Source organism: Hemicordylus capensis, chromosome 1, assembly GCF_027244095.1.
Source record: "Hemicordylus capensis ecotype Gifberg chromosome 1, rHemCap1.1.pri, whole genome shotgun sequence".
In the NCBI taxonomy this organism is placed as follows: Eukaryota; Metazoa; Chordata; class Lepidosauria; order Squamata; family Cordylidae; genus Hemicordylus; species Hemicordylus capensis.
Window position 1 is genome coordinate 142,625,221 of NC_069657.1, and position 113,663 is coordinate 142,738,883.

The 113,663-nt window shown below is 44.7% G+C and overlaps 3 protein-coding genes across 10 annotated transcripts; 2 read left to right on the forward strand and 1 right to left on the reverse strand.

Annotated features, from left to right (window-relative positions):
* Nucleotides 1–13,531: 13,531 nt before the first annotated feature.
* LOC128325446 (olfactory receptor 10V1-like) lies at nt 13,532–14,616 on the reverse strand. The gene is given in 2 exon segments (XM_053251194.1): nt 13,532–14,488; nt 14,608–14,616. Coding segments are annotated over 2 exon segments (966 nt in total).
* Nucleotides 14,617–33,688: 19,072 nt separating this feature from the next.
* On the forward strand, nt 33,689–73,410 carry PATL1 (PAT1 homolog 1, processing body mRNA decay factor). 6 transcript variants are annotated; one of them, XR_008319911.1, is made up of 20 exons: nt 33,689–33,845; nt 46,862–46,973; nt 47,254–47,468; nt 47,554–47,631; nt 52,463–52,657; nt 53,733–53,834; nt 60,141–60,230; nt 60,488–60,678; nt 60,775–60,864; nt 62,264–62,447; nt 62,741–62,864; nt 63,962–64,059; nt 64,240–64,299; nt 64,759–64,907; nt 65,280–65,339; nt 66,436–66,595; nt 67,557–67,712; nt 67,890–67,981; nt 71,151–71,297; nt 71,750–71,886. XR_008319911.1 is itself a non-coding variant. In XM_053311277.1 (20 exons), the coding sequence occupies exons 1-20, from the start codon at nt 33,795–33,797 to the stop codon at nt 72,222–72,224; spliced, it is 2,379 nt and encodes a 792-aa protein (XP_053167252.1). In that variant the 5' UTR covers nt 33,689–33,794; the 3' UTR covers nt 72,225–73,410. The 6 variants fall into 6 exon arrangements, 5 of the variants coding, with proteins under 5 accessions (XP_053167252.1, XP_053167260.1, XP_053167263.1 ...); XM_053311277.1 differs by lacking the exon at nt 71,151–71,297 and adding an exon at nt 72,203–73,410 and having other exon boundaries at nt 71,750–71,899; XM_053311285.1 differs by lacking the exon at nt 71,151–71,297 and adding an exon at nt 72,203–73,410 and having other exon boundaries at nt 47,557–47,631; nt 71,750–71,899.
* A 9,594-nt stretch (nt 73,411–83,004) lies between these two features.
* Nucleotides 83,005–113,235, forward strand: OSBP (oxysterol binding protein). Of its 3 annotated transcripts, none has more exons than XM_053311262.1 (14): nt 83,005–83,023; nt 94,190–94,398; nt 98,070–98,320; nt 101,970–102,168; nt 102,415–102,517; nt 106,308–106,362; nt 107,687–107,818; nt 108,069–108,314; nt 108,586–108,706; nt 109,166–109,269; nt 109,482–109,577; nt 109,965–110,146; nt 110,749–110,969; nt 111,327–113,235. In XM_053311262.1, exons 2-14 carry the CDS (start codon nt 94,203–94,205, stop codon nt 111,467–111,469), a joined length of 2,049 nt encoding a protein of 682 aa, XP_053167237.1. In that variant the 5' UTR covers nt 83,005–83,023; nt 94,190–94,202; the 3' UTR covers nt 111,470–113,235. The 3 variants fall into 3 exon arrangements, with proteins under 3 accessions (XP_053167237.1, XP_053167228.1, XP_053167232.1); XM_053311253.1 differs by lacking the exon at nt 83,005–83,023 and adding an exon at nt 83,177–83,508; XM_053311257.1 differs by lacking the exon at nt 83,005–83,023 and adding an exon at nt 83,593–83,670.
* The last annotated feature ends 428 nt before the right edge of the window (nt 113,236–113,663 follow it).

The window sequence follows — 113,663 nt, forward strand, 5'->3', positions numbered from 1 at the left end:
TAAAGATGCCAGCAGCAAGGCAATTAGCTCCAAACGACTCGAGGAAGTATAAGAGAGCTTCACGTAAGATCATAGGACCTGCTCAAATTTCCATTGGTGATAATTTCTAAATCTGCCTCTGTGAAAGGAGTTGTGGGCGGGCTTGTCAGGTTTATAGCAATGCCTATGTATACTGTTAATAACAAAAGTGCACTGAATTAAAATTAATACTTAATAGTATGTTTTGTTTTTCCTCTCAAGTGGAATGTGAGTTCCTCAGAGCGATCAAAATGCAAAGTTATCAAAATTCCATAGGAGTCTCAGGGACAGGGTGGGAAATCTAGGATGTGTCCTTTGCTAGGATCTAGCTACATTATTTGCTCAATGTAGTCAAATAAAGCTGCAGTCTTAAGCATCCCATATAGGAAATATTTAGTCTATAGTGATCAGAGGCCAAGAAAGGAGGGGCTTCTATAACTAAGGCTGAAATCACACATTCTAACACTTCAGTTATCTTTTTGGAATATCTTCTCTACTTCAGTTAATGCATGCTACCAAAGTTCATGTTATGTTTTTTATGCTTCAGCTAGTGAAAAATATATGCCCGCATGGATACCCCAAATGCTGGATACTAGAGATTACACCTGGGTGTTATCCCATCAGGACATAATCAGTGACATTCTGAATACATTACCCCTCTTTCCACATTGCCTGCCCACGCACCATTTCCTTCACTGTCTCTCTTCTCTAGTGAAACTGACAGAGTCAGTGAAACCCTTATCAATTTCACCAATGCCATTTCCTTCATGCTACCATTCTATGGTCTCTTGTGAAATTGACAAGATCGGGGAAAGTTTTCACTTCTAGGTTTTGAAGAAAGAGAAACATATGCATGAAATTCTTACCCTCAGCCTTGTCAGTCTCCTCAGACATCAGAGGTGAGGAAGGAAATGGCCCTCCCCAGATGCTCACAGATGAAAAACGGGGAGGACCTCAGGGGTCAAAGGATGCCTGTTAATAGTGATCAGAGAACTTTTGTTTGTACGGTGAGGTGAGGTGAAAATGTGAAAAAGACAGTCCCGAATGTGTACAACTTTTTGGGGTGGTTCTCATGATTAAAACAATGTCAGGCAGTAATCTATACATTATCATGGTGAACATGTTCCTGATTTCTGGTTGTGAAAAATTGAAAATTTCCAGTAATGTCAGGTTGGCAATGTGCGTACACAAGCATATTTAAGACTGCATTCATGTGTTTCACAAATGCACAGGAATAGTGGGAGAAAAGTTCAAAAGCACTTTAAATAGCACCTGTGAAGTCATGACCTCTTTCAGCATAACTTTTTAAATAAGGTACAAGGAGCCTTCATTTGCATCTGGTCACTCTAAAATAAGTCATAGATGGATAGATAAATATCATTACAGTCTTTGACCAGTACAGAAGCATAAAGAAAGGAAAACAGTGTCATATCCATACAATAATATAGCAACAGCAGAGTTTTATGAATATACAGTGACTTAGTAAATTATTGCACTACATTAGTCATTAGGTGTTGTCATATATTCATTGCTATTAAACAAAACTTAGCCATGTTATAAGTAACATTAGCTTGATGGTCTGACAAGAGAAACGAGATATATACTTCATCTTTTCTGCCTTGTATGTCTTTAATCGGGGTAAAATTAACGGCTCATGCAAGTCTCTATAAAAATTGCAGTGTAATAAAACATGATCCACATCCTCTATGGTCTGTGTATCACATGGCTAGTAGCGTTCAGAGTAAGAAATCCTACTATGTCTAAAACCGCTGAGGGCAATATGTCAAAGAGAGCCAGTGCAAATGCTCTGTGGTGCTCAGGGATAGTTAGGGCTTGGCAATAATCAGCTGGCAATAATAAGATTCGCTCCATATTTTAAGTCATTTTGGGGCCCTACTCATCTTCTGTTACCATTCTATATCTAATATTCTTTGCTTTACAGCCTTTTTTGTGTTGGAGATGGAGTCCCAGTGCATCGACCTTTTGCACCAACTATCCTAAGTGATCACTAGGGGCATTGGGAGCAGAGGTAGTGAGTAAGGGTCTCCCTAGCTGTTCTACCTGTTTATACTCTATGACCCCTGATTAGACACCTCAAGTATTTTGAGAATCAGATTTCCTTCCTTTTCTCTTAGAAAACAGATGGAAACATTTATCTCTCTCCCTACCTATTCATTATGTCGTTCTTTAGATTAAGGATTAGGTCTTTCCTATCCGAAGTGTATTTCACCAATAAAGACTTAGTATTTAGTTCCACAGGAATCTCCATGTGTCTTCTCTAAGTAGCTGTAACAACTAAACTCTGCATTCTACTCTGTAACTGGAGTGGGTAGTCTCTTTAGTGCTCTGCTAATTACCTGGGAGATAAAAATTACAAACCCCTTACAGGGTTTATGGGAACCAGCATCCTAAAATGTCTACAACAGAGTTGTAGGGGGTTTTTTTGGGGGGGGGGGTTGAAAGTGCAGCTAAGTTAGTTAGAAACAAAGCATGGATTCCCTGCTACCAGGAACAGCTTCTCCTCTCCCCAAGTTGGATGGAAGCTACTAGGAAATTTGGGGTTTGAAGATGGAAGGAGTTTTCATGACAAAAGGGATTACAGGAATTCTCATGGAACAATGTCCAGCCCAAAATGCAGCTGCACAAGCCTTGTGGGACAAGAATGAGCAAGCATTTGGAGTCATTATTTTGAATGTGAGTGATGATATATTAATTCATATACATGATACTAGAATAGCCTCAGAAGCATGGAAAATATTAAAGGAGCAATATGGGAAAACATCTAATACTGTAGTTCTTTTGTTTAAAAGACTTTGCCAAATGCAGCTAAAGGGAGGAGGCCATTTCCAAGTGCACATAGCCAGTCTCTTGGAGATGAACAGACTTTTAAAAGCCTGTGGATCTGAATTAAATGATTCTATAATTATTGGACTAATTTCACAGTCTTTGCCTAAAAGTCTTGACCCTTTAATCATGGCCTTTGAGGTATCAGGCTCTGAACTTAAATTGCAAAATGTTCCAGCAAGTCTGAGAGGCTTTAGCTCAAAATGGGAACAGGAAAGTTTCCAGACTGCAAGCCAAAACACTGCAGCACTCTCTAGCAAACAAAGGCATTCATTTGCAAATAGAGAAGGCAGGAAAACTGAAGGCTGCAAGCCCTGTTACCATAACTACAAAGAAAACTCAGAGCTCAGTAATGGTGACAGACAAAGAAAAGGCAGATCCCATGGTCAATTTGAAACACAAAAGAGAAAAATCTGTTCTGAAACAGAGAAAAGGCAATGCTTCTTTACTCAAATCCAAAGGCTATAATGTAGGACTGGATACAGACAAAAAGCATGATTTTATTGTGGATTCTGTCTCCAGAAAAAAATATCCTCAATACTGCTGATTGTTTAATTAAATTAGGCAAAAACTACAAGTCAGCTGTAACTGTAGGAGATGGAAGGGAATTAATCATGGAAGGAATCGGAATTGCTAAACTCCTGTGCCAGGGACTAGACAATGAAATCCAAGAGGTTTTGATAAATTATGCACTCTTAGTACCAGAAATGCAAGCCAATTCGATTTTAGTTGGGCATGGAATTAAGAAGGGATGCAAAGTAATTTTTGAAAATATTTCCAAAGATGATGAATTAATGATGACTGCTCATATGTGCAAAGATGGACTTTTTCAATTAGACTGTATTACTGAACAAGCAAATATAGCAGGCACATGGCAACACAGCAATTGTGATCTTTTATGGCACAGAAGAACAGCACATCAAAAATTAAATATTAAAGCTGATCTTCAAATGAGAGAATTAATCCAAGATTTTGATGTGAATGCATGTAAAGAAACGACCAGCAGATGTCAGCGTTGCATACTTAATAAAGGAGTGAGACCGAGTTTCCCTGCCAGACCAGATATTGAATCACAGGGAATTCTGGAACTGGTCTGTTCAGATCTCTGTGGTCCATTACAACCAAGCATGGCTGGAAATCGATACATATGAACATCTATTGACCATTTCTCAAGATTTACCTATGTATGTGCTCTGAAAGAGAAAAGTCAAATGTTTGAGAAGTTTAAAGAATATGTTGCATTAGTGAATAACATATTTGGGAGAAAACCCCAGAGACTGAGATCAGATAATGGCAGGGAATATATGTCACATGATATGAGTGAATTTATGAAGCAAAATGGAACTTCACGGGAAGTTATTCCTGCATTCACACCTCAACTTAATGGTGTGGCAGAGAAGAAGAATTGCTCTCTACTACAAATGACCAGATGCATGTTATATGAAGCTGACATGGCAGACAAATTCTGGGGAGAAGCAGTGATGTCTGCAAACTGCTTACAAAACAGATTGCCAACCAAGGCAACAGACAAGTAAAATAAAGTTGTGCCGTCGAGTCAGTGTTGAATCCTGGCAGTGGACCCAAAGAATTGGTGGCAGAACCAGTACCAGATTCAGAAGAGGCTGCACAACCTGAGTCTGAACTGAGTCACTCACAGAGGCCCAACAAAGGGGTACCACCAAAAAGACTCTCACTCATGGCCAAAGGAAGAGAGGTACAAGAAGCCACTACATGGCAAGACATAGAAAAATTGCCAAGCAATGAAGCTGAAAAGTGGAGAAAAGCAGCAATGGAAGAAATTTATTCCTTGCACAAAAATGAGATTTGCAGACTTGTGGAACTACCCACAGGAAGAAAGACTGTGGGATGCAAATGGGTCTTTAAAGTCCAGCAGCGGATGTACAGCACTACAGAGCCAGACTAGTAGCCAAAGGATACACCCAAATCTATAGTCAGGACTATGATGAGACTTTTGCACCAGTTGTAAAACACATTTCCATTAGGACATTACTTAGCGTGGCAGCAGCCAGAAAGATGCAAATTGACTACTTGGATGTAAAGACTGCCTTCCTACATGGGGAAATCGAGGAAGACATCTACATGCAACTGCCACTAGGCTTTGAGGAACCTGGAAAGAAGGGGCTAGTTTGCAAATTACAAAAGAGCATCTATGACTTAAAGCATGAAACCAGAGCATGGAATGAGAAACTGAATCAACTGCTACTTAAGAAGGAAATAGAAAATATTTTCTATTTCAAATAGAAAGAGAAGAGAATGGGATGTTCCTTCTCAACCAGAAGGAGAAGTTAAAGGATCTTCTACAATGCCTGGGACTGACAGATGCCAATGAAGTCAGCACACCAATGGAAGCAAATTTCTGGAAGCAGGATGGAGACAGAGAGCCTTTACCAGCTAACAATCAATACAGAAAGGCAATTGGAAAGCTTCTGTACAGAGCCACAGTGACAAAGCCAGATATTGCTTCAGTAGTGGGAATCCTGAGCAGAAAAATAAGTTCACCAAACAACAATGATTGGATAGCATAGCAGACAAAAGACTGGGAAGATATCCAAAAGGTACTGCACACTATGCATTGAAGACTCCATCAAGCAGCAGTCCCAAACTAGTGGGATACATGGATGCAGACTGGGGTGAAGACAGAATAGATCGCAAGTCTGCAAGTGGACACCTTTTCTTATATGGAAATGGAGCCATAAATCGGAGTAGCTGCAAGCAGTCACTTGTTGTGCAATCATCCACAGAAGCAGAATACATTTCCACAGCTAAAGTGTGCAAAGAAGTAGTGTGGCTACACCAACTACTATCGGACTGTGGGATTGAGGAACCAAAGCCCACAGTGATGTTTGAGGATAACCAAAGTTGTATCCAGATCTCCCAGATGGAGAAGATGAAGTCTCAAACCAAGCACATTCCCATAATATCACTATGTTTGAGACTTGCAAGAGAAAGAGGTGGTCCATTTGGAGTACTGCCCAACAGTACATGCTGTTGGGCAAGACATGCTGCCATATAGATTAACCAAGCCATTGCCCAGAGACAGATTCCAGATGCTTTGTGAGAAGATGGGAGTCATGAGCCGGAGTTCCAGTGTATTGACATATTGCACCAACTATCCTAATGACCACTAGGGGCACTGGGAGTAGAGATAGTGAGTAAGGGTCTCCCTAGCTGTTCTGCCTGTCTCTACTCTATGACCCCTGATTGGACCCCTCAGGTATTGTGGGAGTCAGGATTTCTTCCTCTCCTCTTATAGAGCAGATGGAAACATCTCTCTCTCCCTACCTATTCATTATGTAGTTCTTTAGATTAAGGATTAGGTCTTTCCTATCCAAAGTGTACTTCACCAATAAATACTTAGTATTTAGTTCTACAAGAATTCGCATGTATCTTCTCTAAATAGCTGCAACAACTAAACTCTGCAATCTACTCAGTAACTGGAGTGAGTAGCTTCTTTAGTGTTCTGCTAATTAACTGGGGGATAAAAATTACAAACCCCCAACATTTTGCTTGTTCATAGCCCATAGATCACAGTGCTTCAGGGGGAAAACCATAAAGCACAAGCTTTTCTTTTACACCGACTTCCACCAAGATTGGAAGCAGTCTTCAAGCACCAGTGGGGCCAGCCCCATTGGAGAGAATACCTCCTTCAACCAACAGTTAAAGATGGTAATCCACATCCAGTTCTCCACATGTATGACTCCCAATTCCAGTCTTAACATTATATTAGAGACACATCTAGGGACTTGCATAATTGTTCTTAAGAACTTGGATTGCACTCTCTGTCAGGGCAAGGTTAGAGTAAGGATCCAGCTATGCACCGTATAGTACCTGTGCCACTACTTTTGCCTCAAAACGTTTCAGAGCTGCAGGGACATATCACCCTCCCTTGGTATGATAGTAAGATAGGATAGCCAAAGCACTCTTCTGTGCTACTTGTGAGGCATAATCTAAATGTGCATCTCTCTGACCAGTTGAAGGATGGTTATTCCTAGATAGTTATAACAGTGTATCTGGTCTATTTTATTGCCATTAATAAACCAACTATTCTCCATAACTCTCCTGGCAAAGATCACTTCTTTCATCTATTTGTAATCTATCAGCAGCTTTTCATCCTCACAAAATTGTGCAAAGGATCTTAGGGCTCTTCTTAGCCCTATAAGAGATTATGAAAGGATAACTGTATCATTGGCACACAGAAGCGATGCCTCTGTGAGAGATCCTTATCAGCTAACTTGGGTGATGGAACTCTTTTCTGTAAACATGTTGTACCACTGAGTTTATATACTTTATATAGTAATTGAAAAAATAACTGAGAAAGCACGCACCCTTGCTTGTCCTTGTATTTTAGGGACAGGATCAGTTAGTTGACCTTGTATGCCACATATGACCCTCAGTTTGGTATTACTGTGTAGCTTATATATCAGCAATAGAAGTCTTTTGTCAATATTAGTAGTTGCCAATAGTTTCTTCTATAGCCTCTCACTAGGGATAGAATCAAAAGTTAACATCAGATATACAAAGTCCGTGTGAAGTGGGATTTTAAAACCGTGTGCATACTATCTGAAGGGAGTCAGATAAAAGTGACAAGAGATGATGTTCTAATGGAGAGGAGAACTGGTCTTGTGGTAGCAAGCATGGCTTGCCCCCATAGGTAAGCAGGGTCTGCCCTGGTTACATATGAATGGGAGACTTGATGTGTGAGCAATGCAAGATATTCCCCTCAGTGGATGAAGCCGCTCTGGGAAGAGCAGAAGGTTTCAAGTTCCCTCCCTGGCTTCTCCAAGATAGGGCTGAGAGAGCTTCCTGCCTGCAACCTTGGAGAAGCCGCTGCCAGTCTGTGAAGACAATACTGAGCTAGATAGACCAATGGTCTGACTCAGTATATGGCAGTTTCCTATGTTCCTGTGCTCCTAACTGCCTGAAAAAAAAGAAAAAGAAAACTAGCAAATTGCCAGGGCCAGATTGCATCCATCCAAGAGTCTTCAAAAAACTCAGATATGAAATTGCTGACCTCCTTGCTAAAATATATAATTTATCCCTGCAATCAGGCTCTGTACCAGAGGACTGGAAAGTATCAAATGTAACACCAATTGTCAAAAAACAACCGCCTTGGGGTTGTTTTTAACAAAAGGCGGTATATAAATCTAACAATAAATAAAAATTTAAAAAGGGGATCCAGGGGCAATCTGGGAAATTACAGGCCAGTTAGCTTAACATCCGTTCCAGGCAAATTGATGGACAGCATCCTCAAGGATAAAATTGTAAAGCACATAGAACAACAGGCCCTGCTGGGAGAGAACCAGCATGGCTTCTGCAAAGGTAAATCTTGCCTCACCAACCTTTTGGAGTTCTTTGAGAGTACCAACAAGTGTGTGGATCAAGGTGATCCAGTTGACATAGTAAACCTGGACTTCCAAAAAGCTTTCAACAAAGTTCCTCATCAAAGGAACTTTGTCGGGGCCAGAAGCTGGTCCCAGTTTGGGCCCAGCTTCTCCCTCCAGGCTACTCTGTTGAAGGGCTTGTAAGGGAGTGTGGGCGGGGAGGTGGAGTAGCTGTGGTCTTTAAGGATAATACCTCCCTTACCCGGGTCCCTATCAGAGTGTCTGATCATATTGAATGTGTGTATGTACGTTTGGAGACCAGGGATAGATTGGGACTTCTGTTGGTGTACCAATCACCCCACTGCCCAACAGAGTCCCTAATTGAGCTCGCGGACTTGGTCTTAGGTTTGGTGTTGGAGTCCCACAGGCTTATGGTGCTGGGGGACTTCAATATCCACTTTGGGACCGGGTTGTCTGGTGCAGCTCAGGAGTTCATAGCGGCCATGACAACTATGGGCCTATCCCAAGTGGTCTCTGGACCGACACATGTTGTTGGTCATACTCTTGACCTGATCTTTCATTCTGATCAGGGTGGTGTTCCATGGGTGGGGACTCCTGTGATCTCCCCATTGTCATGGATGGACCACCATCTGGTTAAGGTCGGACTCACAGTTGCATCCCACCTCTGCAGGGGTGAGGGACCTATTAGAATGGTCCGTCCAAAAAGGTTATTGGATCCAATAGGATTCCAAGAAGCCTTGGAAGGATTTAATGTTGGCCCTGCTGGCGATCCGGTTGATGCCCTGATGGAGAATTGGAATAATCAGCTCACCAGAGTAGTAGACATGATCGCTCTTAACCGTCCTCTCCGACCCGCTTCAAAAATGGCTCCTTGGTATACGGAAGATCTATGGGAACTGAAGTGGCAAGGTAGATGACTGGAGTGCAAGTGGAGGAAGACTCGACTCGACTCGAATCTGACAGATTACAACATAGAGATTACAACATTTAAAGATCTATGCTCTGGCTATACGTGCAGCAAAGAAGTGTTTCTTTTCTGCCTGTATTGCTTCCGTAGGCTCTCGTCCAGTGGAGCTATTCAGGGTTGTGAGGGGGGTAGTAGGGCCCCCTGCTCCCCTGAATCCAAATTTGGAACCATCAGTTGCCCGCTGTGATGCTTTTAATGAGTTTTTTGTGGACAAAGTCTCTCGTATTTGGGTCGATTTAGACTCCACAGTTATTGCACTCTCAGATGCAGAGGTATCCAGCAACTCCTCTTGTGTGGTTAAACTGGATCAGTTTCAGTTTGTGACTCCTGAGGATGTGGACAAGCTGCTTGTCCTACCACCTGTCTGCTTCATCCTTGCCCAGCGTGGCTTATACTATCTGGCAAGGGGGTTGTTGTGGAGAGCTTGGTGGCAGTTATAAATACCTTTCTGAGGGAGGGCAGGATGCCTCCTTGTTTAAAAGAGGGAATCATTAGACCTATTCTTAAGAAGCCTGCCTTGGACCCCTTGGAGTTTAATGGCTACAGGCCTGTCTCCAACCTCCCATGGTTGGGCAAGGTGATTGAGAGGGTGGTGGCCTCCCAGCTCCAGGCGGTCTTGGAGGAAACTGACTATCTAGACACATTTAAAACTGGTTTTCGGGCAGGCTATGAGAGACTGCCTTGGTTGGCCTGATGGATGATCTCCAACTGGGAATGGACAGAAGAAGTGTGACTCTGTGGGTCCTTTTACTGTAGATCTCTCGGCAGCTTTCGATACTATCTACCATAGTATCCTTCTGGAACGTCTGAGAGTGTTGGGGGTGGGAGGCACTGCTTTGCAGTGGTTCTGCTCCTACCTTTCTGGCAGATTCCAGATGGTGTCACTTGGAGACTGTTGCTCTTCAAAATCTGAGCTTTTATATGGGGTCCCTCAGGGCTCCATACTTTCTCCAATGCTTTTTAAAATCTACATGAAACCGTTGGGAGAGATTATCCGGAGATTTGGTGCTGGGTGTTATCAGTATGCTGATGACACCCAAATCTATTTCTCCATGTCAGCATCATCAGGAGAAGGCATATCCTCCCTGAATGCCTACTTGGAAGCAGTAATGGGGTGGATGAGGGATAACAAACTGAGACTGAATCCAGACAAGACAGAGGTACTTATTGTGCGTGGTCGTCACTCAGGAAGTGATATTAATCTACCTGTTCTAGATGGGGTCACATTTCCTCAGAAGGAACAGGGATGCAGTCTGGGAGAGCTTCTGGATCCACACCTTTCTCTAGTTCCCCAGGTTGAGGCAGTGGCCGGAAGCGCTTTCTAGCAGCTTTGGTTGATACGCCAGCTGCGTCCGTTTCTTGAGGTTCATGATCCCAAAACAGTAGTATACTTGCTGGTAACCTCCAGACTTGATTACTGCAATACGCTCTATGTGGGGCTGCCTTTGTACGTAGTCTGGAAACTACAATTAGTACCATATGCAGCAGCCAGGTTGGTCTCCGGGTCATCTCGAAGAGACCATATTACTGTTAGAGGTTGTTGATTTTTACCCACAATAGGTAAAACAGCAGAGCACTAAGGAATGAGCACACACTCCAGTTACAGAGTAGGTAGCAGAGGATGGTTTGGATATTGCAGCTATTTAGAGTAAACACATGGAGATCCTTGTGTGACTAAACACTAAACATTTATTGGTTAAATACACTTAGACAGGAAAGACCTATATCTAATCTAAAGGACTACATAGTGGATAGGTAAGGAGAGAGCGAGAGATGTTGACATCTGCTCTCTAGGAGGAAAGGAAGGATTGTGACTCAGCACAGGAAGTGCTGCAGAGTCAGTTCAGGGGTTATAGAGTAGGGACAGATAGGGAGACCCTTACTCACTGTCTCTACTCCCAATGCCCCTAGTGGTCATTAGGACAGTTGGTGCAAAAGGTTGATGCACTGGAAGTTCATCTCCAACAATTACTCCTATATTACAAGAGTTGCACTGGCTGCTGATAAGTTTCCGGGCAAAATACAAAGTGCTGGTTATAACCTATAAAGCCCTAAACAGCTTAGGCCCACGGTATTTAAGAGAGCGTCTTCTTCTGCATGATCACCATTGTCCACTATGTACATCAGGGGAGGCTTGTCTTTGGCTACCTTCATGTCGTTTGGTGGCCACCCAGGGATGGGCCTTCTCTGTTGTTGCCCTGAAACTTTGGAATGAGCTTCCCGTGGGAATAAGAGTCTCCCCAACTCTAGTGGCTTTTAAAAAGTGTCTAAAGACTTATCTTTTTACCCAGGCCTTTTAGCTTTTTAACTTTTTAGCTTTTAACTTTTTAACTTTTGATTGTTTATTATTTGTTGTTTTTAGTATTTGTTGTGAACCGCCCTGAGACCTTGAGTTAGGGCGGTATAAAAATGTGCTAAATAAATAAAGACTCTTGAGAAAACTTAGCAGTCACAGAATAAGGCGACAAGTACATGTGTGGATTGCTAACTGGTTGAAGGACAGGAAACAGAGCAAAGGGATAAATGAAGAGTTGTAAATAAATAAATAAATAAAATGGATCTAGAGCAACCTAGGCTCAGCAGATCTGGGGCACAACATGATGTGACCACAATATAGACATTGCAATTCCCCAGGGGCAGCTTCAGAGGTGGGGCATGGGGAGGCAAGCACCCCCCAGACAAGTAGTTGACTCCCCACTTGCCCCCGTTTGTTTATGAACCCAACAGGATTTACTTCAGTGAAAATATGTTCAGGATGAGAGTGTGAATGTGAAATATGCTATTATTTCTGATTCAAAAACTGTATGTGTGGGATGCAGTTCACCCATCCAGAATTGTACTTTGCCCCTTCTGCCCCTGCCCCCAGTGCCATCACTGCAATTCCCAGCAAGTCAGCTTATTAGAACAATTAGGGTCAGCTTATTAGAATAATTAGCTTTTCTAATAAACAAAAATTCATTTGTATAGCTAGTTATTTTAAAAATGATTTCTCTGCACACTCCATTAATAGTGTTTAACTGACCTTGTCTTTTAATAGGTTACACATTGCAAATTAAATACATTGAAATAAGTTAGGAAAACAAACAATATGTATTGAAAACCTATTAAAACATGGAAGAATGGCAACCTAAATTCCATAACTGCTGTCAAAATATAAACTCTGGGCTCATTCCATTAGCAATAGCGATAGCAATAGCACTTACATTTATATACCGCTCTATAGCTGGAGCTCTCTAAGCGGTTTACAATGATTTAGCATATTGCCCCCAACATTCTGGGTACTCATTTTACCGACCTTGGAAGGATGGAAGGCTGAGTTAACCTTGAGCCCCTGGTCAGGATCGAACTTGTAACCTTCTGGTTGCAGGGCAGCAGTTTTACCACTGTGCCACCAGGGGCTCACCATTCATTCCATGTGAAGATAGAATAAGTTAAGCAGTTAGAATAGCGTTTGGCAAATGTTTCATTTCTGTTCCACATTAAACACTGAGGTCTAATTTATACTCTGTAGGCAGATATGTGCAATGGGAGCCAGAAAAACAAAACGTTGCTTCTGTTGTTGGCAACTTTGAACAGAAATATGGAAGGGAAGGAAGGCTGCTCAAGTCTTTTCCCACTCTTCATTTCCCCACTCTAAAATTGCTCTTCGCATGACTTTTCTTCTTGTGTGATTTTTAATGCATATTTATACATGTTTAAATCCTTTCTGGGGAACAGCTAATGGAGGGTGATTTGGAGCAGGGAAATATTAGGTGCCAAAAGGGTTATGTACCCTTCCCCCCCAGCCATCCTGCTTCCTGACTGCCCCACTAGAAGCAGTTTTTCTTGATCTCAATGAGTTATCAGGCTACTGTTACTTATATTTTCATGCAGTATGTAGTTTGGCCCTCAAACATGTTTGGAACTTTGTTTTTCCTAGCCTACACTTGTTTGATTTTATAAACAAATGTATTATCTCTGAAAGCATGTATATGAACCATGATCTCTCGGAACTAGCAGACAGTCAAAATAGTATTTCATGGTGCCTAACCATTCACCATCAAAATCTGACACAGACAGCACGCACTACTCATCTTAAAGACAAACTGTGGTTAATGGTTAAAGGTGTAGAGAACAAGGTTTTACTGCAGAGATGGCGGACTTAAAGTCTACGGTGCCATATGCTTCAGCACCAAGCTAGTTAGGAAGCATTTCATTACATGATGTGATAGTGAAAATGCCTGTGCTTGTGCCATCCTCCTCTCTCTTCTAACATGAGGGGGCAGTCAGGCACTACTATCAGCCCATGAATTATTCCTTTAATGGAGGCTGCTATTTCCAAATAATTGACCATAAGTGATCATTTTTTCTGGGAAAGCACTCTTCTCCTAAAGGCTCTGTTCAGTGCATCCTTTAATTCTTTGTTTCTCATGCTATAAATCAGAGGGTTTAATAGGGGAGTAACAAAGGTATAAACCACAGACACCACTCTACCTTCTTCTGGTGAGTAGCTGGAGCTGGGGCGTAAATATATGAAACTGCAACAGCCGTACTGTAAAAGGACAACCATCAAGTGGGAAGAACAAGTAGAGAAGGCTCGTTGGCGGCCTTGGGTGGAGCGGATCTGCAAGATGGCTGCCACAATTAAGGTATATGAGATACAGATTAGAAGGAAGGGTATGGTCAGGACCATGGCACTAACAATAAAGAGAGCAGTCTGATGGATATGAGTGTCACCACAAGCCAACCTCAAGATGGCTGGAATGTCACAAAAGAAGTGATTGATTTCATTGCTGCCACAAAATGGCAGACGGAAGATAAGGATAGTCAGCTGTAGGGACAACAGGAACCCTAGCAGCAAGGATGCAGCTACAAGGCATGTACAGACTGTTTTGCTCATGATGATCATATAACGCAGTGGGTGGCAAATTGCCACATATCGGTCATATGCCATGATGGCCAGTAGGACACAGTCAGTCCCTCCAAGGAAGACAAAGAAGAACATTTGAGTTCCACATCCATTTAAGGAGATGGTGGCATTGTTGCTGGATGGAAGGTTGGCCAGGGCCAGGGGAGCAATTGCAGAAGAGTAGCAGATCTCCAGAGCAGCCAGGTTGCCCAAGAAAAAATACATGGGGGTGTGGAGGGAGTAGTCGGCATGGACAATGAGCACTACAGCAGCATTCCCACAAAGGCTGAGCATGTAGAGGAATAGAAAGAACACAAATATAACCTATTTTGTCTCAGGAAGGCGTGAAAAGGTACAAAAATGAAACTCAGTTCGGTTTTCATATCCCATGGCGTTGATGAAAAGACCCTGTGGGGGAAAGTATAAGGAGATATCAGTGAGTGCCAACCATACCTTACCTCCTTTCAGAATGAGTTAGTGGACCATTTGAGAATAAGAATAAAGCAATAGCCCTCTTCAGACATTACGGGTGCCATGGGCACACTTACAACAGCAAAAGTGTGTGTGGGGGGGTGGGAGTCCCAGCTTGCCACTGTCACTCACACCTTTCCACCTAACTAACATAGTCCCCTGCTAACTGGGCAAAGAGGCACTTTTTACCATGGTGATTCTCTTTATTGAGCAAGGGGAGAGTAACTGGCCCCATCCACCCCCAGCACAGTACCTCCAGTGACTGTTGCTGGTGTCTATCTTGTGGGGTTTTTTAGAATGTGAGCCCTTTGGGGACAGGGAGCCATCTTCATTTATTATTTCTCTGTGTAAACCACCCTGAGCCATTTTTGGAAGGGTGGTATAGAAATTGAATTAATTAATTAATTAATAATAATAATAATAATAATAATAATTATTATTATTACTGCACCATTTATCTGAAGGGGGAGGCACCATGTGTTCATCAGTGATTTCATGACTTGCAACCTGGATTGATCCAGGCAACAGATTGTGGACCAGATCTCAGGGAGAGCACAGTAGCCTACCCCATGGATGGTCTACAAAGAAAGGAACAGGGGCATAACTATAATAGGGCAAGGGGAGACAGTTGTCTGGGGGCCCCACTGCCTTGGGGAGGCCCCCAAAGGCAAGTCACATGACTGACTCCCCCAGCTGCGCACCCGGCCTGGGTTTCCTTCAGTTGTATTCATCCTCCGAAACTGATGTGAGTCTTAAGACATGGAGCTACCTTTCTCTAGTACCATTAAATGACTTGCATTGTCCACAATTTACAAAACCTTTAAAAAAATAATTTAGGATGATGTTCTATTGTGGCACATATATATACACACACTCTGAGCAAATTTTACTCTGCTTTTTGTTACCACTATTCAGCCTCATTTAAGATTTCTTTACTTCATGAGCTGAGCTTCAGTGAGGGGAGGGGCCCATTTTAAAATCTTGCCTCTGGGCCCACTCCAACCTTGCTATGCCCCTGGAAAGGAAAGTAAAATTGCACCACACTACTCTTCCTCTTTCCTTCCAAACAGAAAAGGGAGGAATGGGGAGAGATTTCAAAGGAACTAGGTATGTGGCTTTAATAAGGAAAATAAAAGAGATGAGGAGGGAAAGAACAGGCTGCCATTTTGGGTTCTTTTTGAGTCAACAAATTGTCATGGCCCAGCATCACTTGCTGCCAGTTCCTTCCATCCTGGATCCCATTCTGACCAAAGTCTGACGTTTTTGTGTGGAGGGACGTAGGTAGGAGTTCAAGGATTGCAGTGATAGTAGAACCTTTAACACTGTTAGAACAGCATGAACTTTTGTTTACCTGTTAACATACCAAGGACCTCATCATTATCTTGAAGAGCAATAGCCCGAGGTTCAATCACTAGAGCAAAAAATAAAGGTGATAAGGGACAAGCGTGCCTAGTGCCTCTCTATAATTTAGGAAATCCTGAAGGGTCTCTATTACTTATAACTCTGGCCTTAGGGGACTTTACCCAGTCAATAAAACTTCCAGCTGTTTTAAAGGCCTTTAATACTGGAATTAAATAAGTTATTTCCATACAATCAAATGCTTTTTGAGCATCTAAGAAAATTAAACTTTTCTTTTTAGTATATTTAAATTTTCTAATAACACCAACTAAACATTTAATATTAGTCAATAACCTTCTGCCAGGAACAAAGCCTATCCGACCTTTATCAAGATAAGAAGGAATAACTCTGTTTAATCTTTCAGCTAAAATAGTCATCCAGATTTTAAAATCTTGTTTCATCAACACTACTGGATGATATGAATCTGGATTTGTCACATCTTTATATGGTTTAGGAATTACAATCAAGTTAGTATCCTTCCAAGATACAGGCATATTATTCTTCATTCAGTCTCCAAAAAGGAAATACAATGGCTGTGATAGAACATCAATAAGGAACTTCTCACTTTTTAGAGCTCTTAAATGGCTAACTTGTGTCAACTACTGAAGGACCTAGGTACAGATGTACCACAGCCCATACCAGTGTATGAAGACAACCAAAGCTGCATTCAACTCTCCAAACAAGAAGATGTAAAGAGGCGTACCAAACATATTGGTGTGAAGTACCATGTAGTGAGAAGTCTGCAGAAGGATGGACTAATCAAGCTGATCTACTGCCCAACAAATGAAATGCTTGCAGACATACTCACTAAGCCACTACCAAGACCCTGCTTTGAAAAGCTGAGAGACAAAATGAATCTTGTGAACTGAGTCACGAGACATCGAGAGGGGGTGTTGGAAGTTAAAGGACTTTGCGCTGTCTCTTGTCTCAGACAGTGGAGGACAGACTAGTGAGTCAGAGGGCTAGAGGGTCAAGACCTTGGTCATCCCTTCTCCACTGCTCTGACACTATCCCTTTGAAATGTAGATTGGTACTCTTAGGGATTAACTTCCTTCCTCTCTCTCTTCCCTACCTGTCCTTCTACCTTGCAACATGGCAAGCTCCTCTCCCTGTACCATGTGTGCAGAGAAGATGCAGAATCCATCTGCATCCAGCTAGACAGAGAGATTATAGATCCTAACTCCTCACTTTTCTATCTAGAATGGAGTTCCTTAATAAATGCCTTATATATTGATTCGAAACTATGAATTGGCTCCAAGTTACTTTACTCTCAGCACACACGCATGCCTAACTAAATCTGCTGTGTTGTGCCTCTGTGCACTCTGCTATAATGAGAAAGGGATTTTCTCACCACAGAGAGTTTCCAACAATGACCAGGGAAGATGTCACGAGGGGAGACCCCGACAGAGCATTCCAGCCAGACACATCATCAAGCTGCTGCCAGCCGCTTGCTGCCCAGTGGGCTAACGGGCTCATGAGAGGGCCAGTCTAATGGGGATATGCCTGAGCCTATTAAGTTGTTATCCCCACCCACGGACTGCGAGCTCACAAATTGAGCCGGCTACTTAACCATCAGGGAATCCAAAGAGACCCCACTGTAGTTGGCCCCCTGACTATCTTTGTTGTTGAAAAAGAAAAGGAGAAAAATAAAACGTCCCTCTTATTGTGAGCCAAACCTGATTTGTATATTAGATATGCTCAGAAGCTAGCATATGAAGTTAGGCTTGTTTCACCAGTAGCACAAAGTGACCAGTTCTTTATACAGTGACCATGTATGATCTGGGCACGAAGGCAGAAGTAAACCAAACCCTTTTACATGATTCAATGGGCTTTACTGAGTATAAAAGAGCAACAACATCAATTTAACCGAGCAGAAAACTGAACAATCAATTCTAGCTACTAGGAATAGCAAGACAGGGTTCCTAACCATCATCTATGTGTGGATACCTGTCCTCTCAGTAATTACTTCTAATTAGCAAGAGATAGAGAAACTGGAAAGGAAGAGAGGAGGGAGTTGCTTGGAAGGGGGGAAAGTGGCAGGGTGACAAGTTTAGTAAAAGGGATGGAAGTTTGACGCAATGGCTGGTTCATAAAAGAAGCATTTGACTGGGTCTTATTGTGTGGCGGCAGGTATGAGCAGCTTGGGAATAATGCTGGAGAGCATTGCAGACAAGGCTTCAGATGAAAAGGCTGGTGTTGGAATTCACAGACAGAGTTGGCCCTTGGTTCTTCGCCCTGCGGCAAGAATCACAGAGCAGTCTAGGGGTGAGTCCGAACCGGTCCGCCGGCCATTCTAAGGAATGGCCGAACTGCCGGACCGGTTCGGCCCTTGCTGGTTCGGGCCCGGGTGGGGGGTATAACTTTAAGGGTGGGAGGGCTTTCTTACCCCTCCCGCCTCTTCACCCCCTCCAGCGCCCGTATTTAACTGAATAACGGGGCGCTGGAAACCAGCCGCCGCCGCCCCCCCTGAGCAGATTCACATACAAAAGTGCCCATGCCCCTGCCGCCGTCGCCCGCCCGCCAGCCAGCCCTCCCTCCCTCCCTCCCTCCCAGCATGGGCACTTTTGTATGTGAATCTGCTCAGGGGGGGCGGCGGCGGCGGCTGGTTTCCAGCGCCCCGTTATTCAGTTAAATACGGGCGCTGGAGGGGGTGAAGAGGCGGGAGGGGTAAGAAAGCCCTCCCGCCCTAAAAGAAAGGGCCCCCCTTCGGTGCCGGTCCAGACTGGTCCGGACCGTGCACATCTCTAGAGCAGTCTCTTGTCTGCAGGTCCCAGGCCTATGCTAACTAAGCAGCTAGACAGCAGGCACTTGTGATACGCACATGAGCAAAGATTGCTTGTTAGGCAAAGATTGCTGATTTGCCATGTCTCAGAGACCCCTATTTATACAAAGTGGTCCTTTTGATCTGTCATGAATCTCAAAAGTGTACAATGCTGTTCCATCTAGTGTGTAATTCTAAAAAAACATTCCAAAGTAACAGCAAGAGGACATAGGTTTGAGACTAGTTAATCAGTGCATTTGACTAAGGCAAAACAATATCGGTGACAGCAACATGGTAAACATTTTGTCAGAGGAAGTATAGGATTAGCTTCTAGCTTTTCTCCTAGGAGTTAATAATTTTCACAAAGAGTTCAGTGATCTCTTGCAACAGGGAATCTCTCAATGGAATTGCTGGCAGAGACACAGGCCTCAGCCTCGCCCACTGGGCTGAGTTCTGGTCCAATATGAGTGACCAATATGAGTGATATGATTAAGGGAACACTCTCCCTTAATCCCTCTTCAGCATTGCAGGACACCCCTGCACCCCATATTCCATAGCCTGGCTGTGAGCATGGGCAAGGGGTGGGGGTAGGACACAAAGGGTTAGCACATTCGCTCAAGTTTTAAAGTCCCTCGGTCCGGTCCATCTGTGTGCCATATGCAGATGAGCCGGCACAGGAAATCGCGGGAGAGGCCACTTTCCTCTGCTCCCTGGACCCCAGGGCAGGTGGGTGGACTGCTGAGGCCACTTGCAATGGCACACCTGTGTACAGGTGCAGATGGCTGAGCAGGGAGTTGGTTTCCTTGGCATCTCAGCCACCATCCCTGGGAGCAGGAAGTATTCCCTGGGACACCCCTGCCCATCTGATCCCAACACAGCTCAACTCAGAGCACCCATGGACTGACCCTCTCATGAGCAGGTGTAGTCCGTGTGGCCATTTAGTCACCACACCCATAGTCATATTTTGATGAGGAGCGACCAAGGCCTTGCTCGTGAGTAAAAAGGGGTTGTAAACTCCCCTCCCCGGGATGTGGCTAGACCCAACTTCCTCACCCTTTCTTTGAAGAAAAAAAAAAGAACAGATCCCCATGAAACTTCTCCATACTCCTCCCCTGTGTGGACCTGCAAGCACTCTGAGGGCACCTAGATGCCCCCTTTCCCTAGCAAGTGCACAGTGTTGGTGGAGGAATGCACACAGGCACAAAGGTTTCTGCCCATTCAGGACTCCCGGTTACCAGTCCGCCCTAACACCGTACGCAGATCTGCAGGTATGGGGATGGATGGGATAGGGGAGCCCCTCTGCTCTCCAGACAATGTGGGAGATCAGGGTTGCCACTCTGGTGCTGGAAAGAGTATACCTGTGCACATGGACATGTGGGCAGGAAGGAAGCAGGTATCATGGCAGCTTGCCCGTGGTCCCCAAGATTAGGAATGTGTTCCCCGGGATAGCAGTCCCCACGGCTGTGAGCAGAAATCATCCTCGCTCTATCCAGAGCACCCATGGCCTGACACTCTCATAATGGAGGTGTTAGGTGGAGAAGGGGATGAATTGCCCTCTTGAATCAGTTCTGCTGTTTCCAGGCAATACTCTCCTTGCCTCTCTACTCTGACGGTCCATATCATGAGCTGTCTGGGGGGTGTCCCCATGGCCTGTCACTTTCCTGCCTGGCCACTGCGCCCTGGATCGGCCAGTGGTTTCTTTGAAAAAGGATCTCAGCTGACTTCCCCACCCTTTATGGGAGAGGAGAGCTGGTCTTGTGGTAGCAAGCATGACTTGTCCCCTTAGCTAAGCAGGGTCTGCCCTGGTTGCATACGAAAAGGAGACTAGAAGTGTGAGCACTGTACGATATTCCCCTCAGGGGATGGAGCCGCTCTGGGAATAGCAAAAAGGTTCCAAGTTCCCTGCCAGGCTTCTCCAAGATAGGGCTGAAAGAGATTCCTGCCTGCAACCTTGGAGAAGTCGCTGCCAGTCTGTGAAGACAATACTGAGCTAGATAGACCAACGGTCTGACTCTGTATATGGCAACTTCCTATGTTCCTATGTATGAAAAACAGAACTTGGCTGCTCTGGAATCCCTTCTGGGGGTCTGCCTTTCAGACCCTGCCCATAGCACCCTCTCAAAAACCAATCACAAGGATGGTGCAAGCAACAGACAGTGGAGCAGAGCGGATCCTTCCAGTCATTCAAAATTACCAGGCCATGGTCAGCATTGTGGTGTATGTAGATTTAGAGGTGCAGAGATTCCTGGCAGTAAAGAGCCCAGGTTTCCAGGCACCCCGGGATGGCTGCATTGCACATTTGGTGCTGCAGGTTGGGCTGCAGGGAGAGTCATTCTGGCCGCGCTGCCAACGCAGCATGGGCCTATTTCAGTTCCAGACAGGGCCGCATGGCCCTGTTTAGGAACAAAATAACGCCCCCCCCCCCACCTGACGTCAGATGCAGGGGCCGTGTCTGGGGCCAAACTCGCAGCCCCTTATTGGTGGCAGCCCGGGTCCTTTGAACCTGTTGCCCAATGGTGGCTCCGCCCCTGGTGCCAGTTGTGGCCCCGCTTCAGCAGAGGGAGCCAGGCTATAGTCATCCCAACACTCATAACTTCCTGTTCAGATTGCTGCAATGTATTGTATGTGGAGTTCCATCCGAAGACAGAAACTTCAGCTGGTCTACTGAATACGGCAGCTGGACTACTGACTGGGACAAGCAAATGAAACCAGCAGCATCAGCTCATTGTCTCCCACCACTGGAAGTGGAAGCCAAGATATCATTGGCCCCACCCCCTAATGCTGATGCCAGCACTCCTCTCTTGCCAGATCTGGCTTCTTCCCCATCACCTGGCTGCCTTACATTCTGTGTGTGCTGCTGTTTTAAAATGCAGGTCAACAGCAGAGATGGACGATGACAAATATTTATATACCACTTTTCAAAAGTTCCCAAAACAGTTTACACAGAGAAATAAATATAGACAAAGATGGATCCCTGTCCCCAAAGGACTCACAATCTAAAGAGAAACATAAGATAGACACCAGCAACAACCATTGGAGGGATGCTATGCTGGGGCTGGATAGGGTCCGTTGTTCTCCTGTTGCTCAATAAAGAGAATCACCACTTTTAAAAAGTGCCTCTTTGCTCAGCAGATGGAGGCACCAGATGGAGCTTCTAGCATGGAGCAGCGGCCTCTCCTTGTTACGGATGTGCAAATAGGTGCGAACTTGGACTGGTTCAAATTCGAACCAATTTGGTTCAAAGGTTCAAACTCGGATCAAATAGGGCACTGCACTGGCAATGCCGGTTCGAGTTTGAACCAATCAAGCCAGGTTCATTTCAAACTGGTCTGAGCTGGTTCAAAGGTTCTAGAGTCCATTTTAGCTTCTATCCTTCATTTTGTGTGACTTGTGTTGCTTGATTTCATTGGCTGAGCTCTTGCTTTCCTGATTGGCCAGATGAGTCTGGCTCTCTGGTAAGCTCTGCTCTGTGCTGGTCCTTGAGAACTGGCCCCCTATTGGCCAGGGGGAAGGACAAAGTTGGGTGCTCCAAAAGGAGGGAATTTCAATTCCTTTTTAAAGCCAAGCCTCTGGCCTAACAAAATCACTCTGGCTGCAGTCTTCCTTGGCTTCCTTCTGGCCTGCTGTTGCCTGCTGGTGGTGAGAGTCTGCCTGGCATACTGCTGGGTGTTTTTGTTCCAAATCCCTTCTGCCTGTTTTCTGCTCCATCCCCCCACCATTCCTGCCCTGCTTTAAATGCTTTCCCCCCCTGGAGTGCCCATAAGAACAGCCCTGCTGGATCAGGCCCAAGGCCCATCTAGTCCAGCATCCCGTTTCGCACAGTGGCCCACCAGATGCTGCTGGAAGCCACAGACAGGAGTTGAGGGTATGCCCTGCTGTTACTCCCCCGCAACTGGTACCCAGAGGCACCCCGCCCCCGAGGCTGGAGGTGGCCTACAGCCCTCCAACTAGTAGCCGTCAACAGACCTCTCCAAATCCCTCTTAAAGCCATCCAGGTTGTTGGCTGTCACCACATCTTGTGACAAAGAATACCACAAGTTGATTATGCATTGTGTGAAAAAGTACTTCCGTTTGTTGGTCCTAGATTTCCTGGCAATCAATTTCATGGGATGACCCCTGGTTCTAGTGTTATGGGAGAGGTAGAAGAATTTCTCTCTATCCACTTTCTCCACACCATGCATGATTTGATAGACCTCTATCATGTCTCCCCGCAGTTGTCTTTTTATTAAACTAAAAAGCCCCCGGTGTTGTAGCCTCATAAGAAAGGTGCTCTAGGCCCTTGATCATCTTGGTTGCCCTCTTCTGCACCTTTTCCAGTTCTACAATGTCCTTTTTTAGATGTGGTGACCAGAATTGTACGCAGTACTCTAGGTGTGGCCGCACCATCGTTTTGTATAAGAGCATTATAATATTAGCAGTTTTATTTTCAATCCCCTTCCTTATGATCCCTAGCATGGAATTGGCCTTTTTTACAGCTGCCGCACATTGAGTTGACACTTTCAATGAGCTGTCCACCACGACCCCAAGATCCCTCTCCTAGTCAGTCACCGACAGCTCAGATCTCATCAGCATATACTTGAAGTTGGGGTTTTTCGTCCAGATCATGGTAGAATCCAGTTCTGGGTCCTTCCAGTCTGGCTCTGAGGGGGAAGAGTGCTGAAGTGGAGGGGGTGGCCCCTCCTCCAGTGAAGCCAGGCCCTTCTTCCATGCAGGGTGGAAGGGGGGGTGAGCACCAGAAGCCCCACTAGGTCTGCTGTCACCCAAAAGGTCCAAGACGGCATCCAGGACATTGGAGGCCACCCAGAACAGCAAGGTTTGGAGGCATTTTGAGATTCCTCAAGCTGTCTCAAACCGCTGCTTGCTGGGTCCACTGCAGGGCACAGTCAGAGCAAGGATTTTAAGCATCTGGGGACAACCTCCATGTGACAACACATGCGACGATGTCACCTGGATCTCCTTATTTATTTATATTTATTTTATTTATTTATTCAATTTCTATACTGCCCTTCCAAAAATGGCTCAGGGTGGTTTACAGGGTGGTTTACACAGAGAAATAACAAATAAATAAGATAGATCCCTGTCCCCAAAGGGCTCACAATCTGAAAAGAAACATAAGACAGACACCAGCAACAGTCACTGGAGGTACTGTGCTGGGGGTGGATAGGGCGAATTACATCCCTCCTACTAAATTAAGAGAATCACCAGTTAAAAGGTGCCTCTTTGCCAAGTTAGCAGGGGTTGACTCCACTGGCGGCGCTAGTGCGCCTAGTGTGCCTGCGACTAGCGCTGACTAGGGGTGTGTGAAGGTTTCCTTTTAAAAATATATATTTTATTGTTTTAAGAAAGATATAAACAAACAGAAATAAGAAACGGGGGGGGGGAGAAGGAACAAGAAACAGAATAATCTAACCCTGCAATTAGAAAGATTCTCAATATAGTCTATATATGTTGACCTAAATTCTTTCAGCCAACGTCTCGCCCTCCTACTCTACACATTATTGAGTAGGTTTGTGCATTTTGATTCGGGTGCAAATCAATTTGTGCCCGAAAATTGCAATTTCGGATGATTTGTCTACAAATCAAAACCAGAAATAGACCTCCGATAATTTTCGTTTACAAACCACAATGACCTCCTCTCGGGTTCGAAGTTTGTGTACTTCGGAAAACACTTCAGAGCTCCATTTGCAGTTCAGCATTGCATTTTGTCCTCTTGGTCTCTCTACTCAGCCACTGAGTGTTTGTCAAAAGGATTAGCAATTAGCATAGCAGAAGATAAGATATGCAAAAGGGGCCACATCTTCTCTGAAGACATTTCCTTGGGCATGAATGATTTAGTTGAGAATGTGTTGTATTGTAATTGTGTACTAAGAATGCAATGATGAACCTGAAGAGTAGCCAATACAGTGCCAACTCTAAGTAACAATATCCTGAGCTTCTACTCTGTCTGGGCTGCTTGGAGCTTTGCTAGCAAAAGCCCTCCCCCACCCCTTTTCTCTCTCTCCTTCTGTATTTTCAGCCTTTAAAAAAAAAAAAGGCGTGTGAAGTTGATTATTTACTTTTATTTATACTTTAAATAGACTTTTATACTGCATTCCAGTTTTTCATGCTTTTAGAAAGATTGGCTTGGGAAAGAAGGCGATTATATCTACTTTTATGCATAAAACATATTTCATCCATGCTTGCATGCCAGCCTGCCTGCACAGCAGCCTCTACTTGTTGAATTCTCCCAGACTTTTAAAATGTTTATTTACTGTTGAGTGAGTTTATATTTATTATATCCCACCTTTCCTTAATGATGTATTTTACAATAACAAGTACTTGTACTTATTATTCATTATATCTCACCTTTCCTTACATACAATTCCAAGGCGTTATTCCTTCCAAGGCTGTGTTTGTGTCTTTTGGCCCATCAGAGAAGAGAAGAGCCTTGCTCTTCTCCTGCATTCATATTATTCAATCTTTTTAAAAAATTGGCTTGGGAGAGAGGGGGATTCCATTTAACTTTGGTGTTTGAACATAATATTTCTTTCTTCCTGGCCTGCACTGCAAGCAAGCCTCCTGCCTCTTGGAGCAGCCTCCCCATGTGGGAGGAGGGAAAGAAAGGGAAATGTGCGAAGGGATGATTTTTAAGTAATTGCTGGAGTCTGTGTGTCTTTGTGGCAGATTTGGAGTAGAAAGGGGTCTGCTGGGGCAAAACAGTGGGATGGGTGGAAGTGCCCCAAGGGGTGCTTACCACAACCCAGACACCCATGGAATTGGCCTAAGGGCTGCTTTCTTAGGAACTGTTGAAGCAGGAGTGTCTTTGGGGCAGATTCAGGGCAGAAAGGGGCCTTCGGGTGCAGAAGAGTGGGCCGGGTGGTGGTGCCCCCATGGGTGCCTGCCTGCCACCACCCAGATTTCGAAGAATTGGTCAAAGGGTTGATTTTTTGTGATTTGTGGAAGTTTGAGTGTCTTCATGTTTTTTTCACTATTGGGAATAATGGTGGTTTCTGCAGCCCCATAACTGCACTTGGGGCGCACTGAGATGGCACTGAGCGAGTGGTGGTGTAGTGCACAGAGGGTGCCAACCACCTCCCTAGGTTGCTAAACCATTAGGGTACTGGGATTTGTTGTTTCTGAGGTGTTGAGTTTAGCTTCTCTGGAAGCAAATGAGATTTTCAATGAAAAACCATGAATTCACTCTCATATGCTACCAGAGAATCTACACTCAGAACACCTCTAGATCAACAAAACCCTGTACTTCATGGGTTAGCAACCCATGTTGGTGGTTAGCACCCTATGTGCACTACACCACCACTTGCTCTGGGCCACCCCTGTGGAGTTACAGGACTGCTGAAACCTCCATTATACCCTATGGGGAAAATCTGAAAGATGCGTAACTTCATTAATTCTTTAAAAATCAGCCCTTTGCCAAATTCCTCTGAAAAAAATGTGGTAGCTTCCTTGCCACAGATGGGCACTACCACCAACCCACAGCGTGAAGCTATACTTTTGTTGAAACCTCCCATTATACCCTCTATGGGGGAAATCTGAAAGACACACAAACTTCAAAAATTCACCAAAAATCAACCCTTTGCCCAATTCCTTTGAAATTTTTGTGGTAGCTCCTGCTCATTGGGCACTACAACCCCCACCCACTCTTTTGGCCATGTGACCCATTTTTAATCCGAATCTCTGTTGCCAGATTTGGCTTTAAGCCAAATTTTGGGTTACGGACCATTTGACTCACGAGCATACCCCTGAGGTTCTGGCCACCCTGATTATTCCAAATTAATTTAGATTCAGATTAATTTGGTCAAAATTCAAAATGGGGTTGATTTGTAAGGCTTAATTTCAGACAAAATACAAAATGGGGTTGATTCAGATTGTGTCCAAATGAAAACAGGAAAAATACAAAACACGCAACCCTATTATTGAGTACAGAACTGAAACGGCAATTATATTCTTACTGTAATTTCCTCTACAAAGAAAAGCCGTATCTCAGATGGGGTACCAATCCCTGCAATATATTATACTGAATAAATGGTTCCCACACTTGAAAGAAAAAATCCTCAGATTTATTTTTAATATATGCAGTTATTTTGGCCATTGATGCATATTCCCAAAGTTTGAGTTGCCAGTCATCTAAAGTCAGGATCAAATTCATTTTCCAACAGGAAGCATAAAGGATTCTTGCCACTGTTCTTATACATAATGAATGTTCAGTATGTTTTGCAGGAATATGCGATTTAGTAAAATTTAACATGAAAAATTCTGGGGGGAAAGGGAAGTTTATATGAAAAATTTGCTGCATCTTGGAATGTATTGTTTTCCAAAATTTTTGAGCTTTTTACATATCCACCACATATAATAGAAAGTACCTGTCTGCTCCATACATTTCCAACAATCTCCAGGATAGTAATTGTCCGTGCGCGCCTCTGTGATGTGTGCACGCGCCGCGCAAAGGACTGCTGGGAGTTTTCCCAGCAACGTCGGGGAAGGGGTGGCAGGGAGGTATCCTGCCGCCCCAATTACTCTGGAAATTACGGCGAAAGATCAGGAAAGCGGCGGGAGGGGTAAGTAAACCCTCCCGCCGCTCTTAAAGGTACCTCCCCACCCGAACCGGACCGCCCAGGTCCGGAGGCTATTTCAATGGCCTCCAGACCGCTCTGGGCCCATCCCTACTTTCTATCAGCTTTGGCCAATACGCCAGCTGCATCCTTTACTTGAGATGAACAACCTCACAACAGTCGTACACAGTGTTCCCTCTGATTTTTATTGTCAGTGAGTGGAAACAGTTTTGTCCTGGGAGGCAGTTTCGAGGTATTGTGTATACATAATTCTGTCCGTCTGTCTCTCTCTCTCACACACACGGACAGTAATACTGTGCAAAAAATTTTTATCTCCCCCTCCACCCCACCTCTCTTCTTCTGCAGCTCAGTAATCAACACTGAAACTAGTTACTTATTACTAAGCACAATAAATATGGGACAGATAACCCTCTAAAGAATTTTCTCTCTGAAGATGACATCTGTGGGCAAGGAACAAAATCCTGCAAGGAACAAAATCGAGACCTACAGATATATACTCAACTTGCATTTGTTAGCCTCGTGGTATTTATTTATTTATTTACTATTTATTTTATTTAATTATTTATTCGATTTTTATACTGCCCTTCCGAGCTGGCTCAGGGCGATTTACAATTATAAACAGAAATCATTAAAAACAATTAAAACAGAAATACAAATATAAACACCAATTTAAAAACATCTTAAAAAACAAACTGTCAAAACAATTAAAACCCTGAAAACTAGGTTAACATTAAAACAATTAAAACTAATTAAAACCCCTGAAAGGCCAGGCCAAACAGATGAGTTAAGGGCTCTCTTAAAAGTCAGTAAAGAATTAAGATTACGAATTTCTGCTGGGAGTGCATTCCACAGCCCAGGAGCAGCTACAGAGAAGGCCCGCCTCTGAGTCGTCACCAAACGAACCGGTGGTAACTGGATATGGACCTCCCCAGATGACCTTAACGTGCAGTGGGGATCATGTAAAAGAAGGCGCTCTCTAAAATATCTCGGACCCAAGCCGTTCAGGGCTTTAAAGGTAATAACCAGCACTTTGTATTTTGCCCGGAAACATATCGGCAGCTAGTGTAACTGTTTCAAAACAGGTATCATATGGTCTCTCCGGGTTGCCCCAGAGACCAATCTGGCTGCCGCATTCTGAACTAACTGAAGTTTCTGGACTACGTACAAAGGCAGCCCCACATAGAGCGCATTGCAATAGTCAAGCCGGGAGGTTACCAGCTGATGCACCACTGTTTTGAGGTCATCCTCTTTGAGGAATGGGTGCAGCTGTCGAATCAGCCGAAGCTGACAGAAAGCACTCCTGGCCATCGCCTCCACCTGAGATACCAGGATGCGGCCTGGGTCCAGGAGTACTCCCAAGCTGCGCACCTGCGCCTTCTGGGGAAGTGTAATCCCATCCAGCACAGGAAGATCTAACTCACCCCTCAGATTCTGAGCCCCCACAATGAGCACCTCCGTCTTGCTTGGATTCAGCTTCAATTTTTTCTCCCTCATCCAGCCCATTACTGCCTGTAGGCAGGCATTTAGAAAATGAGTGCCATTTCCTGAAGATGAAAGGGAGAAGTAGATTTGGGTGTCATCAGAGAATGAGTGCCATTTCCTGAAGATGAAAGGGAGAAGTAGATTTGGGTGTCATCAACATATCCTAACCCAGCACCAAACCTCCTGATGACCTCACCCAGCGATTTCATGTAGATGTTAAAAAGCATTGGTGACAGAATGGAGCCCTGAGGGACTCCATATAACAGCCCTGTTTTGAGGAGCAACTGTCACTAAGCTCCACCATCTGGAATCTACCTGAGAGATAGGAACGGAACCACTGCAAAGCAGTGCCCCCTATCCCCAACTCCCCCAGGTGATCCAGAAGGATACCATGGTCGATGGTATTGAACGCCGCCAAGAGATCCAGAAGAACCAGCAGAGTCACACTCCTTCTGTCAATTCCCCAGTAAAGGTCATCCATCAGGCCGACCAAGGCTGTCTCAATCCCATAGCCAGCTCTAAAGCCAGTTTGAAATGGGTCTAGATAATCAGTTTCCTCCAAGACTGCCTGGAGCTGGTCAGCCACCATCCTCTCAATCACCTTGCCCAACCAAGGGAGATTGGCATGTAGCTGTCCATCGATAAGGGGTCCAGGGAAGGCTTATTTAAGAATGGTCTAATCATTGCCTCCTTCAAGCAGGGGGGCACCCTACCTTTCCTCAGCAATGCATTTACGATATTAACTAGGCCACCTCCAACAATCTCCCTGCTAGATAGAAGCAGCCAAGTCAGGCAAGGATCCAGAGAACAGGTGGTAGGCTGTACCGCCCCAAGCAGCTTGACCACATCCTCAGGAGTCACAGATTGAAACTGATCCAATCTAATACTGCAAGAGGGATTGCTGGACACCTCCTCCATAGACCTTGCAGAAATAGTGGAGTCCAAGTCAGCCCGAATATAGGAGATCTTATTCGCAAAGAACCCATTAAAGGCATAACAGCAGAGCAACTCCGGGGACTGATTAGAAGTAAAAGGAGCAGAAACTAAACTCCTCACAACCCAGGATAGCTCCGCCGAGCGTGAACCTGCAGCCGCAATGCGCAGACCAGAATCTCTTTTTCGCTGCGCGCACTGCCACCACATAAGCCTTCAAATGGGTCACATGCTGAATCCTGTCAGATTCAAACCGAGTTCTCCTCCACTTGAGCTCTAGTCGCCTACCCAACTGCTTCAGCCCCCGCAGCTCCTCAGTATACCAAGGGGCCATTTTTGCAGCAGGTCGGAAGGGACGTTTGGGAGCAATCGTGTCTACTGCCCTGTTGAGTTCCCTGTTCCCGGTTCCTACCAGGTCATCGACAGAATCACCAGCCACACCAACATCAAAATCCTCCAAGGCCTTTTGAAATCCCACTGGGTTCAGCAGCCTTTTTGGATGGACCATCCTAATAGGTCCACCACCCCTGCAGGAGTGGATTGTGGCTGTGACCACCAGGTAGTGGTCCTTCCATGACAATGGGGAAACCACTGGATCCTCCACCCACGGAACACCCCCCTGATCCGAACAAAAGACCAAATCAAGTGCATGGCCGGCAACATGAGTTGGTTCAGAAACGAATTGGGATAGGCCCATAGTTGTCATGGCCGCTATGAACTCCTGAGCCGCACCAGACAGGCCAGCCCCAAAGTGGATATTGAAGTCCCCCAACACTAAAAGTCTAGGAGACTCCAACACCAACTCTGCGACTAGCTCCGTCAGCTCAGTTAGGGAGTTGGGCAGCAGGGTGGACGTACACCAACAGAATCCCCAATCTATCCCTAGTTCCCAGCCTCAAAAATATGCACTCAATATAAGTCAGCTGTCTCACAGAGGCCCTGGTAAGGGAAATAGTATTCTTATGGACCACAGCCACTCCACACACACCCCCGCCCACTTCCCCTGGCTTGCTCCACGACAGAGTAACCTAGTGGGAGAAGCTGAGCCCACACTGGACCACTTGCCTCCCCCAACCAGGTCTCGGTTATACATGCCAGGTCAGCTCCCTCATCCACGATCAAATTGTGGACAATTTCAATCTTATTCTGAACTGACCTGGCATTACAGAGGAGCAAGGCCAGATTCTGTGGGTCATTGGAGCTGCTCCCCGAGGCCAAAAGTTGACAGAACAGTTGGAAGTGGAAACAGTTACTAAATTACTGATTTCCCTTCCCCTGCAACGGCCAGCTGCTCTGCCAGAGCCAATTCTTCTATTCCCCACCACTACAGTAATAGCTGCCCCCAAACTGCTAGGCATACCCCCAGCACCATCCCACTCAAGAGAGGCCAAGCACATGTCTGCAAGAGGCCTGGCCCAACCCAACCCAACCCCCCCCCAAAGGCCAATCCCCTTCGGCGGCCGCCTATAGGCGGCCTGATGGCCACGCCAACGGCTACACCTATAGCGAGCTTCCTTGCTTTTAAGCTTGCAAGCCCCAGAAGCCACTCCTCACACAAGCAGCTCCCAGGACAGGCAGCAGGTGATGGAACTTCAATCTTCAGCAATCTGGGAGGCTGGCAACCAGCCAGCTGGAACTTGGCAGACGACAAGCAGGCTGCACTCCGTCTGAGCCGGAATGTCCACAGGAGGCAAAGGGGCTAGATGGTAGGTCCCAGCAAGACAGATGGAATAGCCCTGCTCCCCCTGTTACCTTCTCACTTGCTTTGAGGCAAGCCTCCTTGCTTTTAACCTTGCAAGCCCCAGAAGCCACTCCTCACACAAGCAGCTCCCAGGACAGGCAGCAGGTGATGGAACTTCAGCAGTCTGGGAGGCTGGCAACCAGCCAGCTGGAACTTGGCAGCCGACAAGCAGGCTGCACTCTGTCTGAGCTGGAATGTCCACAGGAGGCAAAGGGGCTAGATGGTAGGTCCCAGCAAGGCAGATAGAATAGCCCTGCTTCACCGGTTACCTTCCCAGAGTTATAATAACCCAGAATTGCAAACAGTAGACAGGAATGATTGCCTGACCTAGTCTATACACAAGCTTCTTGCAGGTCATACCCATACAAACACAGATCTACTCTGCTAAGGTTTAGCGTGATTTAAAGTAAACATTTGTGTAATATGTGGTTTGGCTCTCACAAAAGAGAGTAAATAAGCAGTATGTTTCTGCTGCATGCTTAGCAAGATTGGCTTCTCAGAATCCAGGAGTGAATGCATACTACTCGGACAAATAGTGAAGAGGATTTGCAAACTGAGGGCCAAGAGAGACCGTCCTTCCTAGATTATACTCCACTGCTAATCATTACAGAACTGGGCTAGGTGGACCAGATGCCAAAAACTAATGCATGAACACATATAGCTTAGCTGTTATGCTTTAACTCAAGTCTCAGCAGTGTTTTTAAATGTTGCAATGTAAAGAGCAGCCCAGGGTGGCCAAAGCTGATTTTTGAATCCCTTTAATTTCAGCACAGTGCATTTCTGAAGGTAGACGCGTCAGTTGGAAGCTTGTGTTCTTAAATATGCCCACGTGAGTTTTTCTCAAATGTCTCACACATGGCTAGTAAGTTGTCCAAAAACAAAAGACTGATAAATGCTAGGCTATTAAGTGTTTCAGAAGTACTTAAATAGTACTCTCCAAAGTCTTAACTATTATGACTCCTATTCCACCAAGAAAGCAAGGTATTTAAGGCAAGAGATTAGACTTAGCACTGATAAGAAAGCTTTTTTAAAAGATGAGAGCACAGCTTCAATGAAGGCAGTGGAACTAGCTTACTGGATAAACCACTTCAAAGATCCCCAAACCTTTAAATTTTAACTTACTGAAACATTTAACTTGAAGGAGGCTTGATTTCTATAGTAATTTTTAAAAAGTACAACTGTATATTTAAAAAAATGGGACACATGAATAGCCCTGCTGGATCAGGTCCAGGGCCTATCTAGTCCACCACATGCCTCAGAGAAACTCACAGGCAAGGGCTCCTGCTGTTGCTCCCAGTTTCCCCTTAAAATGACAGTTAAGAGTCAGGGGTTCAATTCAGTTACTAGCTCATCAAATCTGAGTTGAAATATTACTTAAAATATACAAGCTTATAGCCAGTCTAGCTTAAGTATGCATAGGTAACACATTGGGAAGGTTGCATACTATTTGCAGGGCCTTTTGCAAAGAACTATGGTTGCTTTAAAATTACCAAAAATCCAAATTCTGTAGGCTTACAAGCTAAACATGGAAATGTAGTATGTACACACTACTTTGTTTCAGTATAACTTTTCTGGGCATTTCATCTCGTTTTCTTGGGTCTCATTTTCTATCAGGTCAACTCCTCCTCCAAACATCTCTCTTAATTATAAATATAGGCTCACGGTGTAAATATTGAAGAACATCAAACACGTGTCGCATTGCACTGCTTAAGTATTTGTTTCCCTACCAAGAACTGCCTGCATTGCTTACACTGTACACCAAATTAATGCTCTAGATAGAAACCCTAACTACGCTTAATATGGAAATATGCACGTAAAGAGACTGTCGTCCCACGGGCTCTGCAATAAAAGCTTAAAAATAAATTAAAATTCTCTCCGTTTTGCTTAACCGCCAATTTAGCACTTATAATGTCCACCCCCATATGAAACCACTGAAGCAAAGCCTCTGCTGCTTCTCACGCGGAAAGAGGAACAACAAACACAAAAAATCTTTCCCACGCCTTGCAAGCTAAAATGGCGGGCAGTTGCCGTCGCCGCCTCTTATTTATAGAAATCTCACGAGCATGCGCATTCTCCTCCCATCGCCACCTCCTTCCACGCTCCGTTTTCTCTCCCCCGCCCATCGCGTTTGTTATAGGCAGCCAATGGGACTGTAGCATCACTTTCCCCTGTCCATCAACGAGTCCTTCACTGTGCGTCTGAGCATGCTCCTTCCGGCGCTTCCTCCCTCAATCCCGAACTCTCGCAGCATGTCGCGAGAGTTGCGCGGAACTTCCGTCGCAAAAAAGCCTGGCCGGCAGAAGAAAGAAAGAATCATGAGTTCAGCTGACATTTTGCCTCTGAAAGTTGAGAGCGCGAATGGCCTCAAAAGCACTGGACCAGGACCAGAGTCCAAGGCTGAGCTTACACGTGAGTAGCCCGGGCACAGGGGGGCGTGTGTCTGTGTCAATGCAATGTAGTGATTTCCCACCCATTGCTAATTCGGGGAAGAGGCCTTAGCAAGGAGGCTGCCTTGTGTGACATTTGTATAAGAAGGACAGACATTAAAAGCCGTTAATGAAAAAGAGAGGAAAACCTGTACGTGCCCTAATGCTGATTCGGCGCAGCAGCAAAATGTATGAGATGTCTCCAATGGAGTCACTCGATAGGCCAATTTTCCTCCTCTCTGAGCCATCCCATCTTCAGTTTTCTGCTCTCTGCTGTTTTCATCTCGTGGACTGCCTTGGTAGCAAATCAGCTTCCCCAAACTAGCTTGCCTAGACAACCAGATTGCAGATCTTATTGACTGGGAGGGGAGAGTCGAGGCTCAACCGCATCCCTGAGACACTGCATCCCCTGTCCTACCATCGGAGGGACTGCTTTCCAATAACATCACAGGCTGCTGTGTAAAACAAATGGACACCTGTAACTTCAGGTGTTCTCCCAGTCTGTGTTTCTGACTCTGTTTTGGTCCCTGAGTGTGCTGCTTCTGTAGCAAATTTCTCCCCTTGCGGGCAATGCTGAAAATGCTACAGAATCCTGGGAAATGCTCTCCCCAGAGCAGGCTTCCCTGATGTTTGTTTGCTCAACAACTCTAAAGGAGCCTTCCCTTCCTTCCTGTTGCCTGTCTGAGTGATTCTCGGTATGATGAGGAGCCTCCCCTTGTGACTGATGCCCTTGCGGTGTGTTGTCTAGAAAGTGATGTGGCCTTTATTGCCTGTCAAGGTATATATATAAAGTGAGCCAGCGTGGTGCAGTGGTTAGAGTGCTGGACTCGGACCGGGGAGACCCAAGTTCAAATCCCCATTCAGCCACAAAACTAGCTGGGTGACTCTGGGCCAGTCACTTCTCTCTCAGCCTAACCTACTTCACAGGGTTGTTGTGAGGAGAAACTCAGTTATGTAGTACACCACTCTGGGCTTCTTGGAGGAAGAGAGGGGTATAAATGTAATGTAATGTAATTAATTAATTAATTAAGGTATAGTCCTGGAGCTTAAAGCTGTCTAGGGGCACAGCGCACCATTTATTGCTGCTTGTGCTGTACATAATTTGCAATAACTGTTTCCTTGCACTCTACCAGCTTTCTGCTTTGCTTACCCTGAAGAGCCCAAAGCAGCTTCAAGACAGTAAACAGCAGCCCTGTATTAACGATGTATGAATTAACATGTAAGTGCACATGCACACAATGCCGTTGGAGGCAGCTTTTTGTGGTGCTCAAGGAGTCCGCTGACTCCTAGGGCCCTTTCTCCCTGAATGGGAACGAAACAAACTTCAATTAATGATTCAGCTTCCCAGATTTCCTATTTGTTCAAATTGCTTTTCAATACATCGATGTGATGGGAGATCATAATTAAAAGTAAAGAAGCCCATAACAGATGGAGCCAGGTTTACTCCTACAAATTGGTATGCCTGCCAGCAAATCAGGGAGGAATTGCTTGGTTCCTATTTCCGAGGCCCTTAGAGGGTTTTCTGTAGCGGAATCATATCATTATTTCCTTGATTTGAATGCTGAGGATGTTTTGATTATCCCTGTAAGTACTGAGTAAAAGTAGAAGGGGGCCTGGGAAGGCTGGTGCACAGTTCCAAAATGTCTCCCACTGGAAACGATGGTTTCAACAGCTATTCTCCAGTGAGGATGGTTGTGCTTTCCATGTTTTGTTCTGGGCCCAGGAGTCAAGCTGGAAAAGTCTGGGTACTCACTCAGACCAGGACCCTTTGCTTCCAAAGATATATGAACAGAGTGATTATTTATATGCCACTTTGCAACAGAAGTTCCCAAAGCAGTTTACATAGAGATAGATAGATAGATAGATAGATAGATAGATAGATAGGCAGGATCCCTTTCCCCCTAAGGGCTCACAATCTAAAAAAGAACATGATAGATACCGGCAACAGCCACTAGAGGGATGCTGTGCTGGGGATGGATAGGGCCAGTTGCTCTCCCCCTGCTCAATAAAGAGAATCGCCACTTTAAAAAGGTGTTCTTTGCTCAGTTCACAATCCGCACAGGAAAAGTCCGCAAAGATGTCCTCACAAGAAGTCCAAAAGCTGCCACCTTACTGTTCTTGGGATGTGGTGGTGGCCACCAGCTTGGATGGCTTTAAAAGAGGCTTAGACAGATTCATGGTGGACAGGTCTCTCAAGGGCTACTAGTCTGGTGGCTGTGGGCCATCTCTAGCCTCAGAGGCACGATGCCTCTCAATACTGTTGCAGGGGAGTAACAGAAGGATAGAGGGCATGCACATACCTCTTGCCTGGGGGCTCCCCAGAGGCATCTGGTGTGTGAAACAGGATGCTGGACTAGATGGGCCGCCTTGGGGCCTGATCCAGCAGGGCTGTTCTTATGTTCAGTGCAAGACCATGTCTTTGAAAAGTGGTGGCAATGTATCCCAATCCCCCCCACACACAGAACTTAAATCCTCCTCCTTCCTGGGCAGGCCAGGGAGCTTCCCCACTAGGCAAGGAGCAGAGCCATAGCCAGGGTGTTGAGAATCCATCCAGACAAGGAGCAGGTGACAGGTTTTTCAGCCTCTGCTATTCCTTCCCTCTTTGGGTGCTGATCTGGAGTATACTAGGCACATGCGTCCCTTGCAGGTAGGGCTCGGAACAGCCCTGTGCTGCTATCCCTTTGGGTCTGGGCTTGACTCCAATTCATCACTGTCTCTGGGATCAGGAGACCTGGTCTTGTGGTAGCAAGCATGACTTGTCCCCTTAGCTAAGCAGGGTCTGCCCTGGTTGCATATGAATGAGAGACTAAAAGTGTGAGCACTGGAAGAGACTCCCCTCAAGGGATGGAGCCGCTCTGGGAAGAGCATCTAGGTCCCAGGTTCCCTCCCTGGCGTCTTCAAGATAGGGCTGAGAGAGACTCCTGCCTGCAACCTTGGAGAAGCTGCTGCCAGTCTGTGTAGACAATAATACTGAGCTAGATAGACTAATGGTCTGACTCAGTATACTGCAGCTTCCTATGTTCCTATGATCCCAGTGTTGATTCTGGAGCTCAGTGTGTGACAGCAGTCCAGGTACATCAGACCCCCCCAACTCTGCATGTTCTCCGGCTGGGCCATCTTCTGGCTTGACCCCCTTGGGCTGTGTGTCAAAGCAGTAGTAGTACACCGACTCTCTTATTCCTGTACCTGCTGTTGGGGTCGTATTTTGAGGAGGTTGTCGGGGTCTGCGCACAGGCTGGTCCTGACACAATGTGGCTCTCATTGATATATCTCACCTTTCAACAAAGAAGTCCTCAAGGCAGCGAACCAGGTGTGATTTTTTTTTTGCGGGTGGAGGGCAGATTGGATGTATTGGACAATCGATTCCACAGCATGCCCAAAAGCCACTTCCTTCCACGTTGGCTTGGAAATGTATCGTATCCCTTGTAACAGCAAAAACAAATGTTCTTGTGTATGAAGCAGCAGGGGTTTCAAATTCCCATTAAAATGTCTGTTTCCAACCATAGATCAGATCTGTTTTATTTATTATGCTGGCAAAATGTAAGTAGTAAATCAAATGCCATCAGCTGTCTGTCTCCCTAGCAGGCAACACTCTGGTCTCTGACTTGAGATATGTGGGCTGAATACTTGCAATCAGTCAATCAATCAATCAACCTTTATTATGGTTGTAGACCAGCATAAAATTACAAGTTAAAAGAAAGTGATACTAAGGGGGCTAATAAAAGGTACCAGTTATAAGTTACATGTTAAAAATAAAGGTGATTGCAAGTACAATGCAAAATATCATGAATAGGCTGAAATTAAAAATAATTGCAATTTATGCATGGGGGAGTCACCCCTGAATGGAACATATTTGGCTAATCTTGCAAATTGTTAAATTTTAATGTGTTTTTAATCTATCTTATCTTTTTATATATTTTAAATGTTTTATATTTTATGTTTTAATTCTGTAAACTACCTAGGGATTTCAATATTAGGCAGTATATAAATTCAAATAAATAAATAAATACTCTTAAAACAACTGGCTCCCAGCCCAGTTTCAGGCACCATTCAAACTGCTGGTTTTAAACTTTCAAGCCTTAAAGGACCACATTTTCTCACACGAACGTGCCCGGATATTAAGGATCACCCTCAGAGGCCCTTCTTCAGCTCCTCTTTTCAGAGGCAAGGTGGATGGTGGTAACAACCCAAGGCAATGCCTTCTCACTTGTGGCATCTTAGCTCTGAAAGGCTCTCTCCAGGGAGGCTCACTTGGTGCTGACAGATGCTCTTTGGCTCCAGGTGAAAACCTGCTTGTTTACTCCTTGTCTACTCCTTTTAGACTGTATAGCTTTTTAGATTGTGTGTGTGTGTATTTTGAGCTGGTTTAATGCTGGTGTATCTTTGGCTGATCTGTTTGTTTTGACTGTATGCTTGTATATCATTGTATTAGCCTATAGGCAGCTGCTCTGAGAACCTTTGGGCTTAATAATTGGATCAATGTTCAAAATAACAAATAAGCAAGTCAATATCACAGTTGTCAGCTGGGTTGCCAATTCTTGATTTCATAAATTCTGGCTCTTCGAGTAGACTGAAAGCCTGTGTAGAATCTAGCCTGACAAGGTTAGAGCCAGAGTAGAATCTGAAGGTTATTGGCAGCATTGGGACTGAATCTGGCAGATTGTGGACAGAGCCTGGAAGAATCTGGGTTTTGAGTTTCTCAGACCATAGTACTGGTTACCTAAGAACACCACTGTATTGGCTGAACCATTAAAATATTGGCTGATCTACAAATTTAATGATGAGTATTTATTTTTTGCCCTTCTTTTCAATCAAGATTTGCTCCCCAAGTGGTTTACAATGAAAGACCAATTGACTACCTTTTCCTGCCCACTTCTTTCTTATTTTAATATTTCCATATATCAGAAGATATCTGTTTATCCAACAGTTGATGAACATTCAACTAAAATTCTGCACTATGCAGCTCACAGGATCATTATTGTTGGCAAGCCAGGTCTCCCTCATCCTGTGCTTGTGCATTTGATTTTTCTTATTCAAAGGCAGGATTTTATATTTGTCTTTGTGACTGTTTAACTTTATTTTGTCGGTTTGGGACCAATATTCAAGGCTGTCCATATCAGACTGCTAGTTAGCTCCCCCGGCCCAGATTCATGTCATCTCCAGATTTGTTAAGCATCCCCTCTACACCCTTTTCCAAGTCATTTGTAAAACATAGAAGCCAGGAGTCCCCAGATGTTGTTACCTTCAACCTTTGTGGCTGGGGATGATGGGAAAGATTGGGAATGCTTGACAATCAAATCTGTTCTGGCATTTAGGAACATAAGAACAGCCTGCAGGATCAGGCCCAAGGCCCATCTAGTCCAGCATCCTGTTTCACACTGTGGCCCACCAGATGCTGCTGGAAGCCTACAGGCAGGAGCTGAGGGCATGCCCTCTCTCCTGCTGTTACTCCCTGTAACTGGTACTCAGAGGCATCCTGCCTCTGAGGCTGGAGGTGGCCTATAGCCCTCAGACTAGTAGCCGTTGATAGACCTCAGTAGCCGTTGATAGACCTCAACAGCTTTGAGAAGCTTTGTCAGATAAGTAGATACATATTCATATAGAGGGGGGAAATGTAAACAGTGAGGCCAAAAGACCCAGAAAAGCAACAGGTACAGAAAGTCTGCTAGGGTTACCAACAGTCCCTTATTAGCAGGGATATCCCTTATTTCAGCCCCAAATTTCCTGTCCCTTATGGGATGCCATTTATCTCTTATTTTCAGCTAATGGGAAGAACCTATGGCTAAAATCAAACCAATTATTTTCACTCATAACAAAAAAATTAATGAACTCCAACTCAGGGGTATAGCTATAATTGAGCAGGTGGGTTCAAAGAACCCTGGGGCCCCAGCTCCACCCCTCCCTATTTTCTTCATTCTCTCCCTCACTCTGAAGGGCCACTGGGAGGAGATGAACATGGGTCCCCTCCCTTAGCTATGCCCCTGTTCCAATTCCTTTCCCTTCTCCCTCCCAACGAGAGTACTCTGTGGTTCTGGTTACCTGCAGGCTTAAGGTTGCCAAGTCCCATATTTGGGACATTAACAAAAACATTAACAGTCATCAGTAATTAGCTATCTTAGCATTATCCAGGTATCAGGATACCAGTCCCCTGCTAACTGAGCAAAGAGGCACCTTTAAAAGTGGTGATTATCTTTATTTAGCAGGGGGAGAGCAACTGGCCCTGTCTAATCCCAGCACAGCATCCCTCCAGTGACTGTTGCTGGTGTCTGTCTTATGTTTCTTATTTAGATTGTGAGCTCTTTGTGGATATGGAGCCATTTTATTTATTTATATCTATGTAAACTGCTTTGTCAGATGCGTTGAAAAGTGGTACATAAATATTCGTCGTGTTCGTATCAGGATCATGAAAATCATGCAAGTGATGACTACTAGATAGTACTCATGTGTGAAACCTATTTTTACTGGCTAACAACACTTCTCTTTCTACAAAACAAAATTATATCATCACACCCAGTTTGGCTAACCAACAATGGTTATATCCATCAGCAGAAGAGAAGCAATCTAAGTTGTAACGTATACCATAGTTTAAGCTGAAAGTGTTAAACACACATATAGCACACGCAGGCGGCTACCCATTACTCCAGTATACTCCCTCCGCCTCGAGTCCCTGTATTCGGGCAGTGGAATGTATGTTGGCAACCCTATCTGCGACATTTCACTGCGAAGTCCAGGTGTGTACTAAAACATGCACAAAGACCATTTCGTACAGCCGCAATTTTTAATGAGGATCATAAGCACCGTTCTTTGTTTGGAATATCCCCTTTCCTCACGAGAAGAATGGCATTCTGGCTCTTTAAGAGGACACTCCCCCTTATGAAAGACTGAAGCACTCGCCATTTAATAGCAGGAATGAGGGCAGAGCAAGGCTGTCAGTGCGCATGTGCACTGAATTTACGCAAGAGGAAACCTGTGTGGCGGACTTTATGTGACTACGTCAAGATGCAGGGCACGTAGCAAGGGGGCGGGGACCCCAGAGCTAGAGCAGGGTCCGTGCGGGGCCTCCCGGGCGGTGGCGGGGGGAGCCTCCACGCCTCACGAACCATGTTCTGCTACCAGGTGAAAATACCACTGGTGCGTGGTACGCGGACGCCGCCCGGCCTCTTGCAAGCGGGGCTTGCCTTGTCTGGGCAGAAGAGGACGGGGGTGGCCAGGACCACCCTTGCGGTGACCTTTGACCCTTCTTTGGAGCTCTTTGCTCTCCTTTTCCTCCCCGAGCTGTCCGATAGCGTGCGCGCTAAAGGAGAGAGGTCGCTCTAGGCACGAAGGATCTGGGAACAATGACCCAGGAGGCCCCTGCATGTGGAGCGGCCGTGCCCCGTCTTTGCCATAGTGCGGGTGGCAGTAGGGAAATAGGACAGCCCGTGACCACCTACTTTTGTGCTTGTGGGTGTGCTAGGGAGGCTCTTTTTTTTCCTTCCAGTTCCAATAGACTTTGTCACTACATACTCCACTTTGTAGCAAGTAGTCATAATGCGATATATGAGGTACTTTTCTCTCCCACCGCCCTTTGTAGCCTAATTCCTAACACCTTTACAAACAACTAGCCTAACTGTGTAGAGCACAGGTTACTGTCGCTGCTTGCAGTGGTGATGCCCCTTAGGGAAGAGAAAGTTCTGCACTCTCCTGTTTGTTTCCATTACTGAGTGCCGCTTCATAATGAAAAGCACTTAATCACAGGCGTAGCAGTGAGACTGTACAACACTAAAACTGTGTGTGTTGAGTAAAGGCCTGGACATGAATTATGGGCTAGGGTCTAGGAATTCCTTTAAGAAATTCCTTAAAGAGAAAGCAGAAGAAACTTATACCATGGTCAACAAGTGGGTGAAGAATGATTGTGCCAGTGAGCTTTGTTGGTAGGAAAGCCAGACACCATGTTTTGATCTCTAGGGCTTTGATCTATTGCAGGCCTGTTCAGCTTTGGCCCTCCAGCTGTTTTTGGACTACAAATCCCATAATTCTCAGCCACAGTGGCCCATAGCCAGGGATTATGGGAGTTGTAGGCCAACATCTGCAAGAGGGCCAAAGCTGAACAGCCCCGTTTCGTGTGTCTGTGTTGTAAAAATGACTCCTATGAGTTATTCTATGAAACCCAGGAGTCCAAGGGCATGGTCTGGGTGCACATGATAGTCATCTTGTTGTGTCTGGTGTCTCAATGAGTTATAACTTAGTAAGCCCCTGTATGCCTCCATGAGCTACATGATGGAAGAAAAGTGGGATTTAAATGTTATTGCATGCAGTCTGGGGTACTGAATTTATTACATCTAGAATTAATAAATAATACACACTGATATGTCTGTGGACTAGTGATTTGCCAGATTCCAGAATCAGGCATGCCATTTTGATGTACTCAAGCAAGAGTTGTTTGCAGATAACTTTTGCAGACAAGGAACAACTTATGTAAATATAAGAAATAGTTTTTAAATGCTAAATGTAAAAGGTGGAATTAGAGGGTAAAGCAAAACAAAAAACCTCAATTCCATTACTGTTTTCTTACCTTTTTTGTATTGTGTTTTTTTGAGTGTTGCATTTGGATGCTGTTCATTAATGGAACAGGAAAGCTGTTGATCTGAGCTGGAGATATTTGTTAATCTTATGATCTGGGAAACGGATCCTCTTGAGTACTAGAGGAAACTCTGTAACTAGCATACATTGGAAAATAGGCATCTTGAGTTGCACTGAGGTGGCAACCTGTAGCATTTGGTTAGTGGGTTACATTCAGCGATTTGAGTACAAGATGCTACTTTGTTATACTAGATTCTCTGGAGAGCTTAATAGGTTAGCATTCCAAGTGGTATTCTGATCCAAGTCCCTCTCTCAGTCTCTCCTCCAATTTTATGCTCTCCCATGACAAAGTCTGGATCTGGAGTAGTTAACTGTGGCTTGAGCTGCATAAGTCTCCTGGACAGTTAAAGCGTAACTCTCCTGAGGTTGTCTAAATATGTATATTCAAGACAGATTGCCCAGAGTAGTCATACTTTAATATCCTTTAAACACTGTGTCCATGGACTTCTGGGCCAAAGTCCAGAGCCTCCACAGCCCCAAGGGGCCCCCAAATCCTCTTTAGTCTGTCCTGGATGGTGTGGCCGTCCAGCCAAGCATGATGATGATTAATTTGTGGCGGGCAGGGGGGCTTTAAAGGTCTCTAGGTCCAGTCTTCAAAATTACCTTGGTGCACCTCTAGTCCTATAACAAGGATCATAAAAGGGAACATTCTTTTATTTGCATGTCTTGTTTATTGCAGGGTGTGTGTGATTTAAATCAAAGCAATTTAAATTGTTTCACAGGAGGACTCATCCTTAATTATTTAAATCACTAGTTGGAAAGATTCTATTTAATCATCATTTTCTAGTAAAAATACATTCTTGTCTAATATAACCTTAAAACATTCAGAGATGTAGGTTTTATTTTTAGAAGGTAGGTAAACTTATAATGCTGTTTCATTCAGGCAAGCAGACCTTGCAGTTCTTTGTTGCACTGTTTGTATTTCACATGCAGGCCTATCTTACCACAGGTACAGGAACTACATTAAAAATATTCCCAAATAGGACCTGTTGTCATTATAGGCGTTTCCCTTCTACGATGGAGGATACACTCAGAAAAGGTTTCCTCACAGGACTGCATGAATATGTTCCATTTTTGGTTCCACTTTCTATTCCCCCTCCCCTATCCCTTTCATTTTATTTATATCCAGACTCGTCATCCTTGCTCAGATCTACTCCATCCCCCCAAATCCTCTATTCATTCATTGACCTTCTTTGTCTTTGCACTTTGAGAGGTGGGGAAAAGGACTTGACACTATGTGTGTGTGTGTGTGTGTGTGTGTGTGTGCGCACGCGCATGCTGCATGTACACCACCTGAGGATTAGGATTGATTAGGTATGTTATCTCTGATCCCCATATTCTGTCATTAACATGTTCATAGAATATAATTAGAAGTTATGATTAATATTCATGATGATATTTTTCATGAATATAAATTATCTTTTAAAAATTAAAATCCAACTTAAATTAAAACATCATTTATTTATTTATTTTAATCATTGCTTTTTTATCAATATCAGTTTATTGTTGAAGTGAGGATTCTAATCTGCATAAGTCTTTGAGAGCATAAGATTTGAAAAGGAGGGTTTCAATCATCTGAATTAGTTAATGTGAAATTAACTAACTAAGAATACAAGGATGTAGTCTTGTGTATTAAAAAGTGAACTGAAATGCAATGAAAAGAAGCCCCTGGCTTTCATGTGTGCTGGAAGTGCAGTATGGTCAAGAGAGCTTACTTATTCATACTCCCACCAACCATATAGGGATCAAGGGAACTGCTTTAAAGGCCTTTTCCAAACTATCTTCTTTGTGCGTTAAATAAGTACTCAGTTATTACTCTTTTGTGGGGATTCACATTTTCTTCCAGAGTTGCGCTGCTGTTGCCAGGTAGTTAATTTTTATAACAGATAATAGGAAAATTTAATTTCTTCCCCAGTTAGCACAATCAGTGCTAATATAGCTATAGCAATAGCACTTACATTTATATACCGCTCTATAGCTGGAAGCTCTCTAAGCAGTTTACAATGATTTAGCATATTGCCCCCAACATTCTGGGTACTCATTTTACCAACCTCGGAAGGATGGAAGGCTGAGTCAACCTTGAGCCCCTGGTCAGGATCGAACTTGTAACCTTCTGGTTACAGGGGTCGCAGTTTTACCACTGCGCCACCAGGGGCATATGATGGTTATCCAGTTGTCCCTGGCTCTGACTGGCTAGTACCTGTGGTGTGTAATTAGGTGATGCAAGTCCACACTGCATCCTCAGCAATACAAGAAGTAATGAACAGAAAAGCTCTCCAGACTTTGCCTTGAGACTTGAGCTGGAATCCCTGGGAAGGTGATGACCATAAATAACTTTAAGTTCAATTCCCTTCTTTTAATATAGAGCAGTGAAGATTTTGCATGAGGCTTACATAACAGTGCAGCTGGGGTGCACTGAGTCCAAAGAGATGGTTACACTCTGGTCCATTATGCAGGGCTGGCATGTCAGTCAGTTGACCAGTTAAATGCTGTCAAACCTTTCATGCCAAGAATGCCACTGTGTAGATGGGTCACTGTGTACCTTTCTCACTGCCTTTTAAAAACTGATTAATTACTTGGTTGTTGCTGTTAGTTTGACTTCTGTGTGTAATTTAACTTTTGAAAGTTAAATGGCTGATCCTAGTGTTACAGAACAGAAACCAAAGAGAACTGTTAACTCAATCACTCATACTTAAACCTTCACTAAAATACCAATAGTAGATCATTGCAGTTTAAAAATAATAATTTCATTATGTCACAAGAACAGCTAGCATGTTTTTTCCACTAGCATTTGTATAAACCTGTTGATAATTTAAGTATTTTTTGTTCTAAAAAAGAAAATGCTTTAAAAATATTTGACCCTCCTCCCCCCACCCCGGTGAAATGACCAGTAATAAGGTAACTGTGATCTGATAAAACTATTACCTTGGATAAATGGGCTCCATTTCTCATGTTGGACTGTTGCACATCCTTAGCAACGAGCTTTATTTTCTAGAATGTCTGTGTCTTTAAAAAGTAACCATTAAGGAGATAGTGTTCAGTATTTGCTTAGTTCAGGAAAAACGTCTGGCTGGTTTCTGTTCCCTAACTTATTTTCAACTTCTCCTCAGTGCAAATACTTGGTTTCACACAAGTTGTCTTTATCTATCTAGCACAATTCAGATAGTTACTTAAGGGAATGAGAGAGAGTTAAAGGCTGGCTTGTGCTTATGATTTGAATTTGAAATGTTGCTTTGATGCAAATGTAACTTGAATTACCTCATGGGTAAAACCACTCCTTATATAAGAAACACATGGCGATATATCAAAAGGGAGGGATAATGTGAAATGATACATTTACTTTAATACAAGTATGGGGAGTGGAAAAAATATGTTCAAGCTTCAATCCTTGATCCACTTATCTCTGGGGCTGTTTATTTTTAAAATCAAGACTACAGCAGAATTAAATTATTTGTATAACAACATAACCTAGCATTCACATCGCTTCTTAAAATACAGCATGTGAGCTAAGAGTGCACCACAGCCTGCACATTCTATTTTCATGAGTAGAACTACAGTTCAGCTCACCATCACTCCTGTTCTGCTAAATGTCGTCCTCACAAGAAGTTAACCAATTTTCTCTCTGAATCCTAGAACACCCACCTTAGCAGATGAAATGACCATGGCAGGGTTAAGCCTCTGTGGGTGTGGCTAAACTAAAAGTATTGAATGAGACTATTGGCTGGATCTGATACAGCATGATCTTATTATTTTATTATTTATTTATTCATTCGATTTCTATACCGCCCTTCAAAAAATGGCTCAGGGCGGTTTACACAGAGAAATAATAAATAAATAAGATGGCTCCCTGTCCCCAAAGGGCTCACAATCTAAAAATAAACACAGGACAGACACCAGCAACAGTCACTGGAGGTACTCTGCTGTGGGTAGATAGGGCAGTTACTCTCCCCCTGCTAAATAAAGAGAATCACCACGTTAAAAGGTGCCTCTCTGCCAAGTTAGCAGGGGTTTTGTGATCTTGATCTTGTCCCCCCTTCATCCCAATTCATAACGTAGGCAGTAACTTTCAGTTGTGGAGGCAACATGCAGATAGTATGGTTTTTCATTGTGAGTGTTGTCTTCTCCTGGAATCTGTGCCTGTTTAATCCCGGCTGATAAGTAGGTAGCTCTGCTGGCAGGTGTAACAGAAATGTATTTTGCCTTTTTTGGAAGGTGAAGTTTGACTTTACCTGCTTCATTTATGAGACACTTGTGATGTTTAGAAACATGTTTTCATGTTTCATACTTGGAGAAGAACATTCTAAAACACTATAGTGGGAGGCTAAAATGCCTTTATCATTCTTGAAATCAATATTGTGTGTCTTTCCCCCCTTTAAGTCCCTTGAGGACTCCCCTCTTGATGAGGATGAAGAAGCTTTTCAAAACGTGGCTGAGGAAGATGAAGATATTGACCAGTTCAACGATGACACGTTTGGAGCTGGCGCCATTGGTAAGTTTGCGTGATGAATGTATGTTGCCTTGTCATTCATATGGCCAAGGCTGTGTTTACACAAGTTCTGGGTTTACACAATTTAATGGTTGTACTTGTAGACTTCTTCCCTGTGGAAGATCATGTGGCCCAGTCCTGATCTGAATAGATAATTTTTAGGCTGCGCGTGGGAACCCTTTGCTGTCCAAAGCTTCTGCTTTTGAACAGATGCACCTATAGTAAGGGGTAAGGGATATGGCAATAATGCCAAGCAAATGCCATTTCTAACTATCCCTTGTAGACGATGACTGGCAGGAGGCACATGAGCGCCTGGCAGAGCTGGAAGAGAAGCCTGCATCCTCAGGAGAGCAAGTGGATCAGGCAGTCACTGATGAGATGGACCTGTTGGGGGACCATGAAGAAATCCTGGCAGAGAGGCTGAGCAAGATGGTGATAGATAATGAGCTGGAAGATCCTGCCATCATGCAGGCTGTACAAACCCGGCCCCTGGTACAAGTAAGTAGCAAAATGAATAACCTAATCCTTGGGGGACTGTGTGGTAAGGACCTTTTTGTGATTTTAACCTTTTGCCTTTTTGCAGCAGCCTGGGGGTCTCAATTCGAGCATCTGGGATGGGCCTTCAGTTCTCAGGCGCATTAGAGGACCTCTTCTCACTCAGGTGCAGTGCTCCGTTTTCTTTCTGTTCCATCAAAAAGAATCTGTCTTTCCGACAGCAGACCATCTCCCCCACTACTTCTATTATTCAGTCTTTATCTAGAGCAGAAGAGAGCGATGCTGTCCTTGCCCAGGGGCCATGCAGTCTTAGGTAAAGGAAGAAGATGGTATTGGGGAGAGGAGAACAGAATATGTTGTGATTTACAAAGAAGTACAAAACTCTCTTCATTGAGATTGGTTGGATTGGCTGTATCTTGTCTTATGGCATCAGTTGCTGATGACTCTAGTGTACTCACTTGAAATGAGGTCTCCCATGATACAGTCTACCTTTCTGAATATTTCTTCACCTTGGTTGTGTATAGGCAATGGGTGTCACACTGTGGCCCTCCTGCAGATGCTGGCCTACAGCTCCCATGATCCCTGACTACTGGTCACTGTGGCTGGGAATGATGGGAGCTGTAGGTCAACAACAGCTGCAGGGTTGTAGTTTGACACCCTTCTGTAGGCAATTCGAAACTTGTGTTCTTAAAACATGAGCTAACTCCTTAAAACAGAATTCTGATTTTTCTGCTGCTCTGGGTCCAAGGGATCTCACGTGTGGGTTATCTTGACCCACGTGACTCCAAGGCAGGACTATGATAATTAGCTTAGCTTTAAGTTCGGGAGGAGCAAGCCCCTCCTCAGTTCTTTTTAATCCTGTGAAGGCTCCAGGCAGCTCTTCTCAGTGCTCCAGCACTTCTAGTTTCACTTTCATTGTTTGTTTTCCCCCTCCCTCCTCCATTTTAACCTGCGTTTGGGCTGCATAATTTTATGGAAAGACCCCCCTAGAGTACTACACGTACAGATTCTGAGGGGGTCTAAATTGAATGGCCGACCTGCTCTTTGCCGCCCACAGCACTGCTGCTGAGCCCATGTTCATGGGCGAGCATTTCACAAAGCCCGCAGCCTCCGGAGCACGTGGACACCGCCAATCAGGTGTTTGGTGGCATCCCGGAACAGAAAAGGCCTCAGCCATCGGGCGGTGAAGCGGGCTGGGCACCACCTCTGCCTCCGTATTCCCCAACCTCTCTCGCCACCAAGAAAGCAGCCAAAACTTGCCCGCAACCCCCATTCGCCTTTGCGGCCAACCAGAGTGCATGGAAGACCGGGCAGACACACACATCCCGCCGGCACTGGCGGCCTCGGGCTCTAAGGCCCATAAGCAGGCGCCAACGATTGAATCTGGGGTGACTGCTGAGCGGGCAGTACCCGCAACCTCCCGCTTGCCCAGCATGGCCACCCAGGGTGCGCGGAAGGCCAAGCAGACTTGCTACTGCCAGCAATGGCAGCCTTGGGCTCCAGGGCCCGCAAGAAAACACCAGCAGCCAGATCTGGGGTGGCTATGGTGGATGTGTGGGCACGTACAGTGTTGACCAGGAGTTCAGCCTTAACGGCACTGGAGGAACTGGTGAGCTTGGCCCATGCTGGGTCTTTACGATAGTCTGACCTCCCGACTATGTGTTTCCACAGGGTCATCTAGTCTGACCCAAAAATATCCAGTAGCCCAGGTCTTATTGATGTTCCTAGGGATATGCCACATACCTGCGGGGTGTGGATTGAGGATTATAGGCAGAATCTTGAGAGAGATGCTGCTTTTGGAATTTAAAATTATAATAATGATAATGATGATTTTAAAACAAACAAAAATGGAAGCAGACCAAACGGTTTCCCCTTCCTCTTACAGTGCGGCCTCCTCTCCCTCTGAGACTCCAGCCCCTAAGAAATTGAAGAGTAAGAGGAGACATGGTAAAAGATCCAAAAGGCTAGACCCAGATCTAGACAGAGGGAATTCAGCGTTCACTCCTCTGATATATCTGATCACAGGTCCCCAGACCCCAGGGTTACCCCTCATAGTGGTATGGGGTAACATACCACTGGAACTCCACGAGGGGCCCTCCAACGGCCCTCTAGCTCCATTAAGGAGCTTCACTCACTGACTATACCGATGGGCCAGGAGGATCTAGACCAACATAGGTCTGAGGGCAACTGGCCTGCGGCCCAAGAGCCAGACTCACCTAAGGCTCCCCAGGGATTTCCAGGTGGTGGATCTGGCCCCACTTACGGTCAAAACTGCATGCCTTGAGCCCGGCTCCTACAGCCTCGTTGTGAGGAGAATCTTAGGTATAGAGCACTCCACTTTGGGCTCCTTGGAGGAAGAGTGGGATTTAAAATATAAAATAATAGTATTGCAGTAAAACCCAGCATATGCGTCTCCCGGGCACAAGACGTTTTTTCACCCTCCGCGCTAGTGGACCACTGTCCCACACTTGTTGGTGGGGAAGAAATTCCTGGATTCTCCCAGGATCTTCGTCACCACAGGTGCCAGCAGGAAGGCTGGGGAGCGCACTGCCAACACCGACCCGCCCAGGTCAAGCAGTCGACCCCGGAGCATTGGCACAGTATAAACTGGCTGGAGCTCAGAGCCATTCAGCTAGCCCTCTGTGAGCTCAAGACCATGATCCTTCACCGCCACATACCCCTTTGCACAGTCAGTACCACAGCAAGGGCTAACGTGCACTGGCAAGGGGGAACTAGATCCAAGTCCCTGCAAACAAAAACAGCGCTGCTATTCCAGTGGGTGAAATACTGCGAGGTGTCCTTGCTGGGACATCATGTACGGGGTGTCTCGAACACGGTAACTGCTTGGCTGATCCACTCAGACCCCCCTTTTTCGACTGGAGGGTTTCCTCCACATCATAGAACACTTCAACACACCGACGGTGGATCCATCTGCAACCCCAGCAAACGCACTATTGCCTCATTTCTTCACAAGGTCCCCCTGCCAACAGGCGGAAGTGGTGGATTCCTATCATCGCCATGGCTGGGGGGCCTGCCATTGCATTCCACCACCACCCCACACACACTGACACCTGTTCTCTTGCAGCACGGCCAGGTCCGGCACCCAGATCCAGGATGGTTAGGGCTAACCGCCTGGAAACTGAACACCTACTGCTAACATAACATGGAAACTCAGCTTGGGTTTTCACCACACTGCTGGCATTCAGATGGCCATCCACTAGCAGGATATACCAATTACATGGAGAACCTTTCTATGCTGGTTGGCCTGCCACAGGTTCCCCAAGTGGTCCACCTCTGTGAACCACCCGTTATAGTTGCTGCAAGAAGGACTGGACAAGGGGCTCTCCGCAAATACCTTAAGACCACCAAGCCATCCTCTTAGTGGACCTAATCTCGGGAACCTCTAAAGGTGCCAGGCGTCACCAATTTCATTTAAACTGTGGCCTGAAGGGCACTACTTTCCTGTCTACTCCAGTGGTCCATCCTTTCCTTACCTGGCCATTACATATTATCCTTATGGCTCTCCAACGCCCTCCTTCTGAGCCACTGTCCTCAATTCCACTCCGTATCTTCTCCTTTAAATTGACATTCCTTGGGCCATTACCTCAACACACAGAGTGTCTGAACTCAGGGCCTTAGCTATATATAAACCTCTTGAGTATTCTGGAGGTCTCTGTGAAGCTGATCCCAGACCCCTTTCTTGACCAAAAGTAGTCTTACCCCTCTACATGTCTCAGGATCTTATTTGGCCCTCCTTTTGCCCCAAAAGCAGTTCACCTGGTGGGAAGGAGCTTAGCATAAGTGTGATGTCCGCAGGTGCCTTAAAACCTACATGAAGTAGACAAAACACTTAGAACCTCCGAATCCCTTCTCATTCTTGCCTCTATCCATGGGATACCTGGCCACACCCACCACCATAGCTAGGTGGCGTAAGGCAGGTATAACTCTGGCTTACGAATCACCACGCCTCGGGGCTCCCACCAAGCCGTTTGCCCACTCTACTAGGGCTGCAACCACAGCAGTGGTTTTTTCCTATAACTCATCCATCTAGGACATTGCAGAGTAGCAACCTAGCGGGCACCCTCTATGTCTTTGCCCCTGCCAAGGCAGCATTCGGGAGGAGGGTACTCCAGCAGGTACTTTCCACACAGTAGTCTCTGGCACCCTCCCTGGTTGGACAAGGGCTGTGGTATCCCCACATGTGAGACGCCCTTGGACCCAGAGCAGCAGAGAATGGAGCATTGGTTACTCACCGCAAAGAGGAGGGGGCTGTTTCATGCCCTGTTTGTGGCCTTCCCCAAAGCATTTATCTAATTGCTGGATTAGGTGGGTCCTTGGCCTAATTTAGTAGGTCAATTCTTGTGTATTTTAATTTGGACTTGTAAACTCTGACATCTCTACTAGATGTCAGCTCACCTCTTTCTTATTGAAGCACTCCCTGAAACATGCATGGGAAAGTGGATTTCCTGAAAGGTGACTCCCACTTCAGTGAAATGTAGTAGATGGGGGGGCCTGCCTCTGGTACTACTAAAATCTGTGTTTGGTGAAAGTTGATATCTGGGAATGGAAGTCTCACACTAAAGTGAAGAATCATCTAGAGCCTCTGAGATTCTTGGCTCAAAGAGGCTCCTGGTAACTGAGTGACACATCCTTGCTTTCCCCTCCCATTTGCAAATCTGTTCATCTGAAAAAGCAAAGCATTTGACCAGGCTGGGGGAAATGGAGCAACAATCTCCTTGGATCTGTTCCTTGTACACACAATGGGATGCAGTGTAATGGTACTGTGCCTACCTATCCACTGGCTTACAGTCACAGGCGCCATCTTGAATCTCTGTATTCCTGCTTTCCACAGATTACATTTTGATGACCGACTAAACAAATATCATTAGGGTACCGCCAACTTGAGAGTATTCCCTAAGATATATTCTGTTGTCTCCTTTCCAAATACCTGGTATTCAAGAAAACTAACAGGTGTGTTTCTCCCTTCTTCTATGCAGGAGGTGCCTTCTGTGTCAGTGCTGGAGTATGCCTTGCCGCAGAGGCCTCCACAGGCCCGAGAAGAAGAGCAGGACCTTTCAGAGCGGGCACTACCCAGGCGGTCGTCCTCTCCAGTCATTGGCAGCCCTCCTGTTAGGGCTGTTCCCATTGGGACCCCGCCTAAACAGCCTACAATACCCAACTTTAACCAGCAGGTATTTCTTCTCCTCCCTACCAACCTGCCACACAACCCTTTTTGATTAGGGGTGGGTGGAGAGAGTGGATTTATGGCTTCAGCCAGGAGCAGATGAAAAATGGGAGACAGACCCTGTAGTGTGTTGTGTAACATAAGGCATTGCCTTATGGAGTTTCCATAAAGGAATTTCCAGTTTGGCATCTACAGAGGCAAGTACATTATTCAGAAGCTCTTCTCCTTTGGAATTTGTTTTCTCTCTTTGACTTCTAGATGTTGCAGCTGTCTCAAAATCCATTTTTGTCTTCCTTCTGTCCAAACCCGGTAGAATAGGAAAACTGTCTGTGAAACTGTTGTTTACTAGCCAGTATTTATTAATGAAAGGCAATATAGAGGCTCTGGCAAGGATGAAACTTCTCTCCCGTGTTTGGATATTCAGGAAGATGGGGTCTTGGGGGGGAGGGGGTAATTGGGGGTTTAACTGCTTTGTCACTGAGGGTTTATGGGTGTTCTCTTTGCTTTTAAAAATTTTTAATTGGTTTTTACAATATCTTAACAATCCCGTTACATCTAATTAAGTAAATGTAGACTTCCCTCTCATCAATCTGCGCGATTCATTAACTATACAAGTTAACCATTGCTATAGTAATTCAAAACATATATCCTACACATTGCAAACTCGATTTTGCTCTACCCAACCTGCTATTATTACTAAATTTCAAACCCTGCTGAAAGGTCCATATTAGAAAAATAGTTCTTTAAGTATAGTAAGAATGGTTTCCAATCTCTTTTAAAAGATTCAAAGTTTTCATCCCTTATCAGTACTGTAAGTTTTGCCATCTCAGCATATTCCAACATTTTTATCAACCAATCTTCTTTTGAGGGCATTTCATTGTCCTTCCATTTCTGCGCATATACTATTCTGGCAAGGGTGTTCTCAAATGCAAGCAAAATTTGAACTTGATACATTTATTTAGCTGCTTTGATGCTGGAGTAACTATCTGGTATTTGGGAGCTGGAGGATGTAATGAGTGGTTAAGGCATAAACTGGCACTTCTGTCTTGCTTATTTTGTGCTTTCCCCACTTTGTATGGCAGATTCTCTGTCCAAAGCCTGTTCACATCAGAGTACCAATACAGCAGCGTTACCCAAGTCCCTTCAATGAAAGGATGTCCCCAAACCAACTCTGCAGTGTGACGGTAATTACGATTGCAAACCAATTCTGTTTGGTCTGTGGTATGATATTGTGCATTGCCCTCTTTTTCTTTCCCCCCAGTATTCCCTGCTATTTCTAATGTTCTTTAAGGCCATTCCTCACAAACTTGACCCTGAATTGTTTCAAAATCACTTTGTTTTGAAATAAAACCCTCCTGTCCTGAGTGTATTCTGTGTCCTTTTGACAACCCCAACCCACATCTGTGTGTATTTCTGAGTTCTTGGAATCCTTTGTGGTGTTGGCATTTGGTAGAATGATCTGTTGCTGAAGAGAGAGAAAAATAACCCTTTAGCATTTTGCTGTTGCAATAAAGAAGCCTGATCAAGAGAGCTCAGATGCTTGGGGTAGGTTTTGGTTCTTAAATTCTCATGGCATGTTAATATATCAGGTCTGTTCCAGGTTTTCACATTGTTTGGCCATTTTGCTGTGTACCTCTTGGCAAGCAGTTAAAATATGCCTTTTTTTAAAGAGACATTTGGCCGATTGCTAATCCTTATTTTTTGCCTCTTCTGTAAAATTCCTCTTGGTCACCTGTGTGTGTGTGTGTGTGTGTGTGTGTGTAAGCCTTCTATATGTATAAAAGCCTTGGGTGGTATGTGGCAAGCCACACCCACACAGTGCTTAACCACCAATTGGCAGTGACACTGGAGGCCCAAGCAGCGGGCTTCTCCGGCAGTGAGAATTCTGTACCATGGCGACCTTCTGAAGTAAACTGCGAAAAAGAAAGAAGCCAGAGGAAGAGAGAGAAATTAAGGAGGAAAAATTAAATGGGAAGGGGGGAGAGAGAGAAAGCAACAAGGGAAGGGCAGAGAATAAGAAAGAAGGGCAGCATTGGTGGTGGTGGGTTCCCGAGAGGTGGCCAGGGAACTGGAGGAGCCAGACAGAGCAGCTGAGGAGGAGGAGCAGGAGGGCCGCAGAGGAAGGAGGCCTGAGGTGGAGGCAGTGCAGGGAGGGAAAGCTCTGGGCTGGCCAGGGAACTGGAGGAGCCTGATGGGGCAGCCAGTGCCAGAGATGAGGAGCAGCAGCAGCAGGGTGGCAGAGGAGGGAGCCCCAAGGAGGTGGCGGCATAGGGAAGAAAAGTAGTGTTGCTGCTATGCTGGACGGTGGGGAGGTGTCTGGGATGAGGGAACTATGGTGTGTGTGTGTGTGTGTGTGTGTGTGTGTGTGTGTGTGTGTGTGTGTGTGTGTGTGTTAGTAGAGCAGTGTGCATGTGTGGGTTTACTGAGGCCAGCGGGCTTCTCTGGCGGCAAAGTCCTTGTGCTGTGTGAGTGGCCATGGTGGTGGCAGCAAGGAAGGGCCCAGTCAACTGCCGCTCCTGCTCAGGGTTTCCGAGCCCATTAGGGGAGGGAGGCAGGCAGGCGAGGGTTGGGCCTGGGCCTGTCAGTGGCCTGAGGGGAGTGAGCAGACCCGGCGGTGGCAGTGAGGAAGGGCCTGGTCAGCTGCAGCTGCTGCTGTTGCTCCTGCTCGGAGCTTCCAAGCCCGTTGGCAGAGGCAGGCAGGTAGGTGAGGGCTGGGCCCAGACCTGTCAGTGGCCTGAGAAGCGAGTGTCCCTGGCAGTGGCAGCGAGGAAAGGCCCAGTCAGCCACCACTGCTGCTCCTGCTTGGGGCTAATGAGCCTGCATTCCCTCTAAGGTGCATGGTGGTGCAGGTGCCCAGAGCTTGAACCCTCCCACGCAGTGATCCCAATCACTCAGACTTGCCCTCACCCAGGGAGGGAAAATTTTTGCTGACAGCTGCTGCTCCCCTGGTCCTCCCAGTGCTGCCTCCTCTGTGTTTGAAATGAAAAGAAATCACCTCCCCACCCCTGAGGAAATTTATATATATTTTGGAAAGTTGACTTATTAGTTGACTATTAGCTGAATTAGTTTATTTTTTAAAAAAGATGTAACACATAAGGAAAATACCCCTACGTAGCCCCCATCCAACTCCCCTCCCCTGTAATACTTTGTTCTATTTTTATATTTTCAATAATTTGAACTTTTTATATGTGTTAATTGTGTTATTGCTCTAAACTGCCTAGAGACGCACTGGGCAGTATACAAATATGTTTTAAAAAATTTAATTTGTGATTTAAAAAAAATTAAATTATGTGCAGTCCTTCATCAGTGATTCTAGAACAACTTTTTTTTACTTGTTCTGAGGTAGCACTTGATATACATATCAAGGAGTATATGGTGTTGCTTTTTGCTGGTTTTAGCACCATCCTGCTGCATATTTGAGTGTTTTGGTTAATATTTTAATTGCTATATTTGGTTTTAATGTGCCTTTCATGCAAAATATTGAATATTTTAAACATTTTCCTATTTTCAGTGTGTATGCACTTTTAGTTGTGCATTATTATTTCTTGTTTACACAGTCAGACAGGTGTTATTGACTGGTTTGTTTTATCCAGACATCGAGTCCTTCCCAAGGACCTGGGATGCCAGAATTTTATTGTCAATTGTTATAGATATCGTCGCAGAATATAGGCTGTTCCCAGTAAAGCTGCTTTTTTTAATTGGCTGATGGTGATTTTTGTGGCCCCTGTGGTGTTGAGGTGCTCTTCAGGGTCTTTTGGAACTGCACCCAGGGCACCAATTACCACTGGGATTATTTTGGTCTTTTTCTGCCACAGCCTTTCAATTTCAATTTGTAGAGCTTTGTATTTGGTGATTTTTTTCTATTTCTTTTTCTTCTATTCTGCTATCCCCTGGTATTGCTATGTCGATTATTTTGACTTGTTTTTCTTTCTTCTCGACTACAGTTATATCTGGTGTATTGTGTGGCAGATGTTTGTCTGTTTGTAGTCGGAAGTCCCATAATATTTTTGCATCTTCATTTTCTTCAACTTTTTCAATTTTATGGTCCTACCAATGTTTGGCTACAGGTAGTTTGTATTTTTTGCAGATGTTCCAGTGTATCATCACTGCTACTCTGTCATGCCTTTGTTTGTAGTCAGTCTGTGCGATCTTTTTACAACAGCTGATTAGGTGGTCCACGGCCAGCGCGGGTAGTGGCTAGAGTGCTGGACTAGGACCGGGGAGACCCGAGTTCAAATCCCCATTCAGCCATGAGACTAGCTGGGTGACTCTGGGCCAGTCACTTCTCTCTCAGCCTAACCTACTTCAAAGGGTTGTTGTGAGGAGAAACTTAAGTATGTAGCACACCGCTCTGGGCTCCTTGGAGGAAGAGCGGGATATAAATGTAAAAATAAATACAATAAAATAAATAAATTTGCTTCTTTACAAAGAAGAAACTTGCTGTTTGTGGTGGATTTTTCTACTTTTGCTGTTATTGCATTTGTTCTTAGTGCCTGTTCTTGTTCAGCCAGTATTAAACCCTCTGTTTCTTTCTTCAAGTTGCTATTCTTAAGCCATTGCCAGGTCTTGGTGATGTCTGATTTTCCACTTATATTGTATAAATATTGACCATGCAGGGGCTTATTTTTCCATTTTTCTGCTCGGTTCTTGACTTGTTCTTTCTTGTAGGCCTGCTTTGTTTCATTGGTGTTGAATAGTTTCGCATTATTGACCATTTGAAGTGCATCTTCTTCACTGTCCTTGATATATTCTTCAAGGCCTCTTTTCTCCTCCTCTACCATTTGATGGACTTGCAGCCTTCCTACCTGAGCTGCCAGGGAGGTATAGCCTATCGACATCACTGCGGGGGTGCAGAGCATGATTGATGGTCATGATTTTCCTGGTCTTACGATCTAGCGTCTCTAGCTCTGCCTAGGTCCAGTCTATTATTCCTGCAGTGTATCTGATAACAGGTATAGCCCAGGTGTTTATGGCTTGTATGGTGTTCCCGCCATTGAGTTTGGACTTGAGGACTTTTCTAACTCTCCTGATGTATTCACTTCCAATTTTTCTTTTAACTTCAGTGTGTGCGATGTTATCAGCCTGGAGAATGCCCAAGTATTTGTAATGTTCTTTCTCTTCCAGGTTCTTGATGTTGCTTCCATTGGGCAGTTCTATTCCTTCTGATTTTGTTATTTTCCCTCTGTTTATTATTAATGCAGTACACTTGTCTAGTCCAAACTCCATTGCTATATCGCTACTGAATATACGGACAGTGTTTAGCAGTGATTCGATTTCTGACTGGGACTTTCCATACAACTTCAGATCGTCCATGTACAGCAGATGGTTGATTTGACTTGATGTTTTAGATGTTTGGTATCCGAGGCCTGTTTTGTTTAGTATTTGTGAAAGTGGGGTCATGGCGATTACAAACAACAGAGGGGATAGTGAATCCCCTTGGAAAATGCCTCTTCTAATGCTAACCTGTCCAAGTGTCTCGCCATTGATTGTTAACTGTGTACTCCACATGCTCATTGCTTTTTTATAAATATCTGGATGTTTTTGCTGACACCAGTTGTTTCTAAACATTTTAGTATCCATGTGTGAGGCAATGAATCAAAGGCTTTCTTGTAGTCAATCCATGCAACACTTAGATTGTTTTTTCTTCTCTTGCAATTTTCTAAAATCATTTTGTCAATTAGCAGCTGGTCTTTTGTGCCTCTGGTGTTCGAGCAGTTTCCTTTCTGTTCAACTGGAAGCTGTTTGTTAGTTAATAAGTGTTGCATCACTTCATCTGCTATTATTCCAGTTAATAATTTGAACATGGTTGGCAGACAGGTTATCGGTCTATAATTACTTGGAACTGCACCTTTTGCTGGGTCTTTCATGATGAGATGGGTTTTCCCAGTTGTTAGCCATTGTTCCTTGCAACCTCCTTGCAAAATATGATTGAACTGTTTTGATAGTTGTTTATGAAGGCTTGTTAAGTGTTTAAGCCAAAAGCCATGCAGTTCATCGTCGCCTGGAGCAGTCCAATTTTTAAATTTTTTGCTCTTTCACTTATTAATTCTGGTGTTATTATTAGATCTTGCATTTGTTGGTTACATTTTTTGACCTCTTTCATCCAGCCTGCTTTTTTATTATAATCTATTGGATTGTCCCATAATTTCCCCCAGAATTGCACTGTTTCTTCTTTATTTGGTGTTTCTACGTTTCTTGCAGTTTCTCCTTCTATGCTTTGGTAGAAACGTGCTGCCCTGTCCCCAAAGCCTGCTGTCCTTACAGGATAAGAGCAAGAAAGCAAGGGTGAATTCAAATTTAAATAAACAAAACTTAGACAACAGGGAGTTCTCTATTTACTTGTTTTTTTGGTAATAAAATAGAGTAGAATTGTAAAATACACTTCTTTCTTTCCATGTTTATGGTGTATGTGTATGTCTGTGCATGTGTATGTGCACGGCATTATAGTGGCATATAATAATGCACATACGTGCACACTGCACATTGCCTTGATACTTCCACCCAGAACAAAACTCATTCTGTTCACTGATGAAAAAAATCAGAGTGAACACTGCAGTGAGCCCACTGGCGGAGGCAGGAAGGGGAGGGATGGGCCGGGCCCAGGCCTGTCAGCAGCCTGAGGGGAGCAAGGGGTTATGGCAGTGGCGGCAGCGACGAAAGGCCCGGTCAACCACTAGTGCTGTGGGGGTGGCGGAGCAGGAGCAATGCTCGGGTGAGGGTGGAGAGGTCTTTGGGGTTAGGGGGCTGTGGCTTGGCCAGTCAGTGCCGGTGATGCCACAGCCCCGACCAAGAGAGGTGAGGGGGATGGAAGCAACAGGATGGAGGAGGAAGAGGAGCAGGAGCACGGCTCAGGTGAGGGTAGTGTGGGGGGAGCAATTTCATCTGCTGGGATGGGTGGGAGAAAAGCCATGTCATGGGGGGCACTGAGGGTGTGTGAGTAGGGAGGGACTGGGTGAGAAGCAATGACAGCAGCAGGGATGTGGCAGTGTGTGGGGGGCTCAGATGGGGGTGGGGAGGTCTTTGGGGTGAGGGGGCTGTGGCGAGGGGAGTCAACAAGTACTAGTACATAGATGCTCTGTGTGGGTTCAGCTAGTTTTAAATAATTGTCTTAATAAATTATCCTGGGGGTCTTTGAGAGAGGTGCAATATACGTGTTTTAATATACAATGGAAACTTGGTATCTTAGGGAGTTAATCATTCCAGTGTACTAATAATCTAGCAAAGACACTCTGTGTGGCCATCCAGTGTAGGAACACAAATTATTTTGCCTTTCTGTTCTTCCTTGCCTTCCTGTCTGATCGGAATGGTCAATGTGCTGGATGTTCACACACATCTCTCCTTCTGTATTCCCTGATTCAGATGTTTCTAGTTTCTATCTCACCCTTTCCCCTTTATGTGTCATCTGAACGTCTCCGGAGGTTTAACCTTGGAATGTTCATATTGGAGTAGTTTGCATAGAATTTGTGTGTGTTTCATTTTTCTCTTCCCAGAACTCCTCCCTCTTGGGCCACCCATTCCCTCCCAGCGTTCCTCCTGTTCTCACCCATCTCCAAAGAGCGCAACTGCTAGGAGGTGCACAGGTAAACATCTGGCTGTCCTGTTCTTATCTTTTGTGGCACACAACATGGCCTAGAGGCCTTTTTCCTCTGCTGTAATCAGTCCTTTCTCCATTTCTTTTGCTTTCAAAGTCCAGAGATTCAGGAAATAGAAATAGATAACCCATCAGGGGTCTGTGTGCGTGCTTGTGTATTTGTCTGTCTGTCCATCCCTCTCTCTGGTCAGCATTCTCCAGTGGATACAGGTTCTGTACTCTTGATGCTGCTTTTTCCTTCTACAGGCAGGTAGAATGTCTCCTAGCCAGTTTGCACGGGTCTCTGGACTTGTTAGCAATCCTCTTGCGTCCATTAATCCCAAGCTTCTTCAGGGCCGAGTTGGGCAGATGATGCCTCCAGCCAGTGGGTTCCGGGCCTTCTTTGGGACACCACTGCCTCACTCCCCATGTCCTGGAGCCCCCTTGACGAATCTAAGGTATCCCATTTGCTCTACTTCTAATAAGACAACAAAACTGAATTGTGTCCGTCAGTCTTCAGCTGCCCTTTCCTAAGTGAGAGCTTTATTCCCTAGGGCTCAGCCACAGATGTTCAGGCCAGACACAACTCATCTTCATCCGCAGCACCGGCGACTCCTGCACCAGAGGCAGCAGCAGAACAGGAAGTGAGTGGTGAATGCGTCTGTGTAGTTCTACTGATTCAGGGAGGGGAAGCTTGAAACATTGCCTTGAGGCTCCGATGTGCATTTTGAGTGAGGTTTGTACATAAAGTAAAGTTGTACTGTTGAGTCACTGTTGACTCCTGGCGACCACAGAGCCATGTGGTTCTCTTTGGTAGAATTCAGGAGGGGTTCACCATTGCCATCTCCCACGCAGTATGAGAGTATGCCTTTCAGCATCTTCCTATGTCGCTGCTGCCCAATATAGGAGTTTCCCATAGTCTGGGAAACATACCAGTGGGGATTCGAACAAGCAACTTCTTGCTCCCTAGGCAAGTTACTTCCCCGCTGTGCCATTAGATAGCTCAAGTTTGTAAATACTTGGCATCAAATAAACCAGACTTAATAGATAAAGTAACCTGTGCAGATTAAGTGCTTCTGCTATATCTCTGTTTTGCATACATGGGATTTTTCAAAGAAAAATGTGGCGCTCTCTGTGTGCGCATGCACAAGGATTTCAATGAATAGGAATTGATTAGATTAAGGGCATGGATTGTACTCATCATGTAACTTCAGCCTAGGAGTAGCCAGGGATAAGTACTTCATTCCATGCATAGAACAGGAGCCAATCAATGGCTCCTGTCTTGCCTAACTTTCAGAGAGGATAAGACTCATTAGTAGGAGAGAGCTCTATCAACAGATATTAGCCATGGCAGCTAAAAGCTCTGTTTAGGGACAGTATGTCTCTGTTGATTAGATGCTGAGAATGTGAAATCGGTCATGGAGAGAATCTGCTATTGCCATCATGCCCTGCTTGTGTGCTTTTGAGGGGCATCTGGTTTCCCCCTGGTGGAGATGGAATGTTGGGCTCGGACTGCTGTTGGTTTTTCTTTGTGATCAGGACTAAATGCTTTTTTAAAAATGAGAGGAGAGAGCTCAGATTCTTCTGATGCCAGTCTTCTGGTACAGTTGTCACATTCATGCCTGGCGTGCCCATAGCTCTGTGATCTTGGAGGTATTTCTCAAAAGCAAATGCTTACCTGAATTGACTCTATTTGGGAGGTCCAGCAAGAGATGTCATGACTTGCCAAAACATAAGACAAGATAGTGATTGGGATGGAGCTTACTTATTCCGAGTACACTTGGCTCTCGTGTCCTACTGTGAGTTTACTGCTTTCACAAGTGTTGAATTTGCTACCATGATCCTGCACTTTAGGTCAGTCAGGCTGATTTTCATGACATGTAAAGTATGTAGCTGTAAGGGTTTGTTGGAGTGTATCTCCTTCCCTGTCAGAATTGTGCCAAGAGGCTTCTTCTAAGTCTCAGGCTACTGCCTTGAAGTACTTGCATGCTGTATCCTCGGTCACTGTTTTGGGTAGTTTTCCTGAATTTCATGCCATTTCAGTCAGCACCGGAGTCTAAATGGGTCAGCGGGGGATCGGGGGAGCCACCGGAATAGCCACCAGGAGCAGATACGGAAGGACCCATATGCCAATCTCATGCTGCAGCGGGAAAAGGATTGGGTGTCCAAGATCCAAATGATGCAACTGCAAAGCACTGATCCATACTTGGATGACTTCTACTATCAGGTTGGTACTTCAAGATGCTATTGTTGACCACCCAGATTATGTGGAAACCTGAGACGGCAGGCATTAGTAGCTGGGTATACTGAGCACCACTTCTCCTGTGCCAGCACTCTTCTGCTTGAAAAAACAAGGTCCAGCCATTCTGCTGAAGAATGTCCTTCTCATTGCAGCCCATTTAAGGCCCCTAGAGTAGCATTTTGCTTTTCATCTTGTTTTGGGGGAGGAATAGAACCCTGTTTTGCTTAATGGTTGGCAGTTGCTGTTGCTAGGCTTCTAACCACCTTTCTGTGCCTTAGAACTACTTTCAGAAGCTGGAAAAATTGCCTGCAGCTGAGGAGATGCATGGTGATGGTCCTAAAAAAGAACGCACCAAACTAATTACCCCACAAGTGGCCAAGTTAGAGCATGCCTACAAGCCAGGTAAGTGTCCCTTATCCCTGCACATAGAGGTCTGGTCTACACATGCAGGAGAATGAGGAGGTATATTCTGGAAGTGCTTGAGTGGACTGGGCCACTGTAAGGGATAGTGGAAGGTATCATTTCTGAATGACATTTCTTCTTAATGTGGGAAAACTAAATGTTTCCTTCAAAGTAGGAGACTAGTACATAAGGAAGGAGGTTGGATAGGATTAGATTGGATTCTTTGCTAGTTTTCCGCTTTCAGGCAAGTCTTTAACTTGGGAGCATTCAAAAATATTATTTCCCCCACATCTGCAGTCTGAAGTGGTGCAGGCCATTCCACTAGGGATGGGCCCGGACCGGTCTGGAGGCCATTGAAATAGCCTCCGGACCGGTCCGGACCTGGGCGGTCCGGTTCGGGAGGGGGGGTATCTTTAAGAGCGGTGGGAGGGTTTACTTACCCCTCCCGCCGCTTTCTCGATCTTCCGCCGTAATCCTATATGTAATTGGGGCGGCAGGATACCTCCCTGCCGCCCCTTCCCCGACATTGTTGGAAAAAACCCCAGCAGTCCTTTGCGCGGCGCGCGTACATGCCTCTGTGATGTGCGCACGCGGCGCGCAAAGGACTGCTGGGAGTTTTCCCAGCACCGTCGGGGAAGGGGCGGCAGGGAGGTATCCTGCTGCCCCAATTACACATAGGATTACGGCGGAAGATCGAGAAAGCGGCGGGAGGGGTAAGTAAGCCCTCCCGCCGCTCTTAAAGGTACCCCCCACCCCAGTGCCAGACCGCAATTGGCGGTTCCGTGCACACCCCTACATTCCACACCTTGGAGCTCTGCCAGATTCATCTGCTGCATGTTTAAATGAGACCCAACATACCCTTATGGTGTAGAGGAGAGCAAAGCAAAGCAAATTTAGACAGGGCAAAGAACAGTAGGACTGCTGCATAACTAAAGTACAGCTTCATTCTCAAGTCTGCCAATATGAAAGTAGTTGTTGGAGGGGAAAACTGCAAAGGGCCAGGAATACTATAATTTTGTATGGAGGTGACAGAATAGCCAGGCAGAGAAGTTGATGTGTGGTGTTTAACCTGCATTGTTTGTTCCTTATGTTTGCAGTGCAATTTGAGGGCTCACTGGGGAAGCTTACAGTCTCCAGTGTGAATAACCCCCGCAAAATGATTGATGCTGTAGTGACATTACGAGGTGAAAAAGATGTAAGTTCTCTTGCTGTGACTTCTCTGTGGATATCTTGTCATCTCATATTTCAGTCTTTTATCCCAAACATGGACTTAGGCTATTTTCTACCCTTTTTGTTCCCTGTTCTGCTCAAATTGCTAAGCAGATTGTGTGTTTAAGCTGTGGAAGTCTTTACTAGCCTGTTTTGTACTCCTTAGGAAACAAAAGAAAAGCAGGTTCGAGATAAGAGGCGTCAGACTCTCTTCACTATTGAGAAGGTGAGCTTGAGATATTATTTCTTCAAAGGAGAATCATCTAGCCCAGTATCAAAGGGGAGGAGTTAATTCTATGCTTGGTGGTGGCAGCAGCCTAACTGAAATCTGTTCTAGGCCACCAAACACCATGGATAAAAGAGATCCTCCTGCATTCCTTCCTCCTTGTATTTAGATTAGAGGCTACCACTGAATTGATCAGAACTTCTTTCTGATGGCCTAGCCGTGTTACTTCATTTTAATAGGTTAAGTTCCTGCTTATAGTATAGTTAGTTAGTTTTAAACTAATGGTGTGACTCAGTAGACATACATCTATAAAGCAACAACCTGGTCTTCAAGAACTGTTTGGGAGATGAATTCAACAATGTTATCCAGACATCGGAACTGAAGCCTTAGAATATTATGTGGCATTTGGAAGGTTGTATATGCGATGGTGAGTTCACGTGTGTGTGTTTGGGTAACTAGACATACAGCTTCCTCCTGGATGTAGAAGACTATGAGAGGCGTTACCTCTTGAGCCTGGAAGGTGATAGGCTGGCCTTGATGGAGGAGAGAAAGCAGAAGATCTGTGACATGTATGACAATCTGAGAGGGAAAATGCCCAACCAGGAAAGGTAAGAATCTACTCAGTAGAATGCTAAGGCCTCCATACAATTTTTTTTTAAAAACCCAGATATGGAGTGTGTTTCCCCCCGAATCTGGGTGTTCTGCTCGTCTCCTATTAAATATGAGGAAGCCTGTTCTCTGGACTGGACTCATGTTACCATAGGTTACAAAAAACTTCAGTGTTTTCGCCATCAAGTGCCCCTTGGAAGTATATAACAGCTTGCTTAATATTAATATTCTACAGAATAATGAATGTCAGCTTTGGAGAGACATAGTAAATTACCAGAAGGGTGATTATAAGGCAGGGAGAGTGTTGGATGCTACCACTATTACCCACAAGCGTTGGTATGTCTCCTTTCTTCTTTGTCTGAAATGGATAGGTCATTCCAACCTGATGGCTGTAAGCATGTGCACGAGACATTTGAGGAAACTCTAGAGTTGTAAGTGTTCTGTGTATGGGGATAAATTCCCCTATTTCTACCCTCAGTGTTGAAGGGATATATGTTACTCTGGACCCTACCCAGTCAAAACAGAATTAGTCATGAGTAACTCCCATTGAAATATTAATGGGACTGAAATTAGCCACGACTCTCTTATTTCAGTGGTGTTTCATCATGATTAACTTAGTCTGGATTCTGCCCAGTGTGTTCTATTGTTCCATATTGGGGAATAATTGTGGGATGAACATTGCAAGAAAGCAAGTATTCTAAACTAGCTGATCCAGTGCAGACCATCTGTGCCCCTAGTCCTACCTGTCATCTCCCCCCACTCCGCCCTGTGCTTCAGCCTCTCGCCGGGCTGCGAGTGCTTCAGCCATGTTCTCCCCATTGCTGTCCCCCAGGCAGCCACTTGCAAACTCTCGTGAGAGCTGCCACACATGAGATTACTCATGTAATCTCATGACATGAGTACTTTTAGGAGAATTTTATGTAGAGAGAGGTTGTCAGAGCTGTTGTAAGGAACATAATGACAAACTTGACTTAACTCGTTCTTCCAAGATATTAGTTCAAAAACAAACATCTTTCAAATGAGAAACTATTTCTGCATTCTCTTCACAATTTGCTTTTTCTTCTTAAGTAACCTGCTGGAAGTGCTGCTGCCACAAACCTTGCACTCTCTGTCTGCTCCTCCTCATTTCTTGGTTGTGAACTAGATGTATCAGTTGGTAGTCACCAAGGGCTGGATTTTAGAGGGACCTTTAGTTGCCAACCTCAAAGCTAAGCTGAACAACTTAAATCCTTATTTGATTGACTTTGGCCCTGTTATTCTCACTGAAGTCCTCTTCAGACAAGACTCACTTAGGTATAAAAGGTTTTTGCATGGAGTCCTAGATGTTTTCCTTTAGGAAATAATGAGTAATCCTTTCTGAAACACATCAGTCTTGTGGCAGTGGGAGAAGTCATGCCTCAAATGCTGCTTTGTATTCACTGCACCTCTGGACCATTCAATAGTGCCTGTTTTGCATGTCGCTCAATGGGGAACTGTCATGTGCTCTGGTTCTGCCTCATAAGCAGTTTATGTACTCTCTTTGGGCAGGCTGAGCGATGACCCTTTTGTGCAGATCATGTGTATTCGGAAAGGCAAACGTCTGGTTGCCCGGATCCTCCCCTTTTTGTCCGCTGAGCAAGCAGCTGACATACTTATGGCAACATCCAGGAACTTGCCCTTCCTAATCAAGAAGGATGCTCAGGATGAGGTAAGCACAGCTGAAGAGACAGGTCCTCTTTCTGTTCAGGGGACATATCTAGTAGATTGCAAGAGTTCACTTACATAGCTAACTTTTTTCTCGATTAAGTAAAATAAATATTCAGTACTCTGGATGATTTTTTTCAACAGTCACTAAACATATTACATATTTTCCCAGTGTGCTTTATGGCTTGACAGCCTGATTCCTCAATAGCAATTTGGTTGTGGGTGGTCCACTTTGGTGTTCTGGAAGAGCCTAAACAGCAACCCTCCCAGAAGAATGCCGTACTCCCTCCCTTAGGGTTTTTAAAAAAGAGCTCAAAACCCATTTGTTCAGAGAGGCTTTTAAAACATGTTAATGATAAATTGGTGGACTTCTTATTTTTTATTCTTTTAAAATTGTGTTTGTTTTAATGGGTTTTACTCTATGCTGTCTTGTTTGTTATGTTAAACTTGATATTACTTTTACTGTTGCGAGCCACCCCAAGCAGTGTTGTACTGGAGGGGTGGGGTATAAATATTTTTTATATATAGCCAAGCAAGTAGAATTTGAAGGAAACATGTCTTCTTACCTCTGCTTGTAGCTTGCTGTTTAGCCTTGTGCTAAATACTTCCCCTCAGGGCCACCATCTTCATCTATGAAAATTGGTGGCAAATATTCATTTGTATTAGGCCCCTTGAAATGTATGACAAGATGCTTAATGGTGAGGACAAAACTGCAAAGTCCCCAGCCTTGATATTCTGCTGTCCATTTCATTCTATACAGATCTTTCAGCTTTATTTTATCTCTTGAAACATCATTCCTCTGTATTCCTTGGCTGATTCTAAAAGAAACTGATTCCCTTTTGTTTCTGCTAGTTGAAAAAGTTCAGAACTATGTTGGTCCCTGGATTTGCTTCAGCCCCACTCTTGACATGTGAGATGCTTTTCAAGTACTGAGTAAATAGGAGTGTATTCTGCCTCTTCTCCAGGTGCTACCCTGCCTGTTGAGGCCCTTCTCTCTTGTTCTCTATCATCTTCCGCTGGGGACTGTCGCCAGCATCCTGCAGCAGCTAATGAACCTACCTCAGAGCGCAACAGCGCCAGCATCTGCCAACCTGCATCTCACAGCTGTGCTCCAGAATAAGGTGCCTGCCTCTTCTCATTCTGCTCTTAGCCATACTCAACCCAACATACCAGAAGGCTCTAACTTACAGCTGTATTGCCCTAGGATGCAAGAGATATGACCATTTGCATTTTTAAAGGTTAACACAGTCTCTTCAGCCGCATTGCTAATAGGAACTTCTTTCCCTCCCACTCTACAGTTTGGTCTCTCCTTGCTGTACTTGGTCTTGAGCCGTGGGGAGGAATTGCAGAGTTCAGATTCTACTACAGAGTTCACACAGGACAACCAGTGGTGAGTCTTGGCAGTCTATCCCTAGCTGCATCTACTTTGCAAACATTTACACACACACACACACACACACACACACACACACACACACACACGTGTTAAGTTTGGCTTCTAAACAGTACAGAGAATACACAGCAGTAGGTGATGGCTTGTCTGGTACGTTGGCAATGTATACTAAGCAAGTTACTTGGCACTTCTGACTTGTACAAACTCCAGCCTCATTCCAGGCTCTCAGTGTCATGGTGGATCATTTGCTATGTTTGTATCTTGCTCTTGCTCCAAGGGACATTTTTTTGTCTGTGGCACAACCCCATGAGGTAGACCTAGGCTGAGAGGGTGACTTTTCCCAAAGTCGCCAGTTGAATGTTGCAGCTGCATGGAATTTTGCACCTGGATTTTTCATGTCCAGTTTCAGCATTCAGGAGACTGCGCCACACTGACTAAAGTACTGGGCCTTCAGCTGCAGTTGCTGCTAGTCATGCTAGCACAGGCAGGTGGTTGGTTATGTTTTGAGCTTGTATATCTGGGACTAATAGCTTGTTAAAACAGTGGCTACAAGCTGCATGTAGCTTTTAGAGTTTTTGTAAAGCTATGGAAAAAGAGATCCTCTGGTCAACTTGAAGGTCTCTTCTCCTACCAAAGCGAGAGGGATGGGTTCATGGGAAGATGGGTTCATGGCATTTTGTTCTCATGGGGATGTTGAGACATCCTGAGCCAGTAGTAGAAGCAGCTTCCTCCTTTAAAGTTATGTACACTCTAACACTGTGTTAAGGCTTGTCACCTTCATCTTGGATGTCATAGTGACCCTTAACTGTGACTTGAAATAGTAGCTTTTGGTAGGAAACATAAGGATCTGTGCCTAAGGCATTTGCCAGGAGCTAAACAAACATCTCATTATGTCTCTTAGGAGGTGATATTTGTTTACTTCTCTGAACAACTGGAAGCTGAACCAAAACTTGCTGCAAACTTTTAACTCGCTGCCTATTGGGCAGTGGAGGACAGTGACTGCTGCTCTTCTCTTAGGGAGGCTTTTAAATACTTAAGGTAGTTTAATCTCCTGACCTCTCCCAGTCTCTCCTTAAAGCTAAACACATTTAGTTATTTTGTCTGTCATGACATGCTTATGTACTCTTGACTCCTCCTTCAAACTTGTCTACAGCCTTTTAAACATAAACTGAACACACTGTTCAGCTGTGGGCTCCCTTGGAGCCAAGCAAAATAGTACTTCATGTATTTCTAGGCTTCTGCATCAGTGTATTGTAGTCTAGCATTCCTCTGCTCTCTTCCACTTTCCTGCCCTCCATTAAGCTACAGTCACAGTCTTATGAGTTCAGTTTGTCATTCACTGTAGAGAGCTACACAAGGATTAGCTCCCCTTCACAGTATGTGGATGCCTGATTGTTTCAAGGGGGGTGTCTTTTGCACATTGAGTTATCTATTTAACACTTGCAGTACTGCCCTGCTTTTTTCCACACTTATTTCACATGCTTCAGGGCTGAATCCTGACATTCGGAGAAGGTTGAGTTTAGTAGTCTCTTTCAGCCTGAAGTCTGGCTAGAAAACAGTGTCTGTCTTTGACCGTGTGCTCACTGTCTAACTGCAGCCTGCCACACTACTTCTAGGAGCTAGGGAGGCAAAAGTCCTGTGCCTGAGGGTATAACTTCAACAGGCTCTAAACTCCTAGTAATCTTTCACTTTACAACTGGTCCTTGGAACTATAGTCCCCTTTGTTCTGACAATGTAGAGTGAATGTGTGTCACTGGGATAAAGAGCATTTATATTGCAAAATTACTGAAAGAGGCAATGAATGGTACACACGTGGACAAATGTGTTGGTACCCCTCCATGAAAAAAGAAGAACCCACAATTGTCTCTGAAATAACTTGAATCTGACAAAAGTAATTGGCACCCATCGTTATTTGTTCTGCATTCAACAAAAATCAGACTTTGCTTTAGAGTTTCGATGCAGCAAAATATTTCAAATAATAACACAAATGAAAATGGCATGGACAAAAATGATGGGATCCTTAACCTAATATTTTGTTGCACAACCTTTAGAGGCAATCACTGCAAACAACAGATTCCTGTAGCTCTCACTGAGACTTCTGCACCTGTCAACAGGTAGTTTGGTCCACTCTTCCTGAGCAAACTGCACCAGCTGTGTCAGCTTTGAAGGGTGCCTTCTCCAGACTGCATGTTTCAGTTCTTTCCATAGTTGTTCGATAGGATTCAGATCAGGGCTCATAGAAGGCCACTTGTGCCAGACTCAGCAAAGCAGCCCCAAAACATAAACGAGCCTCCTCCATAGTTCACAGTAGGTATGGTGTTCTTTTCTTTGAAAGCTTCGTTTTTTCATCTGTGGACATAGAGCTGATGTGACTTGCCAAAAAGCTCCAGTTTTGTCTCATCTGTCCAAAGGACATTCTCCCAGAAGCATTGTGGCTTGTCAATATGCATTTTAGCAAATTCCAGTCAGGCTTTTTTATGTTTTTCTTTCAACAGTGGAGTCCTCCTGGGTCTTCTTCCATTGAGCCCACTGTCACTCAAAAAGTGACAGATGGTGCAATCAGACACTGATGGACCTTGACCTTGGATTTCAGCTTGTATCTCTTTGGAAGTTGTCCTTGGCTTTTTGTCTACCATTCTGGGGTCGATTTTCCTCTTGCGGCCGCATCCAGGGAGGTTGGCTACATTCCACTGGACCTTGAACTTCTTAAGAATATTTGCAGCTGTGGTCACAGGAACATCAAACTGCTTGGAGGTGTCCTTATAGCCTTTGCCTTTAGCATGCTTGTCTATGATTTTCTTTCTGATCTCCTTAGACAGCTCTCTCCTTTGCTTTCTCTGGTCCATGTTCATTGTGGGACACACGATGATACCAAACAGCAGAGTGACTACTTTTCTCCATTTCAATAGGCTGAATGACTGATTGCACGATTGGAGACGTGTGATACTAATTAAATAAAACAGCTAATTTGAAAAATCTTACTCTAATTCAATTATTTATGATCTTTTCTAGGGGTACCAACAAATGTGTCCAGGCCACTTTAGAATATCTTTGTAGAATAAGCAATATTTTATCTGTTTTCACACTTACTTTGCTTTACTCGATGACATCTCAAAGGCATGCAGGTATACATGGGACAATTGCTTTTCATTTAATCACTTTTCAGGAGGCATAAAACACTTTTTCAATGAGCTGTAAGGGTACCAACAAATTTGTCCACGTGTGTATATGGTGAGAGAATAGGTCTCTCAAAGCAAGATGCCTCTTTGCTGCAACATCCTCCAGAGGCGGGCAGTACAACCATTTGTTGCAAGTAAGTAGATTTAGGATTGATTTCTCTCCTCTGCCCTCCCACTTGGTCTCCTTGAATGTTTAACTGGGCCAGACCATGTACAGACTTTTTTTAGGAATGGCCTCGTGATACTAAACTTCTCTCTGTCACCTCCCAATTTGTCATTGATCCATCTGAACTGCAGCCAAAGGATAGTTGCCTGAGAGCTGTGCCCTCTGTCAGGTTTATCCAGCTGATTTGGGAGAATGCTTTGTGGAGCATTGCCAACTTAAAATTTAAGGTATACTGCATCCACCTTGTTTTTTACAAGTGTTCACTTACAATTATGTCTTTGGTTTGTCTTCTCGTAATAACTCTTGTAGTGCAGTAGACATGACAAGGTGAAGCTACTCCAACATGACAACAAGGTGAAGCCCCATGTACCACTCTCTACACAAAGCACATTCTTACCATTGTTGCTTTGTATTTGGCAGGACAGAGCTAATGTTTATGGCAACCAGAGAACTTCTTCGGATCCCTCAGGCAGCCTTGGCCAAGCCAGTGTCTACCCCATCTAATCTCTTATCTCTCTTCTCTCGCTATGTTGATCGGCAGAAGCTGAATGTGCTAGAAACAAAGTTGCAGTAAGTATGTTGCATCATCTGTGTATTAATAGAGGAGCAAAGGGGTGGTAGTGACCAGAACGATCTACAGAGAAGTATATAGAAGCCTAGTGATGGCACTGTATAAAACAATATTCTCACTGGGAGTTGATGCAAAGGAAGGATTTATATTTTCACTCTGGAGTATTTGACTATTAAGTTGAGATGTTTGAATTGAAAGGTGGCTTATAAAGGTTCTTGAGCTAAGAAAAAGACATTCTAACTTTTCAGATAGTACTTCTGCACTCAGTCTGACCAACTCCTCTCATTCATTGCCTTTTCTAGGTTGATTCAAGAAATACGATAGATCTCAAAATGCTGTCGTTGCTGGTCTCCATCATGCTCCCATCTCCAGAGTATTTCAATGGGCAAAGAGGAGGCAGTGCCTTCTCAAAATAAATCCTTATGGGATTGTTTCTCTGGTCTAGCACAGAAGATTACTCTCTTGGCTGGATATGTGCTTTCCTTCTCTGCCCCTCATTGCCAGTTTTGCAGTTCTGCATGTCGTTGCTGCATTGAATTCACCTAGGCACTAATCCCTGCCCCCATTTCCCTCTGCATTTTCACTATGGCTGCTGCCTTTTCTCCCTACACATACCCCATTCTTCCCAGTACACTACTGATGGGCTAGAAGAGAAAATAGTTCCACCTTTCTGCCTCATATCACTAAGAACATGGGGATGGGGGAGTTGTAATCTGAAGCTCTCTACTGTGGAAACTATGAGATCAGATATTTCTGTCTCTGATGTGTTAGAGCATTTTTAAATGATGGGAAATTCCCTCTGATTGGCTCACTGGTTTCTTCTCTCCTCTTCCAGCGCCAGATTCACTAATGTGGCGTTGCCTCTTTCCTACAAAGTGGTTACCTTTCTGAACCTTGTGATGAAGCAACGTCATCTTTGCACATTTGTCTAGTCTTCCCAGGTCCCATTTTCTACCTGAGCTGTTTGTCTCTGACCTACACCTTGCTTCAAGCTCCCGCTGGCCAAGACCCCCTGTAGACTAACCAATAAGGTACCAGGAATTAATTCCCCTGGAACAGATTAATCTTAGCAAATTTCAATATCCATACACAGCTAGGTCCTACTGGTTTTGTTTTGGGTTTTTTGTTTTGTTTTTTTGCTCTTTTTTTTTTTTAATGTGGTGAGGTTTATTTTTTACTTGCTTTTTAAAAACAATTTGCACATGTAGGTATTCTAAAACCAGTAAGACTCCTGTTACTAACCGGCTGCCTCTTCACAGTATTCCCCTACCATCTGCCTTTCCCTACTCCTTCTCTTGAATCCAAATTTCTAACTAACCTGTCGACCACTTCCTTTCCACCAACTCCTCAACCTCTCTTATCCTTCCACTCTTTACTCCTTTCAGTACACGATCAAGTGGTCCATTATTATTATTGTGCTTTTACTTTTTGGTTTGGTTATGATTAATGAAAATTTCTAAATTTACATTTTTATAGGGTATTGTAAATAAAAAAAAATTCTATACTTGTGGAGAGTGTGTACCCTGGTGTTCTATGGGGAGATCTTGTATTTCTTTGAATAGGGACTGTGTCATTCTTGCCCACTTAGGGGTGCTTCTCATATGGCAGAAATGACATGAGACCCTTTACATTGGAGAAACATGTATGAGTGAATGAACAACTTGCTCAAGAGGTGTGGAGTTTTCTCTGTCTCTGACAACATGCTGCATGAATTGGTTATTGAGACAAGTGCTTCAGGTTGTGTGATTTTTGGCTCTGATTAAACCACACAAAACTTCAGGCCTCTTGTTTTTGCTCAGTTATGGAACAAGTTGCCTGTAGGGATTGGAGCACCTCTTCTTGCACAGGATCTTGTGCATTCTGATTTAAATGTATTTCTCTGCACTGAGTTTCATAGTTCTATCTGCTCCCCACTAGAAATGTCTGTCAAGGGGTTCTCGAAGGAAAATATATTCTTGAGCAAGACCTGTGTCCCTCTTAAGATCTCTCTAGGTCTAGGAGTCATCCTAGCCATCCAGACCAAGGCTGCAATTTGGGGAGAGGAGAGCTGGTCTTGTGGTAGCAAGCATGACTTGTCCCCATAGCTAAGCAGGGTCTGCCCTGGTTGCATCTGAATGGGAGACTTGATGTGTGAGCACTGCAAGATATTCCCCTCAGGGGATGAAGCCACTCTGGGAAGAGCAGAAGGTTTCAAGTTCCCTCCCTGGCTTCTCCAAGATAGGGCTGAGAGAGATTCTTGCCTGCAACCTTGGAGAAGCCGCTGCCAGTCTGTGAAGACAATACTGAGCTAGATAGACCAATGGTCTGACTCAGTATATGGCAGTTTCCTATGTTCCTAATTTGTACATACTTACTCCTAAAGTCCCACTACAATCAGCAGGATTTGTGTCCCTTCAAACTTGGATAGAATGAACTGCTTTGAGAAATTTTGTTGAGAAACAATGGTAGTAGTAGTGTGTCAAAAAGAGCAAATTCTGTAGAAAATTGTGTGCTGTGCAAATATTGAACCCACTTAGGTATTTGTTAATATTATGTAAACAGAGAAGCAGAATTCAGATTATGGTAACATGGCAGAGTTCAAATGCCAAAATATTGGTTTCTAAAACAAGATTGGCAGGGATTCTGAAAACTGCTGATTATAGGACTAAAAGGCAACAACAGTTCCGTTGAGAAAACAGAATTTGAGTCCATCTTTGCCAAAGACATTTAGAAACAGTTATATTTGGGGGCTATTTGAATTCTAGGCAATATTATCTCAATTCTGCTCTTCTATTCATGTATATAATAGATATTTGTTACTAGTTTGCCTTTTACCTAATGGTGATTGTGAGATTTCTCTATAAGCTGGCTGCTTGAACTGCACAGTAAATCACCCATTGGGTAAGAAACCAAGGTCTGAAGTCTGATCGAAAACAAGCTTATTCATGAGTCACACTGCATTCCATGGGACTTAATAGGGAGTAAGAGTGTTTCAGATTATAAACTGAAGATCCCAGTCCTCTACGGAGGCAAGTACACCTAAGCAAATTGAAATAAATACTAGGTGTGCCTAATTCTACATAGGATTAGATTGCTGAGCACTCTTATTTAGAAGCCAATCCTAGGGAAGGCAATGACATAATTTAATCATAATTAGAACTAGCTGTGTACCACACTATTTTTAAAATTATATCCTACTCAAACACACTTTTATGGCAGCTAGCACAAAGCTAAAATACAATTAATTAAATTAACCTAAACTAAAACAGACTTCTGATAATGAAATAAAATAACAATTCAAAGAGCTGTAAAAATAGGTTTTCACTGGTTATTGAAAAGATGACAAAGCCAGCACCAGCCAAACTTCTCTGGGGAGAGACTTTCATAACCAGGACACCTCCTCCAAAAAACATTCTCATTACCACCCCTTCAGAAGCAAGAGAAGGTCTCTACAGCTTTTAACAGAGGTAGGTGTCCCTTCCAATGCCCTTGGCCTTGAGCTGTATAGGACTTTAAATGGATGTACCAGCACTGAATTGGGCCTTAAAAACTGATCAGGAGCACATGCAGTTGTCTTGAGGACTATAGAGATGTGATCTGAATGCCTAGTTCCAGGCAATAGCTTAACAGCTGTATTCTGACAAATTTTTGGACAATCTTGAAAGGTAGTCCTATATACAACTCAAGAGTAATTCTCTTTGGAGGTTACTAGAGTATGGATATCTATGGCTAAGCTATCTCTGTCCAGAAGGAGTCTCGGCTAGCACACCAGCCTCAGCTGGTGGAAGGTCTCTGAGCTATGGAGGACACAAAGGAGGACACTATGGAGGACACAATTAGATCAACGAGCACCCCCTGATGGTCTAGGGGTAGTGCAAATCAAACATTACTTTCATGGGCAGATGAATTATCCATCAACAGCACCTCAGAACTGTCCAGACTGTTTCAGCTCATTGGCCTCCATCCAGTCCAGTCCATTGCCAAGTTCAGGGTTTCTTCTGCCTCTGAATTAGAGATAAAGCAGAGGCAAAGTTAGGTATCATGCATACTGATGACCTGTAGCGGCTTCATGTAAATACTGAACAGCACGTGGGGATCAAGATGCAGCTCTACAGGGCCCCATAGCATAAATGCCAAGGAGCTGCCCCAATCCAGCACCATCTTCTGAATCTGCTGTCTAGACAGAAGTGGAACAACTACATACAAAGCAGTGCCCCCAACCTTCAGTATTATGGCTAGCCAACCCAGGCGGCTATGATGTTTGATGGTATCAAAAGTCACTGAAAGGTTGAGGAGAAACAAGATTGTCATCCTGTCTCTCCCAGCATAGGTCATCTACTAGGATAACCAAGGCAGTTCCCTTACCCAAACCATGCTTGATGTGCAACTGAAATATAGCTAAAAACTTGCCCAAGAGAGCCCAGAGTTGGACAACAAGCACCTTTCACAGGAAGGGAATATTGGCAACTGACTAATAGTTATGACAATCGTTCGGATCCAGGGAGGGCTTTTTAAGAAGTGGCCCCACAACCACCACCTTCAAGCAGCTGGGACCACCCCTTTTGGAAAGGGGCATCACCTTCCAGATTTAGCTGGTCTTTCATTTTCTGTTTAATATTGAGCCATAAGAAGCAAAGGGCAAGCACACAAACAGAAGGGAACACCTCTCTGAGAACTTTATCCACAATCTCTGAGCACAACCACTGAAATTCATCCAACAAAATAGGACCTGATGAAGCTCTGAACACTACCCTAGACTGAACTGTTCCAAAAGTGGCAACTAACTCTTAACAAATGAGTGATTTTATCCAGAAGTGCTTAGCAAACATGTTGCAGTGAGCCTTTGAGGGTTTCTTAACATCGCCAAGCTGGAGAAGACCACTTGAAAAAGTTCTTTGAATAGCATTGCAAGGATGCATCAATGACAGAGAAGTAATGTTTCTTTGCTCTCTTCACTGCCACAGAGCAGGCTTGGTAATGAGCTCTTATCTGTGTCTGGTCAGAATCACTGCACATTTTCCACCACTTGCATTCCAGCCATTCCCATACTTGCTTCAAAGCTTTCAGTATGTCATACAACTGAGCCAATCAAGCTGTGCCCAGTTGGAGAGAGAGCTTAGGAGTGATCATGTCAACTGCTTGGGTCATCTCTACTTCCACACAGTGACCAGGGCTTTAAAAGAAGTGATAGCCATGCCAAGCAGAAAATCCCCAAGGGAATCCATGGTTAGATGACAAAGATAGCATTTTAAGACAATACAGTGTTTATATGCACAGTGTTTGCAAAGATATGAAGTGACCACAACTTTCAAGCAAACAATGCTTTCTATCAGATATTTTAAGAAAAATCTTGTCTTTGGGAAATACTAGATCTGCATTCCTAATTGAACTCAATGGGACTTATGTCCAAAAAACCCCATGTTTAGGATAGAGTGTAAGAAGAGTAATTATAATAATAATTGGGACATAAATGGAATGATTATTTATTGGCTGCACTTATATACTGCCCTCCAGCAAGTGCATGCAAGGTGGTTTATAATCTAAAATACAAAAATGATACAACAGTGAAACAAAACAGTTCTCACACATGATTGGTGTTCTTTGACAACCAATGGTATATTTTCCCTGGCCGGAACAACTCTTTTCTAGTCTCCGCCTCAAGACACGTATCTTTGAGAAGGTCAGGGAGGAGCTGTGCAACCAGGACGCTTCCACGATGGTGGTCTCCATAGGATCATAGGAAGCTGTCATATACTGAGCCAGACCATTGGTCTAGCTCAGTATTGTCTTCACAGACTGGCAGCAGCTTCTCCAAGGTTGCAGGAGAAGGGGATCCTGGAAATTATAGGCTGGTCAACTTAACGTCAGTGCCAGGTAAATTGATGGAAAGCATATTTGAGGACAAAATTGTTAAGCATATAGAAGAAAAGACCTTATTGAAGGAGAACCAGCATGGCTTCTGCAAGGGAAAGTCTTGCCTCACTAAACCTTTGGAGTTCTTTGAGAGTGTCAGTAGTCATGTGGATAAAGATAATCCAGTTGACATCGTATACTTGGACTTCCAAAAAGCTTTTAAGTTCCTTACCAAAGGCTCTTGAGTAAACTTAGCAGTCATGGAATAAGGGGACAGGTTCATGTGTGGATCAGTAACTGGTTGAAGGACAGAAAACAGTAGGAATAAATGGACAGTTTTCACAATGGAAGGAAGTAAGAAGTGGGGTCCCTCAGGGATTGGTTCTGGGACCAGTGCTCTTTAACTTGTTCATAAATGATCTAGAAGTTGGGGTGACCAGTGAAGTGGCCAGATTTGCAGATGACACTAAACTATTTAGGGTAGTGAAATCCACAACGGATTGTGAGGAACTTGAAAAAAGATCTCTCCAAATGGGGAGTGGGTGACAAAATGGTAAATGTGGTTCAGTGTAAGCAAGTGTAAAGTGATGCACATTGGGGCAAAACTCCACAAACTTCACATATATGCTGATGGGATCTGAGCTGTCGGTGACTGACTAGGAGAGAGATCTTGGGGTCATGGTGGACAGCTCATTGAAAGTGTCATTTCAGTGCGTGGCAGCTGTGAAAAAGGCTAATTCTATGCTCGGAATCATTAGGAAGGGGAGTGAAAATAAAAATGCTAATATTATTATGCCCTTATACAAATCTATGGTGTGGTCATATCTGGAGTACTGCATACAGCTTTAGTCACTGTATCTTAAGAAGGATATTGTAGAACTGAAAAAGGTCCAGAAGAGGGCAATTGGGGGCCTGGAGCACCTTCCTTATGAGGCTAGGCTACAGCATCTGGGGCTTTTTATCTTGGAAAAGAGGCAACTAAGGGGGCACATGACCGAGGTGTATAAAATTATGCAGGGAGTGGAGAAGGTGGACATAAATTTTTCTCCCTCTCTCACAACACTAGAACCAGGGGTCACCCCATGAAATTGAAGGTTGGGAAATTTAGGACTGACAAGAGGAAGTACTTTTTCACACAGCAGATAATTAATCTATGGAATTCCTTGCCATGCGATGTGGTGATGACCACCATCTTGGATGGCTTTAGAAGGGGATTAGACAAATTCATGGTGGACAGGTCTATCAGTGGCTACTAGTCTGGGGGCCATCTCCAACCTTAGAGGCATGATGCCTCTCAATACCAGTTGCAGGGGAGCAACAGCTAGATAGAGGGCCTGCACATACCTCTTGCCTGTGGGCTCCCCAAAAGGCATCTGGTGGGCCACTGTGTGACACAGGGTGCTGGACTAGATGGGCCTTGTGCCTGACTGGCAGGGCTGTTCTTATGTTCTGTTCTTATTTGGCCATAGGTGTTGACAGTAACTACCACTCTCACTTCTAACCCAGCAATATTTTCGGAACATTAAAATTCTGTTCCAAGTAGTGAAGTTGTGAAATTCAGTTCCCAATTGAAACAAACATTATTGCGTAAGAGCAATACATAAAGTTGGTTAAGCAAACTCCACGGTGACAAACAGACTCAGTCCATGGTCATCATCCGTCTATAAACAAAGTGTTCCCTGTACAAAATCTAACCTTCCACAAAATATTTTTTGTGAGTGGAAGAGATTCAGCTGGTAGGTGCATCCTGACCCAAATTGATCTGTGATGAATATAAAACAAAAACAAAGTGTCTTGTGGCACATTTTTTTGTAATGTGCACTCTTCTGAATTGGAACACATGAAGTGTTAAGAACAGCCTGCTGGATAAGGCCCAAGGCCCATCTAGTCCAGCATCCTGTTTCACACTGGCCCACCAGATGCCACTTGAAGTCTACAGGCAGGCGTTGGGGGCATGCCCTCTCTCCTGCTGTTACACCCCTGCAACTGGTACTCGGAGGCATCCTGCCTTTGAGGCTGGAAGTGGCCTATAGCCCTCCGACTAGTAGCCACTGATAGACCTCCATGAAATTATCCAAACCCCTTTTAAAGTCTGCCAGGTTGTCAGCTGTCACCACATCCTGTGGCAGAGAATTCCACAAGTTGATTATGTGTTGTGTGAAAGAGTACTTCCGTTTGCTGGTCCTAAATTTCCCTGCAATCAATTTGATGGGATGACCCCCGGTTCTAGTGTTATGTGAGAGGGAGAAGCATTTGTTTCTATCCACTTTCTCCACACCATGCATGATTTTATAGACTTCTATCATGTCTCCTCGCAGTCGTCTTTTTTCTAAAGTAAAAAACCCCAGGTCTTGTAGCCTTGCCTCATAAGAAAGGTGCTCTAGGCCCCTGATCATCTTGGTTGCCCTCTTCTGCACCTTTTCCAGTTCTACAATGTCCTTTTTTAGATATGGCGACCAGAATTGTACACAGTACTCCAGCTGTGGACTCACCATAGTTTTGTATAAGGGCATTATAACATTAGCAGTTTTATTTTCAATCCCCTTCCTAATGATCCCTAGCATGGAATTGGCCTTTTTCACAGCTGCCGCACATTGAGTCGACACTTTCAACGAGCTGTCCACCATGACTCTAAGATCCCTCTCCTGGTCAGTCACCATCAACGTATACTTGAAGTTGGGGTTTTTCGTCCCAATGTGCATCATTTTACACTTGCCAACACTGAACTGCATTTGCCATTTTGTTGCCTACTCCCCCAGTTTGGAGAAACCTTTTTGGAGCTCCTCCCAATCTGTTTTGGATTTCACAACCCAAAATAGTTTGGTATCATCTGCAAATCTGGCCACCTCTCTGCTTACCCCTACTTCTAGATCATTTATGAACAAAAAATTAAAAAGCAGTGGTCCAAGTACAGATCCCTGGGGGACCCCACTTCTTACTTCCCTTCATTGTGAAAACTCTCCATTTATCCCTACCCTGTTTCCTGTCCTACAACCAGTTAGCAATCCACACATGTACTTGTCCCCTTATCCCATGACTGCTAAGGTTCCTCAGGAGTCTTTGATGAGGAACTTTGTTGAAAGCTTTTTGGAAGTCCAGGTATACTATATCAACTGGATCACCTTTATCCACCCACTTGTTGACAGTCTAAAAGAACTCCAAAAGGTTTGTGAGGCAAGATTTACCTTTGCAGAAGCCATGCTGGTTCTCTCTCAGCAGGGCCTATGTGCTTTACAATTTTATCCTTTAGGATGCTTTCCATCATTGCCTGGAACTGATGTTAAGCTAACAAGCCTGTAATTTCCTGGATCACCCCTGGATCCCTTTTTGAAAATCGGTGTTACATTGGCTACTTTCCAGTACTCCAGTCCAGTACAGAGCTTGATTGCAGGGATAAGTTATATATTTTAATTTTTGTTTTAATTATTAACTGATTTTAATGGTTTCTTAATGTAAACTGCCCTGAGCCTTTTGGAAGGCTCCCTTAAAGTTTTAATTAATAATAATATTTAATAAATAAATAAATAAATATAAATATTTTAGCAACGAGGCCGGAAATTTCACATTTGAGTTCTTTGAGGACTCTTGGATGGATGCCATTTGGCCCTGGTGATTTGCTAGTTTTCTGTTTTTCCAGACAGTTTAGAACATCATCTCTTGTCACTGCTATCTGACTCAGTTCTTTAGACTCCATCCCTGAAAAGCCTGTTTCAGGAACACGTATATACTCAGTATCCTCTGCTGTGAAGACAGATGCGAATAACTCATTTAGCTTCTCTGCAACCTCCATATCCTCCTTAATAATCCCTTTCACTCCCTCATTTTCCAACGGTCCAATCGCCTCCCTGGCAGGTTTCCTGCATCTGATGTCTTTAAATAAGTTTGTTATTTCCCTTTTGTTTTTAGCTAAATGTTCCTCAAACTCTCTTTTCGCCTCCCTTATTGTCCCCTTGCATTTCTTTTGCCAGAGTTTGTGTTCCTTTCTGTTCTCCTCATTTGGGCAGGCCTTCCAGTTTCAGAAGGAAGTCTTCTTCCCTTTTATGGCTTCCTTGTTATTCTGAATTGGTAGGTACACACAAATGTAAAAGAAGAAACATTGTAAAGAGTGGAGTAAAATGGCTATGGAATGTATGCAATTTTGTCTGTGAATATAATACAATGATAGAATTTAAGAGTTGGAAGGGATCTTGGGAGTCTTCTAATCCAGCAGGAAACTATTACCACATCCCTGATAGATGGCTTTTTGAAAACCTTCAGCAAAGGAGAGCCCACTATAGCATGAGACAGACTGTTCCACTGTTGAACAGTTTACAGTTAGGAAATTCCTCCTAATGTCCAGCCTAAATCTGCTTCCTTGTAATTACAACCTCCAGAGCAAAAGAGAATAAGTCTGCTGCTGCTGCTGCTGCTCCTCCTCCTCCTCCTATGTGACAGCGACAGTTCTTCAGATATGTGAAGACAGCTATCACACACCCCTTCAGTCTTTCCTTCTTCAAGCTAAATACAGCCAGCTCTTTTAACTGTTCTGCATAGGAGACGGTTTCCAGACCCCCACATTTATTTACTCCAAAGCTTGGGAATCACTTGACACTGCCCCACTAAAGTCTTGCCATTTCCCTTCGCTGCACTCTGTTGTGCATAACAGTGATCCGTTATCGGTTAGGTAAGATACAGGGTTTACTTAATTGATTGATTAAGTGCCGTCAAGTCGGTGTCAATTCTTAGCGACCACATAGATAGATTCTCTCCAGGATGAAAAGGGATTACAACAAGAGGTTATTTAATGCCACTAATTAATTAATTTGAAGTCTCTTCACGCAGAAGCCAGCCTTCCTACGTTTAACTTATTTGCGAATAAATAGGTTTAGGATCGGGCTGACTGGCAATTTCACAATCTAAATGGAGGTTGCATGCTCCTAGAACTCAGTCAGTCTTACTTCTGAGTAAACATGCACAGGATTGGGCTGCCAAGAAATAACGTCACTGAGTCTGGGGCTCCCTCTCGTCTCTTCCAGAAATTAAGTCTCCCCTGTCATTTGTGCCTAACCAACAAAGTCCCCGTCTCAAATGACGTCAGAGTCTCCATGAGCTTTCTAATGGCTGTTAGCTGGAAAGGACAGGAGGAGACACGAATAGGAACAGGCATAAGGAAAGCCAGTAGGAAGGTAATGACAGCGGAAGGCCAGCCAATGTACCGGCATGTCCCGCCTCCTGAGGTTTTTTGGACCAGTAGCGGCAAAGGGGGCGGTGCCCCGCGGGACTCCAGCCCCTCGAGTGGGCGTCGCTCGCTGGTAATGGGGAGGGCTGGGTGACGGCGCGACGCGTACCGTTGGGGGGGGAGGGCGAAGGAAAGAAGGAGGGAGGCGCTGAGCCTCCGGCGGTTCCTCGTCTCCCGTTGGCAGAGGCGGTTCGGGCTTGTGGGGGCGACGGTGCTGCGCTGTGCCATGTCGGAGTTACGAGCAGCGGGACCCGGGCCAGGAACAGCGGTCGGGCCCGTAGCCTCAGGACCGGCGGCTGCCTGCGGGCCTGGTCCAGCGACCCCACTGCCCTCGCCTGGGCCTGGCGGTGGAGGCGGCGGAGGGACACTGGGCCCCGGGGGACCGGCCCCAGGGGGGGTGGCAGGCGCTCCAGGGGGGAGCTCTGCTTCCGCTTCCGGGTCGAGCACCTCTGCTTCCGGGTCGTCCCGCGAGGGCTGGCTTTTCAAATGGACCAATTACATCAAAGGGTATCAGCGGCGCTGGTTCGTGCTGAGCAACGGACTCCTGAGCTACTACAGGTGAGGCCACGCCCCTTCCCGCTGGCCTTTGGCGGGGTGGCCACGCCCACCTTTAGGCCACGCCCAGAACACCTCAGTAGGTCTCAGCCGTGGTCGAGGCCTCTTGGCCCCCCACACCCCGCCTCCCCCTCCCCGTGGTCCTGTCCTGTATGGTGGCGGCAGGTAAGCCACCCAGCCGCAGTCTCTCCGGGGATGTGCTCACCTAGCACTTCCCTGCCACGTAGCACGAAGGTGTCCTGTCCGCCACGTCTTGAGAAGCAGCTGCCCAGCGGCCTTCAGCCCTTGGATCCCTTCTTCCTGGCCACCAACACGCACCACGACTTAAACGTAGTGGCGTTTACTTTCGTGCCAGCCTCCCTCTTCCCTATTTTTCCTTTTTTCTCTTTTGATGATCTGCCAGTGCCACTTAACAGCCAGATAACTGGATTCTTTCTGATGTTCCTGGGGTGGTTGGAGTGTACCTCTGGATCGTGTGATGTTGCTGGAACTTTCTTAGAGAGAGAGAGAATCTAAAGGTGGAATCAGGGTGGGGTTCCAGAAGAGAGTATCTGGAGTGCTGCGTATAATTCTGGTCACCACAGCACTTTATGAGGCAAGGATATAGCACCTAGGGCTATTTAGTTTAGAAAAAAGAGGACTACGGGGAGACATGATAGAGGACTATAAAGTCATGCGTGGTGTGGAGAAAGTGGATAGAAAGAAATTCCCTCTCTCACATAACACTAGAACCAGGGGTCATTCCATGAAATTGATTGCCATGAAATTTGGGACCAACAACTGGAAGTACTTTTTCACACAATGCATAATCAACTTGTGGAATTCTCTGCCACAAGATGTAGTGACAGCAAACAACCTGGATGGCTTGAAGAGGGGTTTGGATAACTTCATGGAGCAGAAGTCTATCTACAGCTACTAGTCGGAGGGCTACAGGCTATCTCCTGCCTCAGAGGCAGGATGCCTCTGAGTATCAGTTGCAGGGGAGTAACAGCAGAGGGAGGGCATGCCCTCAACTCCTACCTGTAGGTTTCCATCGGCATCTGGTGGGCCACTGAGTGAAACAGGATGCTGGACTAGATGAGCCTTGGGCCTGATCCAGCAGGGCTGTTCTTATGTTCACTCTGAGCTTCTTGGTGCTAAGAAAGGAACAAGTGGCTTTTCTGACATCACTGCTACCAGAGATCCTTAATTGAGAGAGCCCTCCCAGTGGGTTGGAACATAAGAACAGCCCTGAGGCCTATCCCAGGATCCTGTTTCCTGCCAGATGCCTTTGAGAAGCCCACAGGCAAGTGGTGAGGACATGCACTCTCTCCTGCTGTTGCTCCCCTGCAACTGATATTCTTCAGAGCCTCTTGCCTCTGAGGCTGGAGGTGGCCTATAGCCATCAGACTAGTAGCCATTGATAGACCTGCCCTCCATGAAGTTGTCTAAGCCCCTTGTAACACCATACAAGCTAGTGGCCATCACCACATCTTGTGGCAGGGAAGTCTATAGGTTATTTATGCACTGTGCATAATTGAAGTTCTGTGCAGGCTCACCTTGACATTCACATCCAAACCTAGTTAAGTTTCAGAGCTAGTGTAATATACTTGGAACAGAGCACTCTGGTTTCAAATCCCTGCTGAACCATGAAGTTCACAGGGTTGTTAGGAAAATTAGGATAAATCATTATACACCATCGTGAATGCTTTAGAGAGAGGCTGAGATACAAATGTGACAAACTCAGACAGCCAGGTCCTTCTCTTATAGCAAGATTCCACTTGCATGAGTTCTCTCCTTTAGCGTTGGGTGATTCCACTTATTTTTAAGTAGTTTCTGGTAATCCAGAAACAAATATTCTTAATTATGCATTGCCTGCCTTTCTAAGCAGACCGTCACAGTTTACAGTGTTGTGGTGTTTGCCTGCTCCGCTCATTACTCATGTCACTGCAGAAGAGTTAAGCACTTGCAGTTTTCATTGACTCTTTGCCAAATCTTATGTGCACAGTTTGCTTGTATATGGACTAGGCAACTTGTTTCAACTAACTGTCTTTCAGTCAGAAAGCAGGAGGGCTTCCAAGTAGCATATCAAACGGGAAATAACACATCAAACAGGGAAATTCTACAGGAAGACTATTTTTCCAGCAATTTTACTAGTTAGAAGCTTACTGATACAAAATTAATGGCACACTTCTATAATTTCTTGGAAGAGGCACCAGGTCTACTCATACAGTTGTGCTCCCCAGTTGTCCAAAGAGGATAGGAAGTAAATAGAGAGTGAATGGATATCTTTATCCATGTTAAAGACTGACATAGTGAGAGGTACAGGTCGAGTATCCCTTATCCAGACACGCGAAATCTGGGATACTCCAAAATCCGGGCACCACACCGTAACCACACACACAAAAAACACCCATGCATCAGCTCACATTAAAAATTCAGTCAAGCCACCTTCCCCAGGGCCATCCCGCCACCACCTCCCTCAGGGCCAGGCCAGGCCATCCCGCCACCACCCACCCACCCCCACTGGTGCCTCTCCCCTCCTCCGTTAGCCTCTTCAGCCGTCCACCTCCTCACCACCACCATTATTGCTCGCCGCTGGAACTCTTGCGTGCTCTCGCGAGGGTTCTGTCTGTACCCTGTACTGTAAATAGAAGACTCCAAAATCTGGAAAAGTCCAAAATCCGGAACACTGCTGGTCCCAAGCAGTCCAGATAAGGGGTACTCGACCTGTACTTCCAGAATCTGGGCAAATGTCTATGTCCCACTTAATCCACTCTCCCATGCTAACTGGCTATGTAGCTAGAATTGCCAGGCCATACTTTTCCTGTATCCTTTCTTGGCATGATGGTCTCTTACTTTAGATAGTGAGTTCAGTGGAGGCTTCTTGCGTACCTTTCCTTGCCCCTTTTCCAGGGCACACTTTTTGAAACTGAATTAGTATGCCGTTTCCTGAACAGATGTTAAAGGTGAAACATTAAGAATACAATCAAATTGTGAAAGGGTCAGTAGTTCTTTCTTCAAGTAGCTTCAAGAGTGCAAAGAGTAATTCTAAGTTTTGGAGAATGCTTGCTTTTCACTTGTAACTGACTAAGGGGTTGTTTATACATTAGGCTATATTGGGGCTGCCCTACTTCAGCTGTTTTGGGCCTACAACTCCCATCATCCCCAGCCACTGTGGCCAATAGGCAGGGATTATAGGGGCTGTAGTCCAAAAACAGCTGGAGGGCTTAAGCTGTGCAGCCCTGGGTTATGTTTTCATCGCCCCATACAATCTTGTCTTCCAACACTTCCATTTTTTTTGGTCCTCAGCCTGCATCATCCTCTCTTAATTTCACTGGCTGGTCTGCTCTGATATCACAGTAACACTTCACACAGGCTTTCAGGTCTCTGTAACTACCATTGACTTGCTTGATCTGATATAATGAGCTGAAGGTAGTATTAGACCCTGTAGGTGAGTATCAAGGAGCCCTTGGGAGCTTTTAATTGAAGAACTGGAGTGGATACAAATTGATGATTTAAAGTGGGGGGGGAGGATTTTTTTAATTTAAAAACAAACCACTTATAGTAACTGCGTCTTTTCAAAAATAAACTGGCTTTAAAAATTTGAATGTAGTAAAAGCAAACATTAAAGTCTACAATATCTGTTAAAATAGAATCATGGCCACTGATCAAGCACTACAATTAAAAGTTATTTTTGTATGTGAAAGAAGGAATTATGGGACAAACTATTTACATATGTGGTTAAGCATGAAAAATGACATAGTCCTATATTATGGGCTTGCTGCTGAATGCAGAGACTATCAAATGTGTCAGGGGTGAGGGTCCAGAAGACGCCATCCTGTATTGCACCAGGAATATGCACTGAGCTCTTATAGGAGCTGTGTCTATATTTTCCAAATACCTGTACTCTACAGGGTGTTCAGTTCTTAAAATTATGAGTGTTTATGACTTATGAAGTAGCATGGATTTTTTCTTTCCATCTCGAGAAAAGAAACTATTCATCCCAGTAATGACCTGCCCTTGCTTCTAGAAAGTTCTGGCTACTTGTTACAGTCCAACCTTTTGCATGTTTACTTGGAAGTATATCCTGCTTGATTCAGTTAGGGCATGCTTCCAAATAAATGTGCATAAAATAGATTGCAGACTTACCCCGAGCAGGAATATGCCTTGTCTCTAAGCAGATATAAATCTGTAGTGTAAAAAGTATGTGGGCTGCTGGGCCAAAGCTTTTAAATGATCTTCCTAGGTTGTATAAAGGCTCTTTGACTGCAAACAAAGGCATGACAAGGTAGCACTGGAACATCTGCAAAAAATACAAGCTACCTGTAGCCAAAAATTGGTGGGACCATAAAATTGAAAATGCTGTAGAAAACGAAGATGCAAAAATATTATGGGACTTCCAACTACAAACAGACAAACATCTGCCACACAATACACCAGATATAACTGTAGTCGAGAAGAAAGAAAAACAAGTTAAAATAATCGACATAGCAATACCAGGAGATAGCAGAATAGAAGAAAAAGAAATAGAAAAAATCACAAAATACAAAGATCTACAAATTGAAATTGAAAGGCTGTGGCAGAAGAAGACCAAAATCATCCCAGTGGTAATTGGCACCCTAGGTGCAATTCCAAAACAACTTGAAGAGCACTTCAACACCATATGGGCCACAGAAATCACTATCAGCCAATTACAAAAAGCAACTTTACTGGGAACAGCCTATATTCTGAGATGATATTTATAACAACAACAACAATGATATTGATAATAAAATTCAGCCATCCCAGTTCCTTGGGAAGGACTCGATGTCTGGATAAAACAAACCAGTCAATAACACCTGTCTGACTGTGTAAACAATAATAATAATACAAAGATCTACAAATTGAAATTGAAAGGCTGTGGCAGAAGAAGACCAAAATAATCCCAGTGGTAATTGGCACCCTAGGTGCAATTCCAAAACAACTTGAAGAGCACCTCAACACCACAGGGGCCACAGAAATCACCATCAGCCAGTTACAAAAAGCAACTTTACTGGGCACAGCCTATATTCTGCGACGATATCTATAATAACAGCAACAACATTAATAATAAAATTCTGGCATCCCAGGTCGTTGGGAAGGACTCGATGTCTGGATAAAACAAACCAGTCAATAACACTTGTCTGACTGTGTAAATAAATAATAATAAATATTTATACCTCACCCCTCCAGTGCACTACTGCTTGGGGTGGCTCACAACAATAAGATAGAAACAAGATACAATAAAAGTAATAAAATTAACTAAATTAAACAAAAGAAAAGGGGAGGGAAAGGGTGGGAAAGGTCAGATTGAAAAGCACAAAAGGTTCAAATTAAAACTGAAAATTATAAAAAGCTAAAGAATCTACCAGATATAACAAAATAATAATAATGGAGCAAAAAATTAATAATAATGGAGCATTAAAAAGCCTCCTTAAAAAGGTGCATTTTAAGATTTTTTTAAAAAACACTGAGGGGAGGGAGCATGGTGAAGCTCTTCAGGGAGGGTGTTCCAAAGCCGAGGGGCCACAACTGAAAAGGCCCTGTCTCTAGTCCCCGCCAACCGGATCTCTGTTAGTGGCGGGGTCATGAGCAGGACCTGAGATGATGAGCGGAGGGCCCTGGCAGATTCATATGGGCAAATGTGGTACCCCGGCCACAAGCTGTGTAAAGCTTTAAAGGTCAATACCAGCACCTTGAATCTAGCCTGGAAGCGGACTGGTAGCCAATGAAGCTGTTGCAGGATGGGTGTAATACTCATGAAGTGACTTGCACCCATGAGCATTCCTGCGGCAAGATTCTGAACCAGCTGAAGTTTCCAAACAGTCTTCAATGGCAGCCCCACATAATATGTTTTATTTCTTGTAGCAACCAGTTAATATTCATGCTTGTTCAGAAAAGATATCCATCTCAAAATGGGAAATTTGATTTAAAACATTCCAACCTTCTGAGATCCATAAAGAAAAAGAAAGATTGTGCCCTCGAATCAGTCTTGACTCCTGGCGACTACAGAGCCATGTGGTTTTCTTGGAGGGGTTTACCATTGTCTCCTACTGCACAGTATGAGATGATGCCTTTCAGTACCTTTGTATATTGCTGCTGCCCAATATAGGTGTTTCCCATAGTTTGGGAAACATACCAGCGAGGATTCAAACTGACAGCTTCTTGTTCCCTAGGCAAGTTGCTTCCCCGCTATGCCATTAGGTGGCTATGACCCATGCTCTTGTTAAATTAAATTCCCTCCTCTTTAAAACCTGGATGCCATAGACTTTTGAATGATGACTTCTTAGCATGGCTCTGTTAGATGGCTTTGAAGCCATTCAAAGAAGAGGAGAGAACGTTACTCAAGTATGTGATGATGTGACACCTTTATTGGAGGGTAAATTTAATTCCTGTGCTGAGCTTGGGTTGTCCTATATTAATGGACCGTAACCTGATGCCACTCCCAGGTTTCAAGAGGAATATTAGGGTAATGCTTTAACCCACACCTCTTTAGTTAAATGGCAAAGTCAGCTCAGAATTGCAGTTTTTTCAGAGGTATAGAGTGGCTAGACCTTTGGGGTACCTACAAATCTTGAGTCTGGTTTAGCTGTCAGTTATCCTACAAATAATTTTGGGAACTACAGTTTTGTGAGAATGCAAAGTATTTTCTGATAGATCCTTAGCCTTTTCATGCTACAACAGATCCTGGGATTCCTTGATTGGAAGTTGTAAGGTTTTTAATCCTTTTAAAATGGTTTAACTATCACTTTTGTAATATAGACATTCCTCTCATCTTCTGAATGCCTTGCTGTCCTGGGATCCTGGCCTACTTTAAAAAAAAATCCTCTTTTATATGAATGTACACATTCATTTGTGTGCCCTTTGTTCAGTCCTACAATGCCATATGCGCCACAAACTTTGCCTTCACTGTGGTCAATGTATATGCCAAATTAAGAGAGGCTTTAGAACCCCTTGGCCCCCAGCTGTAAGGATGTGATGATGAGGCCCCAAGGCTTCTTTGTGGTATCTGTAAAGCACTGTGGTGATGATGATGCCCAGATTGGTTATTTACGGAATAAAAATGTGCTAATCTTATTCTGATCTGTATCTGTTTATGGGGAGATGTAATGAGGGGCACCAATCTGTTATAGCAATTCCTGCAGTGAACCACTAAAATCTTGTAGGAGAGCTGGTCTTGTGATAGGGAGCATGACTTGTCCCCTTTGCTAAGCAGGGTCTGCCTTGGTTTGCATTTGGATGGGTGACTACATGTGAGCACTGTTTGCTCTAAGATATTCCCCTTAAGGGATGGGGCCTTAGCTCAGTGGAAGAGCATCTGCTTGCATACCGAAGATCCCAGGTTCAGTCCTTGGCATTTCCAAGTAAGACTGGGAGAGACTCCTGTCTATAACCTTGGAGAGCTGCTGCCAGTCAGTGTAGACAGTACTGAGCCAGATGGACAAATGGTCTGACTTAGTATAAGGCAGCGTCTTATGTTCCTAATGAATGCTTTGTGTAAACATCCAAGGGGAAATGAAAATAGCAATTGTTCCTTTTGCATTGCCTGCTCTTAGGATCCTCTGTCTACTGGGATCTCTGTGGTGAAGCTAGCTTGTCCCCCTGCAACCTGCAAAGAGGAGAGGCACGTGCCTTCGATGTCCCTCTAGTGTTGCTCACTTCAAGCCCATATTGTTGGCATACTCCAGATCTAGCTGATGGCTCTGCTTAATCCTAAGGTGTGTGTCATAAACACCCTGTGCCAATTGTCTAGAAATTTGCCTGGAAACACAGGCATTCTGGCTTGTAGCAGGGGAATCTGCTTTGTTTAAGCTCCAGCACAAAGAAATGTTTTTAGAGGGCTCCATCCCCATTTACTTAGGCAGAGGTAACTGCTTGTTAGCCATATTCCTGTAGCTCAGTCTGCATTATTCATAAAATAACTAGGCTCAGAAGGATAAGAATAGCTGGCGATACAGGATCATATTTCTCAGGTGGACTCAGCCTGCTGTTGAGCTGAAATGCCCAGTTGCTTTCTTCCCAGAGTCCAGGGTGTAGGAAACAGAAAACCAGTGACCTCCCCAATGCCCCATGCTGGTAGTTTCTGCATTCCAGCCCCAAGCAGGGTGTGCAAGTGTGTGCTCATGCGTTACTCAGCCTTGCCGTGGGATGGAGATGTCTCTGCCTTGTACCAGAGAATACACAGAGAACTTTGATCTTGCCCTGGATGGGAGGAGTTGAGTGAGCACTATGGTGGCCCAAAGCAATGTACTTCCTAAGGGGAGATGCTTGCTATTTTTGCAAACTTGGGAGTAGGCACATCCTTGGCATTGGAGAGTAGTGAGAGAGGTGGTTGGAGACTGGAATAAAATGTACCAAGACTGAGGAGGTCTTTCTCTCCACATTCTGATTGCCCCATTGATTTGCTCAGAGGGCATATTTGCCAATTGGATTCTCATCAGTGCAGCTTCCTGGTTGGCTCTGGAATTTCCTGCTGGGGTGGGTGGATGAATGACTGGGTGTGTATAGATAAACATACCCACACAAATAAATCATTCTACCAAGTATAGATTTGTCCCTGGTAGCCATGGAGAATCTTTCCAAGCCAAAGATTGTTAAAGCATGAGCAGTGTTATCCCGTTTTCAAATATGCATTAATTCTTGAATGCCACTCCAAATCCTCTTCTCCCTCTCCCTTTCAAGCAGATTGTGGTTCCCACAGCCCAATTTCTCAGCTCCCTCATTGCTGGGTGTTGAAGCAGATTAGTGTCCCATCTCTTGAGGGAGAAGGATAAAAATACCCCATTTCCAGACTTGTTAAGTAATCAGGATGTCTTGGATTATGCATATGCTAAATTTCAGTTACTCTCTGTTATGGAAATGCCTTGATGCTTTATTTTAAATAAATCCCATCTGTGAATAAAGCCCAGGTAGCTGCATGTATTCACAAATAAATATGGATATGTAGGCAAGAGAGTGTTGTGGCTCAGTAGGGTTTGTGGTAAATGTTTCTTTGGAGTGGACAGCACTTTTAGTGAATGCTTTGAGCGTCAGTCCCTGCTGTGTTCTAGGTTTAACTCCCCCAAATAGTTACAGGTCTGGCTGAGTCGCAATATTGGATGTTAAAATCCCTGGCCATCTGGCCTCTCCAGTTTGTGTGTGTGTGTGCGCGCGTGAGAGAGAGAGACTAGTTAGCTTGGTGAAATTATCAGGCAGCTCTGCAAAGTCCAAGAGCTTGCCCTATTAATAGAAATGTCTGCCAGTAGTGATCACAGTAACAGAGAGAAGGTTTCCCCTACTCTGGCTTTAAAAGGGGGCCATGTCAGTCTGGGAATCCCTTCAGCTATTTTGGGAGGTGGGGGAAGTGGCCTAAGCAATAGAAGCCATTTTAAAATGTGTGTACATATAGTATTGGACAAACATTTTGAAAGTTAGTGCTAAATACCTTTCAGCACTTCAGTTTAATAGTTTTCCAATGTAAAGAGCATAAGGTGCCTACAGTTTTGTGCAAAACGTACATACGGTTGGCATATATCAGGCAAACTAGGTGATTTATTCTGCCTTCACACACCTCAAAAAAGAAGACTTTGAAATCAGAGAGACCAAAGAGGAAAAGATGTGTACAGAGTAAAATGCTGTCTAGATAAATAACTCCACGGTAATACAGTTGCTGGATTGTACTATTTCCGATTGTGAGGGGAAGGGTGCCACTAGCTTTCTCCATGTAGAAAGCTAGTATTTTCTCATGGTATTGAGTGCTCAAGGGGAAATCCTACATGTAGAAAGCTAGTATTTTGGGGAAAGCTAGGCTAGAACCTTTATATCTAGTTTTCTGTATGCTGGATATTTGAATTATCTCTATATCAAGTCATGTGTTCCCTGGCCTGTAGTTTTAAGTGATATAGTCCAGAAACGGTGTTCCATCCACTAGCCTGTTCTACTTGTTTCTTGGATACCTGGTTTCTGTGCCATGGATTCATTGTGTGGTCTTGGCCAAGTTACTAATCCTCATTCTCGGCATTCTCTCTGTAAAATGTGTGGATTACCAGTAGTGGTTTACCTCACAGGGTGGTTGGGAGAGAAAATGCAATAAAAACCAGTGCTGTACAAATGACTTTTAGTGGTGGTAGAGAGAAGGGAGTGCAAAATTTTGAAGGGCCAAAGGTATGTAGAATGAAGGAATTGGAAAGGTGTTGGAGGCAATAGGGAAAGAACTCTGATGGATCCTCTTTCTTATATTGCACTGCAAAAGTGCTATTATTATCACTCCCCAACCTGCTCACTTCTAGTTTTTAAATGTTCCATTTGTTTTCCATGATTCGAAGAACTAGAAACCCTCATTGTTGATTGGCTCTCATCCTTATGATTCTTTGGAGTCTACTTGATTATGTGACATTCATTCATTCTCTGTCTGCAGCTTGAAGCCCTGAAAATTCCAAAGACCAACTACTTCATATGGGAATTGTAGCAAATTGTTGCCAGAGCAGGGAACACAGTGATGTCTCTGACTCATTGGTGTTCACCTGATTTTCTCTGTTGCCTAGGAAAGGGAAGACACTGGAGGGGCGGCGGAGTGGGGCTGGTTGTCTGCTTTAGAAGGCGATGCAATACTGTCCTTTCTGCAGTATTCCGTGTCCTATATTGTATACCTTTGCATGATCACTTCTCTTCTCCACCCCCGCCCCAACATTTGTTCTGGCCGCAGATCAAAGGCAGAGATGCGACATACCTGCCGTGGAACCATCAACCTGGCTACAGCCAACATCACTGTGGAGGATTCCTGCAACTTCATCATTTCCAATGGAGGGGCACAGACCTACCATCTGAAAGCCAGCTCAGAAGTCGAGAGGCAGCGCTGGGTCACAGCCCTGGAGTTGGCCAAGGCCAAGGCAGTCAAGATGCTTGCAGAATCAGGTAAAGGGCAGCCACAGATCGAAAGGGAGAAATAGAAAGAGCTAATTGAGGGAGGAGATGCCCAAGAGTATGAATATGAGGGGTGGGCTTCTCTGAGCAGATTTGGTGTTGGTTAATGGCACTGGTGGAAGTGGGAAGCCACTGAGGCCTCACTGGGCCAATATGGATTTTCCTCCCTTCTTTTTTTTTCTGTTCCATTCCATTTTTCTGTTTGTAATATTGGGCTTTCTTTGGTGGTTTGGAGGGTTGAAACCCTACATTTGAAATGCATGAATCAAGACTCAAGGATAACCATTCCTAGTCTATTCTGAGCATGTGGCAATGTTAGTATGGGTGAACATCTTTTCCAGTTTTTCCTGAACCATCCTATTTAGAGTTCCAACTCCTGGGGCAAGGTTTTCTGTGAAATACCAAATGCATGTTGTTCAGACAAATTGCTCAGTGTCCCTTGAATCCTGTGTTTGACATACCAATGCAGCAAGTGGCTTGAGGGTATTGTGGTTTATCATGGGGACTCTGGAAAATTGTCTCTGTTTTTAAGTATTGGCTTCTTGGACGCCATTAGATTTCCTGATTTCCAGACCAAAAAAATTTTTTAGCAGTGAGTGCCAAATATGTCCTGCACAGTACTTGTCAAATGAGCCACACGCTGTATACTGATGGCTTCTTAATTCAAGTGTCTATCAGCAGGAAAGTTACGTTTCCAAAGAGCAGTGTCAAAGGGCCATCCCTGTATAGAATAAAGTCTTGCGTTGAAGAGATGGTATGCCCTCTGCTTTTGGGCATCACATCTCCTTAGATGACTGCGTTGGGGTGTAAATATTGGTATACAAACATGGTTGTGGCCTGGCTCGGACTGGCTCACCAGCAGGGCATTTTCCTGGTGCATCCTTGCCTGGTGCGCCCTGCTGCGCTTGGTGGGCTCTCCCCGCGCCAGCTGTCCGGCTCCCCTTTCCCCCTCTCCCTGTCCGGAGAGCCCCACTTCCTCTCCTTCCGATCACTCGTGAGAAGTAGGCTCAGACTGCCCTTAGAGCAACGGCATATTCCCAGTGCGCCCCACCCCACCCCACCCCTGCGCCCCAACTCCCACCATTAATTACCCATTCTGCTCAAAACCTGGCTCCTCCCCACATACATTCCACCACCCTCTCAGTTCCCCCAGTCCGGCCCTGGTTGTGGCCTTCATCTAGTTAGTATGCTCTGGGTACATCCCTACTTGAATTGTCTTTAGTTTTCTGTGGTAAATGTTTGTTCTTCAGGAAGTAAAAGAAAAAGGGGGAAATACCCCCAGCATAGTTACTGCAGGAAGAGTTGATTACATTTTTCATGGAATTCTAGATATGGGATCTGAAGGAATGTGAGGCATTTGTCAGCTTTACAGGGAAGAAATCATTCAATATTTTTAAAAAAACAAAACCCCATTGGGAAGAGCAGGCTAATGTTTTTCTGCTCAGTAGCATGCGCTGTGTCTGTGTGCACTAGGCCTTAGGCTTCAGATTTGTAAGTATAAGCACTTCTTTAGCTCCACTAAAGTGTTCAGTCCCTCCCCTCTGCACCCCCACAGCAACTGTGGGGTTCCTATTTTGTTTCTCTGCCATGTTGAAGCTTGGAATGTTTGTGTGTAAATATACACTCCTGTAGTCTTTCTCTCAGTGAATTCATGCTTTGTTGCTGAATCACTATTTGTGGATGGTGGTAAAAAAAAAAATCAGCATGAGGCAACAGTCAATAGGGGGTTTTGTTCTTAATTTAGAAGAATGTAAGATGTGCCTTGCTGAATCAGACCAAAGGTCTGTCTGGTCCAGCATTCAGTTTCCAACATGGCTAGCCAAATGCCTCTGGGAGCTCTCAAGCAGGGCATGATGATGGTGATGGCCTTCATCACCATCCCAGCACCCTGGGATTCAGATGTATACTGCCCCTAAACATGGAAGTTCCATTTGATTGTCAGCACTAATAATATTTGGTAGATTTACATTAATTTTTCTAATCCTCTTTAAAAAAAATCTTAAACCATCATCAGTTATGGTAGTGAATTACCCAAGCTATGGGTAATGTGAAGAAGTACTTTCCTTTGTCTTTTTTGAATCTATCACAGATCAGTTTTCCTAGGTGATTGCCAAGTTGTAATATTATGAGGGCAGGAGGAAAAAATTCCAATTAGTCTCCCCAGAACAGTTAGAACTTTTAGATATATTTTGTAATAAAGTCAATACACCCTCCTCTTCATTTCTTTCCTGCCATTTCTTCCCACTGTTGGAGAGAGGGAAGGTGCACTTTGAGATTGGGCCAGTTCAAGAAGTTCCAGGGAAATAGTGTGATGATGTAGTAGTGCTGAGAAATGCTACTAAAGACTTTGTAGATTCAGACTGAACCTTCAATTTTGCAAGAGAGAGCTAACAGCTGATGCATGCACTGAGCATAGGGTATTTGGTTTTATTAACTTATATTTGTGTACTGACCAGCTTTCCCTCCCTCTAAAGAGTTAACAGGGAGTGAACTCTTGTCTTGCCTGACAGGTTGGTGAACTCCAGGGTAGCCAATCAGTATACCAGGTGGGTGGGGCCTAGAGAGCAGTTGCTAGGAATTCTGGAAGGAAGAAAGGCAGTCTGTGCAGGAGAAGCACGTGCGGATAGGCTTAATGAGGGGCATGGAGTTTTGCTCCCTCATGGTCAGAGCCAGCATGGAGGCTTCTCTCATGGAATTACTCTGCAGATCCTTGAAAGAGAGGATTTCAGGCAGCTTGATTCTCAGCAGGAGTTTTGGTAAGTTTTCAAGGAAAAGGGAATTCAACATAGGGAACAGTTTGTTTACTCAGACTGTGTGTTAGGAATTTATATTTCTTCTGTGTGTGCTTTGCATATTCCTGATACTGTTTGATTATTGTTTACCTGCAACGTAATTAAAATAAGAAACACTAGGCTACACTCAACCCACCTAGGACATTGCAAAAGACTCTGTAAACATTTAAGCATGCCTAAATGCAACCTAGCCACCTAATGGTGCAGTGGGGAAATGACTTTACTGGCAAACCAGAGGTTGCCGGTTTGAATTCCTGCTGCTATGTTTTCCAGACTGTGGGAAACCCCTATATCAGGCAGCAGCGATATAGGAAGATGCTGAAAGGCATCGTCTCAGGGAGGTTCAGGTTCTGCCATTAAGAGTGGTTTTGGTGGTAGCATTTTAAATCTACTGGAAATAAAGTATAGTTCTATGAGAAGCCCAGCCAGGCAGCTCACCAGGGAAGACTCGGCATTTCTTGTCCCCCACGTGAGCTAGCTCTGAGACAAAGACTTTAATCCCTTACAATTTACATTTGGAGTCACTAGTGCTGAAGGTACCTGAAGCACTTTGCACAATCCAGAGGTTCCTTGTGATTTACCCTTTGAATATTTGCAGTATAGGTGCTGACTCTTCAGTTTCTCAATGAGGTTGTAGAAATTCCATCCTTTCCTTCATATGAGACTTAGAATGAGGATGATGAAGATTTTGAGTGTTCAGAACTTGTATCTAGTTGAGCTGTCCCTCTGTATTGTGTGATCCCACCTCATAGTCCCCTGGAGATTATGGCCAGTATTGGGGACAAAAAAAGATCTGCTTATGTGTTTGTTTCAGAGATGGGGCTCTTGTCTTGGTTTAAAGGTATTACAGTTGTTCCTTATCCCTCACAGATGAGTCAGGTGATGAAGAATCAGTGTCTCAAACAGACAAGACAGAATTGCAGAACACACTCCGCACTCTCTCTAGCAAGGTAGAAGATCTCAGCACCTGCAATGACCTGATTGCCAAGCATGGGACAGCACTACAGCGCTCCCTCAGTGAGCTGGAGACTCTCAAGCTGCCTGCAGAGAGCAATGAAAAGATCAAGCAGGTCAATGAGCGTGCCACACTCTTCCGCATCACTTCCAATGCCATGATCAATGTAAGTGTCTTGCCAGCCATTGGCTTCAAGCCTGCTAGGTTGAAAAGATGCTGTGGACAATAGAAACTATTGCGTATGCTCCAGATCAGAGTGACTTCTATGGCAGATACAGTGACACCAACGCTCTTGAAGCAGAGGCTTTTGATGCCATGGCTTTTAGAGCCACGAATTGTTGCTCTGTATTGGGATCCCTTGGCCTTCTATGGCATTTTCCTCTCTTGAGAAGAGAAAGATTATCTGTAGCACTATGTAGTGGTTAATTTAGCTAAGCTTTTGAATTTCTAAGCTGTCTGGGATGTCACACGTCTAAGTGAAATATAAGACTTTAAATCAGAATCCACATAAGCAAAATTCCTTCTTGTTCTGAATCTCCTGTAGCTGCCTGTATTTTCTCAGCTCAGTATGACTGCAGTGAAAATAATAGCATTAAAACTTGATAACCCACCCTGAACTATAGGGTGAGCAGAACAGAAATCCATATCAGTAAACAGTACAGACAATCTGAATTCTGAGCTTGGGAAGAAGCAGCAGAAAGGAATGAACTAGAAAAAGGCAACATGGAGCAACGGGTTTTAGAAAAATTGTATTGGAGCTGGACAGTGCAGAGACTTGATGACCTCAGTCACTGAGATTCATAACCGTAAAACTGCAGCTCTACTCGCCATCTGCCATGTGTCACCATCAGGAGTTGGGGTCAGTGCGGGGGAGAGAATGCTTCTCCCAGAGGATAAGAGAGATTTGAGCAGCCAGAATCCCAGAAGGGCTCTGAGGGAAGCACTGAAGTGTGCTTAGGCTGCAGTCCTGGGCACACTCACACTAGGAGTAAGCCTCATTGAGCACAGTGGGACTCGCTTCTGAGTAAATGTGTGTGAGATGAGACTGGCTGTCAGGTAATTGTGTCCTTGATTCTTAAGCAAAACTATGCATGTCATTTCCAGTTTTCAGATGCCATCAATTCTTTTGAGCAAAGTACTTGATAATGCACAGGTTCCCAGCCTTTTAAAACAAATATACCTTTTCTGTCGCAAATCTACAGCTCAGATACCCCAAAGAGGGAGGGGGGTGTGTGTGTACACATGCTAAAATGTTAGTTATGAAACAGGCTACTCTAGCCACTGGCTTACATCCAGACTACGTTACTCATGAGTACTTGTCCCATTAATTTCAGTGAGACTACTTACTACTTAGTGTGGATGTAAGCCAGTCACTAGAGTAGTCTGTCTCATAACTGTAAAGTGTGTGTGTGTGTGTGTGTGTGTGTATAAACACACACACACACACACACACAAATTAAAGTATTATAGAAAAAACATAGTCACTGGCTAACATCTACACTAAGTTACTCATGTGCAGTTTTATTGAAATTAATGGGAAAATTTACTTATCACATTGATTTTAATGGGAGTCCTCATTGCTAGTTTTCTGAAGCCTGTCAGTCATCCTGAAGGGAGGGTTATGCTGAGCTTCAGCACGTAGCAGCGAATCATAAGCAGATGAGGAGGGTCTTCATACTCTTCTCTCCCCTTCTGCAATGGACAAATCATTGAAAATATGTCGGCTCCAAGACAGCAAACTTCAAATAGCATGGCTACAGTGTGAGGAGGAAGGAGGGCTCTGAGTACTCCCTGGGAGCCTTTCAAGAACCCCTAGGGGTACTAGAACCCTCGGTTGGGAGCCCCAGTGATAATGTATTAAAGGCAATGTGATGGTCCACATTGGTAAAGCTCATACTCCTGTCACTTTTGGAACTGTTTTGGATTATTTGAGCACAACTGAGCCAGATCAGGCAGATTGTGCTTGAGCACAGTTCTGGCCCTTATCACCATCACATGCTTTCTTAACTCCCCGGTAGATAGAGGTTCTTGGGATATACAAACAGCCAAATGTTTCAGTCACACAGGTCTGTGCACACATTTAATTCAGGTGACATTCAAGCCCATTGCTTATCTTTACAGCTTTATCTTTGGCTAGAACATTGTACAACCAGGGACAAAAGAGAGAGATCCAAAAATTTGAGATGTAGGAACCTAGTCAGCAGTGCTCTCTCTAATGTTTTTCATTTGTGTACAGAATGATATTTGTTCTGGGCGGCAGTATCAAGGTAGTATGTGTGCACATGCATTCAAAGTGTGGCCTTCCTGATTCAACCTGCGTGGGATCTAAAATTAACTGAGTGGACATAAAAAAAGTGTGAGCGTGCGCACATGTGCATGCCTTAGAGGGAACACTGCTAGTCAGATAGTATTCTAACTTGCATTCTGATTTAGAATAGATGCCGGATGTTGAAGATTTGAGTGTCCTATCTAGAATTGCAAAGTATCTACAGTTTACTTAGATCAGTGCTTTTCAACCTTTTGATGTGACGGACCAGTTGGCTACCTTCTTAAGCGGATGTGGACTGGCTGGCTACACTGCCAGGGTCCGGCATCATTTCATGGACTGGTGTTTGATAAACACTGACCTTGATCTTTCCTGGGGAGCAAAAGTCTGTACTGCTGAGTATAGTGGATGCACTAATTGAGTTAGAGAACAGCAGCAATTGCCACAATGGAGCTGGACTCCTGGGCCAAACTCTCCTTTAATGAGGGAAGACTGTTCTTTGAAGAGGCAGTAACATCACAATCTCCTTTTGAAAACATCCCTTAAGAGTTTAAACTACTGAGGACTGAATAGAATGGAATACAGTTGAGAAAGTTCTTATCTCTCTTTTTTTTAGATTAAAAACAGCAAGAACGTGATAATTGTTTTGGTACCTATCCAGACACAGCTGGGATAAGTACTAATCAGGAAATTTCTTTCTTTTATTTTTTTTACAGAATTAATATTCCATTCATACATTGCAGCCCAGGCAAGGGCACAAGTCTGTATAGTTACTAGATAACCAAAGCACCTTCTCAGACTGTTGAATGTGCCAGCTTTTCTGTTTTAGTAAAGGGAAGAGTTTTTCCTAGACCTTCTGGATACAGGGCTAAAGAGAACAATAACACTTTTCCTGAAGTGCTTAGGTGCATCTGCTTGTACAGCAAGTTCTGGGACCATTTCCCTCTCTTCGCACTTCTTTGTCCCTTTGTACTTAGCCTTTGCTTTCTTGTCCCTAAGCACTGCTTACCAAAATTTCAGGAGTCCTCTCCATCCTTTCTTTTATGGTGCAATTATTGCTTCTTCTTTTTTGTATTTAGGGCAGATTAGTGAACAAAGGCTAATATTGAATAGTTTCTTTGGATTTTCAGTAGCATAATTATGAGGTCAAATTGTCACACTTGCTGCGTTTGTGTGATTTGTGCAAATTAATCTGCTTGCAATATCCTTGAAGCATTTTGAATCTTGGGTTGTGGTGGAATGTTTGATTTGGTTTAGGTTTGTAGTAAACTAATGCTCCTGCCATTGTATCTTTGAGCATCTTTCCCCGGTAAGTGTCTACAGTGATATTTCAAAGGAATGCTTCCGCTGTGCTTGCTAGCAGACTGGTACAGAATGCTTATTGGGACTTCTAGCCTAAATAACTCCAAGCGCTGCATTCCTCTATAGTTTCTCATGCACAAGAGATATTACTTCTTGAAACTGCAGAGGCCTGCAGAGCAGGAGGAGCAAGAGGCATTTGGTTTTGCAGCTTTTTCTGAGTCTGAATGTTTTGTGACATTACCTACAGGCTTGTCGAGACTTTCTGTTGCTGGCTCAGACACACAGCAAGAAATGGCAGAAGTCTCTTCAGTATGAGCGAGACCAGCGCATCCGTTTGGAGGAGACTTTAGAGCAGCTGGCCAAGCAGCACAACCACCTGGAAAGAGCCTTCCGTGGAGCGACAGTCCTACCATCCAATGCACCTGGCCGTATGGATTCCTCTAAAGGTCGGGCTTTGGGCTCCCTCCCTTTCATAAACCAAGCTCTAGCAAGTGATGATTCTGACTCTCTCTTTCAAGTGAATTTCCTTTTCCCTCATGTTCCTCCTAGCTAAAATAGCTCCCGCTGGAAAATGCTAGCACTGAAGTCTTGGGTAACCTCAAGTCTGTGGCGGTGGTAGTGGTGGTAGTAGTAGTAGATGATGATGATGATAAAAAAGAAGAAGATAATGTTGACATGTATTCATCTTACAGATCGATGTTGCCCATCAAAGGGAGATATGAGTGACGAAGATGATGATAATGAGTTCTTCGATGCTCCTGAAATCATCACCATGCCTGAAAGCATGGGCCACAAGTGAGTGAGTCATCGGCTTTGCTGAGAGCGGTGCAGTAGGGATGTGCACCAGGGGCGTAGCAAGACCACCAGCGGCCTGTGTGCGGCCGCCCCCGCTAATCCCGCCCCCCACGTCTGACGTCAGATGCTGGGGGCATGGTCTGGCAGTGAGTAGTAGCTCAGCTGAAGTTAAGTGCTTAAGCCTCAAGATTTGCAAAAGGACGAATGTTTTAGCCAGTTAACATAATTGTTTCTCCTGCAAAGTGTCAGCAGATGCAGGGAACTGCCCTGCAATTGCTCCACATACATCAATAGTTGTCAGTAAAATCAAACTGACCTCATCATCCCCAGATAAAAAGAGCGGTCTCTTTTGTTCTTCTTCTTCCCCCTTTGTGTGTACATACAAACTGCTTCCCCAGTATGCATATTTTAAACCAGTATATGCCACGTTAATTGTGATGCAAAGGGAAGCTTTCCACTAAAACCTGCCTAGGCTGTGCTACATTTTAATGAATGCAAGCAAGCCTTTTTGATCTTTTCTGAGTCAGATCTTTTCTGAGTCAGTTGTTGCCAGGAGTTGTGGGGAGTTGCAGTTACAGTTAAACTTTTACTGCTAAAGGGGCTGGCATCAGAAAGGCATTCACAGGGCTCGGGGGGGGGGGGGGCGGGGGGAGGAAGGGAAAGGGAAAAGGAGAGCTTGTTCCTTCCCATCCAGTCGAGAAGCGCAATGCTGAGAGGGAACTTACATGTTGACATTATTGGTCCAAGTAACCATCCTTTCCTGCTGACTGGCAGGCTCTGCTCCTCTTCCCCCCTCCCCCCCGTCGTTCACGGGACCAAGTGGCAAAGTTCACCACAAGCGCCCGTCCGTCACCCAATGTTTTTCCACCCCACCCCCCTCCATGCACAAAGCTGGAGCCCTCTGGCTGGTGCTTGTCCAGCTTCAAGTAAAAGGCACGGAAGCAACGAGTATGTCAGCTGAGCGTCTTTAAAGCTTTTGAGCCCAGTTTGTGTGAGCAGCAGGCGGCGGCTGCAGCTCGCCTCGCTGAGGCTCTCTGAGCATGGAAAAGACTCACGACAGCAGAAAACCAGAGATATGGCGAGATATCCATTAGTGCTGCTTTTGCAATGCAGCCCAGGAGTAGCTCTTCCCTGCAGGGAAGAGCCGCTCCTGGGCTGCGTTGCAAAAGCAGCGCCAGTCTTTTAGCTCCTGAAGGGGCCGCGTGGCCCCTTCAGGAGCTAGTTAGGCTGGCGCTGCGTTTGCAGAGCGCAACCAGGAGCAACTCTTCCCTGCCTGGTGCTGCAAACACAGCGACAGCCTTAGTTTACCTCCCGAAGGGGCCGCGTGGCCCCCGCTCGGGAGCTAAACTAACACCCCCGCGTCCGACGTCAGACGTGGGGGGCGTGTCAGGGCTGCGAATGGCAGCTCCTGATTGAACAGGGCCCGGGTTCTTTGAACCTGTTCGCCCAATGATAGCTCCGCCCCTGATGTGCACGAATCATGATTTGTGCATAGATTCGAAGAACAGAATGGGCACCTTTGAGAGTGAGGAGAGCAGGTCTGTACCCACTGCTCCACGCAGCTTCCTGCTGTGGTGGCGCGCCCCCTAGCATCCCTCACGTGGTGGTGGCAGTGGCACGCACAGGACCTCCTTGCATGTGCGGTGGCCATTAGTGTGGTCAGCAACCATGCTGACCACTCAAATGGTCGCTGCGCATGCACAGAGGTTATGTGAGTGCCGCCATCACCACCACACCAGGGGTGCTGGGTGGCATGCTACCACCAGCAGGAAGCTGCATGGATCAGTGGAGGAGCATTTTTCTGCTCCTCCACCTGCTCTCCTCATTTTTAAAAGTGCCTGATCTGTTCTACGAATCTGTGCATGAATCACAATTCGTGCATATTCCTATGGTGCAGCCCTGAGCAAGCCATTGGCACTGGATGTTCTTTCTCATTTTCATAGCCCATTCTACAGAGTAGAGGTTGTCAGCTAGCAGGCCCTGGGTGAAATCCAATGTTCTGAAGCAAGTTGCCTGCCTTCCTTTCTTTTTAAATTGTGTCTTGCTGTGTGGACGTTAGCCAAAACAGGAGAGGAGAGCTGGTCTTGTGGTAGCAAGCATGGCTTGTACCCTTAGCTAAGCAGGGTCCGCCCTGGTTGTACTTGAATGGGAGACTACATGTGGGCACTATAAGATATTCCCCTTGTGGGGTGGAGCTGCTCCGGGAAGAGCATCTAGGTTTCGAGTCCCCCCTCTGACGTCCCCAAGATAGGGCTGAGAGAGACTTCTGCCTGCAACCTTGGAGAAGCTGCTGCCAGTCTGTGAAGACAATACTGAGCCAGATAGACCAATGGTCTGACTCTGTATATGGGAGCTTCCTGTGTTAAAAAAACAAGGTGTTTAAGAAAGCTGAAGAGGTTGCCTGTTGAGGAAAAGAAAGGAGGCCAGCCTGAGCAGAGTGTAGCAGCCACCCTGTGATATGAGCCTAGCCACAAAACACTTCCTGACAGAGCAGGACCATTCATGGGAGTAAGGCAGCATCCTCTGTCCCCAAAGCAGCAGTGGTTCTACTTCCAAATGCTGACCACAGTCAGGACTCATAGGGAGCTTCCCAGCCCAAGGGAGTCAGACCCCTAAGCTAAAACAGCTTTAGGGATCATGTGGTGTGCAGCTTGCAAGTGGAGTCTGCTTGCTGAATGTTCCACTTTGCAGTACAGGTGTGAGAGAATTGGAAAGGATTTAAGATGATAGTTGATGGTCAACACTGAGCTTGGCTATAGGACAGATGGAGCATCAACTTTCAGAAGTTCAGATTAGAGTCAGGCAAGTGTCTAGCAGTCTCAGGTAGGGAAGAGAATCTTACTGGCAAGCAAGCTTTTTTAAAAAAAACCCAACAAAAAACCCACCAAGAAAGGATGAGAATCGTACTTATCTAGCAAGGCTTTATTTCAGAACTCACCACAATCCAGAGCAGTAAGCAACAAGGCTGTGTTACTCAACTGGCTGAGGGCCACAGACTTCCAGCGAAGATCTGAGAGCACTCCTTACAGTCTGCTCAGTCATTTTATGCCTTGTGATGACCATTGTTTACTCTTTTTTCTCATTGGATCTCCCACCAAGTCATGAGCACTTTATTTGACCATCCCAGCAAGGAATTCTGATTTCATTATGTTCCACTACGTCAACCTGCGAGTGTTTTGTTTTTCTGCATCCATGTTGAAATCCATCAATTTCTCAGCATCAGCTGTTACCCCACTACATGTTTACCACCCTTATGGAATTTCAGCACAGATAGCAATACTTACTGTAACATCACTTTAAAAAACCAGCAGCCTGCCTTTTTTATAACTCTCATCAAGCCTGCCGGATTGGTCAAGCTGTCCATATCAATAGCTATTACCAATACGCTTCTAATACAAGACATTATGTAACTAAACTTCCACACAGGCACCACTGTGTACCTTTCTTAAAAGCAACCCTGTAAGTAGTCTTTCTTGGCACTGCAGATCACTTGCTGCTACCAAGAGGGTCTTCCTGCTGGGCGCTGCTCAAGCCTGGCATCTGGGGCTGACTTCAGAGGCTCTAGTAGGCAGTGGGTCATGAGTTCAACCAGGGCAATAGATCTTTAATATGTGACACTGCTCTGTGCTTTTTCACTCTGGCAAAGTAGATACCACAGTCTTGTTCTGTCAAATTGTTCTTTTTTAATGTTACACCCTAAATTATTTCTCTGACTAGGACAAATATCTCAACTGGAGCATCCATGTTCCCTTTCCAAAGTTTTATCATGGTGTGTCTCTTCCTCCTTTAGACGAACTGGAAGCAACATCAGTGGTGCTAGCAGTGACATCAGTCTTGATGAGCAGGTAGTCCATGTCTTTGATTTGAGGGGAGGGAGGGGGTTACCATCCTTTTCACCAGTTGCCTTTGAGATCCTGCAGAGGCAGAAAACTGGAACATGTGCATCTTCCACAAGCTTCTAGAATAGTTCAGTGCCTTAAGATTGAGGTCCCTGCATGTTAAAATGGTCAGTGTCCGCATGGAGAACTGGATTCAGAATACAGTGGGAACAGATTTATGAAAACCAACTTAGGCGTGTCTTTGCAGGGTCCGGGTTTCTTAAAACACGAGTCCCAAGATGTTGGCCTACAACTTCCATCATCCTCAGCTACAGTGGCCTTTGGCAATGAGTTGTAGGCCAACAACATCTGGGGACTCAAGTCTGAGAACCACTCATAGCATAGTCTTTATTTCGGTCAGCACAGTAGCAAAATAGACAAAAACGGTTCAATCTACTACTACAAAATAATAAAAAGTCTCTATAAAATTACCTAATATAATAAGTAGAAGAAGCTAGAAGTTAAAACTATGGACATAAAACTATATATAAAGATTAGTCAACACTAATAACAGAATGACACTGAGTATAAAGGTAGCAAGACAGCAAAATTATGTAATTAATACAGGGCGATGTTAAATCTCATAGAATATTTAGTTCTTAATAAGCTCTAAATGAATTTTGCTAGCTATAAGTAAGAACTTAGCCACATTACAGGATCTAGAGTCATTCTGATCTGCCAAGAGGAAATTTAGGTAAAAGGAATCAGTACAGCCTGGATATGAGCTAATATCTGAAGAGATGAGCTTATGCCGAGTATCACGGTAATAGTGACAGTACAGGAGTACATGAGCTGTCGTTTCAGTCTCACCAAGGACAAATACGCTCTCCATATTAGAGAATCTAGGTGGTTCCTTCTCATGTAATGTTGCCTGCAAGATTTTAACATGCTCTGGAATATAACCTGAGATGAAGCTTCCTGAATGGAGTAATCTTTCCCTTTAGGAAATGAATGCAGAATGGATAAGCACACTTGTTTTAAGTGCAGTGGCATTTAGTTTGCTTTCCATAGAAAGAAGGTTCACAGAAAAAGCAGTGTGATGTTGACCACAAGATCATTCTTGCTCCACATCTTTGTCCATTTTGGATTACAAGTCTTGGTTTACTAGGGTAGTGATTCTAGGCACAGTTAACTATCTCATAGTACATAGACAAGATGCTGGAGAGGGGGAGAGATGTTTACTTTTCCCTAAGCTTATAGTTTAGTGGAAACCTTCAAGAGACTAGATAGGGTTCCATGAACAACTATACCATCTCCACCTGGGTTTATTAGTCTCCTGTTTCTTTCAAAGTATAAGCACCAACTGGAGGATACCAAGAAGGAAAAGAGAACTCGAATTCCCTACAAACCGAATTACAGCCTCAACTTGTGGAGCATCATGAAGAACTGTATTGGCAAGGAACTCTCCAAGATCCCTATGCCAGTGAGTCCTCTTGTTCTGGCTTGGGTAGCAAGATCTGGGGCTTTTAGTACCATACCCCCTGGGGAAGAAGACAAGGAAGCCAGTCTCCCTTTTGACCCAAGGAATGAAGCTGAGTGACCCTGTGCCATAAATGTCTCTGTGATATGAGACATGGTATAAACTCATGGCTTGTCTGCCTTACTCAGTTCTGCATCGCATAATTTGTCCCACACGAGGTCTTCTGCTGATAACCTGCCTCTTATTTCTCCAGGTTAACTTCAATGAGCCCTTATCCATGCTGCAGCGCCTCACGGAGGACTTGGAATATCATGATCTGTTAGACCGGGCAGCCAAGTGTGAGAGCTCTCTGGAGCAACTCTGTTATGTGGCTGCCTTTACTGTATCATCTTACTCCACCACCGTCTTCCGCACTAGCAAGCCATTCAACCCCCTCTTAGGGGAGACCTTTGAGCTTGACCGGCTGGAGGAAAATGGCTACCGCTCCCTCTGTGAGCAGGTGAAGAACAGAGCTTGTTCCTTGTTTGATCCTAAATTAGAATGCTGGATTTCAGGATAGTCTCCTGACATTTGTGTTAAGCATATGAATTTACTTCAGTGGAACTTGCTTCCACATAAGTTTGCTTAAGATCCTAGCCTACATAAGAATAGCCCTCCTGGATTAGGCCCAAGCCTCCATGTCATCCCTGCTGGCCCCTATTGCTGCTTCTGCATATCCCTTGAGGCTTAGTTGAAAGACTGAATATACTTTCTTTGTCCTATCTCCTAAGGTGAGTCACCACCCTCCAGCTGCTGCCCATCATGCTGAATCCAAGCATGGCTGGACCCTTCGCCAGGAAATTAAAATTACCAGCAAATTCCGTGGCAAATACCTCTCGATCATGCCGCTTGGTGAGTCTTTACTGCTGGGTGCCACTACCACAGCCTGTTATTCTAGGAGGGCACGGAAGTCTAATGGTGACTTTTGGAAGGCTGGATTCCATCTGTACTCCCCATTTTTATATCAGAATCTGGGGTTTCCAGCTTATTCCTAGATATAGTTTGGCTATCTGGGAAGATGGTAGGTTCCTTGCAATGTGTGCTTATCATATATCAAGCACCTTTGGCTTATCATTCAGTGGATCTGTCCTTGCTCCACCCTTTTGAGAAATTTGGTACATTCTTCAGAGGTCTCTTAAGAGGGGCATTTCTGGAGAACTGATATAATGGGCAGTTTGGGGTGAATTGATTAATCCATAGTGGATCTGGGACCTAGATCTTGCAAGTCAAATACTCCTGTCCAGAGCATTTGGCTTGCAAAGGATCTCTTCATCAGTATAGTTTTCCTAAGCACCATCTTCTTGTTTCTAGGTACCATCCACTGTATATTCCATGCAACTGGCAATCACTATACATGGAAAAAAGTCACCACCACAGTACACAACATCATTGTGGGCAAATTATGGATAGACCAGGTGAGTCTAAAGTCGAAAAGTTCTGTGAGATGGTATTGGAGACAAATGTGCCCTTGGAAGGTAGAGCTGGAACCCGGGATCCATTTTCCAGATCTGCCATCGATTTGTTACTCTTGAGGATCTACTCATTAATTGCACAGCTCTGTTTTTAGTATGTTGCATAATGGTGTTGAGCCTACTTAACGCTGCCCTTCACTACTTCTTCCCACCAGTCTGGCGAGATTGAGATTTTGAACCACAAGACCAATGATAAGTGTATTCTCAAGTTTGTTCCTTACAGCTACTTCTCAAGAGATGTGGCCAGAAAGGTAAGAGATGATGCACTCTTAATCATTCCAGGGTGGGGGGTTAGGACATTGAAGGCACCGCCCCCTGACAGACAAGGGGAAAGCCATTTCACTGTTTGATGGCAATAGGGGCCATGTACCATAAGGTGAAGGGGCCACATGTACAACAGCTCTGGAGATCATTATTTGAATGTATTGTAACTCTGGGATGCTGCTTGCACAACTCTGCTCTCTGGAGTGTTGGCTAGTGGTCTGCTTTTAAGAAGAAAGAGAGAGAGGTGCTTTTCAGCTCTTGAGCTAGCTTGAGGAAGGCTAAAGCACAGTCTTTCTAGGGTGTGTAGTCTTGCTGGGAAGATAGTAGCAAGAGTACTGTGCCCATTGACCTTGATGAACTCCTTCCAATCACAGGTCACTGGAGAAGTGATAGATCCCTCAGGAAAGGTGCACTTTGTATTGTTGGGCACCTGGGATGAGAAGATAGACTGTTTCAAGGTAATAGCAACCAGCATGGAGAACGGTGGTGAAGGTCGGCAGAGAGCACATGAAGCAGAGGACAGCAGGGTCATGCTGTGGAAGAGGAACCCACTCCCGTGAGTAGCTCCCTGTGGGTTGCTGATGTGCAGCCATGCTTTCCTATGGTTAGAGAGAGAGCCTGGCAAATATGAATGTAGGTTCAGTTGGCTTTTGTTGACAGGAGGGACGATCAACAAAGTGGTTAGAATACACCTTTCTAGTTAAAGGAAGTAGGATTTTGTATACTCTCCCCACTTCCAGCTCATACTTGGGCACCAAGAAGAGCTAAATGGTATGTATGCAATATGTATGTTCCATTAGTCTTTGGGCAATCCAAATAATGCATAATACTGAAGTTTTGCTTTCCAAACCCTAGAAGTCCAATTCAGCCCCTTTTCTTCTCTCACACACACTGGTTTATTAAACTTCAGCAGGCGCTGCCCACATTTGAAGTCCAACTTCACAGTTGGAACAGCTAAATACTTGCTTTTATTTAAAATGGACTCTTGGGATACAAATATCTCTGCTTGCATTGTGGAGTTGCAGGCATTGATGGCCCTAGATACAAGTATTCTTCCTTGCTTGCTGCCATTCGAAGAGCAAGGATTAAGCCCACTTCCCAGAACAGATCAGTGCCATGCTGTCTGTTCTGAGTCCTCTTTCTCCTCTCTTGGTGTAGGAAGTATGCTGAGAACATGTACTATTTCTCAGAGCTGGCTCTGACTCTCAATGCCCCAGAAGGTGGCACTGCTCCCACGGACAGCAGGCTTCGGCCTGACCAGAGGCTCATGGAGAATGGGCGCTGGGATGAAGCCAATGCCGAGAAGCAGCGTCTAGAGGAGAAGCAGCGCATCTCCCGCAAAAAACGCGAAGCTGAAGCCATGAAGGCAACAGAGGATGGTAGGTGGTGTTCTACTCATCCCTCTACTGATCTTTAAAACGTAATATAAACCTGTGAAGCTGCCTTATTCTGCCAGAGCAGAATAATATTAGCCCAGTATTTAGTACTTGGACTTCCAAAAAAATCTTTAAAAGATCAAGCAGAGGTCTTTCCTGGCCCTGCTACCTAGGTCCCTCACCTGGAGATGCTGGGGACTGATTCTGGGACCTTCTCATGCAAAGCAGAAGCTTTGTCACTGAGCTGTGGCTCCCTTTCTTTGGGGAAAGTGACACTGCATTCCCATACTGGTCAAATGGCTGTTTCATGAAATGTGAAAACTAAGCACCTCTCTCTCTTCTTCTCGCTTCCCTGTGCAGGAACTTCTTATGACCCCTACAGGGCACTGTGGTTTGAGCGGAAAAAGGATCCCAACACCAAGGAGGTAGCCCATGTGTACAGAGGCGGCTACTGGGAAAGCAAAGAGAAACAAGATTGGAGCATGTGCCCCGATATCTTCTGAGCTGGAAGCAGCAGGACTATTACAAGGAGGAAGAGGAGGGGAAGAAGGATGGAGGAGAGCAGCTGATCATGTGACTTTCTGCCTAGTGCTTTCCTCACCGAATCTGTCTGTCTTAACCAATCACTTGTTTTGAATCAATCACCCAAAGCAGAATCCAGCGGTGGTGATTGGCTGGGTTGCCTTAGCTGATTGAAGCTGAAGTTGGTGTCTGGATCCCTGGTTGGCTGGGGACATGTATAAGTAGAGGGCGGCTTCCTCCATTTCCCCACCATGAGAGCCTCACTCTGCTCACATCCCTACGAGTTTGGAGAGGAAAAGGGGAACAATATGGTGCTGTACAGATTGGCCCCCTTTTCTACATTCAGATCAGGAAGGGCCAGTGGAGTGCAGTTGCGACCATGAATGTATGCACCATGGGGATGGTTGGGGGAGGTACAGGGACCCTCTGGTAGTTTTGACCATGTGGATTGCTCTCCTGTTTCTTCCTCCCACCCCCATAGGAAAGGTGCTATACAAATGAAGCTTCTGAAGCATTGTGGGGAGGGGGATAGATGGAAAGCCGTTCTCTCCAGGAGCCCTAATTATCTTTCAGTTCATGGAAGAAGCAAAGCATTGAATTGAATCCTAAAGAGGGGGCGGTAGGGGGATAGGTCTTGCAATGGTGGAATCCTTCCATTGGAGCCTCACCAGCTGTTTGTATGGCAGAAGGAAACTAAGCTTACTGTTTCCCCTTCTCAAATCCAGACTTCACATCAGGCCCCAGCTCCTTCCCCACATGTACTCAGATGGGGGAGCTGTGATGCAGGATAGAGCCTCCCTCTGCCTAAAGCCCTGGCCTCAAGCAACCTCTGACTTAATGCACACCTGTTCATATGTATATTATATATATGTAGAGAGAAAAAGAGATCTAATTTTTGTTTTGATTTCCCCCCCTCCCATCCTAGACCCCATTTTGTAATACTTGCTCCTGCTACATCTTCTCCATTGTCCCAGATCTAGGGAGGTGCTCTGCAGAAAGTGTGTCAGCATTGGCTTGGCTTGCCTTCTAAAAAAATAAAAAATCCATCTGAGGCAGGAGCCAAAGCTCAGTGGTGTCAATCTTGAGGCTCTTCATGCTGTGCAGGCATAAGCCAGGTGTCCCTTTTTCTGTGGAGAAATAAGGATGTTCTGGGAACTCCCAAACCGGTCTTGGACAGCTCTGAGCACAGCTGCCAAAGCTGGATCCAAAGGCTGAAAAGGTGCTGCCACTGTGTAGAGGTGGACAAGGGCACAGAAGCTACCCAAGTCAGGCCCACACTTAGAGGGCAGAGGCAGACCCTGCCCTTGAATAAGAATCACACAATGAGGTGCCTTCCTTCTGTATTTGTTCTTTTTTCTTTTGGTTTTGTTCCTTTCCTTTCCATTTGAACTTTAGCCACTGAAGGGGGTTAGAGAGGACAAAGGTTCTGCCCAGGGCTGGTTGCTGGTGAGATTGGAATCATGCTGCTGGCTGGGAGAGATGAGGCCATGAGCCCTGCCTTCCCAGCAGCAAAGGGCATGCTGCCTAGTGGGAAAGAAGGGGCTTTGGGTGGGGTCTCTGCATTGTGCTGCATGGTCCCTGCTTAAAGCCTGTTCTCTGCAGCTGGTGGAGGCTGATTCTCCCTTGCATGGGATAATGGCAGGCTTTCAGAGAGAGACTATCCCTGCAATTCTATTTTGGGTTTTTTTTGCCTTATTGTCTTTTTTCCAAGAAAACTAAATTAAATAATAAAACCTGAAATATCTAACAGTGTGTGACTTTCTCTCTCTCTTTTAACTCTCAGGGCTGACTGAGAGGGTTCAGCAGTATGTTTATCCTCCTCTGTTTCTCCAGTGAAGCTGTAAGTGAGAGAGGATATGCCCCACACAATTCATAACATTTATCTCCTTTCCTTGCTGTGTCTTGGGGGCGGGGACAGTATTGATTCTGTGGTGGAGGGATGGAAATTTTGTGAGTGCACACACCCTAGTGGCTTGGTCATCTCCTACATTAATATAATGACTGGCCCTGTGTATAGTGAGGAGAGGGATGGTGAAACAGCCTGGCTTCTGGTTTTACCTCAGAGTCTGACAGGCCACTTTCTGAAATCCATAAGGCTTACCATAGCAATGTCTCTTTCGTGTGAAGGAAGGAAAAATCCCTGTCTGCTTACTGAAGCTAGACAGTGAGTGCTTT

Bases quoted from the DNA above. Each gene is read 5' to 3' on its own strand.
- PATL1 (XM_053311277.1), top strand. From the start codon at position 33,795: ATGGCCTCAAAAGCACTGGACCAGGACCAGAGTCCAAGGCTGAGCTTA. The intron at 47,632-52,462 runs GTGCAGTGCTCC...TCTTCTATGCAG, and splicing joins GAGGACCTCTTCTCACTCAG to GAGGTGCCTTCTGTGTCAGT. The intron at 67,713-67,889 runs GTGCCTGCCTCT...CCCACTCTACAG, and splicing joins CAGCTGTGCTCCAGAATAAG to TTTGGTCTCTCCTTGCTGTA.
- OSBP (XM_053311253.1), top strand. From the start codon at position 83,177: ATGTCGGAGTTACGAGCAGCGGGACCCGGGCCAGGAACAGCGGTCGGG. The intron at 94,399-98,069 runs GTAAAGGGCAGC...TATCCCTCACAG, and splicing joins CAAGATGCTTGCAGAATCAG to ATGAGTCAGGTGATGAAGAA. The intron at 109,270-109,481 runs GTGAGTCTAAAG...TCTTCCCACCAG, and splicing joins GCAAATTATGGATAGACCAG to TCTGGCGAGATTGAGATTTT.